A 115,476-nucleotide genomic window follows, 5' to 3' on the forward strand; every position below is an offset into this window, starting at 1 on the left:
GACACATTTCTTGACAGTGACAAAAAGTATGTTGCCATGGTAACAGCTCACATATTATGAGCCAAAATGATGGAAAATTTTGTGTTGCAAACTACTTCCTCAGTTTTTGCCCAATTTCCATGAAACTTGGTACAGATGTGTGCCTTTGGTTGTAGATGTGCAAGACGCATTTTCGACAGTACCCGAAAGTACGTTGCCATGGTAACGGCATATTAATGGCAGAAGATCAAGGAAAGATCTTGCGGATTTAACTACTTCCTCAGTTTTTTGACCAAAGCTTATGAAATGTTGTTTGGCGGGGTTATAACCAGTCGCTGTAGCGACATTTCTACTTAAATCAATATTTAGAGTACTTTTTTTTCAAGCGTCCAGCTGTAATCTTCAGCAAACTTACCGGCGGTAGGGGTGACGCCCAGCAACCCGTTGGCATCTTTACACTTGGTCGACCCTGTATCCAGGCAACCATCTCCTTTACACTGGGATTCCTCGCAGGGTTGCTCCTCTGAAAGAAATTTGTTTGACACGTCATTAATGTTTTGTTGCTGTCTGTGACTCGGATCACATAGCTATGTTCAATAGATTTCCTAGAATTGCCTTATGCGTCAACATTTTCTTTTTCAGTTTTATTCTTTCGATATGGTTGAGTTTCTGTTTTCACTGAGCAAGCTTTGCTAATAATTATTTTCTTTGTTACCATCGTCACGAGCTACAAAGAGGAGATCTGATTGGAACGATAGAAGGGCTAAATGGCTTACGGATTTAAGTCTCACCGTGACACGTGAAATCATTCGTACATCCAGTAAGGCCCTCTGAAGATTGAGATCCCCTGAACATGAAGTCGGTTGACGATGGCGATGACGATGGCGATGATGATGGCATTGAGATGTTACTAGGATGAAGAGTCACACAAAGGTATTCCATGTCTGCGCATGTCAATTCGGTCAACTTCATGTCCTTGACATTGACATTTCTCAAGGTTATTTGATGGCTTGCTGACACGACCTCCGACCACGCGTTCGTCACGTGAATAGTAGTTTCGGCCGATCGCCGCCCGGTCCTGCCCTCATCCCCACTGAAGAATGTAGTCATTGTCCACGTGACCTGGCTGAATGGATGGGACCGGAGGACTTGACGGAGGTCGGTCGACGACGGAGCCGTAGCCAGCTTGAGGTCAAAGGTTACATTCTGTTGTCGTTGCGAACTTAGAGAGATGAGGCTCCTTTGGAGACGAGGCGTTGTGGTGGAGACTGAAATAATTCCTGTTGGATGATCAAGATGTGAATATGATGACGGCATTTTCCCTTTATTAATGGACGTCGATATTCAGATACCAAGTTAAACAGTTGCATTGAACTTGGGATTGATTCAAGAGATTATAGTAAACTATCCCACTAGGAACAGTGATTTGTCAACATAAGTGCAACATTGAGAGTGTGAGATAGACTAGAGTATCTATACATAGATAAGGATTTAGATAATTACAGCTAGATTACCAGCGAGAGAGGGAGGGAAGGGAAAGAGTGGCAGAGAGATCCAGAGAGATATAGAAAGAGATACCTACCTATTTCACATCTACTTCCCGTAGCAGACGTCGGACATGTGCAAGAGAAGGAGCGCCATTCATCCTGACAGGAGCCTCCATTAAAGCAGGGGGAAGACGCGCAATCATCGAAATCTGGGCGGCGTGTGTGTGAACAAAATGAGAGTCAGCGTGCTTGACTCTAGCAAACAATTCGGCGATGAACAGTGGATGGTATTTACAAGTCTTTGTCAATGAATCCATAGAAACAGATACTTAAAAGTATTTTACTTGTAAACATCATAAAAAGAAAGAAAACAGGACACAAGAGTACACTTGGTGCAGAATCAAATTCACTATTTAGCTGGAATGAAATGTTTTCTTATATTTTGTTTTTATACAAATCGAATCAAATGCGGAGCAACGTTTAGAGTCTGCAAATTCAGTGGCATATATAGCTAGGTTTACATCCCCATAACGCTGCAAGAGGCCGTGCAAAGGGACGTCGAGTGAAAAAAGCTTCCGCGTTAATGTTTGTTTTAATTTTGTTAAAACTACATGCCCATGATTAAGTATCATTTTATATAAGCATCTAAGATATTATGGCCCATAAAAGCTCCACGAGTTGATGAAGACTTTGATCGAAAACGCGCTAACTCCATTTCCGTTGAGATGTATGCGAGTTTAAAGTATACCTTCTAGAGTATTCCTCTTTAGGTTACAAGTTATATGTCATTAGAAAGAGTTTATTTTGTTCTATCTGATGATGGAATTAATTAAAATTGTTAAAAAGGAATGGTTATTAACCCGTTTTGCGATAAACCCCTATCATTATAATGTAAAATTTCCTCATTATCAGCCGATGGAAATAAGGTATAGGCCTAGATCATGTAGAGAAAATATGTTTTCCCGCTATTCCAAATTGCAACAAGTTTGAAGTCTTGTGGCACATTCAACACTCGGTGTATAAACTCACCCGCCGTGATGGTTGCATTGAAACCATGCGACACGATGTTGCGATCGGTGAGGTAGATCATAAAGGCTGAGGACCCGTTGAAGGTGATACTGGGAGGTACACCGGGAGAGACACGGGGACGAACCCCCAAACCGAGAACGTGAGTGCTTCGGGCGTAGCTGGCGTTGTCTCCCGGGCCGAGGTCGAGAGTGTCTAGAGGACGAAACCAGATAGGATCCATCGCATTAGGTTTACCAAGAAGCTTCTTTGGTTTACGTTGGTTTGGTGCATCGTTAGAATATAGACATTAATCTACCTCCCAGAGGCTTTGTATTGGCGTCATCTGTTTGCATTATTGACATCATCATCTTCCTATACCCTCTTTTCTCTTTGATTTGTCTGGTGCGCTTAAAGGGAATGGTATAGTTTGGTTGAGATAGGGCGTCAAGTTTCCAACTTTTTTGTGAGATAATGGGAAACATGATATGAAATATGAAAGAGCATACAATCCTTTGAGGAATTTTGATGAAAACTGCAGTTTTGAAATGGCTGAGATATCAAAAAATTAAACAGGTCTTATTGAAAGGTGGGGCCTAACTTTTATTAGAACCACTTTGTTTTACTTGGTTTTTGCTGTCTAAGCCATTTCAAAAACCGATTTTTATCAAATTAACTTTTCATTCCTTTTAGAATTATATGCTCTTTGATATTTCATAAATGTTTTCCAATTATTTCAAAATTTGAATCCCCCATGTCAACTAAAACTATATTATCACTTTAAACAAAATCTATTCTTCGATCAAGCGTCCTCTTGACACTGATCAAGTCCTTTCCCTAAGCTTTGTTTATTTAGATTATGTAAATGATATAAACGTATCTTCTGTGATTTTGACATCAAGGACTTGAAAAACAAAGTTCATGCTCTTGCAGATGTCGTTCCGTTTATTTTATAAAATCCACAATAATTGCATCTCTTCATTAATTCATTAATAACTCAAACATTGGTAATTCATTCACCTGGGCCTATACGCTTTATGATCAAGTATACAATAGTATGACACCAAAGCATGTATACCATATTATATTGATTTCTATGATTGTTCTGGATAGAATTGTTACTGATATAATTTTTACTTGAATTCTGATAGGCATATTGTCTGAATCTAAAAGTCCGTGTTATTAGGATAGGTATTTTCTAAGCATAATTCCTTCAGACTGTGTTATTGGACGTTGTCAAGGTTACCTTTCATCCATTCAGTGCTGAAGGCGTTGAACGACACACCGATTTGGCGCGCTCCGTGCACCCGTATGATGTAGTAGCAGACGATGTTGTGATCCGACTGGTTGGGATACCCGGGACTGGTTACCACGGTAACGGGATCATATACTTGTACGCTGCATATGTCTGCTACAGCTGTCGACGATTTACAGAAGAAAAGATAAGACAAAGTAATGATGCCAACGCTTAAGATAACGTCAGCTATTTGTGTAAAATAACCACGGTGTCGAAAATTATAAATCTTAACAAAGTTTTTGAGGACATGTGATGTGACATAATGTTGCCGTCACGACACATTCACTCCAACTTGCTGTACATTATAGACGTATCTTCAGAAAGAGCGGGAGCTGTGTCTGTGCAACCATATTTGCATCGACTCTCAGTCAATAGATTGGTTCTATAGTTTTCAGTCCTGATTGTAAACCGAATGTAAAAAGGCACAGCCCAAGACGACATGACTTCTTTGGGCTTAATAGGTTAAAGTTCTACAAGGAAGTTACTGCAACAATGGCGCTGTATTTTGAATAGAATAAGAAAAAAAAAAACTTACTGGTGTATTGTAAATGACCTAGAAGGAGAAAACAACAGTTTCGATCGATTCATCTTGTCAAGCAGACTGCCTCTCTCTCTCAATGCCGAGTGAAAATTCTTTTCCATTTGGAAGCGATGGGTCAAGGAAAGACCATCCTTTGTTGTAACCTTTTCGATATTGACGTCTGGGTGTTAACGTGACACATGCAGCCAACAAAATGTATCAACAAACACTTGTGTGAGGGGCCAAGAGGAGAAAGTCAAAGCTAGCAACAAGGAAAAGGTGTACTCTTTGGCTTATTCTTCCTCTGAGTAAACTCTATCTTTAATTTAGAGAACACACGACCCTAAACCTGGAGGTGTGAGGAACAAACGCTCCGCCAAAGGAGAGGTGAATTTGCTTAAAAACCGCAGAAACACGTTTCGCTCGTGTTCCGTCTTGTGACAACGCCACATCAATAATGGAGAATTGAGTAGGGGTGTAAGTGCCTCAATACCCTCGCTGGTTCCCCTTTTGTTTCGTCATTGTTCCAACCTATCCATTGTGTTCTCGGTCAGTTTGTTCCCCCTACCTCGTTTCAAGGTAACTCAATTGACTGGCTGGACTTCTACATGCGAGTACCCAAGACTGCAGTAAATAAGCAGAGCTCTAAATGCACTTTCAGATGCCATTTGCTTACGCACTGTGCATCAAACTGCATTGACTGAAGTCCTCATTTAGTTCATCATTAGCCACAATTGACACATTTACAGCAAATTACTGGATATTCTTTGATTAACATATTCTGTGTATCCATACAAGAATGACCCCTTCCAAAAGGGGACGATAGCAACGAGCGTTGTGCTTGTGTTATGTGATTTTTTTTTTTTTTTTGCTACCACACTTTTCTTGTTTTTGTCGGAAACTGGAGCAGATGAGAAAGGAAATCACGCTATAGAAAGAGAGAATCTTTGATAAAGAGGATCAAAATATTCTTGAACTTAATTTCCTTTTGACTGATGAGCTTGTATTAATAGGATAGCATGTGTAACTTTGATCAGTGCATTAAGAAAACCTCAGGTAAATAAGCTGATAATCTTAACCATGTCCGATTCAAACAACATTGATGGTTACTATGAAGGGAAATGTGATCTGATGAACATTAATCACCTTTCTAGTAGGAAACACTTTTTATAACAGATCACTCACAAAAGTCCATTAATCAAAAACTATGTAACGCGAAAGGGGAAGAAATTACTAATATTGGGAAGAATGCGTTAGCAGACGACATACCAACATCTGTCACAAGAGGAGCTTCACAGTTGGTGCCATGGTAACCCGGTGAACACTCGCAGGTGTAGTAACCATAGCTATCATCCCGACACGGGGAGTCGTTCTGACAGGGGTTACTCGAACACTCTACACGGGGGGAACGAACAACAATGGAATATGATTAGTCATCCTGCAGGCGAGTGTTTGAGGTAGTGATTTTACTTGTGTTCGTGTTTGTGTTTACTTAATGGCATGTTCACATAAACACTGACTAAGATAGCTCGAAAGGTCCATGATACACAGATAGCTGGATCGAAAGCTGAAAGCCTGAATGTACCATAGAATACAGAAGATACACAGACAATCGTATACATACAAAAATACATACACATTACATAACGTGACACACAAACATCCATTATCATTTCATACACGCAAAACACACACACACATACACACACACACACATACGTAAATGCATTACATACACATGATTATTTTCACAAACACACATCACCACATCAACAAAAGCCTACATTCATTGTTAGCCTGATCAAGGAGGTACTTGTATAATACCTCCTTGGCCTGATAAGTTATGATCGACATAATTCACGATGTGTTGTGATAAATCATTCAATTTCTGGAACAACGATGAGAAAGTATACGTAAGTTTGAGATTAAGTAGATCTAGTATCAGAGCAGCTGTCAATCGGGAGAGGAAGCTGATCTGTGTTTAGGAAAAATAGAGCATGGATGGGTGTTTGCGCCATGTTGTATATGATGTAAAAAGTAGTAAAATACTGTCTTTCATGACGTCATAAATACTTATGACATAATCAGAACTATTGCTTACAGCGTTTTGAATAAACGCGCAAGATATAAACTGGGCTGAGTTCACATAACAGCGAGTTCCTAGTAGTTCGCTTTCATTTCGATTATTATCAGCTATTTGGTGATAGGCTCCGTATCAAAATTAAAGATGCGTCTCACCAGTTTTCAACAAAACACAATCTAATCAGATTCTGAAGCTGTTGGCTGTTAAAGGACCTACACAGGGATTAGCAGATACGAAATGATACCAACTCGAACAATTGAGTGTGAATGGGAGAGGCGGGTCTTTAGATTAAGAGCAATGCAAATGATTTGATCTGATGGATATGATCTGATTTGATCTGATATCATTTTCGATCTGAAGGATTAGATATTGTCCACTCTAAACTCCTTCCAAAGACGGATAGAAAAAGAGGAGAGGAGACGGGTGCAAATTGATATTCTGACCAAAATCACAAAATTCTTCCCCTTGGATACCCGGATGTGGGAAAACTGAAATACTTTCCTTTGACCATTTTTTACCAGTCCGCCAGCTACATATTACTCGCTGAATATTCGCTCCGCGTCGAACACTTGATGTGCAACCTTACCAACACCACCACCACCACCACCACCACCACCACCACAACAACAACAACAACAACAACAACAACAACAACAACAACAACAACAACAACGTTATCGTTTGCAATCAGACTTCCCCACTCGACAATATACGTAATACCTATATACACGGTGCAAGACGCTGATAGCAAAGAGGCACCACGGTGATACCTCATTGTCTATACGTAGCTTGCTTGCTACCTTCCATCTTTTTCTTTTGACTGTGGACTCTTACAATTTTCAGCACAATGACTTAAGGAGAATCACCTCTTGAAACCGAGGTCAAGCCTTCCTTTGTTGATCTATTTCCAAGGATCTTTCTCTGGAAAGAGAAGACCCGGAGTCAGCTTCATATGTTTCATTGGCTAGTTATCTACCTGTTACTCAGGTGACGGTCAGAGAGAAAGGGGGGGGGGGGGGAGAGATTGACACCAGAGCCGGGTGCCATATTCCAGCGTATTATAAAAATAGTGAGAGACTAATTAGTATAATTTCTACCCACTGATTGTGATCGCAGTGAGAATGCGTGAGAAAGCAACATAATAAAGGTGGAGTGAGAAACACACTAGTAGGTAGATCTAGATAGATAGACAGATAGATAGATAGAGAGAGGAAGATAGATAAAAAGATAGATTATATATATATATATATATATATGAAGAGTTTGTTTGCAAAAACCGATAAGTCCATATTTGCCAAATGGAGATATTTGCGATTAAAGGTCGAGAAAAATAAAGAGAAAAATAAGGAAAATTTTGTTTCTTTTGACCATAACTTAAAAAATGTGCCTTTATATGTAGTGACCAATATATCATTTAAAAGGTATTAATTTGTACTTTATGACAGAGACCGTACTTCAAAATCTTCAAAAATGGACTTATCGGTTTTTGCGAACAAACTCTTCATATATATATATATTTATTTATTTATTTATTTATTTATATATATGCAATTATATATATATATATATATATATATATATATATATATATATGAAGAGAAAGAGTGAGAGACAGACAGGATAGATCGATGGGTGGATGGATAGACTGAAAGATAAATAGATAGATAGATAGATAGATAGATAGATAGATGGACGGTTACATACATAGTGAGACATAAAACCGTATATTTAGCGAAAAGGTAGAAAGACTATAATGCGTACATTATAAATGATATAGTTGTTGTTGATGATGATGATGATGATGATGATGATGATGATGATGATGACGACTATGATGATGGTGATGATGATGATGATGACGATGACGTCCGAACAGCAGCTACATCGCGTCATTTATCTGAACATTCAAAGGCGCCCGGCTCCCACAATGTGTCACGTTCACAACATTCACAAATTTGCTGGAAAAGAAATAGATCTTCAGTTCAGATTTGAAGTTGATACCGAGGTTGCTACAATCCCTAAGTGGGAATAGATGCACAGACAGCATTTATCCGAGAGAAATTGAAAGAGAGAGTGTGTGAGTGTGTGTATTTCAGATGTAAGAAAACACAGATATGTCATCTTAAGTTAAGCTGAAATGAAGTGAATCAACAGGCCCGTAGCCAGGATTTTTCAAGGGGGGGTGCGGTCACTAAAAAAAACGGACCTTCGGTACCAATACCAATGATGACACACACACACACACACACATACACACACACACACAATTATATATGTATGTATATATATATATATATATATATATATATATATATATATATATATATTATATATATATATATTCTTTGGACGACCGAACTACAAAAGTTATATAAGAATTGTGAATGACTGTTTTAATGACGTTTTAAAGTCTCGAGGAAATTTGTATTTTTGTCTGTTGCATGCAATCGCGTTACGGTATTTCATCTAGGAAATAGTAAAAACTCATTTTGCCAGGAAGTTGCAAAGTTTAATTGTGTTCAAGACTCTGCGCGCGTAGCGCGCCGCAAAATTGAGAATAGTGATTTTCCTGGTGTTGTTTTAACTTTTATTTTTTCTATTGTATACCCGCGTTAGCAGGCCTGAAGCCAGGATTTTTAAAGGAAGGGGGGATTGCGTTAATTAACAAAACGGTCCTTTGATACTGTCCCGGGAGGGGTAGCGACAATTAAAAGGTGGACACCATGCTCATACATGGACTTTCAAAATGGCCCCTAAACGAGTAATGATCATATGATTTTTTCGGGCCTTAAAAACAAGTATTCCTTAAATGTTTCCTGCACCCTAAAGAAGTACTTCATCATGATTGAACAATATACCATTTTCCCAAATTTCGGCCTTTTTGATACCCTTTGATTATAATATACGCTCGTACATCACACTTTCCATCTAATCCGTGAGAAAAAACCACCCCTATACTACGCGTTTTCTTTAGCGAGTATGGTCATGGTGTCCACCTTTCAGTTGGAGTTTTCCATCCCATTGGATGCTGTTTGGAAGATGAAACATTCACTTTACTATACAGTATATCAGCCGTTGGTATGCGAGTTTGTCAAAAACGAAAATAAATAAGAAATTTTTTAAAACAAAATGAATTGTAAATGTGAATCATTTATATTTTGCCTCCTTCTGGTAGGATATTTCCAGCATTTCCGAACTTTCAAATAATCATTTTAGATTTAATAATATTAAAGGTAGTAGATCCGATTCGCAAACATCTCCAATATCAGTCAAATGTCATATTAACCATCATGCTAAGAAGGTTTTCTTTGTGAAATTTGGAGGTCAGTGAAATTCAAAAATTAAACATCCGTTAGCCATTGGAAGAAGTTGAGTGCAAATTCAGACCTCAGGCTTAGTGCTCAGATGTTTTCCTATTTGATTTGATCTGTCTTACTGTGCACACTAAGATACATACTGGAATGGTTATTTCTTATTTATAAAATTATAGTAGCATATTTGGTTACTAGCTGTCTCTAGGCATTTTCGAATTTGGGCTGCAAAGAGATCCACTACCTTTAAGTTAGAAGAGAGATAAGTAAATAATGATAAAATAAACAAACAACAAAGAATGAGTTTCTTTTGTAATACTATCTGAAAAACTTTTTACTTTACCATTTTACTTCATAGCACAGCACTTTCCATTCTCTCTCATACCCTCTTACCCATTACATTTAAATGAAATACAACTAAAATGAGTTTGCGTGCCTGCATAATACTCTTTGGAAATTATAAGTGAAAATGTTCTTAGGTTTTGGCTCACTTTAAAATGAGAACCAATAGAACTGTCACAACATGAGAAAATGTATAAGTAATAATCAACACTACATTTCCGAATTTGGCCTGCAAAGAAATCCGCTACCTGTAAGTTAGAAAAGAGATTAGTAAATAAGGATAAAATAAACAACAAAAAAGAATGAGTTTCTACCGCCGTATCCAGAACAGAGCCTGAAACGGTGCAGGCTCAAGAAATCGTTTGTACTATAATACGTCTTGAAGTACTGTGTGATACTGTTGACTCAGACTTCTACAAAGCTGTAAGTGAGAATTGTAATCCAGTCCGACTCATTACCTGAGATATTTATGAAAATATATCAATAAAGAATGTAAATTAAATAACAATGCGTCACAATGCAGTCTAACGCTCTCACAATGCTATCATACATAGGGTTTTTCACTGACTGCTTTTACTCCGGAGCTCTTGCAATATTCATTCTTTTCCTACTATATCTTTGTGAGACGTAGATATAAAATGTCTCAGGTTTTCGATTATAGTACTTTCGAGGAAATTTCTTTAATTTTTATCATATATGTAAACTTGAGGCTATTAGATTTTCATCCACTTACCTCTGTTCCTGTGAAAAAATGCAAGTGTCAACCTCAATGTCATCCACGAATCGCACGTACTCGGGCGGCCAGTGGAAAAAAAAAACACCGGTCACACGCGCCAAGGGCCATGGCATGCAGTGCCAATATACATGTAATAATAGCTCGCACAAATTGATACATAACATTTGTGTTTGTGTGCATGGGGACGATCCGATGGTTCATACAACAAAAGGGTTTCGTACAATTATTTTTAACATTGTTAAACGTACTCTTCCACATTTACGTAGCATATAATGTGTCTTTATATTATAATTTTATTTGGATTGTTATCTTGAGAATTGCTAAAAACCGTTATTATGAAAAAGTGGACCTTTCAGAATTTTGGGGGGTGCGTACGCACCCGACGCACCCCCCCTGGCTACGGGCCTGATCAAATATAAGAAGTTGCCCGTCACGCTTTAGTTGCTCGAATCCTTTCCTTTCTCCGAAAAATGTCTTTTTCCTTCTTGCACGCTGTCGTCCAGCACTTGCAAAAACGCCTACACCGACACAACAAGTCTGGGGTCTTGCTTAGTTATTATTCGCAGACGCATGAAGTCGGGCATTTAAATCCTTTTGTACAACTCTTAATCCTTATCCGCGGTTGATTGACAGACCTCGTCTTTAAAGGCCAGCGAAACAGAAGATAGCATCGATATTTTCGGCGGAGAAGTCTTCGAGGTCACTGTCTCTTTAAGTTGCATAATAACGCTCCGGGTAACAGTTCCCAGTGCACGTGTGAAGGGAAGAAAAGGAGATCAACCAGCGGAGCAAAAATAAATCGCAACTAAACTAAAGGCCCCCTTCTCAAACTTGTATGTATGTTTGTGTTTGTAGGAGTGCAAGAAAGCAGCTGTTGATAGTGAAGCGTTAGATGGTGGGTGCGAGTGACAGAAAGACAGACAGAAATAAGGACAGCTTCTTAGAGAAAATCGCATGCGAAGATTCTTGAACAACGCGGGTTTAAAACGTTTCCCAATGAAATGGCTTCATTTGTACCAGAGACTGACCCAAAACATTTGCCAAAGAAAGCTAAGAAGTTTATGCTGGTGTAAAGTGAGCCTCAGTATTTGTTTGCCCGTTGATGAATTTTTCAAAATAGCTTCCACTTGAACGAGGCAAAGATGAGACACCAGTGTTGAAAAGAATTCTCTAGACAACAGATGACGATCAATTTAACTTCAGTATTCCACATCGGCACGACACGCTTTTATAAGACAAGCAATACTTCTGTTCAAATCAAGCAACTTTCCTTCGAGGAAGAATAGTTTCGGGAACATGGCGCAACCTCTTCCCAATACTGACCCCAATCCACATCACACATCATACATTATGTTGGGCGCACTCTGCGAAGTGCTGTTTTCACACTGTGGCACACTGTGGACCACAGTGTGATCACCGAGGACCACAGTGTGATCACCGAGGACCACAGTGTGATCACCGAAAAAAAATCGAAGCATTTGTATCTCGTTCTGCAAGAAGAAATCGGCGCATTTACAAATGTTACAATATCCGTCAGTTCTATAGAGCTCGAGACCATGAGGTTCGCTGTGGTTTTGACAGAACAATTTAAATTCCATATAGCGTATGACAGAATAATAATAGTTTTGAAGGGACATGCGCAGCTTAATCCATGATCATTGACCTGTTTACACCGATTAAACATCGTATTGATACTACAAATCAATGTGTTATTTGCAAGTGGATTTGAAACGTACTCTTTTTTTATTATTCTTCATTCTTTTTCGTATTCATGCCCCGCTTGCTGAAGTATCCCGTGACTAGGTGAAATCAAGGACTTGTTTCTCCTTGCTAGCACGAAATTACCTGTAACTAATGGATGCAAAGAAGATTAACATACTCTGACCAACACTAGAGCGGATATGACGTCACTCGGTAAACTTTCCTCTATAACGCTTGACGGACAGGTACTACGCTCTATGCACACAACCGGAATCAAAGCTTTCCTCCTTCATTCGCTTCCCAATGTTTATATTGTAACAAGTTATCAAACGGAATGATAACTTTCGTTATCATATTGTATCCCGTTTAGAGCTGTTCACTTCAGTTGTGCTTTATTTCCATCCAACAGAAAGATAATACAAATACGAAGTAATATATCATACATTAAGGTATGAGGTTTTTATTTTATTTATCTCCCTCTGTTCAAATGGAACTTGTTGGATCGCAACTGCTGATTGTAGAGGAGACAAAATTGAAGAAAACTGATACCCCATTTTATCTCCCCCCCCCCCCTCTGCTTAATAATCTTTTGCTATCAAATCATATATTGTTAAAAATTTGTAGGCAGTGTAGATCTTGGCGACACTCAAAGACAGCTTAGAAGCAACTAGGAGACGTAGACGAGTATCCGATGAAAGAGGAATAAAGAGGAGGAGCGGAAGGATAAGAAAAAGAAGAGCAGACAATGAACTAAGAGGAGGAGGAAGAGGAAGGGAAGAGAATAAGAAGGATCAAAGGAGGGATGGAAGGGGTGACAGAGATGGAAAGAGAGGACATGATAGAGGAGGAGAAGATGAAGAGAGGAAGAAGACAAAAATATAATAATAGATAAGGAGAAGACGAGAAGAATAAAAAGGAAGGAGGAGGCTAGAAAGAGGAGAAGAGGAATGAGAGAAAATTGGTCGTTAATAGAGAGGAAAAGAAGGGATATTCAGAGGGGAGATGTAGGGAGGAGATGGGGTAGGAGGAGAAGATAAAGAAGAATTATATAAGAAGGAGGAGGAGATGATGGTGAAGAAGACTCGAAGAAGATGAAGAGGAAAAAAGAGAAGAAGAAGAAGAAGAAGAAGAAGAAGAAGAAGGAGAAGGAGAAGAAAAGAAGAAGAAAAGAAGATGAAGAAGGATACATTTGGACAATTAAGAATGAGGTTGAGAAAGGAAAGAAATAGAGGTGGAGAAGAATTGCTGGAAGGAAGAAGAGAAAGAAAAGCAACGAAAAGAGGAAGGGAGGGATGAATGAACAGGGAAAGGTGGATGAGACGATTCTACTTGAAGAGAATTCACATCAATAGAAGTCCCCATTGCTCTTAATTAGAGTAAATCAAAATATAACAAGGAGCTGGTGGCTTGGAACGAGGTATTTTACTTAAATTGCAGTCGGCATATACGACGATTCAATCAGAATCGGCCTCAGTGGGGTAGTGAAGAAACAATGATCCAAACGACAAATGGGCATTTACGAAGCAGAATAATGATACAAAAGTCGAAGCCTCAACAACAAAGAACTTCAGCATGTGCTAGCAGCGATCATTGACCTGCTAACTGCTTACCACTGGCGCTATATGTTCAACGATCTTAGTGAGATTGTTACTTAGTCTGTGACAAGAGATGTGGATTGTTAGCCTCAAGCTAGGCCATAGTATTGCCATGGTAAAACGAATTCTGTCTGCATTCGTACAGCTGTTAACTGACATAAAAGTATGACGACACTTCACAAAACAAATCAATGATACCATTTTAGTCACGTTGTCCTCAATGCGTCATATACGACAATACGTATGCGATAAAAACAATGTATAACCCTGCAAATTTATTCATACATGTACAAATCTAATTAGTGTGATCCAATTGCCAATATAAACATTCATACGTACCGTTTAGAGCAAAGATGCAAGTCATCTGGTAAAATCCGAGAACAACCAAAACAAACTGCTTCAGATGATGTGCATCCATGATGAAAAGCAACAAACCCTTTGTCCGCTCTCCGCTATACAGAGAAGAAGATCGTGTCGTCTGCTTCACTCGGCGCGACGAAGTGAAAATGAGAGCAAGATCTAAACATCGGTCTGACATGCTGGCATCTTGCCCAGGTCCATCCCCCCCCCCCCCTTCTCTCTCCCTCCCTCCCTTTTCTTTTCTCGCTTTTTCATGGTCCAGTAAATGCAGCTCGAGTGGCCAAGTTTTAAAAGCCCCAAATCATTCGGACAAACACGTTTATAACTCACGTCCTTAGCGCGCTATTGTCCTCTCGTGAAAAAGACAACATCGATCACACGGTGTACGTAATACCTTTGTTGTCCTTATGATGATAAGGTTGATGTGTGTTTGTGTTTGATGTCTTACTCTCCTTACATTTTGCACTCATTTTGTGTCTTAGATACGAAGACCTGGGGAATACGACATGATTTACACGGTGTGATGCTCATTAGCGGTCTCCACGTATTCTTGAATAGACGAATAATTAGCTTATCAGTGCGTTTAAACACAGGCAAAGAACATCAAGGATCCAGTTTAACCAAAATGTCTATACTATCAGGTGATTTGATGATTTCTTACAGTAAAACAAAGACCGCCGAGTTTATTCATTTCTTTATACCATATAAAAGGCGGTGTAATGGTTGGTAAGGAAGGAACAATGTTAATCACGTAATCCTAGTACGCATTATCACGTTCTTTGACGGTATAAAAACTGTTCATTTGAAATAATTGGATGAATGCAACAAAATATAGCTTCTAAATCATCATACATTGCACGGTTCTGCTGTCTTGCTACATTATCAGGTGAAATTCCTTGTTAAGTAGGGAACGTGCATTAGATTTCAACTCTATGAATTTACTAAAGAATGAATTCTGGTTTGAAAAAGAAAGCTAAAGGGTTAAAATATGAGAAGGGGTAAAGTGTATACTGACGTGACTGAGGTTGAATGAGGGGAACTTAAAATGAAGATTCTAAGGAACACAATTTACAGGAAAAAATGCTGAAAATTGCTTACCCAAAATTGTTCAATAGTGGGGTAAAATGGGAGCAATAAGTCTGGCGCTGTGTATATTGGATTCTAGAGAAACATTCGAGCACAATGTCGATTGACCATTCAAAAGTCATGAATGAATAATTGTAAACGCACAGTAGTTTTTAAACCGTGTATACTTCGACTGATATGTATTATTTCTCCGGTAATGACATAGTTGAGAAGTCCGGTGATTGTACGTAAGAATAACTGTGAGTGACTATTTGTGTTCATGTGTGTATGCGCGCGCTTTTGTCATAATGGAAGTTGGCTGCAGTCGTTACAAAAGATTCTTGACCACGAGAACACTTAAAAAACTAATAATCATATTATCGTAAAATTCAGTCTTCCGTGAAACAAACACTTTATACGTCAGGAAATGACAACTCTTGTCCCCGGCCCAAGGTCCCAAAAGTGAGACAGAGTCTGGGGAATTCAAACGACGCAGAAAGACACAATTCTAAAGATGTAATCGGTGACCATTTAGGACACAATATTGCCTATTATACAATACAATTTGTTAAATTGCTCCCAGTTTACATTTGAGAATGGTTAATGGTTTATTGTACAAGCTTATTTTAAAAAAAGAAAAAAAAAGCAATCGGGCATGAAAAATACAAATTGGACCTATGCTTTCACCATGTTTTAACAGACTCTTGGGTTTCGGAAGATTACTTCAGAGATCTTTTCTGTCTCCAATAATTTTGCAAACATTGCAACTTAAGGTTTCACAATGACAATAACGCCCTTCTGTGAGTATATCATGACGCTATACACGTGACCCAATAGGTGGTGTATTTAAGTATTAAGAATTTAAGTAATCGGAAAGCGCAGAAAAGGTGGAACAGCAAGACAACTTTTACATGAGAATACTGAATACCTGTAAATGCGTTTATTTGCCTGTTCATTTCTATGCAAACATATAGATAATAATGTATCACCACATATATATCACCTAATTAATGTGGCATGATTTCATCTGATTCTGACTAAATACAATGTATTGCTCATGGAGGATTTGATATGCATGTATGTATATACATATATATATATATATATATATATATATATATATATATATATATATATATACATATATATATATATATATATATATATATATATATATATATATATATATATATATTGATATATATTGATATACATATGATATATATGATTATGTATATATATATATATATATATATATATTGATATACATATGATATATATAATTATGTATGTATATATATATATATATATATATATATATATATATATATATATATATATATATATATATATTATGCGCGTGACAGATTATACCAGGAATGTACGTTTGCTTTGCTTCTGGTCTCAGCGTTTTGGTTCCATCTCTTCTCTTTACAGTTTGCACACATTTTCATAATTCGAATTCGTGACGAACGTGACGTTTGATATATGCTTGATATTGTGTTAGCTTTTCTTCTTCACCTAGTTCCCCTTCTCTTTCTTCTTTTATCTCGTTTTGCCTTTTGTTCTTTGCTATTTTACCTTCTATAGACAATTATGTCCTTCCATATTGTGTGTCCCGTCGCCATATTGCAAGACGCATTCATTATAACATTATAACAAGCTGTGCTTTTTCGATTTTCTTCATATTGTTGATATTAGCCTTTTATAGATCTCAGATGCGGACACACTTTCTAGTTATCATCCACTGCATATGTTGTCTTTTGTATATTGTTTTCTTTATCGTTATTATCTCAATGTCAAGTGAAATATTAAAATCAAATGTACTAGAACTGTCCACTGAGTCTCGAGTGTAAGATCGGTGCAGTTTCAGTAATCAAATCAAAAGTTTGCATTATCGGGTCAAGAAGTTCTGTGACAAACTTTAAACTTCCCTTGATTTTGCGGTTTGATAGTTGATAGGTGAAACTGGTTCAACCGTGATAGCAAAAATGGGCCCGTTCCCCCACGTGGTCTCTTCGTAAAAAACCCCAACAACAACAACAACAACAACAAACAAAACAAAACAAAACAAAACAAAAACAAAAACAAAAACAAGTCCACTTCCTGGCATGTACTTCCTTCTTCTTAAAACACCAGCCTTCCCGCACCTGTCCCACGCCCCGCCATTGTTTATTTATCTCGTATTAATCCGCTCGTATTAAGCGCAGGATGCAGGCACTATCACCCAACAGAATATTTATCTATACTTAACTACAGATCATTGCTTTCAAAAGCAGCCTTTACCGTTGCGTTTCTAAGAAATTTTACCACCATCCCGATTAGAGAGTAAAACAGCGCATTAAAAATGTACAGACCGGAAGAAGTTTTGCGTTTACGTCGATGCTCATAAAAATGTCCCCGTCGTTTAAAAACAAGATCAATTCCACATGGAAGCCCCCATGACATTCACCAGAACAATAATGATCGCAATATATATCTCCAGCCCAAATAACCACTGATAACCAGAACGTCAGTTTGTGCTCACACTCTAATAAGCCAGTTCGGAGATAGCTCATGGTTACATGGGTACAAATGACCTTTCATTTTTTTTTCTCAGTTGCTTAGGCACGTCACTCGATTCAAAGCGACATAATGCTTCAGCTTGCCCAACATGGCAATTTATGGAACTCGTATTCAAACAAAAAATGAACCTGCGTAGATCAAGTGGTTCGCCAATCAACAGTTTGGAAAGCATTCATTTCATTGTGCTGTTTTGAATGCATTACCAAACTTTTGGGGGTTTACATTGCCAAATACCAGGCTTGCTATTAGCTGGATGTACTGGCAGGCACCATTAATAAGGATAACATGAATAATCATTGAATCAATTTTGAATCTTTGTTGCCCGATTGGGCCATCAAAAGACATGGTTTTGATAGTTTGGTGGTCCGGCACCAATTTTTAGTAGCCTCGGGCCACCGCCAATGTTGAGCCCTACATATAGGAAAGTTTTTAAAAAAGTGTAAAATTTTAGCAACAATAGCTAATATTTTCGTATCTCACCCACTAGAATACTGAGCTTCCGCACAACCAGTACTGGTTGTTATCCCGCAGGTACTGCGTGTGTATTCAGATTAATGAATTCTTGCTTAGACTTGATAATGGTTTTTGTTTACGTCAAATTAACCCGTTCCGCATGGGAACCTGGTGGCCTGCGTATTAAGTCTATGGGCATTTCAGAATTCAGTATGGAATGGGTTAGCGGCAATTTGTCAATCAGCAATTGCAATTATGTCTTTATTTCAATTTAACTCTTTCAAAGCCAACTTGAAGACAGCTCGGAATTGCACATCGACACTGTCGTTTCGTTCCATGACATAATTATGCTCCTGCGATAATTGCTCCTATGAAACATCTGCACGCTATTAAAGTTAAACATAAATTCGACCCCAGACATAACCCTAAACCTAATCCTAATCCTCTCATCAATCTAAACCTAAAACCTAATCACAACCCTAACATTAACCCTAAGAAAATAAGACCGGAGCAATTGTCGCAGGAGCAAATGCCATGTTATGGTCGGCCATACCTGTTGATTACCTCACATAAAATGTATATGATTTTTGTTTGTAAATTTAGTAATTGTTGCAGTTTAATTCTCCTGATTTTTGCAACGATTTCACATGTATTGTTCTTTTGTTATGACAAACTGAAAATCAACACCAAAAATATATACAATGTATATTCAAAGTGACAATATCCCCAAAATTCCCCGTCTTGACAATGGTGACAATACAACACGAGAGGGCGGCATTTCACATTCTTGCCATTGATTTCCCAGTAGTTTATAGGGCTCACACGGGTAAATAATTCCCCATAGAGACGTGTGTTAAAATTCAAAATTCAAAAAATTCTCTAAAATAGCTGGGAGAAATGAGGTGTTTCACCTTCACTAACCTGGATAAGTGAGATATACCCTTTTATCCATCAAATTTCCAAGGCAGGTTCTTTGGCTCAAACTCTGTCCAAGGGTCCGCAAAGCCAGACTACGAGTTTTTTTTTTCACTCAAAAAAAATCACCAATCTTCTGTACATGCACCCAATGAAATATAGTCCCTTCAAATTCCATGAGAAAAGCTTTCATCTTCCAACCAAAATGCAGTTTGTAGAGGAATTCATACTCAATATCTGCAGCTATTCAGTTTTTTTGCCAAAGTGCCCTATTGATTTTTAACCAATTTTTTCTTCATTTATTTTGGTATCTTTGGTACGATTTTGTGAAGGGGTCTTGGACATTCCATATTATTTACAGGTGTGAGCCCTCTACCTGACGGTCTCACACTGGTGACTAATTCTTCAGAGAATCCATCGGGTGTTAAACAAAAATAACAATGGCACATGAAAGATTGAATATCATGATGTGTATCATGGCCAGATTAGCCTCTTTGTTTCTCTTCAGTCCTGAAATCTGCAAGGTGTCTTTCTGTTAGTTTTTTTTTTTTTCTACTTGGATTCTGTTGAAAGGTCCTTATAGGAAGGTAATGCTTTAACTCTATTGTACATGCTTTGTGAATCTACACCAAAACAAAATTAACCCGTCCCAAACTGAATTCTGAAGTGCTCATAGACTTAACACACAGGCCACCAGGTTTCCGTACGGAACGGGTTAATAATGTAATCTCTCAAGATTGAAAGGCAATCATGTCTAGCATTCTGTCAAAGAATTCAACTTTAACTAATTATAAACTTATTTATCAAGCTAGTATTGCTAATGTACTGTAAAAGAGGATATTTTCGCGCGACTAATTTTTCGCGCTCGGCCGGGCAAGAAGAGTTTCGTCTGTTTTTAATTTTGCGGAATCAAAACATCAACTACTGGAACATACGGGCAGCAGAAGTATCCCCGTGCTTTTATTTTCGCGCTAGTTTCTGGCTGCGCGAAATGCATGAAAATTTCAACACAGCAAAAATTTCCACTTTTACAGTACACAAAACTATTTTGGGCAAGAACCTGCTTATCAACATCAGTCAAACGGATCCATGTAAAATAAAGACAATATGAAGGACAGAGCACACTATGTATGTTGTAATTGTTATGTTGTATATTTCATCATCATGCAGAGAAAATCCTGCACAAAACTTCAACATTGGCAAATTCATTGACATTGACATTAAAATAAAAAGGAGAAGGTTTACAGAGGTCATAATGATAAAAGTAGTACACATAGTCTAAGTAACTGTTGACACTGAGAAGGAGAAATCACAGATTTAAAAGCATTAGAATAAAGTGGTGAATCAGAAAATACCTTAAAAAGAATAAATACCCGGCGATATATCCAAGTCCCATATTCAATTTGATAAACCCCTTGAGTCGACTTCAATGTCATAACTTGGGTTAAATTAGCTTTTGTGTCTACACCTTTTAATCTTCTCAATTAATCAACAATCTTTATCATTACAAAATTCATGGCAAATATACTTGAGTTGTTGCGTGTTATCGAATTCATCAGAAATTCATCAAAAATTCATCTTTTCAAGAAGATAAAATCCCCCTCAATAAATATGACTATTTCTCAAGTAGCACTATAATTTTGCCCTTTACAGCAATCTTACAAGAAGGAATCTTGAAAGATATATAATTGTTCACATTAATTTGGGCCTTGATTTATTTCAGTGCGAGAAAATGTATGAATTCTCCCTTAATGAAACATAAATGTATGAAGTACAGATATCTACAGTACCATGCTTTGCTCACATTGCATTCATTCATTCTTTTTGAATGATACAAATATTGGAGACTGACTACCTAAAGAGACTATAAAAATTGTGAATACTGGTTTTAGAATCTTGACCCGTCTGAGAAAATGTAATACAACCACTAAAGTACCTGCCCAACTAAGGGTCAATGCAGGACCACTGAGCAGCAATAATTTCAAGTTATTTAATGGTTGCACATCACAAGATGGACACCCACACACCCACAAGTCATACAGTCCATGAGTTCAACTACTAAGCAAACAAGGTCCAAGAGACCATTATTTACCATTTGTAGATGGAACAAAAGCCCAGCTTTAGTGCTTCAAAATAGTCCTAAAATGTGAGTTAGGGTTAGAAACAACCAAAACAAAAATGTTAATCAGTATAATCAATGTTAAGTATTGTTAAATATACAAAATATGAACAATAGTTATATTTATAAAAAAAAAAATGTTTCTGGAATACACTGTCTACAGTTATGGTTTATTGAGAAAAATTGTGATATTTCCTTATTTCAGGCTTTATTGCAAAATAAATGGTAGGATGTTTTGTGATACAACTGACTTACAACTATGCATCAAATGTGATAACTCAATCATTTTTAAAATCACTGCTCCCAATGGTAAACAATACCTTTAGGCCCCATGTTGCAATATCAAACTAGTGGGCTGTCTTTACCTAATGTCATAACTCATGGGCCTTATTTGCCTAGTGTCGAACTCAATGGCTGTATGACTCATGGACCCTTTTTTCAATGTCGAACTCGTGAGCTGTATGACTCATGGGTGTCGGTCTCGTGGGATGGCCCCATTCTTAACACCCCATTCAAGCCATACATTAGACCAGTTACTGTGAACAGGGCAAATTTTGCACTTTTACTTGTTCCATATGGGCTAGTTTCATTAAAATTTTATTGTTCATAATTTCAGGGATGAGAGTATTTCTATGTATGAATTCTAATATCTTCATAAATTACTCACATGTTGTTACCTTTGCACCAGTTCAGAGGTGCATGAAATCTATGAAAATACGCCATGAAATATTCCACATTTATAGCAGAACTACTCCCGTACACTCATTACACTCTTACTCCATATCTCTGCTGTAGTCTTGACACATTGATAAAAATCCTGAAAAGATTGTTTACACATACATACATACATACATACATACAAAACAAAAATATAAGTTAAGAGTTTCACAATAAAAAGCATGAAAACAGATAAGAAAAAGCACACAAAATTGTTCTTGTATAGTACACACATGAAATAGGTAAAACTCAATTTAAATTTTCCTATGATAGATTTCATACTTTATAATGTTCATAATCCATAAATGATAAGAAGAATTCAAACGATATGTAATGAAAGAATTGGAAGAGGCTATATACAGTATACATCATTTGGCAATAAGTCTCATACAATCATACAATAAAAATCACTACAATTTGCAAAATAAAGTTGAAATAATGCAAATAACTGTAAGTGTCATTTCAGATGAAACTGCAATGTACGAATACTTTAATTTCACATCTACAATACCTGACAAAAGTGAAAAAAAAATCACATTACTTGAATGTAACATTAAGACATCAGCACAAAGCATCAAAACATTTCACACCAAAGTGAATATAAACCCAAGAAATGTATTTTTAAAGGTACACATGATGGCCATATGTGAGAAAGTAAGAGGGAGACAGACAGATGGATGGATAGATGGATCAATAGACAAATAGACAAATAGATAGATAGATAGATGGAGAGATAGACAGATAGAGCGATATATAGATAGAGAGATAAATAGACATAGAGAGAGATAGATAGAAAGATAGATAGACAGATAGATATATAGATACGTTGTACATAGATGGATAGACAGATAGATAGATAGACAGATAGATAGATAGATAGATAGATAGACAGATAGATAGATAGATAGATAGACAGACAGATAGAGGAGAAAGAGACAGAGAGAGAGAGAGAGGGTGTGTGTGTGTGTGTGTGTGCTTCATAATATGAGGTTCAGTCTGCTTCCACAGAGACAAATTTCTAGAAATACATTACTTAGGATATTATCATCAATTAAACCATTAAACCATATCACAGTAAAAGAAAAAGAAAATATGACAGGTTGCCAGAACAATCTTACATTCATGAGCGTCAGGCTGACAGACTTGCCGATCCCTCCCCCTTCCCTTCCAGCATTTCTACCCCCCCCCCCCCAAAAAAAAAAAAAAAAAAAAAAAATATATATATATATATTTCAAGCTGCGTAGTGGACTTATGTTGCTTGCCCAATATTTTTATGCAAAAAAATGTGACATCTTTTCCACGCCAAGATGCAAATGCCCTTCAAATATTGAGTGTACAGTATCATAATACAGTATCATAATTTGTATTTCAAAATGACTGTTGTAAAAGCAGTGACAACCCTGCTTCCTCCGTTTCAACCTCCGTTATCAGCCCTCCACTGACAAAAAAACAAGAAACAAAACTACCCCCCTAAACCCTGTAGGGACTTAATTTCTATCTAAATTTGATTTGCAAGGTTTTACATTCAATTTCCAGCTCTGGGTTACTGGGTGTTTTATGGCAAGACTTCATAGCATGATGACAAATCTGATACCACACCCCCACCTGTGGGTAGGGTGGGGCGTGGATGGGTGGGGCAGGGTGGGGAGCCTGAATGATTGGGGGGGGGGATAAACGTCACTGCAGACCAACTATGAGGAATACCCTTAATGCTGCGATAAACATCTAAGATTAGAGATGTAATAAATTGTATGCATTTTTATGTGTGTGTGCCTCAAAAATTATCCCCTCGGCTCCGGAGATGAAAATCTCACTGGATTCAATTTGATGACTGCGTGGGTGAAGCAAATATTACAATTTTGACATTTACTGACATTTCTCTTTTACGTTTTGTTTAAATGAATAATCGCCATGTCTACAACCTAATGATGGGCTAATAGTGAAGATTCTTGATGAAAGAAATAAAATTCTCTGGGCTCATCTTTCATTACAAACAACTTGCATCTTCAACGTAATGAAGTGAGAATGGTGTCAGCATGTTTTGAGCTTCAGAGGTTTTCTAGGATAGCTCTCTTTCTGTGGAGCTCCTTCATTAGCAAGTGAACCCACAAAAATGCAGCGTAATGTAGCTGAAACTAGACTTGCAGTGTACACTTTCTGTCCAATTGCATAAAAACCATCAGGTGAAAGAATAAGACACAACGGTACAGCAGAAAGACGGCAAACCAACGGAAGTCAAAAAATAAAACAGCAAACCAGCGATAGAATGTATGACAAAGTAAACCCGGAAAGAAAACAAGACAGTTGGACAGAAGGACCAGCCACATAATCATTTGCTTGTCACAATGCAAGCAAATAAGAGCACAAAAATAAGAAATCATTCTGGATAAATGCTGGAATCAAACTGCACTTCGTCAAATTCATGCACCCACTCTTCAAATTTCTGTCAACTCTATAAATTAATGAAACATGAAATGCGATGAAAAAGCCAAAAAATGAAATGAAGTTTCACATACTGTAAAACATGATATATTCGTGGCATGAAATTTTCGCGAATTGCCACTGGTGTTCAATGCATACAGTGTAGACAAGAACTTTCGCGTGCATTCTAATTTCACGACTAGGATTTGCTAATAGAGGGCATCAAACTCATACGGCTAGAAAATACTGATCAAATACGACTGGGATAAAATGTATGAAATGGACCAATGTTATCAACAGATACTAGAATTTACATGTCTAATTTGGGTATGGATATCACTGCATTTCAGAAATAATGCTTTAATCACCAGTTCGGTTATACCAATTGAAAAAGGGGAGATTTGATGTGACTATGCAAATTGGGATCATGAACTTGACAAAGTGCATGATTCCACCATTCTTCAACACAAAAGTTTACTTATGAGCCTCTAAACAAAACAAAACAAAAATATGACCCTGAGTTAAATAAATAAAGATCTGTTTGACATCGTAAACATGACTACAGACAAGTCCTACACACACGCACACATCAACATCACACGCTATGTGTATATCAAAACCAGCAGACGTAACTAGTACGAGTACAAATACATTGTGGTATCATAATGCTAGGTTCTTATAATACTGTTTGTTCCATGCTGCTATAAGACAAACATGTAAGTACCAATCTACATTCTACTTGGACATACCAAAGGTCCACACTTCACCCGGTATTTGGGTCAGTGCAAAAGGTTTGACAACTCACACATGAACAGTAATACTTGAGTCGTATGAGCAATATCATTCAAAAATATATCTACAAACGATTGACAATCTATTCGGTTGCAATTGTGCTCAAGATCCGATTTCATACACTAATACCTTCGTCTGAGTGGTCACAAAGAAATAAAATAATTTTGTCATTTGCTGGATGCAGTAATCCACAGATATTGTCACGATCACATGAGATCGGCAATGCTGTATAACAGCATTATACACATGTGTCTTTAACAGAAATGTGCCTAGTTCAACACACAGCTCTTTGATAATACATTTAAATAAATTCTTTGTACTCACAGTCACCGTTTGTATCGTGATTTGTGACTGATTTCTATGACATAATAAATGCAGCAATGTTCAGCTTGGAGTCCGTTGATTGGTGATCTGGGTCCTGTTAACATAAAACTATGGTATCTGTACAATTAGTGATAACTCTCAAAATCAATGGTAACTAACATAGCAACACTATTCCACAGCCCATCAAAGCCAAGAAATCACCTATGGTTATCACTGATTGCAGAGGTTAACAGTAATTGTAAAGTTACCATAGTTTTATGCAACAGGGCAAGACTTCCATCTCATTTTTGCTCTTCCAATCCATAAGCTGTATGACATAATCTGGGCCCCGTTTTATCAAAAGATAAAATTGATTTTAATTTTCCTTACCACACAGGCTGCCATTGACTTACAGTTAAAATCAACTATATGATCAATTCTAACTCTTCATAAAACAAGGGCCCAGGCATATATTTATAATGCCTTTAACTATCATTGTTTACAAGGACAGGTTACAATATTTGTAAATTTCACCCAGTTATATCCTAACCCAGTTATTCTATGTGGGAAAAAAAAAATCAAAGTCTGCCAACCGAAGTGAAAGTGGACACAAAATAATGGTAGCAATAGTTTGATAAGCACCTCTTGCAGACTTGAGGGTTTATGGACCTAACACTGGTTTAAGGAAAGCATTGTTTTGGTAGCTATCAGCTATCTGATACACATTGGGACTTTAAAAAAAAAAGGGTAGGCAGATATATTGGAAGAGAGTGTTTTTTTTTTTCTTTATGGCAATGCAAGAAACAGATTTAATTAATGAGAAGATAATTTCCAACAAGTTATTCATTACACTAATACAGGAGAAAAGAGGAAGCATAAGTGTATTTCCATAAGGGGGTAAAGATCTGAAAATCAAAGCAATGCATCAAATGATATCTTTAGGGCCTAACAAAGTTTGTTCTTTGGCAAATCCTATCACTTTACAGCTGCCATAACAAGAGGAGAAAAAAAGTTGGATGTCACATCATCAATAATCGAGCTCTTCTCTCACGACAAGACATCATTGCTCTGTTGTGGCAAATCTCAGTTTGAATCTTGACATGAGGAATGAATGACAATCCTTGACGCCCTATACTTTGAAAGTATTGTTTGAAATCGAAGGAATATCCACAGTCTTAAACTCAAATGCCCATTTCAAATGCTTTCGAATCAATCTTGGGTCAAGTTCTCATTTTTGCTGACAAAAACCAAGACACACCACAGCATTTGTTGTTGTTGCTGTTGCTGAGAACAGCAAAAATTAAGACAAAAACAGAACACTCTACATGCGATGTAAATGTGACTCAATAGCCTCTGTGAAGTATATTTAGATTTGAAACAAAAAAGGTTCTTGAATAACAGAGTAATAACCTGAATGCCACTAAATGTAGAGTTGAGTATATCTAGGTCTCACAGGTGCCCAATCATGTTCTCATGTTGGATAATAGTAAAGAACAGCATTCACTTGTCCCTTCTTCAACCCTGATCGCAACAAAGAAGTCCAAGGAACAAGTTTCACTGTGATGTCAGCCCATCTGATTGAGCACTTAAGCATTCATGGTATCATGAAAATGGGTTTAAGAAATAGAATGACCAAGCCTCATGTATTGACCACACTGGCCATAATAAACACATTGTATCATAGCCTGTCAGAATGCAGTTAAATCTTCTCCTTCCAGAATTAAAATGAAACGCTAATTCTGCATTTGCATCCAAACTGGAATCTTGTGGATGATGTCCTAAGCCTGACTGAGAGGGCATTTTATACGAGAAATAAAAAAACAGAGGAAAAACATCAGCTGACGAAGTGGGTTTTTCGTAGAGACCCACTTTCACCGGGGACTTGATGCGACTGGAATGGCGGAAGTACTGAAGAAAGGTACCCTGTAAATATTCGTGTCATTATCGCAGAGCCAGCCACCCTAGCATGGGGTGGTCCCACCGACACCTGAGTAGTGAACCGACGGCACGGCTCACGATGATAGCTGAGTGAGGCGGAGGAGAGGGGGCAGCGGGCGGGGTCATACGATCTCCTCCATGGCCTTCCGCGTCCCGCTGGTAGAGGTCCCCTGCATTGGTACAGTGATGACGGTCCCTGCAGAAGAAGAGATGTCAGAAAGAGGAGAAGAAGAAGGAAAGAGAAGGAAAAAAAAAGATGAAGACAGAACATGTGATGACAAGTGCACACATGTTTGTGTGGGATACTCCAACCCACCCACCCACACACACTCATGCATTAACAGTCAAACCTGCCATACTGAGAACCTGGCCATAGAGAGATGGGTTTTTAATGGATATGGGCTGAGACTAAATTTCATCTACAAAGACTTATATCCAGTAAACCAACAATGAAATGTATAAAAGAAATCAGCAGTAAAAAAGTTACTGTGCAAGTATATCATTAAATTTTGAGTAGCATACTACACATTACATTAAAGGCATTGTTTACCATTTGCAGATGAAACAAAAACCCAGTGTTAGAGCTTCAAAATAGTTCTAATATGTGTTCTAGGGATAGAAACAACCAATGTAAGAATTTCATTCAGTATAATCAAAGTAAAGTATTGTTAAATACCGGTATACAAAATGTGAACAACAGTTATAATAAAATTGTTTCTAGACGAAACCGTCTACAGTTATGGTTTATTGAGAAAATAGTGATATCTCCTTATATTTTAGGCTTTATTGCCAAATGTTATATGGCAGGATGTTTTATGATAAAACTAACCTATGCATTATGCATCAAATATGATAACTCGAACATTTTTCAAATCACCACTCCCAGTGGTAAATAATACCTTTAATTTTCAAATTGTCATAAATTTTGTTTCATCATTCATTCCATCTGCCTCAAACATATATTTATCTAAATCTTTTGTTTCATTGATGAAGTTTTTCTCCATGAGGTGTTTTTCATTCCAAATTCTCCTCATTGCTCCCCAGCTCTCCCTCCTATTGACTCACCTTGTGTGTTTTTGAGAGTTGCTACGGATTGCACTGGTAGGGTCAGGTGTCCCCTGGGTTTCCTGGTGGGTGTTCCTCTGCTGGATCGCCGGTGTGTCCTCCCCGCTGAGGAGCTCCTTTCTGGTCTGTCGCTGGGCGTGGGTCTGTTGCTAGGCGTCGGCCTGTCGCTAGACGTCGGCCTCTCACTGGGTGTAGGTTTTTCTTTGGCCGTTGGCCTGTCAGTGGGCGTCAGCTTTTCCTCCTGGGGCGATGAGGGGCTCTTGTGGTCAGCACTGTAGCTTTCCCACACAGGGTGGTCCCCACAGCAGGCACACGGGGTCTGCTGTCGGCTGGAGTCTGACTTGAGGTGTGTGGATGGCTCCTCGGCCTGGGGTGTGATGGTGTTACTGCTTGGGGTCAAAGGTTTTGAATCGCTGGGCGTGGTTTTCAGAGTGGGAGAGCACACATGGTTAGTTCTGACCTGGGATGCCACGGAATCCGGCGTGGTGACCGTTGAGATGCTGCTCTGGGGCTTGTACGGCTGGATGCTGTCCTTCCGCGATGTATTGACGCGAGTTGAGAAGTTGCTGCCGCTGCTGGCATTGGCATCGCTGCCGGATCGCTTGGCGTCATCGCTGTCCGACGCGTTGATGCGTTTGCGATGAACGCCCTGCAACTTGATTTTGTGCAGACAGGTCGGAGTCAGCTGGGTGGGCGGAGACATACTCCAGTACTGCTGCACCACCCCAGGTCGGGCATAGGCACACGGATCGCAGCCTGTGACCTCGCTGTGACAGGTGGTGGAGCTCCCGTAGACGCTCTGCGTGCTGTCAAAGTTCTCGGGGCTACTGGTGGAATCGCTGCACTCGTAGTCGGCATTGAAAGCAGACAGGCTGAGGCTGCTCCCAGATTCCGAGTCTCTGAGGCGGCCGGACGACTCCTGTTGGCAGGCAGATTGGATGGCTTCCAAGTGGACCTGGACTGGCACGTGGCACTGGTCCTTGTAGTGTCTGCCCCCCTGAGAAACCATACGCCTGCTGCTGCCAGCACCTCGGGAACATCCTGCCCCACTCCAGGGCGCATAGGATGAGTTCACTACATAGTGGCTCTCAAATGATGCCAGGCCCAGCTGGCGCGGCGTCACGCAGCCAGAACTATACTGCCCTCCACAGTTGATGTGCCTGTGGCAGTGGGAACACACGTATTCGCAGTTTGATTGCCACGTGAGCGGGCCGCGGCCGAACCAGCGCTCCAGCTGGTTGTGGGAGGTGGATGGAAGACGGGGCACTGCCTCCCGCATGCTGGAGCCGCTCACCGCCACCGAGCGGTGCTCCCGCTTCGACGCACCCTGCGAGCAACGGCTCCTGGAATGTTTATGGTGGTGGTGGTGGTGATGTGACGAGATGCGGTGGTGGTGATGGTGGTGGGAAGAGGGCGCTGCGGCATACACTCCTTCCCATGGTGCATCTCTTGTGGGAGAGTTTGGCAAGCTGACTCTTAATTGTTGCTCTACAGGACTAGAGGGTCCAGTCGGGGAAGCTTCAGAACTTTTGCCCTCTAGGCCGCAATCTAGATCATGAATGAAAAATCACCAGTTGAAAAATTTGAAATACATCTTAAGAAAGTCCAGTCTAATGATAAGATCATGACAAAAAAAGACCGAACAAAAGAATCAAACACCTATTAACTTTCTTGCCGGCATATTTTCAAAACATGCATCTATACTGTTGCAATTAAAACATAACATCACATATCATCTTAATGTCTTCTCAGTACACGGGGCTTAAACATTTCAATCTCATTAGAAATAACAAAGAGCCACTATTTCAAGCTTGATGACTTGATTTTTTGCTTAAAAGAATACTGAGATTGTTGACAACATCTCTCTTGTACCAACTCTCTTTCCTGTAACATCCACAAATATAAGTTGGTCAAGAAGACATCATGCTGTTGAAGATATAAGTGTCCTCTCTGTTACAGGAGAAGTCCATTCTGGCATCATATAGCTTTGTATGAAAACAGAGAAGCAAAATGAAATTGACAATTTGGGGGAAAAGCAGAAACATGAAAAAAAAGTTATTAACTGTTAAAGTTTTGAAAGTATTAAAGACGAATTGGCAAATCTGTGTAACAGAGGTGTTAAGCAGCTCTCCATTCGGTTTGTCTACGAAAAAAAAAAAAAAAAATCACCAATTTTAATTTTTCACTCAAGTGAAATTTTCTGCAGACCTGTTCTTGGTATATAATAAGAGTTTTTGAATATACTCCTCAGCCAATTAATTCTGGTAATGTCTAAATATTTGAAAAAAAAAGATTTAGTGATATTTTGTGTACAAAAGGAAAGGACAGCAGCTCAAATCCTACATCACACGGTCACCAATTTGTCATACTCTCTAAACTTCAACAGTCCATTTTTTTTTTGGGGGGGGGGGAGGGTGGTGGTGTGAGTCTGAGTTTTTCCCCAATATTCACTGATCTACATTAGATTTTTTTGTTTTTATACAAAGAAATGTACCTTCAGGATGGAATTTCCCTTTAAAGGGGAGAGAAACCCAAATATATGCAGGGATTGAGTGAATGAATCAGTATTAGTAGAACACCTTAGTAGAGTTTGAGAGAGGAAATTCTAACAATCTGTTAAAAAAAAAAAAAATTATTGACTTTCTGAAGTTTTAGTGCTGCAAATGCTGGATGAGAAAACTACAACAGTTTGTGATGTACACATGGAAAAATGATGTAAAGAAAATATAAAAAACTCCACAAGTCAGGGATTTTTTTTTTTTTAATGAGAAGTTAACATTCCCTCCTGTTGTTTTTAACATGCATCAAGGGTAATATCAGTCTTCTTTTTTTTTTCTGAAACCGGCAAGTCAAGCGCTTTTTCATTATGCTAGAAAAATAAATTACTGTTAAATTCTCTTTATGTTTCCTTTACATTCCTGTCCATGCGATGTGATGTTACAAAATGTTGTGGTCTTCTCATCCAGCAATGGCATCACCGCAATTTTAAACACTCAGAACTTTAGCACAGATTGTCAAATTTTCCTCAAACTTCAATGATGTGTTCTACTAAAATTGCTGCATTCACTCAATCTACATACAAGTTTGGGTTTCATCATTCTTGAAACGTGTTGAAGGCAAACATAATTCAGCATCTCCCTTGTGTCTAGACTCACCTAAAATATTGAACATACAAAGAGGACACGTTCTGTTGGATAACAGCCAAGGATCGACGCAGTGCTTGTGAAATTCATGAGCACACGGAACAATTCTCAACTCCTGCAAGAGAAAGGGGGGAAAAAAAGGGCTCTGAGTCACATGAACACAACAATATCTGAAGATATCAACTGCAAGATTTCGAAACTTTTCCGAGCCTGGTGTTTTATCATCGATATTACATGTATAATACAGCTCAGAAAGCAAACTTTGACAATTTCTGCACAAGTGTGTTAGTGTGTGTTATTGTTTGTTTGTTTTCTTATGAGCTACCACAATGTCAAACAGTATCTTTGACTACCGTACAACATTCATGTTGGCATCTAAAAAGCAAATCAGCAACCGCCGTCTCCATCAATTTGGAAGAACGCATCTTAAGCTAAACTAATCTACCCTGTTCACAAGAAATCGGCCAATACATCTACATCGCGTCATGCCCGCATAACAAACAACTCTGGCTGTGAATTATGGCTTGCCATTAGCCTCCTATCAAGCCTGACTATGATAATCTTCGACAGTCCTAAACCGAGACGTATCATTTCGCCGTCTCTACCCTACTAGTCATCTCAGGATCTCCGGCTAAGCTGCATTCGGAGAATGCATCTCAATCAAAGGGGAGGACAAAATGGTGGCAGGAAAATCTTCGCAGAGTAAAAGTGATCTCTGATGTCGCTATGAATTAAACAGTTCGTCCTTTCTCGTTAAATAATCCTACAGCCTGCCATTACCTAAAGCCCATCTGATCTTCCCTCCTGTCCCTCTTCCATATCACTAGATTTAGAAGCTGACTTCCATATGAGAGACAAATAAATGGCACCCCTTGGGCACAAGTTAATGCAGTTTTTCTACGGTTTCAAAACATCTTCCTTTTTTTTTCCCCCTCTGAACTCCATTAAAATTTCAGATGTGTCGATCATATTTACGGTCTTTTGTGGGCACTGTGGGTGCTGGTGAATATACGTCATTATTGATGAATTTCAGCCGCCACGCAGGGTTTAAGAAAAGATCTTTGACCTGAGTAGAGTGAGATTAGTTATCCTGTTTTTTATGTTATAAAGAAATCCACAGTTACAGAGACCACAATCCAAAGCATCTCTTTAACTGGAGATTCTCCCGCCTGGACCCAGCAGAAAGCTGGGGACTGCCATCATGCAAACATGCGCACAATATCATGAGAGCATAGCACATATCACACGCGCGAAGCACAATGTCCCTCGTGTTCGGGGCCCAGCTCTGGGGTTATAGATGCTATTTTGTGCTTTCTTATCTCTATTTGTAAACATCTATGACAAAGCTAAAGTTGGGTGGGAGAAATGCTAAATTTTAGGAGGGAGAAAGTACATCTTCATCAGAAAACACTCAGCTAGAGGAGAAATTCAAACTGAAGGGGGAGAGCGGGAGATTTTGCTAAAATGGCCTCAAAGCGGGAGATTTTCCCATCAAAAGCCGGAGAGTCAGAGTCACTGCAGACAAACATCTGTTGCATTGCACACTGGCATTCATTGGAACGTATAAATGAGGCTTTCTCAAAGTATAGTATTTGGCTGCTCAATAACAAGAAGCTTCTACAAAATGTATTCCCCTTAAAACAAAAGAACAAAACAAATGCAGCAAACGAGATACATCCATGCTAAGGGAGGGCCAGTTTTTTCCTGCGGGGGAAAAAAAAAACTTAATCTGTCTGGTAAATGTCACATCATCGTCACCACTCAAACACCAGAATTTGTTTACTGGGCGAGTCGTCACATTGATGCTGGCAGCTCAGTCGAGTGGATTTCAAAGTGAATTATGTTCCTTACGACAACAAATTGATGACTCACTGCGCTCAGAGTCACAGTCAGTGTGGCATTCTAATGAACAATCTTCAAAAAGCACAGCAAAGCTTTGTTTGATTTAAAGTAAAATTCCACTTGCGGTTAAGGTCAAACTTAACAACTAAAGTCGTATCAAAATAACAGACTAGTATTCATTAAAATGGGATAAAATCGATTGAAAGGTATTGAACTTGAACATTTCACCTTTTCATGGAACAGAGTTGCTAATGATGATAATGTTTGTGAAATCACCTCACAAGGTATTACGGTATGTGGCATTATGAGTTGAGACATTGAGGGGCATGGCATAGAGGGATGTGGAAGTAAGGGGTGTAACACATAAAGGTGTGGCATTTAGGGGTGTGACATTGAGAAGCATGGTATTGAGGAGAGTGGTATCAAGGGCATAGCATACAGGGGTGTGGCATTGAGGGGGTGTGGTATTGACAAGTGTGATATTAACCCGTTGAGGATGGCTTGATTTTACTACAACACATATTTTTCAAAGATGCTTGCCTGAGTATACTCAGGACTCATCCTCAACGGGTTTAATGACATTGAGAAGCATGGTATTGAGGAGCATGGTATTAAGGGTGTGGCCTTGGGGGGTGTGGCCTTGGGGGGTGTGGCATTAAATGGTGTGACATTGAGGAGCATGGCGTTGAGGGGTGTAGCATTTAAGAGCATGGTATTAAGTGGTGTGCTGTGAGGGATATAGCATTAAAGGGAAAGACCTTCTGCGGTGTGGCATTATGCGGTGTAGCATTAAGGAGTGTGACATTAAAAGATGATAGACAGCAATCAGTATGGAGGAGATGACATGGACTGGTATAGCATGGCAGTGTGTTGCACCAAAGGGCGTGGCACAAAAGGGCGTGGCAGGGAATGGGTGGGTACTTACCTCCCCTTCCCGGAACTCCTCAAGACATATAGCACAGATAGTCCCGTCCGAGGCTATGCTCAGAGTCGTCGCCCACCTCTCGTCGGACAGAATCTTCTGAGAGTGGCGCTCGCTGCGACAGTACTTGCGGACTTCCATCTTGGACAGAGCGTTGAGGGCCTGCCTCGCCTGGGAAGTCTGCCAGACGAGATGGAAGCAACCAAGGGACTCACAAGTTGAAAGACACAACAAGAATAAATTCTTCCAAAAGTAGAAAATCAACAGGTGCAAAAAAACAAACTACTGGTAAAAACATTCATGAGCAACAGACAGGTTGACAGACAAAAACTAGAAATGTCGCTACAGCGACTGGTTATACCCCCGCCAAACAACATTTCATAAGCTTTGGTCAAAACAACATTTCATAAGCTTTGGTCAAAAAACTGAGGAAGTAGTTAAATCCGCAAGATCTTTCCTTGATCTTCTGCCATTAATATGCCGTTACCATGGCAACGTACTTTCGGGTACTGTCGAAAAATGCGTCTTGCACATCTACAACCAAAGGCACACATCTGTACCAAGTTTCATGGAAATTGGGCAAAAACTGAGGAAGTAGTTTGCAACACAAAATTTTCCATCATTTTGGCTCATAATATGTGAGCTGTTACCATGGCAACATACTTTTTGTCACTGTCAAGAAATGTGTCATGCTGACCTATATCCTAAGACAAACATTCAATATGAATTCCATGAGAATTGGAAGAACACTGATGAAGCAGTTTTGCCATGAAGCATTTTGCCCTATATTTTACCAATAACATGCCGTTACCATGGCAACGCACTTTTTGCCACTGCGGAAATATGTGTCTTGCACATTAACATATTCAGATGAACATCTGTACCTAATTTCATAAAAATTGATCAAAAACTGTGGGAGGAGTTCGCGACGCAAGATTTGTACCCATTTTTGCCCATAATATGCCGTTACCATGGCAACGTACTTTTGGGTACTGTCAAAAAATACGTCTTGCACATCTACAACCCAAGGCACACATCTGTGCCAAGTTTTATGGGAATCGGTTGAAAACTGAGGAAGTAGTTCGCGACGCAAGATTTGCAACGGACCGACCGCCCGACCGACCGCCCGACTGACCGCCCGCCCGCCCGCCCGACCGACCGACCGCCCGACCGCCCGACCGACCGCCCGACCGTCCGCTGATTCCTATATACCCCCTTCAAACTTCGTTTGGCGGGGGTATAAAGATGGACACCATAATTCGACAGGTATGTAGGGAACACAGATAGATATCAATTAATGAAAATATGTGAAACTGATACAAGGTGACTACAGCAGACAAGAGGATAGAAATTTGTATGAAGAGGACAGAAATATGAACCACTGTATAATAGACAGAACTTTACAAGAGAGAGAGCATCAAAAAGTAACAGAGACATATCAGACAAAAACAATACACTCCACATAAAGGAAGAACTATGATATATGTATAAAATACCTATGTATATATATTCATATTCATATTCCTAAAAAAAATGACTGCCTAAACTTTGCAAATGCCTTCACAAGAATGCAAATGCTACCATACACTAGCAAACCATTAGCATATGCCGGTAAAACGAGCTGTGATTAAATCAGACATTGTGCATGTTCAATAACTCGGGGGAAAATGTTGAAGAGGGGTCTACTTGGATATCTGACTGAATGCCTTTTCATGTCAGTGCTTAAATGTATGGCAAAAAAAAAAAAATGATACTGTGGACAATGAAATACAAACACATCAAACTCACACTGGACATGCCTGAATCCTAAACAGAGCCTATATTAGTTATAGGTAAAACAAAAGGGATTCAGCTTCGCATACAGGTATGATCCTGTAAAACCATGAATATATGCAGCACACATGCAACTTTCATGAATCGCCACTGGCATTCAATGCATTGTGTAGACAAATCACTTTCGGGCACATTTTACTTTCATGAATCTTGGCTCCTTGTGAAATACGCAAAAGTTTCATGCATGCAAAAAAATTTCTGGCGTAATAGTAATAATCCCTGCAGCTATTGTCTAGATATAGAGATATATTTTCCATTTGACAAGAAACGGAGCGATATGTGAGAAATAAAGAGTCCAGACAATGAGAGGAGGAGAAAAAAAGATCTGCAGATACTGAACTGGGGAGTGTTTGGATGCAGAATCAGGGTTAGGGTGGGCGCAAAAGTGGATGCCAAACAGCAGGGTCATTCATTTCCAGAGGTCAGAGGTTGCGGAAGTTCTGGTTTAGCCATTTTGGGAGGGGCACGGAGGGCCCCCAGTGCTGCTGATCAAGTATTCCAGTGGGTATTTGCCACTAGTTGCAGGGTGGCTCTTGGCGCGACTGACCCTTAGGAAGCCGAAAAAGCCATTACCAATTGCAAAGATCATCAGCGGCAAGCGTCATTCTCCCAAAGCCGAGACTAATTCAATTTAAACGAGTGTCCTGAATGGGGTCTAAGAGAATTGATGAAGTGTATCTGCATCAAAAAATAAAGGGAGACAGTGGGGGGGGGGGGGGGGGGGGACTACACTTGTAAGTGGCGTTTCAGAGCTTGAGACCTGACTCATATCAAAGAGACGCCCTCTGTGCGGAGCGCATCTGCGATTTCCACGATTCGTCTGGCAGCTTTGATCTACAAAGCACGTATGAGATCACCGTCATTGAGGCTATTTTTGTTATAACTCTTCCCTTTTCGGGTCCTTAAAAACTTTGGCCTTTGTGCTGGGGTAAGGCTCATACGTCAATGATACAGACTCGTTTAGCAGATGTTTCATTCCTAGATGCGGCTGGAAGATGATTACGTTGATGCGGAGGTGGGTAGGCAAGGATAGGGTGGCGCAAAATATGGCAGTCTCACAAAGAATAGAATTGACAGGGGATTAAGACAAGGACTGACAGAAGAAAAGAATGGAAAAGGAAATAAAAGAAATAAGGACAGTCCAAGGCACAGAGAAAGAAAGAGAGAGAGAAGGAACAGAAAAACAGAGGAAGACTCAAGAAAGGATGGGAAAAAATATAGAAGAGGAAGAACAGAATGATGTAGGGTCAAGGAAAAGTTTACAAGATGAAAAGAAGAGACAGATACAGGGGGAGTGAGCTGTAAGCTTAGAAGAAAAAAAGAGAGAGAAAGAGAGAGAGGGGAGGAGATGGAGGAGAGAGGGAGAGAAAACACACACACACACACACTTTTCTATGGAGAAAGTACATACAACAGGTGTGAGAGAGAGATGCACACACACTCACAAAAACACATATACATACACACACAAACACTCACTTATAGGGAAGGGAAAGATTAAAGACAGTATGAGAAAGGGCAGAAAAGAGAGAGATTATAAAAATAGTCAGTAAGACAGACAGACAGACAGACAAAGATTTATAACAGGAGACTCTAAAGGTGCATTTATGATTAACATTTTGGGGCCATAATCAGAATTGTGAAACATGATTAATGCAAAGCATGATAGAGTCCAAACTTACTTTGATATAAACTTTTGTTTTGAAACTCTGATTCACAACGCACACACAAAAGTTAGTTTACAGTAGGCGATCTCACACATTCTCATAACATTTACTGGAGAAGCATAAATGCAAATCACACTTACAATCGCCGATTCTCTCTTATCATGTTAACTGGGGAAGCATAAATGTAAAATCACCTACAGTATAACAGTGGTAGATGCTTAACGGCTTGCTCAATAGGGGTTTGTAGTTTCTCAACAATGTGCAGTGCATGTTCGTGATATGAACTCTTTCTCGAGCTCAACAAAATTGAGTACAATGGCGTTTTGGATCAGCGATTTGGATCAGTGTTTGGATCAGTGATCAGAGATAGCTAGGGACGTCAATGAAAAGCCTGCATCTCATGAAGAGATGCTGAAGCAAATACAGCCAGCTGTGTCCTGACGCAACTTGTGAAAATGGCAAAGAAAAATATAGTATTCTATAAGTTTCTTCTTTCTTGAAATGGCAAGTGTGGAAGAATCATTTAGCGTGAAGGATAGCTCTCTGATCCAAATTCTGACAACAGAATTACTAAAAAATATATATGTATTTTTTTTTTAAGTACACACAAAAAAATGTGCTTTTCATACTAAGAACAGCATGTGTAATGATAATATGTAGTATTTTTTTTTCATAACCCTCAATTTACTGAAAAGATTCTGAATTCCTTTAGATGACAATATAATGGTGACAAAGAAGTTGATGTGCATGTGCATTCAGGACAGAATTTGGCCTCTTTTTTCCTGCTGGGCATTACTTATGTCCCCGTAGCTTTCTGACATTTACATCAGCCTCAAAGATGAAGAAGCATGGACGCTCCACAAGTTGGCAGAGACAAAGAATTTGGCCTAGGTTTCCTTCCGAAACTTTGGACGTAGAGTGGAATAAAACAGATGGAGGGGGAATAAGGTGGGCTGGGGGTGGGGGAGGGGGAGGGAGGTCACAATGACTGGGGGAAAAGTTGTTTCTCACCTGTTTTCGTTTCTGCCGCCATCTGAGTTTGAGGACGAGCAGTAAACAGATGATGGAGATGAGGATGAAGAAGGCGACGAAGATTCCCATGTCAAAGAACTCGTTAGTGCTCTGTGGGGACAGGAGAGGGAAGGAGAGACAGAAAAGAGACAAACATGTTTGTTACTCTGGGAAGTACTCATCATTACCATCATCATGCCTTGTAGTTTGGTCCATTTATGGTGTCAATGCCCAGGATGAAAACCCTCCCTACTCCCCCCCCCCCCCCCCCCCCCATGACGGCAGCAATGACGTCCGAAGCAGTCAAGTGATTAACAATACCATCTTTTCTTTTACAGATATCAAAAATACATGAAAACCCGGAGTAGAATCCCAGGGATCTAATTCTCTTGAGAAATCTTAAAATCTCACAAATTCTAGGACTCATGGCTTTATCTTTCCTTGACAAGCTTCATACAAAAATTGAAACAATTTGTGGTGTGGTCATGACAACAGAAATGTGTTTAGCACAAGAGCATGGACACAGGACTGAATAAATCCAATAAATGACATTTAGACTAATAAGAGTGATTTGAGAACAAACATGCATGTAGACCAAACTGAAGATCATATCATCAGTTTTTATTCTTGTAACTGGAAAACCACTACAACAATGTCAGCTTTAAACAAAAAAAAAAGCCCCAAGATGTATAGAAAAAGGTGTGTTTAGAAATAAATCATCCTAATCCGGGCAAAGAAAACGTACAAATCATCCTTCACATATTTTGCAAGGTGCTCAAAATATATTCATACACCTGTGTATTAAAATTTTGCAACCAAATCAAAAATTACATAATGAACAGGTAAGGATTCAAATAAGCTCTAATATGTTACTTTATATGATAAACCAATAACAATAATCATGGATATCAAAAAAGAAAAAAGACATGATGGACATTCAGCACCAAAACACTACAATTTGGATTCTGGGATCTGGTGGTAGGAATAGAACATGTTGTAAAGGCATCAATAGGAAAGCTATCAAGTGAGCCTATATGTGCGTGCGCGCACACACATATACACACACACATATAAATGCACATGGGGTCAAGTAATGAACGAGTGATCGCTATAGTCGACAGCAAGTACTGTGACCAGCAGCCACCTTCAAAGATTTGCCACGAATAGTCCTGTGAAAAATTTGCACATCCTTTGACGTGTGACTCCTTCCTCTACTGTACACAATGAATTATTCTGCAGTGGAGCTCTTGTAACAGGTTTTCATCAATCAATGAACATTTGACCCAACAACGGAAGAAGTCACCGCCTCTCCGCTTCAGCGAGTAATCAAACAGTCCAGAAGCCATCCATGAATAATTCAGAACTTTGTCGGTATCTTCTAGGACTGCCAGCCAGATAGCATTCCCCATTTCTCTTCTCAGTGAACACTTCCTAGATCTAACTAGACCCGGAATTTGTCAAGACTGACAAATTAGGTGATCCGATTTTTTTTTTAAATCAATGATTCGAGTTTTCACCTGAGATTAGGGACATTGGTCGTGTGATGTTTGGATTCTCATTTTGAAAAGGGAGTCAGACCTGCCATCTTGGGTACCGAATTCCGTATACACTATCAAAGATGCAGAATGAAGTATATTTGACCTTTGACCCCACTTTGCACCCCCAAGATGGCATCTGAGCAAAAAGTGGTTATTTTGTGAAATGATTCTTGTAACATGGTCTTTGCGTGTGCAAAATATTGGAAAGATAAGACATGTATTCACCAAGATACAGGATGAAACATTTATGACCTTTGACCCTAATTAACATACCCAAGATGGTGTCTCATCAAGTAGTTGTTATTTTATGGAATAATGTACGTAACAATAAATAAACATGTGCAAAATATTGAGTTGATAGGGGCTATTTTTCTTGAGTTATTGCAAAGAAAATTGGAAAAAGAAAGAAATATGAAAATACATCGAAGATAACCTTTAATTTCAACCACGTTTTTGGACGTGATCCCGACACCATATAAAAAACAAAGGGAACACGTACGATAGCGCAAAGTCTCAGCTACAACATATTAAAATCTGGGAGAAATTCACCGAAGGATAAGTGAGCTAGTGCTCGATAAAGACAATCATGTCAATTTTCACATCTAGAAAAATTCCCTCCCATAGAAATAACACGTCATAACGAAGATAAAGAAAGAAGTACATATGACCTTTGACCCCGATCTGCACAGACAAGATGTCATCTGAGCAAAAAGTGGTTATTTTGTGAAATGATCCTTGTAACACGGTCTTTACGTGTGCAAAATATGGGGAAGATAGAACATGTATTGACCAAGATACAGGATGAAACATTTATGACCTTTGACCCTAATTTACATACCCAAGATGGCGTCTGATGAAGTAGTTGTTATTTTATGAAATAATGTACGTGACATGAACTAAACATGTGCAAAATATGGTGGTGATAGAGTATGTTTTTCTTGAGTAATTGCAAAGAAAGTTGGAAAAAGAAAGAAGTATGAAAATACATCGAAGATAGGCTTTGATTTCAACCAAGTTTTTGGACGTGATCCCGATACTGTATGAAAAAATGAAGGGCACATTACGATAGCCCAATATCTCAGCTACAACATATTAAAATCTCAGAGAAATTCACCGAAGCATAGGTGAGCTAGTGGTCGAAAAAGATAGTCATGTCAATTTTCATTGCCAGAAAAACTGCACTCCCATTAAGATAACACGTAAACTGGTCAAATTTGACAAGATTACCTTCAATCCAATATTACGAATTGATGCCGTCATCTAATCAAAATGTTGTTATTATATTAATGAAAGAACATTTCATAAGCTACAACATATTGAAATCTGGGTGAAAATGGGCAAAGGATAAGTGAGATACGCTCGAGTGAACTTGTAATTTGATGACGTCATTCTGAAAATTTACTCTTTTTATTTTATTAAGAAATTTGATATCTTTTAATCATATTTCCAGCATCGCCAACCCATGAAATGACATGTACAACTCATCAGCTTTCAGAATATGTAAAGAAAATGGGGGGTCACCGTCCATCCTGACGAGTAAAATCAGATTTGAAATTGGCGTTTTTTTGGCATTGTTGCGCAGTATATCGCCATTGACGTGCGCGCGGAATTTCAACTTTGACGGGCCCGTATGACGTCATATTGAGTCGGATTGACTTGAAACTTGGTAGACATATTCCCTGACATTTCAGGCAGGCGATAAGTGTGAAAAAACGGGAAATTTCTATTGCATATGAGCTGTGCGTGCGTATATGCGCGCGCGCGTACGCGTCCGTAAAATTTTTTCAATTTTTCGAAAAATGCTCTAAATGGTCTGAAACGTGTGCAAAAAAAATTTGAGCTCGATTTGAGCATACAAATATTTAAACGCGCGCGTACGCGCACGTTTTAAGGTATACATGAATTTTGAGAATATGAGTAGAATGGGCTTGACTTGAAATATATGTGACGTAAATTTCATTGAAAAATTCCATTCCATTAATGAGATATGATTGAGAATGTGTTTTCATATAATGACGTCATAGTGACGTCACGGTCAACTGATCACTTTGATTTTAGTTCGATTGCCGTCTTTGGGAGACGATACACATATGGTATAAGTTTGAACTTGATAGGAAGAGGACTTTCTGAGCTAATCGATGCACAACTTTTGGGGAGAAATAAGAAAAAGAAGAAGAAAGAATCCGTACAAAAACAGAAGGTGATCCGAGAGGATACTCGGATCACCTAATTACACCTGATCTTTCACACCAGAGTGAAATAGTTTTCCATAATCTCGGATCTCGGTAGTCTCGAAAAAAGATAGTAGCAACATCTTTGAGTACTAGAGAAGCACTCTGAGAGCGCGCAGACCTCCGCCAAGCAGCTCGTTTCCACCACTTATCTTGTTCTTCCATAGAGATCTGTGATTTCCACCCATACGTTGTGTGCTGAAAGTCGCCCGATTTCCCAATAGAGAAGCCTTTTGTTATGTCATCAACTTCCAGCTGCACAGCGCACCTCGCCCTAGCAGAAACTAGAGCACACACTTTAGTGCGTGTATGAAAACCTCAAAAATGCACAGCTTGAACTCCCAAGTTCATTGACCCTACCTACCAAAATATCGAAAATCCTTCACAAAATCCACAAGAATTCCTGGATCACTACCAAAATTTAATCATTTGTTACTTGTGTCATTCTCAACCTTTCCTGTAAGTTTCATCCACATCTGTTCACAACTTCTTGAGTTAGTTTGCACACGAACAAAGCAACAAACAAACGCCAAAGAAAACATAACCTCCTCCCTTGGTGGAGGTAATAAACCTTTTGTCTTCACTAGCATTTATGTACTTCAAGAATGTGCCATTTCCTCCTTCATTAGAAAAGAAGCTTCAAGCTCCTTAATAGTATGTATTCAGTCATATAGACATGCTTTGTTCTTATCGTGGCTAAATGGAATCTTGAGTAATTGCCTTACAAATCTTTTAAGTCCTGTTACGACTGTTATTAAAAAAACAACAACAAATCTTCAAACATTTTCTTGGCCTTCCTGTATGTCATAATACTTAAAGAAAATTGCATACTTGTTTTGGGAGGCATCATGGTAGAAGCTTGGAGGTACATGCATCAAGCGAGAGCAGAAGATAAAAAGAGGGAGAAAGGTAGAAGACGAAAAGGATCATCATTTTAATTCTTCCCTTGCTCGACTGGTTCACATGGCTGCAGGCTATCTGGTGATGTATCTCTCTGATGGTGTATTGATGGGCCCTCATCAATCAAGAGGAAAAGCTTTTTCCATCAATGAACAGTCCCTCCTCCCTCCCCCCCCCCCCCCCCAAGCCTTAGGTAGAGGCTTCTTTCCACTCTCAGAGAGCATCTCCCTGGCTTGATGCTGGATCCTGTAATGATGCACGCTCCGACACGACTCGTAACATTTGAGCTAATAGTCTCCCCGCCCAACTCCCTCTCTCTCCTGCTTTCAATGGCGGCAAACAAAAGTTGTAAGAGTAGGGGGGAGCTGTTTTCACTTAAACAGCGGCGGTGAACAGATGAGGGGCAGATAAAATCAATATCCCGGTCCCCACCTCCCCATCATACCAAAGGAATGAGACGGCTCAATTACGGGCCAATTATCGGCGGTAAAAAGAGCAGAGGCTTGTGTGGGCAATCTGAGGACCATCAGAGGGCGGTGGTATCGCATGAAGTCCGCCGATGCCTTTGCGTGGCATTCACCTCCTGATGTCGACTGGGCCTGCCTCGAATATTGATCGGCTTAAAACGACACATCCTCTCGCAAGGTTGCGAGGGTGGGGGGGGGGAAGGAGGTGGATCAGTAGTCTTTACATGCTGCTCCCTCATAGGGGACTGGATGTGGCAGCAGTCTGTGAGAGTACACAGTCATGATGGAAAAAGAACTCAGTCAAAGTATCGAGGGCATTCATGATATCTGAAATTGTTATTCTCTTTTATTTCATCACCAATATGTCCTAGGGTCAAGGGAATGAGACATATTCACGAGGTATCAATAGATCTCTCAATTATGATAGTACTCCATAACAGAGCTCTTTTAACTCGGTGAGTAGCGACTGGATTATCCCTTTAATTTGTCATTATTGTATAAGCATTTCTCAGACCATAATCCTCGTCAAGCATTTGCTTGTGTTGATGATTGTCACCTGCACTTTATTATACTACTTAGAGTTGCTTAATTTGTCTTCTGAACTGCAGATATATGCAATTCTTAAGTTTGCAAATGCATAAAATGACATCTGCTTTTCTTCATTTCATATTATCATGGAATAATATCGTACATTTTTAATCATTCATCTGTTCCAACTTACAATAGATTCAAACATCACTCAATAACTCTCAATTGTCTTTGTATTACTTGATGAAATAGAAATGCACAAACAAAATTAATCTATTATGACAGAACACTTCCAGATTGGTAACAAGAACTGAAACTGCCAACTTCTCTTGATCTCTGTTTGCTTGTTTGTTTGTTTGTTTGTTTAGATCTGTGTGAATTTCTTCACTAGTGCCTTTTCAACTACCAAATGTTGCTACCAGGATTTGGTAGCAAAAATCTACCACAAGGTATTCATAAGAGTGTCTATGAAGAAGCTCACGCAGACATGCTTCACACTAAAGGCTGATGGGCAAATTGAGCACTTTCATTGGTCAAGGCGGCAGAGTTAATCATCTAGTAGGAGTGGTACATGGGCTACGCTTTCTCCCTTCCATGAATGATAATCACAATCGCTGAAATCTCAAAAAGATCCTCACGCTGTCATGCTCAGCTTTGGCCCTCGAGCTCGTCATTCACAACAGCCTGTGCTAACAACAGCTTGCAGGAAAGACAAATGGCGATGTTGCTTCAAGTATTCTGTTTTTTAGAGTTGGTGGGGGGGGGGCGACAGTTGGGGGACACTCTCCGTACAATCTTGTGACTCCCGTTCTACAGACGGCGCCCTTGTCCTTCAGGTACTGCACACTGACTTGAGTTTCACTCATTACGCTTCCCACCTGACCTCTGCGTGTGACTAAGTGTTGGTTTGAGCCAGAATAACATTATTGAAAGGGTGTTTGGTGCTCCTCCTTGACTTAATGAATGCTCTTGGGGTTGAATGGATACCCCTCAATCCGAAAGAAAAAAAAAAGGGGGGTGAAATGAATTTTGGTCTATTTTGGGAAGCAAAGTGGGACAGGAGGGGAGGTACACTGTAGAAATGGGGCAAAGAAAGAGAATTAACCTTTTCTGTGTTAGGAAATTTAGACAGAATGTGAAATTTTAAAGAATTTTCTGTGCTAACCAGCACTCAAAGCACACAAAGGATTAAGGTATTTTAAAAATTCATCTCTGAACGGTTATGGGGAGAAGGCAAATAATAAGATGCTAATCTAATTTGATCTATTAAAAGACAAGTTTACCTTTATAGACATGTGGATTGAGTGAATGCAACAATATTAGCAGAACACATCAGTGAAAATTTGGGGAAAATCGGACAATCCGTCCAAATGTTATGAATTTTTAAAGTATCTGCGCAGTCACTGCTGGATGAGATGACTACTACAGTGTATGATGTCATATGCATATAACGATATAAGGAAAATAAAAAGAGAATTTTACAAAACTTTACTTTTTGAATAAAGTGCACATTTCTTCAACTTGTTACTGACGTATATTAAGGGAAATATTATTCCCCCTGCCTTCTGAAAGAGAGAAGATGAGTATTCTTTGTTATGCGAGAAAAGTAAAAATATGTTGATTTTTGTCTATGAAGGTGTACTTGAGCTCTAATGTACATTTCACCTCCTACTTTGAGAGCAAATATTTTTCATTTGACATAAAATTGATTCACTTCATAATCTAGAAAATATATAGTATTTCATCTATTAGAACAAAATGTGATACATGACAAAATGATGCAATGTAATGAAATAGAATATGGTACACTTGTACATGACTTAATTTACAGCAGAACTTTTTTTTCAATAAAATCTTTGCATTCATATTAGAGATTTATGTCAGAATGATGGAGGCTTGGAAGTAAATCAAAATGAGTCACCTGTGTGACATAGCAGAACATTTAACCCGATGTCTGCTTCGAGTTCTTAGTAGTTGACACAGAAAACCCCATAACATTGTACACACTGTCCAAAGTCCCGGGCACAGACATAGCCATGAAATACCATTGGTGAAACTTACAGACATTCATTCCTCAGGAAAAGGTTAAGTATTTCTGAATTGTTACGAGAGGGGAAAAAGCAAGAGTTTAGGAATGTTCTGATGATAATCTCACCGAGTCGATCAAACATGTTATATACTCAGTGGCGGATTCAGAGGGGGGCACACAAATCATCTTTTCCGTTGAAGAAGTTTCAACAAATATTTAGAGTTAATGCTGTTTATGCACAGTTGTGGGGCTTTGGGGGGAACACAGTCAAATCGCTAAGAATATGTTATGGACCTGCAGAATATGTATGCGGAAAAACGTCACATGATTTCATATCAACTTGAAATCAAAGCTTTTAATAGTAAATTGTGTCTACTGGTACAACTGCACCTGCGTGTCTGTGTGTACGTGGGGGGGGGGGGGGGGGGTGTATGTATGTATGTATGTATGTGTGTACGTGTGTGTGTGAATATGTGTACCATATATACTGTGCATATGTGTGCGCATGTGTGTGTGAGTATCTGTGTGTACAATATGAATACCAGGACAAAAAACAAACGCAAGCGACGTATCTGAGCATCTGGCAAATAAATAAGGATGATTGATGTACGTCATTACTCATTAGCCCAAAATGAAATGAGCCAACCAGTACCAAGGCGAGGAGTGGAGTGAAAATTTAGCTGCGCGATTCTGAGGCATCTCATTCGAGACACGCTGTTTTCATACCACACGATGACGTAAAAACTGCTCGGGGTAGAGCCATGCGTACCTCCTTTCTCTCTCAACTCCCCTTCTCCCCAATTCTCCTTCTCCCCAAATCCGGCTCCTCTGCGCCTCCCCCTTGAGGATTGCAATTGAACGGAGAGCAAAAAGTGGCCAATATCCACCAAGATTGATCTAATTTGGCCCAAAATCAGCAAACATAATGGGAGATGCAATACAAGCTGATAGGAAAATCAACATACAGGACTAGCGTCGCCTGAATTTGGAAATAAAAAAGTCAGTAGGGGTGCCCCTCCGTGCTCAGAATTGGGGTTTCCATCGAGCATTAAAGGTTTAGTCACCTTTACAGATATCCCATCACCATCCCCTCCCCCCTTACCTCACTTAAAAAGAGGTCTGAGATCAAATGTGGCATTATATTCCAATCATGTCTGGACCAGATGCATATTTTATTGCATTTGATCTAAAAACCACACGTCTAGATGAATACTAAATTGCTGTGACAATTCACCTACAACACCAGCAGCAATTCTATGACAGTGTCATTCATTACAGTGAAATCCAACATCATTTTTCCCTCATTACCAAAGTGATCTTTGCCTTTTTTTCTTCTTGCACTCCTTTGAATTCTTTGCCTCTCCAAGTTTCCAAATAGTAAATTTATCTGTCTGATCCACCCATCTGAAGCACTGTTACCATCATCAACTAGACAAGCTTTGCCTCACCAGCCTATCTGCACTGCCAACATCATCATCACCCTCATTGTCATTACTACCACCATCAGTATCATCATCACTATCAATGTTACGACCACCATCATCACCACCATCATCACGGGAGCCATTCTGTAAAAGCTTTTAATGAGAAAATTTAAATTATCATTATTATTATCATCATCATCATCATCATCATCATCACCATCATTATGCCACGAGACCGACACTTATGAGTCATACCGCCCATAAGTTCAACATTTAAAAAAAGGTACACAAGCCATACAGCCAGAGTCATACAGTCCATGAGCTCAACACTAGGCAAATAAGGCCCACAAGTTTGATACTAGGCAAAAAGGGCCCAAGACCAACATTACAATGTACATCACAGGGCTTAATGTGTCAGTCTCATAGGCCTTTTTAGCTCAGTGTCAAACTCATAGGCCTTGTTTGCCTACTGTCAGACTCATTGAGCCTTATTCGCCTAGTGTCAAGCTCATGGGCTGTATGACTCGCGGGTTTCAAAGTCTTAACCTGCACCCATCATTTATATTAACATCAAATTCTCCTCCTCCTCCTTATTCAAATTCTGTCGGCATCATACTGATGAATGTAAGCATGGACCTACGTACTCTAGGTCCATAGTGTAAGTAAACAAACATCCTCTCTTATATCAGCGTCACATTTACTTGTGTGTCATTGTCTTTCATGGTGTTCGAAGGATTAAGAGCATGAGAAATGTCATCTTTGGGCTGTTTATGCTTTCAATAGAATTTTCTGTTTACATACCCAGTAATCTTTTACCAGCTTTGAAAAGAGGCTATTCATCTCATCAAACTAATTACATTACAAAATCACTAAAGTTATCCATCTAATTTTCCCATTTGTGTCCTATGACATTTGTTTGAGCTTGCATTTGCATACTGTATAAATTGTATATTTCACAAATTTTTCTAGTCAATTCTCGCTAAATTGCATATAACTGTAAAAACTCAGATGGCGGCAGAGCTATGTAATATCCATAACAATGAGTGGGCAACGCTATGCCAGTACACAGCATGAGCTCTATTTGATAATACACGAAAGGCATGGAGCACTATCTCTATCTTGAAATTATCAGAGTTCTGTAGATTTTCCTAGCAACTGTTTATGGGTTTAGAAAAGAAATATTAACTGTAAGCTCTAAAAATGCATTAGTATAGTGAAGTGACAATGCTTTAGTCATGATAAAAGGGGAAGAATTAGATGTGATTACCGCCATATTCGCTCTGCCCATGCCTGCTGCACAGTAACTTTTACACATATTATACAAATTTGTATACAAATTCAAGGTTGCATTGAATCAGGGACCAGTACTGTTCCATCTTACTTCTGCCAGATGCAATATTGATGAACACGGAACTCAAATAATTTCTGTACCTCTAGCTTATGTTTGTCCTCACTCATTTATTGATTGCTAGCTTCACAAACAGCATCCATTACGTCTGTCCTTGAGAAATATATACAACGTATAAAAAAAACAAAAACATCTAGATGGATCTGAGCTGTATATCGACTGTTAAATCTACAACCTTGGTCATATTCTTCAAGCTAAGTCAAATCCCTCATGAAGGCATAACTGCAGTCATATCGGAAAAAAACAAATTGGATCTCACATGTAAAACGTATGAAACAAAACAAATTTTCCTCATCCTCAACTATGTATATAATTCTACACCTGCATTGGTTTCAGACATCACTAGAAATGTAAACAAAAGGTATCATGCCATATCATATGGAAGTAGGCTCCAATAATAATATGACATTCAATAAAATTTGTATCTGATTTAGAAAATCCAGAATGGACAAAGGTTACAGTAAACAATTTCTTACAGAAAAGATTGGAAAAGTTGAGTGTCTATTTATCTCTATGATATTACAATAAAGATACCCATCCGACATCTGGAAAAACTTTACAGCTTCTTTTTAAGTTTACATTGAGGTCAATAACCTCCTCACTGTCTTTAAACCCACTTCAAGATTGGAGCACATATAAAGTAATTTCTTAACAAAACAAAGAGCAGTACATTGTATAAATCCCAATGGTTTAGTGACATAAAAAAAAAAAAATCACTTTCGAGACATTTGCCAAATTTGTTATTGTTGTTGTTGCAATCTTTGCACTTGATCATGAAGGGATAGCACACAAGAGCCATCACAAAATATGCATTGTGTTCCTATTCATTTATTCATCTTACAAATTGTTTGAACAATATGATTTATGAAATGTACTACCTTTCTGTTGTGTGGAAATAAAGTACAATTGAATTGAACTGAATTGAATTTCAATTGAAATTGAAATTGAAGCCCCTTCCCTTAATCAGAAGCTGAAGTTACTGTATACAGTGCCATAACTGCCTGCAACACTGGCGTTTGGACACCTAAGCTCTTCCCTCCAGTGTTTGACCTCTAGTGACCGGTCCAATCCACACACCTGTGAGTCCGTAATCTCCCCTCCACAGGCGGCCATCTTGCTATTTGGGTTATCCCACGGTGAGTACATTAACAGAGTGGGCCGTTCTGTTCGTCACGTCACTTGATGTGAGAATTGAGCGCACACAAGGTTGCAGGCGCAAAATCTTCTCTTTCCACTATCAGACATTGCTGCAATGCCTCCAATTGAAAAAAAAAAAGTTTGAGCTCTAGTAACCATGGCAACCATGCAAAATATGTGCTCCCTTGAAAACATGTTACCTCAATTATGGTTTACCAAACAAATAAATCACACACACTTATTTTTTTTTTTATTTCTTCGAAGCAGTAGCCTCATTTTTATAAAAGATTACAAATCTAAAATATTCAGATTCTAAGCTTTTCAGTCACATACAAATTGCCCAAAATAATTTTAGATATCCCACACAGACACAGCATGAAAGCAGGTATCCATATAAACACAGCTTTGGGAAATCAGTATAGCAGTTTAAAGCACAGTAATGGTTGCTGGAGAATTGGCATTTAAACCAACACAATCTGCAAATAGAAAATAATGATATAACAGACTTCCTAAACACTCTAAAAAAAAAGCAGCATTCAAGGACCAGAAGAAGTAAAATTTTAATGCTTCCCTATTTTCTTATTTTTCTTTGCAAATTTCTTATTTTCAGGCTAATGAGATGATTATGCATTTTTACCCACCTTCAATGTATGCAACTTGGTCACAGTAACATGGTAAAAAGTCACATACATGCATAATTACATAAATTCATACACACATAAAAGCATAATACACACACACATGTCATGAATGCATATTTAGAGTGGTATATTTGTTTCCCACTTTTCTGGATCTGCATATGTGGTCATCCCTTTGAGGTGTGTAAATCCAGCCTTGCACTTTCATTACCTTCTACTGTTTCAGTTTCTGTTCCTCCATATTCTCATTTCTATCTATCTCTCTCTCCCCCTCCCACACTCCCTCTATCTCTTTCTCTATATTTCTCCCTCTCTATCTCTCACAGAAGCCAAACGAGCAAGAGAAACATAAAACAAGAGACTCTTGTAAAGAATGCCCAGGGCCTCAGCGCAAGCCTCGAGATGTAGTTTTCCTACGAGACATTTCCCCCAAAGTCTGAAAATGAATGAGTCACAATGTGCGATTTCCATCAACAATTTCTTCTCCTTCCTCCGCCGTTCCTCGCCCGGCAATCGAATTAATGCCCCTAGATGTGTATTGTTATTGTAGGATTTGCGAGCGGCTGGCATATCCTGGTAGAATTTTGAATTCATCAACTTTGTTCACACTCGCTTTCTCACAGAGAGACTGCACACACACTCGTGTACAATTGCACAAAGACAAAAATCACACATCTTCTTTGCCAACACATGCATTTTTCATCATTAATTAATAAGAAAGTCATCCAAGAAATGTCTATATTGATGATTTCATCTTGATACTGTTCATGATTATTTGATAATGCAGCATAAGTCTTCCTTTTGCCAATGTTGGAAAAGAATGTCTACATATGACTTAACTCCTTGATTGCCACTAATGATGTCACTGCATGAGATGCCATAAAATGTGACACTAAAATTCATGCCGAGAGACTGAACTTCCAGAGATTTCTTCATTTAAAAGTATTATTTCCTCCCTTGTTCATACCTGTTTCAACACTTCACCCTTCGCATGACACACTGATTTCTTGTCCACAGGTTTGTGTGTAAATTTTGTACACATTTGACTCATTGGCATAGAGAGAGGGTTTATATACCCAGGCATTTAGCTTTAAAACTTGCAAAGCTTTTTCCTCAACATTCAGTAACACCTCAAAACTTGGCCCAGTTTTTGTGAATAGCAGCTCACTCAGATGTTTCTCAGTACAGCAGGAAGTCTATGGTTACACAATAGGGATAAGAGGGGATTAGGTAATCTCTATTCTTTGACAATTAGTTTCCAAAAAATCTGTGCCAATCAGCGATGAATGTACTCCAGCAAACAGAGCACAGCAAGGCCTAATGAACAGAGTGAAATCCCATGTACAGATTAGTGGCAGCTTCAGCAATATTGGACAGGGAAAAGGAAAGTTGGAGAATGTCAGTATTTCACTCGTTTGTAGCAACAAAATGTGGCAAACTTTAAAACTTTTGTGTAATATCAAGTCCAATTTTGATGAGGTCTCTAAAATTCTCAATTGATTTTACTCCATCCACTGATGCCAATTTGTGCGTGGTTTCAAATTGCACTTTAAGATATCAGCATTTGAAGGGAGAGGGTCATCAGATATTATGGTTCTTCAATTGACTCAAATCTTTGTTCGCTGCCAGCCGTAGCGCATTTGAAAACCACAACATAGGCAGGTCTGCGAGAATAGAACTGTCTGTCAGCGAAAATATGAACCAAGGTCTACGCTAATTGGCAACAGTTAACTCCAGATGAGCATGATTCTTTGGCTATGTGTGTGTACTGCATTGCGGGGATTGAGCCAAGCATGGTACAGACAATTTGAGATGTACAGACAATGCCCGGGATCCAGCCAAGCAAACTTTGCACCAGGTTCGGGCCATTGGAAACAGTAAATCTTTCCTTGTTCACTGCAAGCGTTACATGGATACAAAATCCCATCATCCTAGAAAAGTCACGTTCACAGAAATCACGGTACCAAACACAAATTCCATTCCACCGTGCATTTTCCCACTCTCTTTCACACAAATTTACAAATACTTGTATAACCACTCATGCACACACACACACACTTTCACACATTATACCCTAGCTTGTTAAAATCCTCACACACAAACGGACCCCGAAGCTGATCCCACCTTCGCTGCGATCGATTCCCTACATCTTCGCCGTCTAATCTTACAACGTTAAACGAGCCGCGAACAGAGCGCAAGACAGAAAGAGACAAACAGATGGCTGGAGGATGTCTCTTCTTTTTTCCAGAGGAAAAAAAAAAAAGACCCAAAACCCAAAGCATTCGTTGCTTCGAAAAGGCAGCTTTAAAGCAAAATCCCACTCCATGCTCAAATGCAAAAACAGAAGAGTAAAACATTCAGAAAAGCTTGAAAAATATAACCAAAGTCATGAAATTTAGCATTTTCACTATTTTTCTATATTTTTTAATACGAAAGAGTGAAATTAGTCATGTGCATGCATGTTATTAAAATCCCTTCGAAAAGGCAGCTTTAGAGCAAAATTGCACTTCATGCTCAAACGCAAAAACGAAAGAATAAAACTTTCAGAAAAGCTTGAAAAATATAACCAAAGTCATGAAATTCAGCATTTTCACTGTTTTTCTTTATTTTATTTTTAATACGAAAGAGTGAAATTAGAAATGTTCATGCATGCTAATAAAAGGTGATGATGTCACTGTGTTTAACAGGTCCTCAACTGACCTGCACATGCTGTAGTGACTACAAATTATCAAATATTGCTTTCAGGAATTCATGCATTTTTTCTTTTGGCCAGCTCCTGGCCTGAGCCTGGCCCGTGCCTGGTGCTAGCTTCAGCAGTGCTAAAATAGCCCACTCCTGGCGTGGGCCACTTTGGCCCGACCCATTCATAAACTCCAAATTTTATGACTTAGCTCGAGCCTGGTCCGAGCCAGAGAAGTTTCTGAAAAGGGTATTAGTCAAAGAGCTCTAGAGTAGTCATATCTTCAGTAGATTTCCTCCTTTGACATGAGCTGCTATGAAGATATTTTGTAGGTTGTATGATGGTATTCTACAGTGGTAATAATCAGCACCGGTGCCTCTTTTTAAAGGGGGAATTGAAGTTGCTGAAATATTGATGGATTCTGATTTAAGATATATTTTTGAAGTAAGAACCAATTGGAGAGATATGAGGTGCTGTCATCATCTCTCCTCATCCCGATCTGCACACTTGAGACTAAAATATCAATATCCTAGAAGCATTAAATTTAAAGGGGAAGTACATCATTACATCATAAAGATAAGTTTCTTTGCATATATAACCAGAAAAATGAGATGAAGAGAACAGTGCAAGTGTGACCAAATTATGATCACATGTACAAAAATATGCATGCTGAAAATCACCTAATTCCCCAATATAGAAGCCTTTTGTCACGTCATCAACTTCCAGCTGCACGGTGCACCTTGCCTTAGCAGAAACTAGAGCACGCACTTTAGTGTGCGTATGCAAACCTTAACAAAAAATGCGCAGCTTGAGCTCCCAAGTTCATTGACCCTACATTGTACTTGTCAAAATATTAAAAATCCTTCATAAAATCCAAAAAATTCCAAGGTCACTACCAAAATTTAATCAACTGTTCCTTGTGTCATTCTCAAACTTTCCTGTAAGTTTCATCCAAATCTGTTCTCAACGTTTTGAGTTATTTTGCATACTGACAAACAAATAAACCAATCAGTAAACAAACAAACCAATGCCAATGAAAACATAACCTCCTCCCTTGGCGGAAGTAATAAAGTATGTTAGCACTTGCCAATCCTACGACACATAATGGGAAATTGGCAGACCCCACACTTAACACAGGAAAAGTGCTGTGTCATGGGAGATTATAAATTCATACTTTCTCCAGATGGGAAAATAATCAGCAGTAATAAGAGACTGATAATTGCAGCCTTGAAATTTGAGACGTCTGCGGCGCAAATTTTTGCATTAGGATCCTAATGAATCTCATTTGCCGTGGATTAATTGTAAGACATACTAATAAAAAAAGTTAGAAAACCACACAGATGTATTTTAAAAGGTAGCGAGTTATAAGAATGCATAAAAAAAAACAATAAAAAGGAAAGAGATGTACAGAAAGCTCTTAAAAATTGTCAAAGCTCAGTACTATCCCATCAAAACATAATGTGCATCAAAATCAACAATATTTATTAATTACCTCTATTTCTATCATATATGAATACTGAAGACGATTTTCCAATGACTAAAATATGTCTCTAAAACTGCACAGAAAATCAACGTGATGCATTTTGCATTACACTTTTAGGATGATGATCTACAGAAATGCTTAAAGCAGGTAAACACATGCCCAAATTTTTGCTGTTTCTATCTTAACATTGTCAGGATTTGGAGCTGCAGAAATTTTGCTTTCCTTTTTTTTTTCACATTTTGACATTTGACTTTGTGCAGTGAATACACTACTTTATCATTAAAGATATCATAACCCTGAGTTATATCTAAATCTTCACCACATCTCAATCAACATCAACACAAGACTTCACTTTGGATCACAATTTTTATTTTTTTTTCAGATTGAGACTGAAAGTTTCATCTGAATATTGCAATGAAGTATACCAAAACATGTTCAGAATCAAACATGGACTTAATCACCTTTTGCACAAAGTAAGCCATGCTGTCAATACAGCCAATGGTAATGCAAGAGTTTCAAACATTTCTAAAAGTTTACTTGCTTTTCTAAAAGAGCACATTTCTAGCAAGAAGCTTAAATGACAGCCTGCAATTAAAATATTCTGTGTCTCTTAAGAAGGAAAGGGCTATTCAAACTGAGAGTAAAAAAAAATAATAAACATTTCTGCAAACTTGTAACTTTGCATACTGCATGATTGCACCCAAACTTTTAATCACAGCACAAATGAAAAAAATTGTCAAATGTGGCAAAATTGCAAAGTTTTGCTTTAACGCGAAAGGGCAAACACTGCAAATGTAAATGTTGCAGTCTTTCCCAAGTTAGAAAAAGCTTTGTGCAAAACATTAACTGATGCCCTGTACAAGCCATTTAAGCCTCTTTTGGGCCGATCCTGAAGTGGGATCATGAGGATATAGGAACTATCGACTTTCATGTTGCAAGGAAACTGCGCGATTTGGACGGACAGATAGATAGAGAGAGAGCATGCATTATGATTTACAGACGAAAGAATCACACCACAACTCTTCACAAATCATATAACCTTTTCATTCTTTTTTTTTTAAAATCTAATTGATGCCCACAGCTCTGAAATGTCTCCCCCTTGGTGGTGTCACGTACATATGAGGAGCCAATGCCCAACTTGGTCTCCATGGGAACGGAGAATGAATACATCATGGTATCACTTGAGGGGCGGCTTTGCTGCTATCCCTCCATCATACAAAATGCCAAATTTTACATTTCGCTTCATGCATGTGACCATACAGACTGTAGCTCACAGCTCAGGCAAAACGGGGTAAAAACAATCTAGTAGATGGATAAAACAAGGTGGAAGGGGGAGGGGCAGAGAAGAAAAAGAGAGAAGGATAGAAAGACAGAGAAGAGAGAAGAGATGAACTGAGGGAAAGGTTGGTAGATCTATCCTTGCTTTCACACGTACCAAGAATGCTGAATTTGAATGCTGAATTACGGTACATACACTATTGCAATTACAATTTGAATCATTGTTCGTTCACACCAGCCAGGAAGGCTTCGCAGATTCTGCGGTTTTGAATTTTAGAGCAAGGAGGGGAGGTTTGGCTACTTTCCACGTTCCTATCAATCACTTTTAAAGGGAAGGTAAACCCAAAGAGCAATATAGATTGAGTGAAAGCAGCAACATTAGTAGAACACATCAGTGACAGTTTGAGGAAAATCGGACAATCGATGCAAAAGTTATGAATTTTCAAACTTTTGGTGTTGGAACCGCTGGATGAGGAGACTACTACAGGTTATGACGTATGAGAGGACAACAATACAAAGAAAATATAAAGGAAATTCAACAAAAATTCATTTTTCTAACATTATGAAAGAGCACTTGACTAACCGCTTTCAGAAAGCAGGGGGAATAATTGCTACCCTTAACATATGTCAGTATCAAGATGACGGAATTTGTAATTTTCATGAAAAATGGTTTTTTGTAGAATTTTCTTTATATTTTCTTTGTATTGTTGTCCACTCATACGTCATAACTTCTAGTAGTCTCCTCATCCAGCGGTTCCAACACCAAAACTTTAAAAATTCATAACTTTTGCATCGATTGTCCGATTTTCTTCAAACTTTCACTGATGTGTTCTACTAGTGTTGCTGCTTTCACTCAATCCGCATTGCTCTTAGGGTTTATCTTCCCTTTAAGTCATAAGTTGCACACACTTTAGTGCGAGCATTTGAGGAGCACTGTCTTTCTGCGGAAGTGGTTGAAAGGTCACCGTAAGCTCTGCCCCCAAAACACAATTGGAGGTCAATTACATTCACACGACTGATTCACTCCATAATTCTAGCAAAACATGATTGGAAATCACCTCTGGATCATCATTTGAAACACGACTGGAATTACGATTCAAATCACCCTCCGCAATTCCAGTTTGCATTCGCATGCCAAGGATGCTTGAAATTTCAGCCAAGATTCTCGTGATGCATCATTACAAGCATGTTTCAAGGTAAGCATTCTCTGTACATGTGAAAGCAAGATGAGAGTGGCTGGTTTTGTGATAATTCATATCGCCCTCAAGAGCCAGTTGTATCCAAATTCGCGATTACCATCCCAATTCCCAATGGCAGGCACATTAAGCGTGGAATTCATCTCCGTAAGAGGCTCTAATGGTAAGAGATTACAACAATGTTCCCGGACAATCACCCCAATTTTCTAGGTCCACATAGGAAAAGGAAAAAAAAAAATAACAATGTACGGGAGAAAGAAAGAATAGAAGAGAATGAAATAGAGAAAAAAGGGCCAAAAACCCCACGGCAGTGAAACGCTGTGGAGCTGAATTCCTTTTTGTGGTGAAGTCGCAACACATGGCCACAACACTGTGATGTGGTCAGGACACATGCTGGCTGGCTTCCCGAGAGAATGATGCCGCGGCTCCAGGCAAATTGGCAACAGTTACATTTCCTTCACTCCATTCCCATCTGAAGTTTTTTTCCCTCAGTTATGATCACACATTGAAGCAATTTTTTATTAACCCCCCTTTAAAAAAAAGAAAAAAATAAGAGGAATGAAAAGTCTGTCATGCTCAGACTTTTTATACTGGCAGTTCCATGGAGATCAGTTTCTCTTGATGTGGAATATTATCCTTTTATTTGGTTTAAATATCACATCACATGCATGGCATCAATGCATGCATACAAGTGATGTATGGCATCATGAAGTGTAGCTCTAAAGTGAAAATTTCTGTCGCCTAGCATGATTTTTGTGCTACCTAATGGATCCCAGCATCCCATCAATTCTAATGATAGCATTCACGGAGCATCATCAGACGCACTGTCTCCTCCCCTAAACATCAAGAGAATGGACTGAAAGACAGAATCACGCATAAATTTGCATAAATGAATGACAAACTACAGAACAGCAGAGTAAAGGCAATCACAGATGATTACAAATGCATCGAGAAACCAACTGATTGATGCAGGGGCAGTGTCCCGACTTGTCGTCGCTGTCTTACCGGTGATGGACTGAGCGTGGGAGGAAGCTGGATGCTGGCCCAGGCCTCGTCCACCTGGTTGACGATCTGCATCAGTTTGTGAGCATCCTGGCCCATCAGGGTCACAATGGGACGGTCCAGGGGAGGGGAGCTCTCTGCCTCCAGCTGTCAGGGGCAAAATGAGAGGAAAATTGCATGTGAAAGAAAAGGGCTATATGCCTGGAAACATTCAGCAAAACTTCACTTGTCACAACCAGTCATATACATATAGTTTGCTTTTTACCATGATGCTAAGCGCACTATAATACTACTAGTACCCCAGTCACCGGAATGAGATTATAATATTACCCCAGTCACTGGAATCAGACCTGCACCTATTATGCACTGACTCCATGCCAAGAAACAACATACAGCATGAAAAACGTGAAATCAAGTTTAGTTTTTTGAGGAAAAAAAAAATCACATGGATGCCAAAATCTTTATCTTGGAACATATCCCGACAGCTTGCCAAGATGCCCCTCTCAAGATATACCTTCGGTATGTTAAACCTTTTGTGTCTATTTTCTGCTGCAAAACAATGCCTCTTTACACTGATGTGATTTTTCTTGCTCAGCAGACGGTGGTCGGAGCGGTGTTTGGGCTTTCTTCAAAGGGCGAGGGGGGACAATGGATTCACTGGGGTGGAAAGTCGGCACCCATCGGTCTGCAAAGTGGCTATTGTGAGCTGGGGTTGAGATCAAAGTTTGGGACATTTGTGTCATGGGTGCTGATTACTAATACTGTCGCAGAACACGCAACAGACTTCTCTGTCACATCCCCCCATAACACAATCCCAGCTCGGCTAAATGTTCACTTTTTGCATCATTAATTTCCTTTCCCATTTAATCCATCAAGCATTCATTCCAAAAACTGAAAGGAAAAAGAAAAAGAGCACACTCATTCTCCACTTTGATTTCTAAATGCCCCCCTATTTAATCAGTAAATTGCAAAGATATCAAATCATCAGGATGGTACAAACACACATGTCTAAATGTTAGGGATTAATCATCACTGCACAGAATGAATAACCCTTCATTTGGCAGCGACGATGAACTCTTTTTCATCCAACCCTTTAAATGGTATCTCTATCCTTATTGATCTAAGCAATAGTAATCACAACTGCATTACTGGTGAATTTTATGAAAAACATTAATTCGCCTGTGCTGACAAATTATGAGCTTGCAAGTTAACTAAGACTGCCAAGAAATCATTGAAACTTCATCTCTGAGTTGGGTAACCATGTCAACAGGAGCATGGATGTTAAGGAGGGGTAAAAGAATGGAGGTATGACATCATGGTGCACCTGTGATTCAGTCTGGTCTAACACCTGCACTCCCCCCCCCCCCCCCCCCACCAACTTATTCATTTCAGAGCAGCTCTCCACCTGAGCAGTAACCCATCTGGCTGGTGGGCAGGGCAGAGCACTGAACAACTTCTGGAATTTGAAAAAAAAAATACAAGAGTCCTGGTGAGGAACAGCTCATGTGCAGCCCTCTTTGGAAGATGTGAGAAAAGTATAAGTTGACAATTATCATACTTTCCCTGACCACTCTTAGATATTTTTTTTTTTCACACTTGAATCAACCTCATCATGAATTTCTTTCTCGTATCACCACAGGAAGACCATCTCCAGAAAATCTGCAGATGAAACTCTCAAAGAAACAGAACACTTGATAAACATCATCACCCCTTTTTTAATCCCATGTACAAGTTATCCAATGTTAAATCTGATTTTAAAAAAAGAAAAAAAAAGAGCCTTTGTAGGCTTGACAGCAGACTCTGTCAATCGTTCGAAGCCCTAATGTTTATCTCTCCATGTATTCGGAACCTCCACAGAGGCGCACATCCTATTGTGTCGGTATCGGGAGGGGATCAAACGGGGGATTGCTCCACTGAACACGTGCTCCCTGATGCCGCCACAAAAAAAAAAAGAAGAAAAATGGGGGGGGGGGGGGGGCAAAAAATGTAGCCCAGAAACCTGCCTCTTCAACAGGTTTCCCCCGAAATGGAACGACGACTCCATGCTACCTGCGAATTAATCACGCCCGTCTTCGGGACGCCCTGCGAAACCCGAGTCGCATGTTTTGCCTCGGAATCAGGTCAATCAATATTTGTCCCAGGTAGCAAGCATCGCCCGAGCCCCCTAAATGGGATGCTATTAGCGCCACAGTCACAGATATTAGAGTCACACGTTAAAGGCAAAATTTCATTTTTGCTATTTGCGCACCTACTAGCTGCCAGGCCGATTTTTTTGTTCGGACTAATCGGTGTAAAATTTGTCTGGGACTATCAAATATCCCTAGAGCTACTTAATGCTGGCAATCTGATATTTTGACTCCAGAGTGCACTTAAAGGAACACTGCAACACTTTCGAATATTTTTTGATGTGATTCACAGAATAGCATTTCAAGTGTAACATGTCAATCATTGTACATCGAGTCCAATATAGTATGTTCATAGCATGAAAAGTTTAACCAGTTTTTGCATATTTGATCACAGACATATACTTACGAGATAAAGAAAATAAAGAAACTAGAAATGTCGCTTTGGCGACTGGTATGCCTCCGCCATAATGCATGATTTTCCCAATAGGTCTAGATAGTACATGTGGACAATGTGTGATTACATTTTCACAAAATTGGCAAAATATTGAAATGACAAGTTTGTCACAAATGTGTTGAATGTTCACCTTCCTTGACCTAGGTTTAATTGGATGAATAGGCGAGCATGTATCTAGGGATTTAAGGACTTTAACTCGACTTTGACCCATTCATACATTTAGGCACTGAGGAATTTTCAAGGTACAGGTGTGGAGAAAAAGTGCAATTTTTGAATTGAATAGTAAATTGTTACCATTTTCATTTGGCCCTTGACCCTAAAATTCATAAGATAATTACTTTCAGGTAGAACATGCATAATATGTACTAAGTTTCAAGGTAACTTGAGCCACTTCCGAGATATGGAGGAAAAAGTTAGTTCAGCACTTTCACTTGATCTTTGACCTTTTGACCTTTGAGGCAAAAAAAAGAAGAAAAAAAAAAAACTTTCCAGAGAATTTCGATTAGGTTACACATGTATGCATACACCAAGTGTAAAAAGAAAAAAATAACCCTGCTGGCATTGCATGATAGGAGGGAAATAGTAAAATTTTGAAGTGTTGCACTTGACCTTTGACCCCTGACCTTTGACCCCATGAACCCTACATTCTCTAGATAATCACTTCCAGTCAGTATATGTACATACTATGTTCCATGAAGATACCTTGAACAATTTTCCAAGGTATGGAGAAAAAAAAAAGAAGTTTTAATATTTTCACTTGACCTTTTGACCTTTGACCTTTGACTTCATGACCCAAACTTTCACCAGAGAATCTTAATTGGGTAATACATGTATACACTAAGTTTCAAGAAAATATCTTCAGGCATTCAATAGATATGGTGGAAATGGTAAAATTTTATGTATTTGACCCTGACCTTTTGACCTTTGACCTTTGACCTCATGACCCAAACTTTCACCAGAGAAATTTAATTGGGTAATACATGTATACACTAAGTTTCAAGAAAATATCTTCAGGCATTCAATAGATATGGTGGAAATAGTGAAATTTTATGTATTTGACCTTGACCTTTTGACCTTTGACCTTGAGCATGTGCACCCAAAAGTTGATAGGCACAACTTCACCCCCTAATACACATACATGCCAAGTTTCATTAGGATACCTCAACAGGTTTTGATAGTTACCTTGTCCACAAAATTCATTACGGACGGACGGAAGGACGGACGGACGGACGGACGGACGGACGGACGGACGGAAGGACGGAAGGACGGACGGACGGACGGACGGAAGGACGGACGGACGGACGGACAACCCGAAAACATAATGCCTCCGGCACCACTTCGTGGCGGAGGCATAAAAAAAAATAGAGCTGTAGGTATTCATTTAAATGACTGCATAGGAAGGGAGGCAACCCTGCAAACTAATTTCTGTGTGAAAAAAACAACAACAAGTGTACAAAGATGAAAGAATGAACTGCGCTATCTCTTATTATTCCTCATTAAAGGGTGTGTACAGTTCTGGTCGAGGTGCAGTTCTAAGGGGTATCAAAAGATTATTTGATGAAAATCGGTTTTGAAATGGCTGAGATATCCAAAAACAAGGTGAAACAAAGAGATCCTAATAAAGTTGTGGCATGTCGCCTTTTATTATTAGCACTTTTTGGGAAATCTCGGCCATTTGAAAACCAATTTTCATCAAATAAACGTTGCATCCTTCTTAAAATTACATGTACATGCTCTTTCATATTTCATAAGAGGCTTTTCATTTTCTCACTTAGGAATGTTCAAAACATGAATCCCCACCTCAACCAGTACTGTACAGTCCCTTTAAAGTTGTGACTGACACTTATTTCCCTATACATGTGACAAACAAACGTCTGGTTTGAGTCCCTTGGCTACAGCAGTTGTGCCCCTATAGGCAAGGCATCTGCCTAGTCCTTCTGAGTCTCGGGACACAAAGCCGTAGGTCCCATACCTGCTTACTTACAAGCATTCAATACTTCCTTGAAAAGGGTCACACAAAAACATTTCAAATCCAAAATTCAATTCAATTCAAGTGGACGTCAGAACCCTAAAGCACACATGTCCCATCAAAACAGGGAATAACAAATGCCAGCACACAAATACTGAACTGATAAAATATAGATGGGACCCAAAAAATGTGTGAACCCTATACTGGCAGCATCAAAACACGCACAGAATTATGGTACACTACATTTCCTCAAGCTCTACATCCCAAATATAACTACAGTCCCTGCAAATACATGTCGACATCAACATCATCATTGGGATCACAACGTTTTTAGATCATAGAACAATCTTGGGGCTACCAACATTCATACATCGTCGGCTGAGAACCAGAAGGGCGTTATCGCAATTTTGGGGGTACTGAATTATTGGTACATCATTTGAATCTATAATTTTTAAAGACCACAGTATCCAGACCCAAAATAAAACTAAATTCCTGATATCTTTGACAATCTTCATATCCAATATTTTTATAAACTTACATATTTGGAAGACAGAGTTTAAAGGTAGGGGATACCTTTTACAGAACTCCCAAAATGCAGCAAAATATTAAATATGAACCTCAGGGGACTTGTTTAGGCCACTGCTTAGAAATTTGGAAGTCAATAGTTATCTACAATTTGAATAATGCACAAAACTCAACTACTCAGTAGTTCTGTGTGTCAGCCACACTTAAGCCTTTTTGTTGCTGTCTTCTGTATTTTTTATCCATAAACACAAATCTAAAAGTATAAGAGCTGATGTAATAACATATAGAGTGTGTGGCAAGAATGTATATAGAAATGTTTGGAAGTTTTGATGAACTTTATTCACAAAACATACATGATGGACACACATGCAGTGCATGGGTCTGCAAAGGTAGCCTAGTAATGTACTGGAATTTACGGTGAGCCCTGAAAAAAATTCAATTCAAAATCTAACGGTCAATAAAAATGTACTAAATGTTACCTTCCACTTTCAATACTTTATGGGAGTTTCTAAAATGATACTCTCTTCAACATACCACTGTGTTTACACAACTCTTCATTTAAGGCATGCAAATGGGATTCCCTACCTTTAAGGGCTGAAAAATTAGACAGAAAGAACATATCCCACAAATGACCAGGAGCATGAGAGTTGATGAGGTCAGATAGCAAAGGAAGGGTCAATGACCTGCAATGACCCTTGTGGACTCACAGATGAAGTCCACTCTGAGGGGCTACAGAGAGACATGGTCACTTGGCAACATATTGGTTTGTCAGATGTCCAATGGTGACCAGGAATTTGAAATGAAGATGGTATTGAATATCATATTTATTCTTTAATTGGGAGAGAAAGAGACAAAGAGAGAGAGAGAGAGAGAGAAGAATTCAAATGTAAACTAATGCACATTTGATACGTATACTGGACTTTCAATTCTAAAGACCCTTTGATAGCATTCTCTATGCTTAAATGTACCTTGTGACAAAAATCTACTCATTTTTTTTTTCATCTACAAGTACAAAACATTATATGCAACAACAACAAAATTTAAAAAAAAGAAAGATTAGTACGTGATTTGTATTCCCTACCTTGTTATTGCAAATATGATATACATTTTTACATTGTAAGTGGTTAAAAATAAACACTAGCAAACAATTAGGAAGAAAATGCAGATGACAAACAAAATATCCAAATACTCGCTGGCCAAATAATAATTTCAGAAAACATGCCAATTCTAGAGAGACATTAAAAAAAAAAAGACCTTAGAAACGACAAACATTTGGGAACAAAAAGAAAGGAGAAACGGCCCTCACAGGCATGACTAAACACTTCTCCACTTACACCTAATTTCTCTTCTCTTCATCTGAGAAACTAATTAGGGCATTGAATTTCCCTTTCCAATTTGTCTCATAATTGATTATCATGTTGACTGAGAGCGCCAATTCGGCCCTGGGCAATTCTACCACAATGGTCAAGTTCTGCATCATCAAACAGATATCATCTCCAAACAGAAAAGGAAGAGAAAGAGAGAGAAAAAAATCTTAGAAGAAGTAATACAATCCCAATTCAAGCAAAAGCTAAATGACGATATGTTTCCGAGAAAACACTGAAGTTGACTTTGGATAGAGAGAGAAACTATTCACTTTCACAAATTGATCATATTTTTAACTTCTCTGTTACCCCTGGACATATTTGGGAATTTCATTACACATAAATTCCATGGTGTAAAAAAACAACAACAATAACCATATTTAATTTCATTGAAAAACAAACTGTTTGGGTGAAGGCGCATTTCATTCCCAGAATTAATTTCCCCTTTGAATCAAAAAGGATACTGACGGGCTCAATATCTCCTAAATCGACGGGACATCAAAAATCGCCACAATTAAAAACAACAGGCTTCAAGATGTCGTAGCTGTCACTGGAATTGGGGCAGAGTGACACGAATACTTTCCCCTCTAGGAAAGCAGGATTCATCCAGGGTCAGACAAAAACTGGCTCACTCTCGATCAGAATGATTCTTTTCTCTCTTTTTTTTTTAAATCACAAAAGACTGGTGAAATGGTGCGATCACATATTTCAGTTGCATGGTAACCAAAAGAGGATACATGCATTCAGTGGATAATAGAAGAAAACTAAAGACCCACTGCAGCTGCTGATTTGTTTGTTTGTTTTTTTTTTCAACTGCAAAACTGGGAAGTATTAGATTTTGTCGAAGACATATGAGAATTAACTCATTCTATGCCAGGGATGATAGAGAGTGTGTACAAAACTATGGGGGGTTCTATGCCTATTGGTACTGACAGCACATTGAGGTTAAAGGTCCTATTTACCTTTGGGAACAGTGATTCAGAAAATTTTCAAGATATGACATTTAATGCATATGTGTAGGTCTGTTGTACCACAAAACATCCTATCATAAAACATTTTCGAGATAAAGCCTAAAATATAAGGAGATATCTGTATTTTTCTCAATAAACCATAACTGTAGACGGTTTCATCTGGGAACATTGTTATTATAACTATTCTTCACATTTGGTATATTTAACAATACTTAACATTGATTTTACCGATTCAAATTTTTACAGTGGTTGTTTCTATCCCTAACTCACATTTTAGAATTATTTCAAAGCACTAATGCTGGGTTTTTGTTTCATCTCCAAATGGTAAATTATGCCTTTAAACCGTCTGCCAGATGGGCTGCTATGTAAATGTAAACTTTCATAGACGATTCTACATATTGAGACACGACAAACTACCCCCATCTACAGTTGCAATTGAGGCGACTGCATGCGCTTGCTGCCGTTTGGCTGGGCCGATGTCGCCTGCCAATCATGGCGACAGCATCATCCCAGATCAATACTGCGATGATTCACCCTCTATGAGGTCACCTCCCGTCTCCAAACGATGCCCCCCTTCCATCCGTTACCACGGCAACCCCTCCTCCTCCTCCTCCTCGTCCTCCGGCACCTCTACTGCAGCACCACTGGGAGTAGGGAGGATTGTGAGAAGCACTTGATAGCCACTCAGTGTAACTAATTTTCAGCTGTCATTCACCATCTCAAACAATTTCTAGTATTTTACATCCCCCCCCCCATCCCAATAAAAAATTGAAATCTTTAAGTAGCAGTTGAAAGAGATGCAGTGAAACATATTTCTCTGCACAAGGCATGTGTATGATTGGTATAAAGCGCTCACACAGACATCTCTTCCCACTCACACAGTGCCAGCTGTGAGCAAAAGAATTATTGATTAGTTTGGATTGCTATTATGTCTTCTATTAATTGACCCCTCAATGACATACAGAGTACTTCTACCCTTCATTAAAGAGAAAGATTCCCCATTCACAGATTGCTATGACAAAGAACAGTAAAATAAAGCAAGACATGGGGAATATTTACACATGTATGGACATTGACCATCTTTTACAAATTTTCAAAAATTAAGCTACTCCAGTTAATATTAAAGGAAACCAAAACCCAAATATAACTGTAAATTGAGTGAAAGTAACAACATGAGCAGAACACATGAGTACAAGTTTGAGGAAAATCAGAAAATTGATGAAAAAGTTAGATATTTTTAAAGTTCTGGCACCATTATTCACTGGACAAGGAGACTACTACATTTCATGATGTCATTAGTAAAAAAAAAAAAAAAAAAAAAAAAAAAAATTGGAGGAAATTCAACACATTTTAACTTTTCTAGCATGATAAAAGAGCGCTTAACTTGCATCTTTCAGGAAGCAACAGGAATAATATTACCCTTAACATGCATCAGTGACAAGTAGAGAAAAGGTGTATTTGTAATGAAAAATGAAATTTTGTGGAATTCTCCCTATATTTTTTGTTGTTGTCCATAATGACATCATGAAGAGTAATGGTCTTCTTATCCAACGATGACGGCACTGAAACTTTTAAAAATCCATAACTTTGAATCTATTGTCTGATTTTCCTAATACTCTCACTGATGTGTTCTACTAACATTGGTGCTTTCACTCAATCCACATTTATATTTGAGCTTTGGTTTCCCTTCACATTAAGTTGTGGTCCAGTGTATCACCAGCCAAATGTATATTTTTTTTAATTCATGAGACATATTTTGTGTCTGGTATGTGTTTCACCATATTTTCAATCCGATACTTCGTACATCTCCCCTTTATGTGCACACTGGAGCAATATGGGATAAACGTAGCTACAGCTGGAAATTAAAAAAAAAAACACACCAAACATTAGAGGCTATTATCTCCTTCTCCACTCTAATTCAACCAGAGTTGGCTCAAGGTCTTCACGACATCAATGTAATCAATGTCTGGTAAGCATTCACAGTGTGGGAGTCTGCAATTTAAGACATGTCCTTCACAAACACCAACCTGCAACCAAGCCATTATCATCCATACCACAATAATCAATTTGATAGGTATACACATACAGACACACACACATACACTCATACACACAAACATGTGCACACATACCCCCATGTGATAAAGGTCACGCAAATTTGAATGAAAACCAGTAATACATTATCCATAGAATATAGCGTTGGCTGAACAAATGACTGTGATTAATTTGAATTCATCAACCACAAAAACACTCTACAACATACAACGTTGAAGATTCGGAGGAAGAAATGGTTCGCACGAGAAGAGATCTGTCAATTCTCTCTCCGCTCACTGTGTAGCACCTATTTGATAATGCATCAAGATCACTCTCCCACAGCTTGACATCAAGAGCTGGGGTAGATGTGCTTTTCTGAGTCAAAGACTGGCAGACTGGGGCTCGATCCTCCTAATTCCTGACAGGATGGAGGGGGTGGGTGATGAAACGAATAAGAAGGAGAGTACAGATAATTCTTGGTGTATCGATCAACATGGCACGGGTGCATACCTGAATGAGTTCGGATGTTTTTTCTCCACTTACAATCACTTGCCGTTACTGATGCATGTATTTTATATGTAACATGCCTTTTGATGTTCTCCTAAATCCTTTTTTTAAGGCACACACACGGTGTATATCACTTGTTGCCAGCATTGGCAAGGCTTTGACAAGTTGTTACAACAAGTTGTTACATCATCGTGTGGTAGAATTTGCCTCAGTCATTAGGCATGGAACCATTTTGAACCAACCCACAGTGGACATGCCAGTAATCACTTCAGGCTCTGCTCATAGAAATACATGCATCCATTATCCATGCATTTCATTTTTACCTCTACTAGATGTGGCAGAAATAGTACGAATTGATGTCAATAACATCTGGGAGAGACATCGTCTTTGACAAGGTTCAAATCAATTATTTAAAGAGGTACAGCAGAGGCGATCTCAGTGACCCCATTCCTAATTCATATCATCCATGTTGGAAAACTAGTTCAAGGGTCTCTGAAGAAGAAGGATGCGGTACGACAGAAGCATTCTTGCATCATGAGCCCGCAATGACTTGATGCACATAGTACATTTCGGCAGGTCAGTGACTTCAGCAAAATCCATCATGGATGGAAGATGACTCTTAGAACAGTCTACACGGCACCAATTTCTGATGGAGTGCCCCATATTAGCTGGATTACCAAATGACAGATGAGCTAATCTAGGTAATGAATTGTGAAAGCCCATTCCATGCTGACTGAATTCCTCTCATATTCAAGCAAACCAGTGTCCGCTCTCTTTTCAGCATTCCTGTTGCATCTTGTTAAGATATTATGTTAAGAGAAACTAAGAAAACGTGCAGAAGAGTATGGTGGTAAATGGATCATCACAACATCATGGTGTGAACAAACTGGTGCAAGCAGTGTGAATGGGGCAGTGGCTCGAGTTATCTCACTGGGACTCCCCTATCTTCCTCATCATCATCAGAGAGTGATGATGACCTATGGAGGGCCGCTCTTACCTCTTCCAGTTTGACCCTTCCCAAACGTGAAGATGAGATGGATTATACGATTATCCGCCAATCGATTGTTGTGACAGCTCTATACCACGGAGTCATAATTTCATGCCACAATGAGCACGCCTCCTTTTTAAATCCCTCCTTTGTGTACGAGGAATGAGAGTCCCAAGACTTTCAAAGACGACATGGGATGCGTTCCTGCCAATCATCCCCATTAAACTCCAAGAGGAGAGAGAGCACACCCCCTCTGGAGGACCCCCACCATCTATGCCATGGAAACCGTGAAGATGTGTAACGAGCGAAGGGAAAGGGCAGAGGGTGAGATTAGGCCAGAATGAACTCCCTAGGCCCAAATTTTTGCACTACGTACTCTGCTGTATCTTCCACCATATCACCTCCATCCAGCCCAATTCACACTTGTTTTTTTTTTTTTAAAGACAAAACAAAACAAAACAAACATAGTCTTACCATAGGGCAAAGTTACAATAAATTATAACGTTAGAATATTGAAACTGTTTCACTATCACACGACACACAGTATCCTCTATTTCTACACATGCATGTCATCTTCAGAAGAAAACAATGCCTGGGGGACAATATTTCAACAACAAAAAATAATATAATTTATTTTTTACTGTAAGTTTTGTCTTGCACAGAACAACATATAGCAAATGCTTTTGAGAATAAGTTTTTGTCATCAATGCTTAGTTGTTGCTGTTGTTGTTTTCTAGGAGGGTTGTAACAAGCCTGTGAAGATGAAACGACAGATGATGCTTTTTACTGCTGAAAGATTGTCGAGTACTGACACAGACAGATTTGCAGGTAAAAATCAGTTATAACTCTCTGTAATCCAAAGCTCGGGGATGTATGTTTGTGTTTTTACATCACTCTTATGCCAAATATGGAGGCACATGCTTTCTTTGACCACTTCTAGCCTGTGAAATTTTCTGGCGTTTTTACCACTGCAACAAGTTCGAGCAGATTATCAGAGGTATTGAGCTTGGGGCACCAAAGGAGGAGTCAGGAGGAGCAGTCCTGCTGATGGCCAACGAAAAGTGCAGGTCAACTTTCAAATGTGAATGGGGCCATAAGCTAGCTTCTCCTCCTCCTCCTCCTCCTCCTATCTTTGGCTGCCTATTTGATTTGAATCCTTGGAGGGGGTGGTCGTGATTCTGAATGCGTAAAGTGATGATTACCGCCAGACAGCTCTGCCATTCAATTGAAACGGGGGGCCTTCTCTTGTTTGAGCGCATATTTGATGGGTTTCCTATCTTTAGATTTGTTAAACCCGATGAGCTCCTGGATTTGGGATGCTCTCCCCCTCCCGCCCCTCTTCCCAAAGTCAAAAGACTTTATTTCCTCATTTCCTACACCCTAAGCAGGGCTGCCAATGTTCATACATCAAACTCAGGAAGATTCTCAATGGGTGTAAATAATTCCTAAATCTGGAAGACTTTTCGCATTTGTGTGTCAAGACTCACAGAAACATTCAGTTACAATTTCAGGAAGCCGTCTGCATAATCAGGGGAACTTGGCAGAGCTATGTACTCCGAACAATCTTATAAAAACTGCCATTTTCTTTCAACTTGAATGCCCCCCCCCCCCCATCACTTCACTCAACACTTTACATTGGTACTGCATGCAATATCATAAATTAGATTTGACTGCTCATGACATCTTTTGTTCCAACACCGTAAGAATGAATAGGAATCCTTACATTTGCAAATATGAAACAGCAGAAAATCATGATGTGTGTATGAAATGAATGAACTCAGTTACTTAATCTTCCAAATATTACATAATGAAGAATTCAAGTGATGCTTTAATTTTGTCGAATCTAAGTCAAACCTGGTACATTGACTTGCTTTTTGTACAAATTGAATGTTCTCACAGCCTCATTTACTGACCCTTTTAATTTTTTCCCCTCCAAATGATAACAATCCTATGTTACCATTCTTAAGTTGTGCAGATAGAGCAATATCTGATTTTTCTTCCATTTTTTTCACCCTCACACATATTCAGAAAATGCTCACATTTCTGCTTCTTGTTTAAAGAAAGAGAAGAATTCTTTCGGCAGCAAATTCTCTACTGAAGACTCTTCAAATTATCTTGAATATTCAATGAAAAGACCAATGCTGGATTGAAGCATGTTTTAATGATAGAACACATCAGATATCAAACACAACTACTTCACATTTGACAATGACATCTTTTAAAATTACTTATTCCCATCCCCCCCCCCAAAAAAAAAGAACAATAACACTCATTATGACTGCAACTTTTCACGAAAAAAATCAGTAAGGGGCCATATGCATAAAATGTTAGCAATTGCTTCAAGCTCAAGCAATCGCTTAAATCCATATGCATAATCTTTTGCTTGTGCTTACCTTTTTGCTTGCCCTGCACAAGCAATAGACCACTTTTATAATGTATTCAAATTTATGGACATTTCATTCTCAGGAATATGGAGACCAGGTACTCCATTAACCTGCTCTTCTTAAATGAAATTCAGGTGCTGGAATCCAGTTTGCATATATATTACTTGTTGCTATGTCAGAGTTTCTTATACATCATAGGAGAATTTTTTTTTAGATTTATACCAACCCTGCACCACTTTGGCCCTTCTTTTATGAATATGAGAATGATGCTTGCAGTTAAGCAAAATCTCAAGCTTGTTTTACAGAGCTTGGAAAATCGTAAGCAATCACCAACAAGAACAAGCAAAAGGTCCATTTTATGCACACATTTCTACGCAAATGCTTGTTTTATTTTATGCACAAGTTTCTATGTTAATGCTTGTTTTTATGCATATATGGATTCAAGCAAAAGGCTACCACAAGCAATTGCTAGTTTTTATGCATACAGCCCATTGAGTCATAGCATGCTGCAATGCACCAATGTGTGTTTGCCATCAATCTGATGCTTCGCAAAAGAGACGTTCTACCTTTAAAGCAAAGCGAGCGAAGCATTCAGTTGCTGTAGAAGCCAGCGATCTGTTTCAATACGAGGAATGGTAATAAAGATGCAGAGGCGGATCAAATGGTAATCATGTACTGCTCTTTTTTTTTGGGGGGGGGGGGTGGGGTGGGAATGAGGTAGCTTCCTCCACCACTACTTCCTACTCCCCCCCCCCCCCCCCAAAAAAAAAAAAAAAAGTCAAGTCTCTGATGACGCACTGAAAGACTGGCTAGTCCAGCATGAAATGACTCACTAATAATATAAACATCATTGCTCAACACGGCAACAGATTACGGCTCCCGAAGTATGCGCCTCCCGATTAAAGGAACAGATTGGACTTCAAGACGAATGCGTACTTGACGTGATACAATGTACGGTGCTGAAAAGGTGGAAACCGTGCAGTGCTTATGATTCTGAGTCTGTAGGAACTCCGCCATTATTGATTGCTGATCAATCAAACAATATTAAAACTGTGCAGATGAAGATTACGGTTTGAATTCATCATTTCTGGTGGGCAACAAACTAGTGCATAGTCTTTTTAAAGTCACCATGCACATTGCGCATGTATCAACTGTTGCCATGTTGGGCAAAATTTAGGGTGTATCAGTGACTGTGTAGACAGATGATATCCTGTGGTATCTTTGAATGGGAAGCATGAATCAGATTTGAATAAATAGTAAATACCAGTTTAGTTGAACACTATTGAAACATAGCTAAATAAACATAAATGAACATAAGCAGGCATACAAGCTAATAGATTATTGTAAAGAAGTGGTGCAAACACATATTCAATCCTTGATTTCTAAAAGGTGAATGCAGCTTTAAAGAGGCAGGAATCTCTACTCAGAGATGAATCAGAGGGATAAGACGCCATCGACAAGGAGAAGGGAAACTGGCGATGGGGGGTTAGAGGTGAGAGGGAGCTAACGTTTCTTGAGGATAGAATCTAGCGTACGATGGCACTGCCTTCTCCTCCTCCTCCTCTACCACGCTGGCTTGAGAAGGGATCAACTCATCACTTGGCAACTCCAAGGGAAACACGAGGGATCCCCTCGAGGCGAGCGGATTACCCAACCCCAAGGAGGAACCCACGTCCAAACTTCTCGGATATTGATTTCCATGGAGATGCAAGGGAAAGCTCACCGGAATTATTCTCTGCCTCAGTGGTCCAACATTGCAGTGATGATCTCCAGAGCGCTTTTCACATTTCCATCATTGATTATGGCTTTAAGACCAACTTTCTTTTTAACAAGACCAAAGAGACTTGACTTGCAATGCATTGTGGGAAATCTTATGTAAAGCATGATGGGAAATCACTGTTGCATATTATCACATGTAATGTTTGACACATCATGCTCTTCGTGATGATTGTGCTGCATAGATACACTGTACACACTCTGATGACTCAAGCCTAAGGCAACTAGTAGCCATCTCACACAATGACATGAATCACAAGGAAATTTAGGAAGAAAATGGCCACAGTCCTTTCAAATTTCCCCTCTTCACACAACTCTTCATTTCTCTTATGCCTAAAGAATCAGACTTGAAATTCTTTGTATTCTTTTTTTTCATACAGCATTTATTGTTCTCTATGAAATGTCATGTTAGTTCAGTCATACACAAAATTGACCACGAAAACAACTTTTAAGTCACTCTGATAACACACAAATATCTGCAACTGTTCTATCGTTCTTTTTGTGATGTGTCTCATTTATTTGGTATATTATCTCCATTCAGATATTTTCTGCATGACTCTGATTATCTCCCTTTATGAGAAAGGACATCCCTCTAGACAGACCTTGTTGTATAACTTGACAAGTTTAGACTCAAACTGCCTCTAATCCTGGAGAGAAAAGTACACCGAAATAGGAAGGCAACGACTGTCTTCCGCTGACCGGCCATTCGTCACTTTTCGTGAGATGAATGGTTGATCACGCCCCATTTATGAAGTGTCATGAAGGTTATGGTGGTGAAAACGCCCCCATTTAGAATCATTTTGTCCTCCCAAAGGGCGTTGCTAATCTTCTTACCCAAAGTGCTTTGCACCGATCACCGCCGTGTGTCATGCCCACTTGAGAACTATCCATGAATGTGGAGAGATGGAGCAAATCTACCATGCTACCATCAACACCAATCTCCTCACTCTGATGCGGGAGTGAATATCTGCGCGCCGAGGACCACATCCCCCCTTGGTACCCAGCTCACGTTAATCCCTCCTTGCACTCCGGCACTTGATTAAGCACCGCTCCAAGTGATGACAATCTAGCCATGACATTTTCTCACCATCCTCATCCCCCCCCCCCTTCTCTTGCCATCCTCCCCATCTCCGGACCCAGCAAAACATCAAAGGGAGGGCCCGCCCGTGACCTGCACACTGGAATGCCGTGTAACCAGCCGGGCTAATATTCGTGACTGGACTCCAAACATTCCATGCCTGTTGCAAACGAGGAACGCAGATAACCTCACTTTGCTCCTTGCTCCTTCCACAAGTGAGAGGGGCTTTTCTCCTGTGAGCATATTCCTCACAAGTTTTCTATTTGACTTAAAGGACATATCTTTTATTCATGCCAAAAAAAGAGTCCAAAATGTGATGCAGACTTTGCACTTAACAAATGAACAAGAAATTGGGTCAGATAGTGTAAAGAAGTGTTTTTGTTGAATACAAACCATTTCTTCAAATTAATGATTCTTCCATTGAGTTGTTTTTATTGCAACTGATTGACAAATTGCCCTTCATCTATGTAAATAAGCACCGGCTATTCAGAGTTTAAAGTAATAGCCATGATAAATATTAATGGGCATACATGATTTGCATGGGATTTGAACCCACAACCTATCGATTCCTAGACTGGCATTATATCCGCTAGACTACCAAGCTTCTGCCCAATAGCCAGTGATGATTGTGGTATCTTATAGCAGTGGGTACTTTATTCAAATTAATGATTCCTTTGTTGAGTCTTTTCTACTGCAACTGATTGACAACGTATTGTAAAAATCTCATTATGCAAATATTTCTGGTTTTACAATACATGCATCTCCACTGGAAAAAATGATTCCAAAATAAGAATGACTATCATATCTTGTCATGACATGAAGATTGAACTGAAGCTTTTAAGTGGGTTTCCTGCATATTCAGGAAGAGTTGGAAGCTCTGTTAAAGGTAAGATCACTGTTTCATCAATGACTAAAATCTCTCAAATATGCACCACCTTTTAAACAGAGAATCTCCACCATGATCACCATGATAAACAAAATGTAGCAGCCCACAACAGTAAGATGATATGTGTCCTAATTATTTTTGTCCTACATTATCACAATGACAGACCTAGCATAAATGTGGTTACAATCACATTAAGATCACTTCATCACAGAGCTGCAAAACAGCATGTGAGCTTACTGTCATTGTGCACAATTCAAATGGCTCAGTCAAGCTAGATATATAGATAGATAGATAGATAGATGGATAGATAGATAGATAGATAGATAGAGAATGACTATTTCCCTCATTGTGCCTAGCATTTAGATATGCTGAGGAGGATGAGGAATAATCAGCCCTTATAGCTGGTTTCCATGCTGATTGCATGTGTGCAATGACATTCAAAAGCAGTAAAGGAAGTGAGACTAAGGGGGTGTTGCAAGAAAGTCGAGTTGCGATTAATTGCAAATATCTATTGCAACTTTGCAATAGATAGATTTATTGCAACTTGCAATCAATTGCAAGTTGCTGTTGCAAGAAAGGAGCTTGCAATTAATTGCAAGATGCAATTAATTGCAAGCTCCCTTGCTGTATTTTGTATTTATAAAAGCGACTGGCAAGACAAGCCTAGCCAATTTGTCCATTTTTCAATGCATTTTGCATGCATGAGAGATACTCCATATAGCTCAATGTGTTGTGTCTCTCCTGTGGTGGAGGTTTGCTGTGCGATCGTTGGGGATTCGAAACAGAGTAAGTTACAAAAATTGTCGATTTTGATCCCATTATTTACTCATTGTGTCTTGTATTTAAAAGAGCTAGTTCCCTAGACTTACTTCTTATAAGAATTTTCTTGAAAAATGGGAAAATGTGTTTCCTATAACTGACAGAGTTGTGGCCGTCTCGACCACTCATTGGGCACACAGTACATCAATCATAGTCCCACACATAGCTTTTTGTGTTAGCATTTTTTCTTTGCATTGGCAAGCTCCTTTTCTTTTCTTTCTTTTTTTTCTGCTGCCAGAGGCAGGGCTCTTATGTCTATAGGCTAGCTTTAAAAAAAAAAGTCAATGTCAACTAGACTTTCTGAAAGTACTCTAGACGCTATTCATTATCGATTCATTATCCAAATCCGCTACTTTCAAGCAGGATAAGAAGCTATCGGTAGAGACCTAGAGTGCTGGTGAGTGCTATGGCGATGAATAGGTGCTAGGCTTACGCTACGCCTTACACCATAGGCGCCGGAAGTGGGGGGGCAGGGGGGGCGGCCGCCCCCCCAATCCAAAAAGTGGGGGGGCAAAACGCATTTTTGCCCCCCCAAAAAGCCCCCCCCCAAAAAAAAATACATAAATAAATAAACAAATAAATAAAAATAGATAAAATAAGATAGATATGTATATAAATGAATAAACGCGAAAAAACATAGCTACAAACGGCAGTTTTTGGACTGTAAAATGTCAAAATTTCCAAGCTCGCTCGCTCGCATTCAATCGCTATGCCATTCTCCTAATGTTGCTGCCAGTAATTGCCAGCAGTTGCGCCTGGGCCGCCCCCCCCCCCCTTAATTCCCAAAGCTATATATATATATATATATATATATATATATATATATATATAGCTACAAACGGCAGTTTGGGGACTGTAAAATGTCAAAATTAATCGTCAAATTTATTCGTTATGCCATTTTCCTAACGTTGCAGCAAGTAATTGCCAGCAGTTGAGCCCGGTGCGCCTCCCCCTTAATTTCCTTAATTTCCAACAGCAGTTTTTGGACTGTAGAATGTCAAAATTTTCAAGCTCGCTCGCTTCTCTTGCTCGCATTGAATCATTATGCCATTCTCCTAATGTTGCAGCCAGTAATTGCCAGCAGTTGCGCCCGATGCACCCCCATTAATTTCCAAAGCGAAAGATATAGCTACAAACGCCAGTTTCGGGGCTGTAGAATGTCAAAATTTTCAAGCTCGCTCGCTTCGCTCGCTCGCATTGAATGGTTATGCCATTCTCCTAATGTTGCCGCCAGTAATTGCCAGCAGTTGCGCCCGATGCCCTCCCCCCCCCCCTTAATTTCCAAAGCGAAAGACATAGGTACAAACGGCAGTTTGGGGACTGTAAAATGTCAAAATTTTCAAGCTCTCTCGCTCCGCTCGCTCGCATTTTATTGTTATGCAATTCTCCTGATGTTGCTGACAGTATATAATTTGTCGTTTCACACCGTCATTCCATAATCCATGTAAGGAAAACTTACAATGTTGCTCAATGACTGCGTTGTTGAATGTATCACATTCCGTAATGTATTGTAGTCCCATTATTGCGCACGCACACACGCACATGACATGCATACACACCGTCAAAATTACTTTTCCACAAGGTGCCCACCCCCAATGTTTCGACCCATCGTACGCCACTTTACATATATACATATATATATATATATACACACACACACACACACACACACACACACACACACATATATATATGTATATATATATATATATATATATATATATATAATGTGTGTGTGTGTGTGTGTATGTGTATATTGTGTAACATATGTATGGTCTATCGTGAGCCCCCTCCAATGTTTGCCCCCCCAATCCAAAACTGCTTCCGGCGCGCCTGCCTTACACAATGTAGGCACCCTACGTAGCCTACAGTCTATACTCTAGTCTAGAACCATCTAGACTTTACATAGCCCTAGGCCTACCCCTTTGGCCTCATTCCCCTCCTGTACATGTGGGCTAGTTATTTTGCAGTGATACTGTCCATGTGACGCGAAAGCTTGCTGAATTTTTTAATTGATGTGTAAATTTATTTTTGATAGGCCTAATTACTCGATTAGACTCTGTGGTCTAGGCCTGTGTTAGGCCTATATTAGTATATAAAATAGTCTGTAGGCCTATTTGTAATTTGGGCTAGTTTCTAGACCTAGCTAGGGGTTTACATCTAGGTAGGGCCTAGAGGTTCTAGGCCTAATAGAAGTTCTACTTTTGCAGGTCTTAAAAGAAAGTTAAGAGTTGGCCCAAGGGTACGTGCTCCACGATTTCACTATTTTAGTCCAACGGTTAGAACTAATCAACCCTATCAACTGTATCAGTGACCCCTACACAGACGTGTCGTTATTGATATTGGTGTGAGCCTAGAGTGCCCCGGGGTTAGTCTAAAACCTTCTTTGAGCAGGGAGGTGGAATCAAAGAGGTTGGAGAACCTCTTTGGGTGGAATAGACCTTGCTTTTTTAGGTTGTTCTGTTCTGGAATTTGGACGGATCAATTGAAATCTTGCAATTTAGTGTTGACTAGCTGGATCGATAAAAAGCTAGGATTTAAAACGAACAAGGGCCAAGTGCATCCCAGGGTCCCAGTCGCTGTACTTTGCACCTCATCTGATTGGGCTACTGTTTTTGTTTTTTTTGTTTTTTTTTTTGTTTTTTTTTGGGGGGGAGAAATTGAACCATTTCTATAGCAAGTACCTACAAGTAATCAGAGTTGCAATGATAGTACTGTAGTGTAGTGTATCAAACAGTGCCAGTAAAACTTTAAGTTTTGTAATACAATGTGTAAATATAGGTCTATAGTCACCAAGGCTGACATTTCAGACAAGAAGCGTACGGATAAGATGAGCAAACTGACTGTAGGATATCCAAGCAGAAATATTTACATGTGTCAGTGCTTTTGTTGAAAACAAGTGCCAGTGGTTGAAGGGGTACACTTATGAAAGCTACCCAGGCCTGGAATTCAAGTGATTTACTTGATGGAGTCATAACTATGAGTACAACAATTCTTTATGCTCTTTTTGTTTGTGGAAAGAACAAATAGGCCTTTTTAGAATGCATTTAAACAAATGGTATTTATGGACACTTACCAATTAGATACCAGAATTTGCATAGTACCATACTCTAATACAAGGTGTGTGCCACCCTATAGTGTAGTTGTATGTAACCCCATAGGCCTACCCAAGCACCACGTCACAGTGACCTCCGGATTTGGGAGATGAGGAAACATAGTTGAGAGTGCTTGCAATAGGCAGGACACATGAGAGCCTAATGGATGTGTGATTTGCAATGTACATTGTATAATATATACGGTACAGCACTAAAAATATTGTACATGTCTGCATATGAATATGAGTGGGGGTGATGGATTGATGGGCAGTCAACAGTCAACCGTGCCTAAGTCGATTTGATTTGGACTAAAGAAATAGATTCTGCTTCAAGAAATTTTGGCTTATGAAGATTAAAATTAATAGAATATAAAGAGAAGAGGATGTGAAAAGACTGCAGACGTTGGTGATTATTTGACTTTAATATGCAAGGTGAATGACTGTATAGAGGGTTAATTTGTTACAGAGGGGAGGATATGAAAGCAGTTCAAAGAGTGTTCCAACATTATTGTAATATCAAGAAAAAAGTGCCTGCTTCGAAACATCAATGTCCATTTTGTTCCTACACTGTTTGGTTGTAATTTTGCAAATTCTCATTGCTCTTTTGTACTTCTGCACGATGAGACAATTTTATCTGTTCTATCAGCAGGGAAAGGAAGAAAAAGAGGAGAAAAACCATGTTTCTTCAAGACCGAGACTCACACCAGCATGAGAATTCCAGCCAGTGCATACAGACAGTAAGTGAACATTGTACATTGTACGATAATTTCCAGTTAAGAGAGAGAATGAAATGTGTAGAACCTCTCAGCTTGAAATGTGAATATATTGATTTGTTGGAATCTGTCATTATTGTTTTAGGATAAATTCTGATGTGATGTCTCATTTGAGGATACTTGTACAATGACTTCATCCTACTGAACAAGAAAATGTACAGCATGGCATAGTAATGAGTAAAGAAGACTTCGCAGCAGTTCATACAAAATTATAAGCAAAAATGATGCATTGAAATTTACATGGGTAACACAGTTACCCACAATGAAAGGAATGTTTTGTACAGCAATGGCTTATATAATGTTTAATAAAGAGTTAAGACATTCAAATCTCTTTATCAAGCCCCCTGAAAACTGAAAATGCTCTACATATCCTGACAGTAGTATTCAGGCCTTCATGATTCAGGTACATTGTATTATTTTGGCGCATGAAGTTGCATGTAATACGAATTCTTCAGTATATTACTGATTGTTTGAAATTTCCCTCATTTTCAAATTAAAACGTTGGTACCATCATACCTTTACACAAAACGCCTTTTGGATGTCCACAAAATTACTTTGTGAGTGCAATGTTTCCATTTTTATTTCCCATTTCTTATTTCTTCAATATTTCTTGTATCATGTATAGGTATAACTTCTGTGAATCAAGGGGAATGGCAGCTGAGGGCAGACAGGCCAAACTTGATGTCAAGAGACGGTATACACTGCAAAGGATGAGCAGATCGCTGTCAACAATGAGGAAAAGTGTGAACAAAACAAGGCAGTGATTTTTTAAACACATTTCATCAGGCTGAGGTCATCACTCTTAGAAAACAAGGGACACACGAAGCAAGCAGTGTTTCAGAGCTGCAACAAGTGCATGGGTAGTAATAATCTCGGCTGCATCACATGCATCCAAGTGTGCTAGCTACAATAATAGCACGTTGTGCTTTTCAAAGATATTGAAGAGTCCTTTGGATATTTTGCCCCTGTCACTTATTCTGTGTGAGTCATTTATTCTGCAGTATTAGCACTGATAATGGGATAATCAACCTTTTACTGAACCAGTGTTCAAGAAGTTACGTGTAACATCCAAAACCCTCCACGTAGAGATTGGCAGAAAACATATTGCAGAGCCCTGTTTTGTTCTTTTTCATGGGAAGAAATGTTCAGTCCATGATGTGAGTATGTATATGCAGGGAGGTGACTCACCTCCCTGGTATATATGTACACTGTAAAGCACCACAGTTTGAGTTTCTAGAGAGCTGTAGGACAATTATAACTTAAATATACAAGAGTAATCTGGCCATGAACATCATGTCTATGGACATGTTTTACTACATTTTTTCTTTCCTTACCCTGGTCCATTATACACCGTAAATACAGCTACTACTGTATTCATAATCTCCAAGGTAACAGTTCACTGGTCCTTGTTTTGTTATTCAAACCACAAAATATGGTTTGTTACTCTGAAGGCTTGTAAGTCTCAGCCATATTCCATTTCAGGCTATCAACCTTTAGAATAAGGAACATTCAAAATAACAAACAGTTGTATTAAAGGACATCATCGAACTCAAAACTGCCAAGGTATATTGTGAGACATTTCATGTTTCTTAGTGGTAAAAAAAAAGTTCTTTAATAAGCACTGGTTGAAATTATGATGATCTTGATCTTGTTTACAGTTGTGTAGCACCACCTGGGGGCAGATGAACCTGTGCTGTGGCAAGATGGCACTGAATTTGATTTCTCAGCAATTGAACCACTTATTTTTATTGATTTCATGGGTCCTGGGATAGTCCCCACTAGAAGGCTAGAAGGTAGTTACGAGATATGTAGTAAACCATATTTTCCAACAAGCTGCATCTGTTTCACACTAGCACAAAAGATCAGTAGATACTGCTGTGGGCCAATTTGCAGATTACAGTACTAATCAGTTGTACAAAGTTACATGTACAGTATACAGTGAACACAATGGTGGATCTTTTTTGGTTAATATGTTGTTTCCCAATTGACATCGTGATATTGTAGCATAATTGAGCACATTTCTAGGGCATTTGCATACATTTTTGGGCAAAAAATTAACAGTTCTGCATGTCAAAGGTATTTTTCGCTGTAACATTGGTTACCTTAAACGTAAAAGACATGTTTGTATGAGTAGATCACAGCACAAGTATACAAATGCAGATAAGTTACATGTAGATAAGCTAACTTTATGCGTGGTTGTCTTGATATTCAGTACTGTATTAGTACCTCTATGACCATGCATGCTTAAAGGGAAGATAAACCCAAAAAGCAATGTGGATTGAGTGAAAGCAGCAACATTAGTAGAACGCATCAGTGAAAGTTTGAGGAAAATCGGACAATCAATGCAAAAGTTATGAATTTTTAAGGTTTTGGTGTTGGAACCGCTGGATGAGGAGACTACTAGAGGATATGACGTATGAGTGGACAACAATACAAAGAAAATATAAAGGAAATTCAACAAAAATTCACTTTTCTAGAATTATGAAAGAGCAATGGACCAACCTCTTTCAGAAAGCAGGGGGAATAATTGCTACCCTTAACATATGTCAATATCAAGCTGATGGAATTTGTAATTTTCATGAAAAATGGATTTTTGTAGAATTTTCTTTATATTTTCTTGGTATTGTTGTCCACTCATACGTCATAACCTCTAGTAGTCTCCTCGTCCAGCGGTTCCAACACCAAAACTTTAAAAATTCATAACTTTTGCATCGATTGTCCGATTTTCTTCAAACTTTCACTGATGTGTTCTACTAATGTTGCTGCTTTCACTCAATCCACATTGCTCTTGGGGTTTATCTTCCCTTTAAAAGATATGCATGAGTGCATGACAGTGGGGAACACACACATGAGTATTCAGCCATAGATGTGGGTTAATTTTGAGCTCAGTTGATGGTATGATCTGGGATAGATAGGGTTTATGCAATGGGAAGAGAAACTTGGTGTAATTCAGATGTGAGTGCATGATGTTATCATGAAGATGTTCATGTCATACACTACATATGTGTTCAGTCGTGCTGAACTGCAGAGAAGACATAAGATATAGAATACAGATTTCAATGTGGAGGCTTTGACACATTTAGCAATAGGCCTACATGTCCTTGGAAGAGAGCATGTGAAGTAATCCTACTTATGAGGATAGCTACAGGTAGTTGACTGAAGGGTTTCCAGCAGACTGTCAACCAGTTTGCAATTAAGCATGTTACAGAGAATGTTCATTCAATTTATCAGTTTTAAGTATAAATGAATCTGATTATTGATTTAAAAAACATAAAAACAAATAGAAAAATCACAAGCAAGGGGTTATTGAAAACATTACTCTTTGTTCACTGTTTTAATGGAGTCAATCACACAGTGAATAGGGAGCTATGAATGGAGCAACATACAAGAAACAAACAATCAGCAGTAATGAATTATTGAACCTATTAATTATTCCAGTAGTTTAATGTTACATATATCATAATAATATGTAACACTTTGATTTACTCAACCCTTCTCATTTTGTTGGTGTAACTAGTGTTTCATAATGAGGAGTGTATACTAAGTACACATGTAATTGGCTCTTCTGTACTCAGCAATATGTGCATTCTCATTAACTGCCTTTTCATACTTGTAGTATGCTTTTCTTTTGCACATTTCTCTGTACTATCAGTCATTATATGAACATTTCTTTCAATATGAGAGCAACAAGAAAAGAGGTACAATGTAGGGGTCCTACATATCTGTGAAAGTGCATGCTGTCTTGTTCAAAGAGACAGTGTGTCTTTTGTCTCCATCATGTCTTGTCATCAATTGCCCAGCATCATCTGATATGGGGCAAATGGGGGGGGGGGGAGGGGTGGATGAGGAGCAAGCTTAATTTGCGATACTGTACGCGCCATATATTTAACAAGTATTTATCAAGACTGAGACAAATTGTGCAAGTAGTTCAATTCATGATTGTGGGGTACAAAGTACTGAATGTAGAAATATATGTTTGCAGATGGACCCTAATGTCAGTGTCAGAGTTGATATTTTTGTGTGTCTTCAAATTCATGGATACATGTAGCAGCTGTCTTGGGAAATTCATGAAGATATATACCTTGCAGAATATTGAGCATATACAGTAGGTTAATTTTAGTGTGGTATGGTGTATATCATGTAATGCATCATATTCATACTTTACGTCATTAAAAAATGTCATTCTAGTGCTTACAGCTGCTTTAATAAATACTTGAAGTGCACCTTTAAAGTACCATCCTGACATGCGCCAAAATTTCTTCTGAATTTCCTGAAAACTGCAGGTGAATTTAAATCTGCATTTTTAAACTTGTGTTTAGGGTCAAAATGCACTGTTTCCATGACAACAGAATTTCAACTATACTCTTGTTAAATGTGTCCACAAATTTGCACTGACCTTGCTATGTGTGTTTGTGTGTGTGTGTGTCTGTCTGTGTGTGTGTATACATATGTGTAGTACCTCGTGAGTACCTGGTGAATTTGACTACAGGTACTTCACAATTGTGGAAGTAGTTCACTGAAAAAGATTTGAAGAAAATATGCAGTAACCATGGCAACACGTCACATACAAACACAAAGAGTGTCTTGCATATTACTACACCTTTGGATCATTTCACGCCCTACATACTGAATTTGAAATAAATAAACTAATAGTTCGTTCAGCAATGTTTTGGGTAGTTACCATGGCAACGCTTTCCCCGACAGACACACAAAAACATGTGTTGCATATCTACACCTCAATGTCATTATGTACACCAAATTTGAGTTCAGTTGCTTCAAAATAGTGAAAGAAGTTCAAATCTTAAGATTTTCAAGAAAATATGCCGTTACCATGGTAACGCCTTGTCGGGTACAAACACAATTAAGTGTCTTGCATAATTGCACCTATAGATCATTATACATACCAAATTTGAAACGAATTGCTTAAATACTATGAAAGTAGTTCACAAGGTTTTTGGAAAATTGCGGTTACCATGGCAACGCTTTCTCTGACAAACACAAAAGACATGTCTTACACGTCTACACCTCAATGACATCATGTACACCAAATTTGAGTTCCATTGCCTTAAAACTCGAAATAGTTTCACCCCACATGATTTTCAAAGAAAAAATTGCCGTTACCATGGCAACGCCCAGTCAGGTACAAACACAAAGTGTGTCCTGCATAACTACACTTATAGATCATTATACATACCAAATTTGAAACAAATTGCTTAAATACCGTGAAAGTAGTTCACTCCACAACGTTTTGGGAAATTTGTGGTTACCATGGCAACGCTTTCTCAACGCAACGCCCAGTCAGGTACAAACACAAAGTGTGTCCTGCATAACTACACTTATAGATCATTATACATACCAAATTTGAAACAAATTGCTTAAATATTGTGAAAGTAGTTCACTCCACAACGTTTTGGGAAATTTGTGGTTACCATGGCAACGCTTTCTCAATGCAACGCCCAGTCAGGTACAAACACAAAGTGTGTCCTGCATAACTACACTTATAGATCATTATACATACCAAATTTGAAACAAATTGCTTAAATACCGTGAAAGTAGTTCACAACGTTTTGGGAAATTTGTGGTTACCATGGCAACGCTTTCTCCGACAAAAAAAAAAAGACGTGTCTTGCACATCTACACCTCAATGTCATTATGTACACCAAATTTGAGTTCAAGTGCCTCAAAATTGTGGAAGGAGTTCACTCCACAAGATTTTCAAGAAAATATGCCGTTACCATGGCAACGCCTTGTCGGGTACAAACACAAAGTGTTTCTTACATAACTACACCTAAAGATCATTATACACATAAAATTTGAAATGAATTACTCAAATACTGTGGCAGTAGCTTACTCCACAAGGTTTTTTTGGGAAATTGTGGTTACCATGGCAACGCTTTCTCTGATAAAGACAAAAAAACGTCTTGCACATTTTCTCTTCGATGTCATCATGTAACCCAAGTTTCATCAAAATTGCTTCAAAACTGTAGATGGAGTTCGTGACGCAAGATTTGCAACGGACTGCCCGACCGACCACATGCTGATTCATATACTAGTATACTGAGTAACCCCTTATACACTTTGTGTATGTTAAAAAAAGTATCTTACACAATCATACATTACATAAAAAGGTCATTTATACGGAATATTTTCTTCTTTTTTCTAAAAAGAAATGATCAAGTTTGGAGATTTGTCCCCCAGCATCTATATAAGCAGCCGCAATTATGACATTTGTAATCTATTGCAAATCGATTGCAAAATTTGCAACTACCCCTGAATCTATTGCAAAGTTGCAATTGATTAGCAATTGATTGCAGAGATGCAATCGATTTGCAATCAATTGCATCTTTCTTGCAACAGAATTGATTGCAACTTGCAATTGATTGCAAATTTGCAATGGATTTCAGGATTTGCAATAGATTTTGGGGAGTTGCAATTAATTGCAAGTTTCTTGCAACACCCCCTTAGACAACAAAGTATATCTAATACAAGATTCACATCTTAGGTAGATTTCAGTCCCTTGTTAAAGGGGCCCTGAAATCCAAATGCATGTTGATTTGTGTTGATTTATGATACCCTGAACATCACTTTTGCGGTGAAACGAATATCTAGAAACATTCCATATATTTTTAATGATTTTTTCTTCTATTTTTCTTTAGATTACTTGGGAACGCCCACAAAAAATCCTTCCAAACCAATCAATATTCATATTCTTGAGATGACATCATCTGTCAATCATTGCTAGAGTGCTGAAATGTTTAACAAAAGACATTGGAATGCACCTTCCCCTCGACTCAGCATAACTTGCATGTTTCTGTCATATTAATATGACTAACAAAAGACATGGCGAAGGAACATGCAAGTTATGCTGAGTCGCGGGGAAGGTGCATTCCAATGTCTTTTGTTAAACATTTCAGCACTCTAGCAATGATTGACAGATGATGTCATCTCAAGAATATGAATATTGATTGGTTTGGAAGGATTTTTTGTGGGCGTTCCCAAGTAATCTAAAGAAAAATAGAAGAAAAAATCATTAAAAATATATGGCATGTTTCTAGATATTCGTTTCACCGCAAAAGTGATGTTCAGGGTATCATAAATCAACACAAATCAACATGCATTTGGATTTCAGGGCCCCTTTAATTCCATGGTTCTGCCAAGAATTGCATGTTTCTATCTGTCTAAACTGTGTAACTGACTCTCAGAATATCTTAAAACTGAAAACTCATGTTCATTTCTCCCTATACAGGCTGAATAATTCACAAGTAATAAGACTTTGCTAATGTGAGGTTTATCGTTGACTAATGCTATCAAGAATTTGACCAAAATGAGTCACACTAAATAAGGTAGACACTAGATTCATAATTAACTTCAAAACAAGGCCTGCATGATGTTCTGTTATCATACATAATTCTCCTTTGTCCCCTTATGTGGCCACTTTTTTTTAGTCTCCCTTGGGTGGCCATTACAGACAGGTTTGACTGTACACCTAACATGTACATTCCCTTACACATGAACAAAAGTGGTACCAATTTCAATCACTTTTGGGAGGTTTGTTTTTAATTCATCAGAAGTGGTCTATCACACCTGGGTTCCATGTCATGAAAGTATTAGGAGAGACTTTTTGCTCATAAGACACTTTTAAGACCTCATGAAATATATTTTACTTCTTTTTGAAAGTCTTTCACAGCCATATATACACATGTGAACTTTGGTAATTCTGAGATCAAGTAAAGACTTTTATGTGATGACTTCATGAAACAGGCCCTAGTTCTAGTAAGTGAGGACAGCCATGTTTAATTGGTGTATAGTCCTGGTTACAAGTCCACACTTACAGGCAGTAACAAACAGACACACTTGCAAGTACACAAACCACAATCTTAACAAAGAAATTCACTCCAGAATTTTATTAATTTCATTTAAAAAAAAAGAGAAAAAAAATCCCTGCAGAACAGATGAAAATGATTAGAATTGGATAAAAAAAATAAGGAAGTTTTAACATTCTAAAATTTATTTTTTTTCAAGAAAATATTTCTTGACCAGTCATTATGAATATTCAAATCAGCAAGTTGATGATGTCATGCTCCCACAATTTCTTATTCATTTCATATGCAAAAATGACAAAAATTTTATATTTTAGCTGTACAAATACAAAACTTGCCTTAAAACCACCCAAAATAAAAAGGAACAAATGTTGACTCTGATACAGTTTGGTATGGGAACATGCTTTTCATGTGTTAGCTACAAATAATTTTTTTCTGACTTTCATATACAAAAAACGTGAAAAATTGTGAGGGCATGACATCATAAAATCACTCATTTGAATATTCATTAGGTCTGGTTGAGTAATGTTTTCTGAAAAAATGTGAAATTTCAAAATGCCACATCTTCCTTATTTCTTATCTGATTTTTTTTTTCCATTTTACAAATTGTAGATCTGAAGGGATTTTCTTTCTCTACCTTTTACAGTTTATTCATTTTTGAGTGGATTCCTCTTTAAACCTACTTGCCAGGAGTATCACAGCTTATGCAAGAGACCAGAATGTCTATCTACTATTGCAGCCCATTATTGTGATACTCCTTACACTTGAAGTTTCTCATAACTCAATATTCCTGACACAAAAGTTTCGGTTCTCATTCATCAGTGTTCACATCACAAAAGTTCACATTCCAGTCAGAAGTGTCTCACCTTTGTGCAAGAAATGTTCCCTCTGGGTTCCAAAGTGGGGGACAAATAGTAACGATGATAAATGTGGGGGGAAAAAAAAGGATGATTTATCAAAATTAGTTGGTTGGACAAGCAGACGTCACAATTTCCTTCACATATTGTGCAGAGAGCGAGCGCGAGAGCCGATCTAATTCACGCCACTTCAATTAATTGATAGTCTTTGAAGGCATCTTCACGGCTCCGGCGGAGATCCTTTGTTCGCGCCGAGGATACGGTGTCATCCCTGCAGGTGCGTGCATTGTTGCGTGGCGCGGACCCGTCTTCACCGTCGCACGCCGCCCTGGGAAGTCACACTCAGTTGGCGCTGCTCGTCGGATTCGCCGCTCAAGGCCAAAGCACTCGGCAGCTGGTCGACCCATCTTTGCCATACATCCTCCCATTGTTCAAATGTAACATTCCCACTGGATGTTATGAGGCAACATTACTGTTGATGATAATTACAAATCTAATAACTTTCCCATGCACACCAAATGATCATTAATAATATCCACTCTGCAAGACTGGATTACACCAATATCAAAAAAAAAAAATAATAATATAGGAACATTCAACATTGCATACTCAAGCACATATAACATCCCTGCACACAAGTATAACATAGTCATATAATATAATTTGTATTAGCATACACAGTGTATATGTTTGGAATGTGTGTGTGTGTGTGTGCATCACATCAAGGCACGAGAGAAGGTCCATACTTCAAACTTTAAGACTTCTTCCATGTTTGTCATTCTCAACTATTTCCATGTTTGTCATTCTGAACTTCATCATTTCATTACATTCAGGCCATTGGTAAGTTAGCGTCCTAGCTTCGTGCATTTATGAATAAAGTACTTGTTGATATTATGCAATCCATATTTCATTATATTTTATATATTTATTTTATTATTAATAATCACATTTAGTGATATTTCAAGCAGCTCTCCAAATTTCCTCTTAAATTTTGTAGAAAATTTTCAGTTGACTGATGGCTACTATGAAACATAAACATGCAGAATTTAACTGTGCATGAAAGCAATGGTATGTTGAAAAAGATGACTGGTCACTTAAAGCTGCAATGAGTACATGTAATATTCTAAGATATCCCATGATGCATTGCATACGAGACATACAAATTTTCACAGAATCCCACCTGGTTCTCTCACATTAGTCCATATACTGTGGAAGGTATTATTATCACGAGGCTTTAATTTTCATGAATCACTGTTGGGGTGCGAATTTAACAAAATGCAAAAATATCTTGAATGGATATGCATTTTAGTGCACTTACAAAAATAGCCTCAGTGTCAAATCGTGAAAACAACATCTTGCAAAAATGTCTGTGACCTCCTCATTCGCAATAATATCTATCTGTATGCGAAAATAACAGCTTTTACAGTATAATCCATCTATCTCACCAACATTTCTGATAAAACAAGACATAGATATTGTGCACAAGGAGGGATCATTAATATGATTCTAGGTCTGTTTCATATCGAATCGACGCTAAAAAAGGGTTCATCTGGCTTCGAATTGATGCTAAAAAGAGTTCATCTGGCTTCTGGCTACGAATGACTTCCTCCTATACTGCCGCCAGCTGCATCCCGCAGCTCTGCCATTGAATGGTCCATTTCGGCCTGTTTTATGTCAGGAAGTCATATAAAATAATTTATAACTCAACGTATAACTCACTTCCCTCTCTCAGAGGGCATGCAGGGACATCCTTTTCCAAGCTTATGAGAGCCCATTCACACCGACAAAATAGCACCCATCTTTCTGAGATTTTGCTCTCTTTTATCCAGCAGTGACAGTAGGAGTGGGCATCCTAGGACACAATGGTCAAATAAATCCTAAAATGGCAATTCCTTGGGTAAAAATTTCAAAACATTCCAGTCATGACACCACTTTCACTTTTCTAAACAATCACAGATTCATATCGTTTTTCGTGTGCAGGGAAGATTTCTTCAGTGCACAGCTAATACCACAAATATTTAGCCCTAAGATTCTTCCTACCTTACCTAGAAAAAATCTGGATCCTTAAATCTGACATACTTACTTCTCGGAATGCATGATTTTGTTGTGTTATATTTTTTGCAAAAATTCTGACGATTTGTCACTGATATCAAAAAGGATCACACAAGGAGGTTTGGAAACCTCCCAGCTCAAAGTACAGTTGTACATGCACAGCCAAAAATGAGGTTGCAAGTTGCACGAGGCCTCTTGTCCTGTCCTGACAGTGGCGTACCACTATAAGCTTTATACACATCAAGAAAATGAATTTTATCTTCTGATTAGCTGTGAATGCGAAAGACAGCAAGTGGTTGAGAGTAATCATGCTTGTTTCATCTCAGTAAAACACACACAGGGAGGGTAAAGACAACCAAGGCACACTGGTGAATCTTGTCTTCTGGACTGCTCAGTAAAGAACAGCCTTACAGTAAAACCAGAGCTGTCTGCCTGTACTTTTATTTCACGAATTTTGGAAGAGCCAAGATTCATGAAATCAAAATGCATGCAAAAGTTCATACATTGTATCTACACTATATGCAATGAATGCCAGTGGCAATTCATGAAAATTTAATGCCACGAAAAAGGCCGTTGCTTGCAATTAGCAAAAATTTCACGCCGCCAAAACAACTCGCTCTGCAGTATTCCTTCCACTAGACACTCAGAGAGCACATCAAACTTTCATCGAGTCACTTACACCTTTATAGAACTGGGCACACACCCTTAAAAAAACACCTGGATCTAGATATTGATCTGGATCAAAATCAAACAATAATCACCAACAGACATATCTAGAAATTTGATTAAAATACATCCATAACTTTTTGAGTACTTTAGCTAACAGACAAACAAAACAAATACTGGAAAAAACAAAAACAAAGAAGAAATAAGTAAATAACCTCTTTGATGGAGCTTTCAAGTGTGAACTGGGTCTCACTGTCATAAAGCGACAGCAGAGACATTACATGTCCCTGGAATGCAGTAAAGATGAGCCTGGATGTACATGTCATGTCTATTGGCTCTCCTCTTCCCTCCCTTCTGACTCCTGCCCTAGTTTACTGAACACAGTAAAAATGGCAAAGGCTGTTGCAGCCTCACAAGATGCTGCGAACACCTTCTGGAAATCTATTTCATTTTTTCTTCAACATCGTTTGATTTTTCACTGAAGGGACATAGGTCAAGAGATCAAGCTCTGACTTAGCACAATTTTTCATGTGAACTATGAAAACACTTATGTGAAAATACATCTTTTTTTCACAAACAAATGTCTTGCTCTGTTTTGGCATTCAGTTGAATGCATGACTCTATTAACCTGTTGAGGATGGGCTGATTTTGCTACAACACATGTTTTCCATAGACCCCTGCCCAAGTATACTTGGAACTCGTCCTTAACAGGTTAAGAGAGTCTGGAAAATTTACAAGAGACATTGGAGCAAGAAGCCTTGCGACTACAAACCGCATGTATAAGGAAGTTTACATTGAAAGTACATGTCAGACGAGACAAACAAAATCTTAAGTGCTACCAAGCCATTTTTGGGACACATCTTGCCATAACATTTCATGGATACCATTTTTTTTTTTACCCCTTCAGGGTTATACCCCAAGAAGAGGATGTGTGACAGGAAGGAAAATCCCTCATTCTTCTCTCAAAAGACACAAGCAAAAAAAAAAAAAAAAATGACTCCACAATTATGAATTGATTGGGGAATTAATTGCTGTTCATTATGTCTGAAAGGCAGAAGACAAAAGACCTGACAGAGAGAGGGGACGGGGGACAAAGCCGCACCATCAATTATTCTGCAGCCTCAACATTACGTGCTCTGTGACACACCAAGGTGCAGAGGACGACCAACTCGACTGCGGATGCGCATGACAGACCACGGGATGGCATCCCGTCTCCGTGGCGACAAAAGAATTTACGTCTTCGGCTGGCGGAGGGGGAGCGTAACATTGCGCGCACATCTCCTGGCTGCTTGTATCATTAAAAATGAATAATGACTTGCGACCACCGCAGCCACCCAGAGAACGGAAGTGGCCGGTGGTACGCCGATAGATGATGTGAGCATTGGTGGGTTTTCGTGCCCACGCATACAATCATCTAATTTGTCTCGCCTAGGGCTTCAATTGATAACCCCGTCTAATTGCTTCTTAATTGCTCTGAAACCCTGGATGCATTTAAGAAAAGCTGTCCTCCTCTGCCATATTATCGGGGGGGGGGGGGGGGGGGGTGTCCTGTGATGGTAACAGCTAACAATGACAGCTGCCGCGGTAAACCAATTACATCAAAGCAAATTGCACACCTTATATTCCCTTAAAATGCAGTCTCTTTACATCAAGCCACCTGAAATATATCCAAATACAATGAATTAAAGAAAAGGAACTTTTTATATGAAAATATAAAATATTCAAGTCACTGCTCACATCTATTTTCAGCTGCCCTTGATGAAGATTACTATATATACAGAATATATTTTGCAGCGTTTTATTTTCACAAATTTTTTGAGTCGGGTGCCACCAGGAATTCGCAAATTTGACAACACATAAAAATATTCACTCTGATTCCAACATAAATGAGACTTGTACATGTACATCTCCTCAATCATTAGTGCATTCCACAATCACAAATTTCACCACTCACAATTTCATCAAAAAGCACTGATTCGAGAAACATTAGCCTCGCTAAATACTGTTTACAGTGTATATAGTATTCCATGAACACTCATATGACTTACATGTACCTTACATGTACATGCACAAACAACAAATAACACACACACACACACACACACACACACACACACACGTAAACACGTATAAAGATGAGATATTTACAACAAAGGAAAATATGGTTCTTCTGTATGACCCACATACAGGAGTGCTCACAAATTTGGCAGCTTTTGGGAGCTGAAAGAAAAGACACGAAAAGACCAATCCACCGAGGGACCTTGTGGTATTCAGGAATTTAGGCCTTCCAGCGCATCACATGTTGCAAACTTTATAGGCCAGGGACAAAGCAGGGACAGTGGGGATGCCACAGGATTAAAAAAGGTGGCACACAGTGGTCACCACTGGTCAGTTAATGGAATGCAGCCACTACATATGACCACATCCTATGGGTTGTTACTACTACAAATTACAATGTATTCATCTGAAAGGGGCAACAGTGTATTATTGTCTGAATCAGTCCAAAGTTTCAAAACTCACAGGACACTTCAATTGATCTGGCTACCCTTGGAATAAAACAAGCTCTTTACAAAAGAATACCATGTGTGCTACACATTGTAGAGTGCAGTCCCGATAACCATCACAGATGTAGCAGATGAATCTGACATTTTTGGTTTGTTTCCATGACAACCCATCTCTCCTGGTAGGCAATTGCAATAAAAAAAAAAGAGAGGGTGTCATATTTCAGTAAGAACTGTGTCACAGCCAGAAACAAAAATATGAAGATGTTACATTTGTTTGCCTTACCTGTTATTTGAAAGTTATAGTACAAAATTGCTTTAATGCATGAATACATCTGACTCCGAGGGAACGGAATGCCATAATACCTTACAGACAAACTGGAATTGAGAAGGAATTAAGAGTGAAATTTTCAATTTGTATATCTGCACTTGAGGTTGACCGTGAGTTCTCAAACAGTATACTGACATTTCTTGCAAGCAAACCAAGCAGAAATTGAGAAAATTTGCCCGAGACAGCTTTTACCTCTCTCAAGCAGAATCTACTGGAAGCTCAGTATAACATGTCATTGGCCTATTAAAGGTCCTGTTTACCTTTGGGAACAGTGATTTTAAAAAATGTTCAAGATATCATATTTGATGCATATGTGTAGGTCTGTTGTATCACAAAACACCCTTCCATATAATATTTTTGCAACAAAGCCTAAAATATAAGGAGATATTAGTATTTTTCTCATTAAACCATAACTGTAGACGGTTTAGACTGGCAACAATTTTATCATAACTATTGTTCACATTTTGTGCATTTAACAATACTTAACATTGATTATACGGATTCAATTTTTTTACAGTGGTTGCTTCTATCCCAAACTCACATTTTGGAACTATTTTAAAGCACAAATGCTGGGTTTTTGTTTCATCTGCAAATGGTAAATTATACCTTTAAGTCATTCGTGTGAGCAGCAAAAGCAAGTTTACCATCACAAAGGAGAAACCGAAGACCATGGCCTTATTATCTCAATGACAATTTATGACTTATGCTACCAGGTGGGCCAAGGAATACTTGACATTTTCTGTCTGCTGTTTGCACAGGGCAGGATTTGCCTTTTGCTACACTTACATTGTCAAGTCTTTTTTTCTTTTTTCTTTTTTTTTTAGCAGGAGGGTTCAATAAATAAGGGTGGCACTGCAAATAAATCTGGATGCAGGGGATGAATTTGTGTCCCGGAAGAGGCTGTCACTACTCACTGGGATACCAGAAAGAAATGGGATGCAGTCCCAGGCTTCATCTTCCTCCAATCTTCTCTTCTTCCTCCTCCATCTCCTCCTCCTCCTTCTCAACAATCTTTATCCTTCTCATAATTTCCCTCTTTCCCATCTTCATCCCAAGGAAGATTCTGCCTGTAAGTCATTTTGTTTATTCCTCTATGACTGGGAGAGTGCTGTTTTGTTTTGTATTTCTTTTCTTTTTTTTTATAGGGGGACGATAGCACCCTTGTTGGTAAACCCATTCCTTCCGCAATTCTCCAAGAACCTTCTATGTCCCCAAACGAGATTCTTTTTGCCCCCCCCCCCCCCTCCAACACAGCATGGACATGTTGATAATCCACCTGCGCGGAAGCAGTCAGGCAGTACATGTATTCCCTTCCCATGGTTAACGGCATGTGCCATCAAACAATCCGATATATATCAATCTGACGTGAGCTATGAATACACTATAGGGGCACCTGAATGGGGTCAGCGAAAGCAAAAATCTAGTGATCTCAGCCACATTTTGTTTACATCTTCATACAAATTTTGCCGCAAAACAAGCACAATAAATATGTTGGATAATTTAAATTATGCAAGAATGCATGCAACTCTGTGACAGGAAAAGAACAGCTATTGAAAGCAGAAACTCTAATCTTTCTCTAAAAGTTGTTTCCAAGAATTATCATAACTTTAGGTCATGAATGCAGATGCACTTGTTTACAGTTTGGGAATCTGGTTTACCTGGTTCCCATCTATGAGTTGATGCTATGGGAACCTGGTATTCCTAGAAGGAACGGGCTAAGACTCATTTGCACGTCTTTTCCTGTGTGTGCTTTCTTTGTTTGTTTGTTTGTTTGCTTGTATGTATGTTTGTTTGTTTGTTTGCTTGTATGTTTGTTTGTTTGTTTGTTTGTTTGTTTGTTTGTTTGTTTTTATAAAAGATAATCTGATTCCTAAGCAGGTATGATACATGTTATGCAGGGTTAGTGTTGGGGGGAACATTGACTATCTTTCACTGCTTGGATGTGATGTTTGCACACTTAAAGGAATTGCATAACTTGTATGAACTGGCAAACTGACTATGGAAAGTAATGCCAGAATTCTAAGCCGTGATAAAAAAGAAATTCGTCTCTAGAGTTTTCACCTTTGGAATATGATCTTTACTTCACCCGGGGGCCCTTATGAGAAGTGCCACACGAACTTGAGTGATGCACTACATGCGAGTCTTTGTCTTTTTGTGTAATCTTTAGATTGCCTTCTGCTTCTCCAAGAAAGCAAAAATTCATCTTCCTGTCACTTCCACTCTCTCATCCCGTCTCCGGAGGGCGGAGCATCTCATAATTTCGGGTGATGTTGTCGCTACGACGACGAAGACGTCTGTCTCGGGGGGCAAGAGGAATGTTCAATCATGTTGGGTTCGGAGCCTCGAGAATCAGATCAAAATTTTCTGATATTACTTGGAGGTCACATGTCATCTCAGAAGTCTTAACACCGTGGCCTCCAAATTCATATTTGCTGCTGAATATCCCACTGTGGCAATTTTTTTCAGTAATTTGCATACAATTACAGTAGGAACTATATACTTGTTAAGGAGCTTCACGACATAGTGGTTAAGTATTAAGACTTACAAAGGAAAAGACCTCCCAGGTTCCTATCCCGTCTTATGCAAGTATCAGGGATCGATGCTAACCTTGTAAACAACATTGCAGTACTCTGAGGGTTGAAACGGCATATTTTGGGTGCAAAACACAGCATTTGTACCTTTCCTACAGTAAACATGTGTAGTAACACAATTTGGAAGAAATGGTACTCTCCACGAAACTTGCAGTATTTTTGGCAAAGAATTGTACAAAATTCTTCAAAAAAAGTAACATTTGGCATATCTCTGAACTACTTTTCTGAGGGGACATAAAGCCATCAGCCACACAGTTTCTTGGGAACAAGCATTTGTTGATTCCTTATCTATTAATTGAACCCAGTTTCATCAACATCCTTGGATAGTACATGCTCCTATTCAACCTGTCCCCTTGATCCAGATGTATGAAACTGGAACATGGCAAAGCTGGGGTAATAATAACGATTTTCATGGCTTCTCAAAGGAATCAACATTCCATACCTACAATGTATATGAATTCAGAGAAATATTTTTAAAACAATAAATATTTGGTACCTGTATCTCCTCGACAGTAGAAAAAACAAACAAACAAACAAACATGCTTGAAACAAACTTACAAGGCATTTCCATGGATGTCCACTAATTTGTTCTGTTACAACAGACTCATGAAACTGTCAATGTTGTCAACTTCTCCCAAGTGCTTACACACCCCAAAAGGTCACAACTGCTTGATAATCACTTACAAATTTGACAATAATTAAGCAAGTTTTGAAAATGTGTTGTTGTTTTTTTTTTCTGTATCTACATGATGAGTAATTTCTGTTTACTTACAATATCTTGTACAGTGTAAATTTATCCTTTATTATGTATTATGATGAAGTTTATGTATTCAATTTCTGTAAAATATTTATATGTTTTTGTTGGAAATGGCAAGAATAAATGAATGAAATTGCATATGTGTGTTGACCAGCAAAAAAAATTTAAAAAATAAAGATTAAGAAATTTACAATTTCAAATAAAACCCTGACATACATTGTAACAACAATACGTACAAGCTATGCAACAAAACAAAGTCTATTCCATCGAGGGTACAGGTTCAAATGCACTGGTGGCATCTTGCAAATTGTACCCCAATTATTTCCCACAAATCTCCCTTTTTTCATCTCCAGCCAGTCTAACCACCTCCTATCCAAAACAAAACAAAACAAAACAAAAACAACAACAGAGTACTTGGCTATCAATTTCTTTTTACGCTAACCTTTTTGATATAGCCTACTTTTTCCTGCCTTTTAAAAGCAGTTTCACAAACTGTATGTGACCTTTAACAAACTTTCCCAAGCAGGCGTGAGAATGGCCGGCAATCCTTACCATGAGACCAATTAACTCTGTAATTACCATTGGCACATGAAACCGCATTAAATGTCAGTGGGATGTTGAAGATCCTGGTCCCAAAAGACTTAATTGGCCAGCCTCATTCTTGTTTTACAAATGCTGTGAGACCTGAGCTGCATTACCCAGGCACTCAGGTATGTGATGATTATTCCAGTCCGAAAAACAAATTGCGCATGTCAGTAGTGTTCGCTCTCCTAGCTACGGCTGCTAATTATCGTACTGGGCACGTAACCGGAACAACCTAATACTGTGAGAAAGTCTTTCTTTTTGCCGCCAATCTTGACTATTAAAGGTACAACAGCAACCTTCAGTTGAACAGCTTTCTACAGTGAGGCAGTAAGGCATTGAATTAGAAACTTATGTGGTAGTTACATTTCAAAATGACCCAAACAAATAATTTATTCAGTAGATATACTCTTTTATCTCACAGGAGAACTCAAGGGTAAGCTTGACTGGAAAAGAAGTAAAAATCAAGGGATGACTTCATTTCAGCTGTTATATTGTACCTACACGTACCGTGTATATCATAACAGTCAATCAACAGAGAAAAAAGTGTTGAATTAATCCAACAAGAACTGACTCCTTTGTGAATGTAATATTAGTTAGAGATCAACATAAATTAACATCATGGGCAAGTTTTCAACATTAAGTGACAACATCTCTTTCTGAAAGAAATCATCTTACAAACGTACCTTGTGTACAGGTTCATTTGGCAAACAGATTTAAAGGTTGGAACAAATGGCAACGATCAGATAGGGCAGCCCAAATTACAGGTGACAGGACTATTGAAATGCTAGAACACATACCATTACCACGTACTATATATGTGCACCCTAACTTTAATATGGAAGACTGTTAGCCAGCAAGCAGGCACAAATGTGCTCCTCAAATTGGCAACAGTGGTCATTACCAGCGTATTAACCCCTGCCTTTGACCTTTCTCGCCTTGAGGAATTTTCAGCGGTTACCGGAAGAAATTCCTCTCCACAACAACTTGCACATTGTGTGCGGGCAGGCAGGGGGGGACCCTGTTATATATCGAATGTGTGCCACGGTGGGTTAAGGCAGCGGCAGCAAAACGAGAAAATGAGTGGAAATTGGAAGGAAATGTGAATTTCAAAGATGTCAGAAGTCTCCCTGACACAGAGTCTGCCTGCATTTGGAGACAGAACGGCTGTGGCTACATCATACAAGACTTCCACTGTATACAGTGTGATCATATGCACCGCTGCCACAGTTGATCTGGATGGGGCTAGAGGTTACGAAATTGATGTTAATGGTAAAAGAATGGTGAAAAAAAGGTCATAATCTTATATATTATATTTAATGTAAACTCTGCACTAACTGGAAAATGTCTGCAACTATAATCAGGCTGTCCGCAATACAAGTGGCATAAATGCATTCACCATGTGTATCAATATTCACTCACCCGAGATACAATGGCCTCCCTATGTACGATGCCATAAGGCTCTATACTATGAATGTAAATTCTATAGATATCGACATTGAAGAAAGAGTAAGTTAAAGGACAAGTTCACCTTCATAAACATAAGGATTGAGAGAATGCAGCAATATTTGTGAAATTCTCTTTATATTTTCCTTATATTGTTGTACGCATGTGACATCATACACTGCACTAGTCTTCTCATCCAGCGGTGACTGCACAAAAAAAAAAAAAAAATCATAACTTTTGAACGGATTGTCTGATTTTCCTCAAACTTTCAATGATGTGTTCTACTAATATTGCTACATTCTCTCAATCCTTACGTTAATGAAGGTGAACTTGTCCTTTAAAAACACTACAAGAACTTGTCCTTTAAAAACACTGCAAAGGGCCACAAATTCGGACTGACATTTTGTTTGTTTTTTGTTTTCTGATTTATTTAGTTTTTTGGGTGGTTTTTTTTTTTTTTTTTTTTTGGGGGGGGGGGGGGTTGTTGATGCCATTACAGCCCTATGGCACCCAAGTGCAGCATTACTCATTCAAAAATACATATATGTACACTGCAGCCACCTTCGCAATAGAAAACCTAACGCTGCCCTATGACATGCCGTTACTATATATTTCTTGCAACCAACGTGTGCAATGCAGTCCACTGTGTGCCCCACCGCTGACTCGCAAGTGCATTGCGCAACAACAACTCCAGCAAGTGCATGTTGTATCCATGGAAATAAATGCATGGACATGTGACCTGAATACGTGTCTTGTCATTGGCTGCCTTCTAAAGCTCAACCATCTTTAGCGATTCTTACCTCTGTCACAGCAGCGGGGTTGTCAGACACGATGAAGATGACAGCCGTAGCACCCCGGTTCATCGCTCTCTTTGCCTACCAAGATACACAAGGATAAAAGCAAGAGATTATTAAAGCAAGAGATTATTAAAGCAAAGGGGTGAAGATGTGCTATGAAAGATTTTTATCAGTTGTATCCCTCTCTACAAACGTATTTGTATGATCGCAACTGCTGATCTATATTTTAACAAACATGGCAGAAAAAAGATACCAGTGGGATTCAGTATATGACAGGTTTGAATACCACTGGTTCCTTTTTGCTGTCATGTGTGATGAAATTTAGATCAGCAGTTGTGATCTTACAAATAAATTTGTATACACACGGAGACAACTGATACAAATCTTTGACAGCACGAACACAAGGATCGTTTAAGATGTCAGTAATTAGTCGATGAAGATGATAGTAAAAACTGGTGTTCTACTGTCTACTCTGTGTGGTAATGTGCTTTCTGAAAGTATTCTACATAGGTTATATTGCTTGACATGTTCAAACACACGTACATCATCTATCTATTCACTAAAAATGATACAACATATTACACGCAAAACACAAATACATGACTCTATCATTCATTTCGCTTATCGATCAATATCAGACTTATTTTCATCAAATGAAAGAAGTTTAATACACAAAAGAATATGTTTTGCACCCATGGCCGAAGGGCAAATATGGCAATTCTTCTGGCTTAAAGTGACTGAGTAAATTTTTCAGTAGGAGTGATGCGCTGGTTAGAGCTTTGCCCCTGCTCATGAATAATGATCAGGTGTGCGGATCTCAAAAGGCTATCACACCGAGGTGCTTTGCTTCGTCTCTCTTCGCTTTATAGGACTGGCAGTGCCAACAGCAGTGTGAAGGCCCTGGAAAGAGGTCTGGGCATAATCTAGCATGTAAACCCGCTAGACTGTGACAAGTGTCCGCCAAGTTGCCATTTTTAACTCCCCTTCCCTTTTAATGACCCAGTAGCATGGGAATACCATAGAGTGGAAAGGCTGGCCCTGTTCGGGTGAAGTCAGGAATCCCCTTAACGAATTCATGTACAACTTTTATCGTTGATCTTTACATACAGCGTAAGTACACACACAACAGACGAACCTCAACTGGAGTCGACCATTACCACATAATGCTTTGATGCACATATTCACTGATGGACATTATCCTTGGTTTTACCTCCGCCAAGGGAGGAGGTTAAAGGCATAATTTACAATTTGCAGATAAAACAAAAACCCAGCATTAGTGCTTTAAATAGTTCTAAAATGTGGGTTAGGGATAGAAACAACCACTGTGAAAATTTGAATCAGTGAAATTGATTTTAAGTATTTTTAAATATACAAAGTGCGAACAATAGTTATAATAAAAAATGTTTCCAGACTAAACCATCTACAGTTACGGTTTATGTAGAAAAATGCTGACATCTCCTTATGTTTTAGGCTTTATTGCGCAAATTTTATATGGGAGGGTGTTTTGTGGTACAACAGACCTACACATATGCATAAAAAGCGATCTTGAACATTTTTTAAATCACTGCTCCCAAAGGTAAACTAGACCTTTAAATGCTGTCATAAGTGCTGGTTTGTTTGTTGGTTTGTCTGAGTGCAAAATAACTCAAAAAGTTGAGAACGGATTTGGATGAAACTTACAGGAAAAGTGGAGAACAACACAAGTAAGAGATGATTAAGTTTTTGTAGTGATCCGGGAAGTTTTGTGGATTTTATGAAGGATATTCAATATTTTGGCAGGTAGGGTCAGTGAACTTGGAGTTTGAACTGCGCATTTTTGAGGTTTTCATACGCACAATAAAGTGCGCGCTCTAGTTTCTGCTAAGGCAAGGCGCGCCGCGCAGCTGGAAGTTGATGACGTAACAAAAGGCTTCTATCTTGGCAAATCGGGCAACTTTCAGCATTCATACATATGGGTGGAAATCACTGATCTCTATTTACAGTTGGAAGAACATGATTAGTGGTCGAAATGAGCTGCTTGGTGGAGGTCTGTGCTATCAAGAGTGCTTCTCTAGTTTTTTTTAATGTACTCTACTGGGCAGTGAGTGAAGATCAATTTAATCGGACTACCCATGAATCCCCACACTATCGGTATTAGCATTTTTTTCTTTTTACTTGTAACAAAACCTGGGCAAAGAGTTTTGTGTCACAATGCAACTATTTTAATAGTAACAGATACCTGAAACAGTGAAGTTGTCGGTGGTCTCTCAGAGTTGTATCACAACTTTTTGCCACATTGGTGATGGAATCAAGTCAGAGCTTTTTATTCAGTTCCATGTGTTCAATACCGAGTTGTGTTGTGTTGCATTGTGTTGTGTGTGTCAGTGACAACTTGAAACATCACAAAAGATTTCTACATATTATCGCAAAGGAAACATAAGATCATTTAAACTGTGTTTAGAAATGTGATCTATGACTTCAGAGATCATATGGTGAATGGTTGGTTGGTCTGTACACACATTGCCATGATCTCCTTGACATCATCCAGTCAGACCAATTCAAATTGCTCTCATGCAAATTGATGAATTGGGGACAATCACTCACAAATGAGTTCTTATAATGGATGACACACAACTTTAGTGCAAATCCTAGCCACTCAGACTAATCAGGTACACTTCTGTAAGCTGCACTATCTGCTTCCAGAATGTTTTTTTTTTTCATTTCAAGGTCACTGATCCCTCTACCAAGAGCTGACCGAAATAAGAGTGTACATCAGAAAAGATTGTTCACTTGGAAGGCAAGCAGAAGGGCATTAAAGACTGCATAGAATTAGCAGTGACTTGCAGCCTTTTTGTTCTTCAGCGATGCAGCAGTACACATAAAAAGAGATCACTTGTACGTATCACTCCATTTAGCTGCAACTTCAAAGGTGCGGGGGTAAAACCACCAACCTAACACGTGAACAGAAAAGGATACAAGCATTGCTTCCAATTATCATTTTGCGCAATTTGTCAGAGCGTGTCACCGTCCATTGTCTCGTTCGACACGGTGACAAGTGTCGGTGTCTGCAAAAGGAGCCGATAAAATGGGAGACCGACTGACGACCTAATAGATCGCTCATAGACACACCGCTTTAGCCGGAAAGTTCAGAAGTCACCTCCCCAAATTTCAATGCGAACGTCTCTTCAAGGCCACTGAAGATGATTACAGAAAAAAAAAAAGAATGGCAAAAAAAAAAAGGCAGGCAAATTCTTCAAGGCTTTGAATTTACAATATCAGCCATGTTTACTCTTTTTTTTTTTCCATTCACGTTCCTAGCTCCGTTGTTGCATCTTCATTCAGCACGAGCGCTTAAACGCCGTTAAGTTACGAGGCAAAATTGATTTATCTTTTCCTTTTCTCCTGCCGCCAGAGCCACAGTTGTACACTAAAAAGACGGGGCTGCCTTTCACCAATGTTGCCTCATGAATAGGCCAATTATGTTGGGATTATCCTTCTGGATGGGAGAGGATTATTGAGGCGAAAGAATGCTCCCGTTTCAATGTGACGGGGGGGGGGGGGGGGAGATGGGGGAGGATAGAAGGAATGAGAGGCAGTTAAACGCAGACCTTCAGGGGCACAGGCAGAATGTTGCATGATCTGTAAATTATCGCTCTTTGCAATCTCTGTGTTGACAGTACCAATCGCTTCCGATATTTGAATTCCTGCCTGGATCCGAAACACATCGGGCCTATCTATAAATACGCTACTTTCGAATTTCGAGTGCTCTGCACCGGCCTGATACGAGGGGGTGTCCCATCTGCCCTGGTATTGCCTTGGCTGCGAGAATGCCAGCTAGTTACAACATGAATGTTTTATCCATTGGAGCGCACAGGCAAGAATGGAGCAAAAAGGGATAGAGTGGTAGGGTGGGGCAAATGTAAGCGGGGGAAAGCAGCGGCAGATAAAAGCAGCTCTGTTTGCCCTGTTGCTACAAAAAGATTTTAACAGACACCCAATTCATCACCTCTTTTCCTATCGAGAATCATATCATCCCCTTTCTCCCCCTCCCGCTTCCCCACCCCCATGGCCGACACTTCACATCAAAAGCTTGCCGACACCAGTCTCACTTCTGGGCAGCGGTCAACACGCTGCTGTATTCAAAAAGAAAAAAAATAACAGAAGCTTCACTTAAATGCTTTTACAGGGATCTTAATTCAATTTAGATAGACTCCTATCGAGATGTCTGTCTGTCCCATCTCTGTCTGTTTGTCTGTCTGTCTGTCTTGTTATACCATCTAGCAGTCGTATTTCCCACTGTATACTACCAAGTCCCTGGGAAAAACTAAGGGGTGGGGGTTGCTGGGAGGGAAAGCGTTCTTACCCGGCTGTAGCGAGGTCAACGGTTGCCATTGCTCCTGCCCGCCCGACCTCACGACTAGCCGTGTGCAATGGCGCGGCAGCCTGCTTACCAAACAATTCTGAGCGCGGCTCTCTCTGCTCTAAGAATCTCGTCAGATTCACCCACGTTGAACCCTTGTTTTATTTCACAGGCCCTTTTCACTGCGGGTTATCTACAACTGCCACAATTTTTTTTCTTCTTTTTTTTTTTTTTGCATCCTAATTTCAGTGTCTGATGATACATCCCTATTCAAAAAGGCATGCATGATGGCCTATTTGGCTGTGCTTCAAAAACCTACCTGATCTACCCGATGACGCTCTGTGAATTTTGCGGAACAAATGACTTTGCTAGGATAGTACTTGAGTAGTAGCAGTTACCCACACATGTACATCATGGCTAGGAACTATAGACATCAAATCATCTTCAGTTTTTATACCACAACCCACTTGTGATGAAATGATAACTCGTTGTCCATTACAGAGCCTCCCGACACCATGTTAATGGTACTCAAGGTACTTGACGACAAATAATTACTCCAGTTTCTAGTGTCACACCTGCATCCACTCCATTCTGTCCCATACTCTATGGACCCTGCCAATGGACTGCTGCTGTGATGTCATACAGTGCGTTTATCAACTCACTTCTGGCATATTGTAACTAAGGTTTCCAACAACTTCCAAGGAGATTTCGGCAGATGACATGTGAAAAGCTGTTTTGATTGTGGGGTTTACGGAAATGCCTTTTAGAAATAAAAAAAAAGTGCGTTTGCAAACCTGCTTGAGTCAGAAACATGCTTCTGTGGAGATGAGAAACGCAGAGTTGTTTTGAAACGTATTTATAGCTCAGCCCTACCCCTGCCAATCCCTGCAAACTACACATCTCTGCTCCGCGGGTCAAACTGCGCAATGGGAGCTGCGCATTGACAAGGCCTCCCAATCAACTCATGATAGAGATGATCAATGCAATAACTTGAGAAACATGATTTGAAAGGCCTTTGCACACGTGTTTTTATAGTGGGTATTGAAACGAGTTTCAAACAGAGGAAAGATGATAAAGGCAGCCGGACAGAGTTGTACTGAGCTATCGAGTATACTCGTGCAGGTGACTATGGGAAATGCGCGTTGCAAAATCAGCCCGTCCTTAACAGGTTAATCCCTCTGCTGAAGAAGAAAACCAACAAACTGAGCTCACGACTGAAGAAACAAAAAATTCAAGTGTGTCTAAAGTGTAAAATACACTTATTAAAGTTTGTGTGTCCCTTTTGAAAACCTACAAATTGGATTCCTTTCATATGCTGGTTTTGTAGAGGTTGTGGGTATAATACAGACCATTCCTTAGAATGATAAAACTGGAGACTTCTTTATGATGGAGGGGGAAGTAATAGGCCCTACATAGATTGCCATTGAATTTCTTCAGACCTCGAAAAACTCAAACGGTTATTCTCAGTACACAGTGGGAGCATATTCATGGTTAGTTTTTCATTTCAAGAGAGAAATCTCTTGCTGTTGAAGAGAAACATCTTGCGTATTACCATCCGATTTCAGACACGATGTTTGGAGACATTATTCTTCAACCATGCATAACTTTATGTTTTCAAAAGGGATGTATGGCCTTTAAAATGTTAAAGTCATATCACATTTCACAAATTCATATCAACTTCTCAGACACATACTAATAAAGAATGACCTTATTGATTAAAATCAACTGAATATTTCCAATGCTCCTAGATTAAGGGGACATATCTTGAAATAGATACCAGTGTCATTTGTTCATTTTTTTTTAAATGAATATGAATACAAACCTGCTTTGCTATTTACAAATTTTAACAAACATGAATGCACCTTCACAGTGCAAACTAAAAAGTATTCCATTACCAGATGACTGTTTAATACTGCAAAAGCCTTGTAAGAAGTAGTGCTAGCTAGAGCCACAGTAGAAACAGTAAAACTGATGATGGTAATATCAAGGTTGGATATATTACTGACGGTGACAGTAACAGCAGTACAATATCATGTTGTCATGAGTTTAAACACATAATGTATCTAATACATGGTTGTCTAAATGTGTGCACACATCTATACATACAAAACGTGTACTGGATTGACCGCAATTGTGAAGAAGTTTCTATTTGTAAAGTATTTGCCAAGTTGTAGCGGTACAGTAAAGCTGTACAAGTAATAGTAGTAATATGGTAGTAATAGCAGTAGCAGTAGTAGTAGTAGTAATAGCAGTAGTAGTAGTAGTAGTAGTAGCAGTAGTAGTAGTAGCAGCAGCAGCAGCAGCAGTAGTAGTAGTAGTAGTAGTAGTAGTAGCAGTAGTAGTAGTAGTTGTAGCAGTAGTAGTAGTAGTAGCAGCAGCAGCAGCAGTAGCAGTAGTAGTAGTAGCAGTAGTAGTAGTAGTAGTAGTAGCAGTAGTAGTAGTAGTAGCAGTAGTAGCAGCAGTAGTAGCAGTAGTAAGTTGGGAAGTTTTCAAACATAGAACCAACCTTGTCGTAGACGGAGAGACATGGGGGTGGATCGATGAATGCCGATTCCAGATTGATGACAGCGACGCTGCCGTAGTCGGTCCTGTCGTCATCGTAATCATTGCAAAGACCCCTGGGATGAAACTGTGATTGGAGAAACAAAGTAACGATCAGGAATACACACAGGGTCATGGGTACAATGCATCTACAGACTCTCAACGTTGTAAAACACACCAGTTATTTCACGTTTCACATTTTGTGTTGTTGTTTTTTTGATCTTGCGTTGTCATGGTTTCCATTTCCAAGATGCCTTTATATACTAATGATGCGGTCTTTGGTACACTGGGGTACCAAATAGAAATCTGCCATTTTGTTAAATTATCTTCTTTTTTTTTTATAGTGCCATACTCTGGGTTACCAAAAATGGGAAAGTGTAATTTTTAGGATTTCATAGAAGAAAATTTTGTTGCAACAATGTGCTCAGCAGTGCAGCAGCATCGCAACAAGAGCACTCATCACACACGATACTAGTGATTTCAGTGTCTCATACCCACAGACAGCAGCACTGCACGTTACATTACTAGTCCAAAGAAGATGTACAATAAGTAATCATGGGATGAGGTTGTGGATCAAAAAGATCTCATTCTGAGTTATTGTTCAAAATAATGTTTTGAGAGAAATATACAGTAGAAAATATTGATATTATTATCATGGTTTAAAAAGAGTTGTAACAGGGCTAAATTGGCATTGGGATCATAATCGCCAAGTGCAACAATTTGGCTGTCATAATAGAAATGTGTAACTGAAAATAATATGAACATGATGTGGCGATACAAAACGCCGTATCCTGGGGTATGATGGTACCTCAGGATACAGCTTGGTGCATCACATGACTTGCAACTGATGCGATCTCTTCGAGAAAGATGATGAGAAAGCTTGAGATGCGCATCAGAGGAGGAAGAGAGGTAGAAGACACGACATTGGTTGTCTCCTCTCTTTATCATGGCGAGTTTCATCTTGATGAGGCCAGCAGACACACCGAGATTTCTCTCCCCCCAGCATATAATCCCGTCAAATGGGGGGTTTGATTCTGGGTAATCTTTGGACCTAGGTGCATATCGTGAGTGGGATTACAAGAGGCAAATTGCCCCGTGACGCAAAACGCCAAGATGCGTGCATCCGCTTTTAAGCAGGTCTGATGCTCGCCACGAAGACATGTCAGAAGCTGAGTGGAGAACATACAAGGAAACTCATTCAGCGTTCTCCCTCTCCCCCCAAATAACTTTACATCCCACGTGCCTCGTGCAATGCACCGTCGCCATCGTCACTCTCGCTCGAGCTCAATTACGGGGGAATTCTGCTTTTATCATCCCTGGCGATGTCAGTCTTACACCGTGAGCCTCCCAGCTCAATGGCTACAGGGAAAGAGCAGAAGCTGCCCATTTACAAAATGATTAGTGAGTTTCACTCCGCCAGTATCCACCTCCTCCTCCTCATCATTCTCCATTCTATCCTCTGATAATACCATCAGGGCGGGGGCAGAGCTTTTCCCCTCGTTAAATTTGCAAGTCGCAATCTTCTCATCTCCACGAACAAACATCGAGCATCATCCATTATTCCTCCTCCCAACCCATCTTGCCTCTCTCTCTCCTCTCTCTCTCCTCATATTTGTCTTTCGGGATGTATCCATTTGATTTCTTCTACAAACCGAATCCCGTCCCTTGCCTGGGAGACAGCACGCGCAGCCGAAGGATTCGGGAATGGCAAGCATCAACAAGCCACGCTGCTTTTGACCGAAAGTGCACGTTTTTCTGTGCTTTTACAGCAAACAGGGCCAGATTAAATATGACTCTGCCACTCCAGGTTTGCGATATTCTCCTTCATGGTGGTTAAGAAATGGCTTATCCCCATCAAGGGCTCATATTGGATCCTGTCGCCTCCATTTGGTTAAAGGTGAACACCAAATACTCGATACAAAACTGGCTTCCTAACGTACACACACACGCGGTCTCACCGTTTTGCCGAGCACAATGCGTCCTCGCTCACACAGTGTGGCATAGGGACACATTGTGCCATACAATTGCAGATTAAAATGATAAAAATGTAACATAATAAATAAGTTCTTAAAAAGCATCAGTACTCTTTAAGTGTTTCTATGACAGATACACATCAAGTTTGAATGATACTTCCATATTATTTTCCAATATTAACACTACAAAGACAAGAAATTTTGAGCTGAGACTGAGAATTATATTTTCCATACATTTTTGCCAATATCAATTCACCAATCATATCAAAGTGTCTATTACCTTCAGTTCTTACTAATTCTATATGTGATCTCCAACAGCTGGGAATTCCCATATGCATTTAATAGACATAAAGAACTGCTTTATTGAAGACTGCACAAAGGTTTATCAAGTACACAGTGAAGAAACCAAATTACAACAATCTCTACATCTTTACAATATTACGACACTTTTGATCGAGCTGCTTGGTGATACAGTATCATCAGGCCGAGATATCTTTCCACTTTCTTGTTCTTGTTTTTTATTGTAACATAAAAGGATAGTTTTAGTATTGGTTGAGGTGAGAATTCAGCCTCAAACTTTTTTGTGAGATATTTAGAAACTGCTTTCTGAAATGTTAAAAGGACTACAATTCTAAGAGGAATTAAAGTTTATTTGATGGACATTGGTTACGAAATGGCTGTGATATCAAATAACAAAGTAAAACAATGTGATCCTAATAAAAGGTGGGGACCACCTTTTATTAGGATCACTTTGTTTTGGATATCTCAGCCATTTCAAAACCAATTTTTATCAATATAAACTTTGAATTCCTCTCAAAATCATATGCTCTTTCATATTTCAAAAGCAGTTTCTCATTATGTCAAATAATCATCATCCAAAAATGTTGGAAACCTCAAATGCCATCTCAACCGAAACTGTACCATCCCTTTAAATGACTGCATCACTATTCAAGTGTATCTTTTCCACTTTCCTGTGGTCTCTGTCATATCCTAGAGCTACGTAAACAATACAAATTACAGGTAATTACCATGAGAACATTACCCATACACCATGATTACAAAATGCTTTGCCATGTGGAATTTTCACATATTAAGTATCCTGCTACAGCTCAAACAAACATCATCATGTGAATTTCTTCATGAGACATTGAAAAATTGGCAGAAATAATCTACTCTGCAAAATTTTAAACAATTAACTGTTAATCAAATTGGCCCAGAGGCCCCCCCCCCCAAAAAAAAAAAAAAAATGATGCTACTGAACTGAAATTTTTGTTAGTGATGTAATTTTAAGCAACTGCCCTTCGAAAGAAAATGATGCATACAGCTGTGGAAGGATTTTTAGGTAGATGGCTGATAGCCAGTTAGTACCCCTTTTGTACAGCACACGACTTAAAGGGATGGTACAGTTTTGGTGGAGATGAAATTTGGGTTTTGAAATTTTTTGCGAGATACCAAGAAAACACTTATGATATAGTACAGAAAACACCATTATAAGAGGAATTCAAAGTTTATTTGATGAAAATCGGGTTTGGAATGACTGAGACATCCAAAAACAAAGTAAAACAAAGCAATCGTAATAAAGTGTGGGTCCCACACTTTATCAAAATCGCTTGTTTTTGGATATCTCAGCCATTTCAATACCAGTTTTCATCAAATAAACCTTGAATTTCTTTTAAAATTTAATGCTCTTTCACATTTCATGAGAGGTTTCTCATTATCCCACCAAAAAATGTTAGAAATCTGAAATTAGGTCTCAACCAAAACTATACGATCCCTTTAAGCTCGCTTCTGAAGCAAGATAACTTTAGCTTGGAATACTAAAGTTGTTTTATCCTGCCATTCTCGACCACCAGAACTACATTTGAGGTCACAGTAGTTGTCATGGAAACCTTACCACACCCCTCCCCTCAGCTGTGCTTCCTGCAAGCATAAAAATTGTTCATCAATATGTTAGCTTTACCTACATTCATGGCTCACCCAATTTAGTCTGAGCTAAAATCCAGATAACATTCACACTGACATTAGCTGGGGCCTGGCGCGGACTTGAACTCCTTCCAAGAGCAGGCTAATTTTAGCTCAGGCTAACTATTTTTTGACCTTTCATATCGGGAGATAGCTCGCTTCAGGTCCCAGACCCGAGGTGAGCTGGCTCCCAGTATAAATGCGGTAGGAGATGCCAAGGATTGAATGTTGCTCTGATGGGAAGTTTCAGTTTAATTCTCCTGACTCCTCCATCCTTTCGGATCTTAGCCATGACGATGGGGGCATGGTTGTTACCCTGCAGTATCGGTTCCAGTTTCCTCCTCGCTATCTAGGCCATTCCTTGCACCGCCCTCCCCTGGGTGTAACACAACAGTCTTGAAGCCTGCTCCACCGCTCTCTCCCGAATTGGATACATCTGCTTGTTAGTTGCCATAGCAACAACTAAGAATCTCAGTTATGGCTGCCAGGCCTATCACTCCTTCCGCTTACCCCCCCCCCCCCCCCCCCTCCTTCTCCTCACACATAGGGTTTTGAATCCTTGACCAAAGAGGTGACTTGCTATTTTTCCCTTTGCCAGTGATCTCCCCTTACGGCGTCTCTACCAGGCTTATCAGGCTCTAGTTTGAGACAATTGCTTGATTCAATTTTGCGATTGAGCAGCTCCTTCATTATGCCAGCTTTGGCAATTTGTGAAGTCTTCTCTCGCCTCCTGCCTCTCCTTCCACAGCCCCACGAGGGCAGTTGCACTTTTCCTCATGGTCAACACGCAATTTCTGAACAAAGTTATCCAAAGATTTAGCCAATTCCTAGATGCTATACTCATCAAAGCTGTCATTCTCTCCTCCTAAATCCTCGTCTTGTTTTTCGCACTGAAACTTTGGAGATTTAGCAACGAAGAAAAGAATCTCTGCACATTATTTTATGTGCCTGCTTTTTTTAAGAACAGCAAAATAATGCATGCTTCGAACACAAATTATTGCGTATAATCCATTTATGGATTCAAGGTGATTTCTGGTCAGATTTGTAACCCTCAAAATCCACAAAATCCATTCTTTAAGGTCAAGTTTCCCTGAACACAAGATGGTAAGATGAAATAAATACGAGAATTGCTTTCATCTGGCTGCACTCTTCGCCTTACTAGCTCATACAACACTTTGGTCAGCATTAGTAAACAGAGATATGTTTACTTGATTATAAAAGGAAAATATCACCTTACAAACACATTGCTTGTCCTGTGATTCAAAATCAACACTTGCAGTTTTTGTAGTTTTGTATTTTAATCAATTTCTGCCACATTAAAGTAATCTGGAAAACATGGAAAAAAAAACAGATTAACAGGAAACAATTGCAATCAGACTGCAACAACTTCTTCTGAAATACGATTGCTTTGTATAAGCATTCGGGTGCTTTAATATGATACAGAGAAGATACAGTAGTGCTGAGGATAAGGAGGAAGCATGGAAAATAAACACACTTAAAATTCCATCTGCCTCCTCGCTAAAAGCCGATAAGTGGGTCGCAGGATGGGAGCAGACTGCAAGACAGGGACGTGCCGATGTGAGGGAAAAAAATCTGGCAGGCATTCCTATCTGCTCCAGCCTGCTGCCGCCGCGCCGCCGATAAGGAGCGATTTTTTTTTTTTTGGGGGGGGGGGGGTGGAAGACTTATCACTCGTATCATGCCCGTTTATCGGCTTTGGCTTCGGGTCTCGTCGTCGTGCGCGTGAGGAGCATCGACGATTAGGCCATGATGACTTCTCACGGCGAAATTTGTCTGAGGTTACAGGTTTACTTTCCTGCCCGATACCTTTCTTTTCTTTTAGTACATGCAAAAGCTACACAGCAGCTTAAAGGAGAAGTCTTGCAAAACACGTATGGATAAAGCGAATAATGCAGAAAGATTGGTTAAAAAGATCTCACAGACAGTTTGACAAATATCAGACAATTCGATCGAAAGTTATACAATTTTCAAGGTTTTTTGTTGTTGTTGTTGATCGATGTGCACTCCATACATGGGAACTCTACAACAGTTTGAGCTGTCAAGAGTTGTAAAAGAATGACACGAATACATCAAAGAATTTTCACAAATACTACATATTCTGTCAACTTGTAGACAAATATTATTCTCAATGCACTCTAGAGAAGCAATATGAAGTGCTCTTTCAAAGTCATTAAAAAATTAACTGTGAAATTCTTTTAATTACATATTTTTCTCCGCATGGTTCTATTACTGTGTCATCACAACTTTCAAATTTCTTCAGGTAGAAAGATGGGATAAACCTTACACTATTCATTGTTTCTATTTTGTTCATAAATCTTTCCTTCCTCACAGAAGAAAAACATAAGAAGAGTCTCTTTTCAACAGTATGTTTGTAACACATATTTGTGTACAAATGTAAGAAGTGTGCTGGGGGGGGGGGGGGAGGTGCAAAAAGCCATACTTGTACAGTTGTACTGAACCTAGAGCTGAAGTTTCCTGGATATGAAACACTCATGCTTTCCAAAGTTGTCAGACTGTGTATCATCTTCAATGGCACAGAGATAAATTTCAAATCACTGACAGTTCATTTTACAACTTGTTTTCAGATGATTTCGGTCCCCCTTCTTCCTACAACACAGGTGAGATTGGTCAAGTTGATTTGACCCCTAACCTTACCCCCTTCAGAGTTTACCTTCTTATAAATCACCAGTTTATGATTATTACTCTGCTCTTTCCCCATCCAGCTTTACACTCCGTAAAGATAGGATGATAAACAATCCTGACACAGATACCAGCATCTCTCAAAAGAAAAAAAAAATACCAAGCTTCATTTAAAACATTTCCCGTGAGCAGCACTTCAAAACTTTGCTGATCAAAACAGATCCTGACGCACAACATGGAGAGAGAGAGAGAGAGAGAGAGAGAGAGATTGAAGCAAAACATACTATTGAAAAAACAACAACATACTTTATACTGACTAACCATACTTAACGGTATTTTGGAAAAGAAAACATTTTCATTTCATAACTGTATTTTCTCCATTTTATTTTAAAAAAAAATCTAAATTTGGCAAATTCATTCTAGTTGGCAGCTCAGCAATGGTAATCTCAAAACAAGGCTCTGGATGATCTTTTTTCTTTCAAGTAATGAATATTGAATGCATCTCTTGGGGTGGATAAGCAGTATGTACACTTATCTTTGATGGTTGAACCTCCAAAATTTCCCAATATGGATGCAAATTTTATGCGACAAATAATGGATACAAGAATGATTTCAGTCATATAAAAAATTCCATTCATCTTTTTGCCAGGTATTATACCTAACAACTACAAAGCTTTCTTATCTTTGATGGGTAAACCTTGTAAATTCCTCAACATGGATACACA

General features: G+C 39.0%; 1 protein-coding gene across 1 annotated transcript; it reads right to left on the bottom strand.

Annotated features, from left to right (window-relative positions):
- Positions 1 to 27,391: 27,391 nt before the first annotated feature.
- On the bottom strand, positions 27,392 to 59,250 carry LOC140228053 (uncharacterized). Its single transcript, XM_072308454.1, has 7 exons — positions 59,131 to 59,250; positions 39,189 to 39,299; positions 34,681 to 34,857; positions 31,926 to 32,028; positions 29,004 to 30,318; positions 28,771 to 28,913; positions 27,392 to 27,901 (listed from the first exon to the last, which is right to left on the bottom strand). Exons 1-7 carry the CDS (start codon positions 59,224 to 59,226, stop codon positions 27,828 to 27,830), a joined length of 2,019 nt encoding a protein of 672 aa, XP_072164555.1. The 5' UTR covers positions 59,227 to 59,250; the 3' UTR covers positions 27,392 to 27,827.
- Positions 59,251 to 115,476: the final 56,226 nt, after the last annotated feature.

The sequence above is a fragment of the Diadema setosum genome, chromosome 4 (genome assembly GCF_964275005.1).
Source record: "Diadema setosum chromosome 4, eeDiaSeto1, whole genome shotgun sequence".
Classification (NCBI taxonomy): domain Eukaryota; kingdom Metazoa; phylum Echinodermata; class Echinoidea; order Diadematoida; family Diadematidae; genus Diadema; species Diadema setosum.

What these genes read in the sequence shown, in the direction of transcription:
- LOC140228053 (XM_072308454.1), bottom strand. Translation starts at nt 59,226, where the DNA reads ATGGGCCAGGATGCTCACAAACTGATGCAGATCGTCAACCAGGTGGAC. An exon ending in GGCGGCAGAAACGAAAACAG is followed by an intron (nt 34,858 to 39,188) that starts GTGAGAAACAAC and finishes CTCGTCTGGCAG; the next exon opens with ACTTCCCAGGCGAGGCAGGC. An exon ending in TCATCGCCCCAGGAGGAAAA is followed by an intron (nt 28,914 to 29,003) that starts GCTGACGCCCAC and finishes GCCTAGCAACAG; the next exon opens with ACCCACGCCCAGCGACAGAC.